This window comes from Oncorhynchus keta, chromosome 24 (genome assembly GCF_023373465.1).
Source record: "Oncorhynchus keta strain PuntledgeMale-10-30-2019 chromosome 24, Oket_V2, whole genome shotgun sequence".
Taxonomy (NCBI): domain Eukaryota; kingdom Metazoa; phylum Chordata; class Actinopteri; order Salmoniformes; family Salmonidae; genus Oncorhynchus; species Oncorhynchus keta.
Genome location: NC_068444.1, coordinates 30615718 through 30754401, shown reverse-complemented (window position 1 = coordinate 30754401; position 138684 = coordinate 30615718). Strand labels below are relative to the sequence as shown.

Genomic DNA, 138684 nt, shown 5'->3' with positions numbered 1-138684 from the left:
AGCAGGGCGCCTTTGAAAGGAGTGATGGCTTGGGTGGTATTAAGTGTTGAGGTGGAGCAACTGAAATTGACCCAGTGGTGAAACTGAGAAGACACTCTCTGTTCTTTTGAGTTTTGAAGCAAGAGTTTTTACCTGACAAAGTCATGTTAGGATATGTCAGAAGTGCCCAGTGTGAAAGAGACAGGTTAAGGTTGCCAGGGTCAGAGTTAAACAGAAGGTGTCGTATGCTGAGGCAGTGAAGTAGAGGATGAGGGGTCAAAGGCTGAGTATTAAGCCTAGGCCAATACAGAGTGATATGAATTTGTGCTTCAGTGAGGTTGGCGTTTTAGCATTTATTGCCCTGGTTTTCAATTGTACCGCATAAATGTAATGTAAGTCACAGAAAATAGATGTGATGGCAGCTGCAGAGAAGTACTTAGGTGTACGACAGTGGAAGATGCTGAGGGGAGGACGGCTCATAATGATGTCTAAAATAAAGTGTTATGAATGGAGTGAATGGAATGGTGTCAAACACATAAAAACCATGTGTTTGATACCATACCATTCACTCCATTCCAGCCAATATTATGAGCTGTCCTCCCCTCAGCAGCCTCCACTGGTGCACAAGGCTTTGCTGCAGAATAGTTACATGGTGTGTTGAACGAAAGAGTCTGTTCTTAAGGTGAATGATCAATTAAGGTCAAAGTAGTGGAATGGGATGGTGTTATACATTTTTTTTTAAATAGTGGTATAGATGCGTAGAGATAGTTCCCCTTTCTTTTTTTTAGCATGTAATGTAACGTGATAGACCACACACTACCGCACAGTAGGTGGCAGCATGCACAAACAAAATGTGCGAACGCCATGATATCAAAGAAGGAGAAGAAGAATAGACCAGTGCGCGTTTACTGACGTGGTAAACTACGTTGCTGCTGGAGGGGGATATGTGTGTGGAGTGCGATGCTTAGGCAGTTTCATCGTACTGTGGTTGTAGCCGGTGAATAGACATACGCTTTAGACAGCTGATGAGGGGAAACGTATTTGGTGGATCAATATATCTCAAAGGCATGTTGCATTGGCTGCGAAATTAGTATCCTACCTATTCCAATGAAAGCCCATTGATCAGTCGGGGATTCATTGTGGCCGAATATGCTTACAGATATGATTGAGGTGGAAGAATTCGAAATCCAGGAGGATGAACCTTGGTATGACAAGCAGGACCTTGAACATGGTAAATATTATTATATCTATAATAATGACCGAGACTGGGAAAGCGCGGGTCGACCTGTGCTGTGCGTACAAGTGGCCGGCAGCAATAAACCAGGCATTGGCCACAATTTGACACAGCGTAAAACAAAATTATTTTCAAGCAGGCGCTGAAACAATGAGCGCCTGGTGCACCGCCACTTTCATATAGCAGGTGTCATGTAACTAGCAAATGTAGTAGCCTACATGCTACGAGACACATTTGGTAGCCTACTGCGGCAGAACACACTGTCGGACTTCGGACAAATATTTCAAGGTAGTCTCGAGCAGAATTTCCATCACCCCCGAGGCTATCAATTCCATAGTCTCGAGCAGAATTTCCATCACCCCCGAGGCTATCAATTCCATTGCCATGGATTTAGTCGGCAACCATTTGAAAAAATGAATCCTTTGTCTTAGATTTTCTACACATTTTTAAATGTACTTCTCTGCATATTAAGGTTTTATTCCACGAATTTGCGTTGTTCAATATCTATCATTGGCTATTGATGAATGCTGGAATAGAAATAAGGAAACGGAAATGGCTCTAGAAACATCTAATTCAGTTTTCATGCTCTTATGAGCATGAAAACTCCATCACAAATCCTGTACATGAGACAGTCTCACAACGCTTGAATTAGGCCAGAGTGATGAAGGTAGATGTATATATTTCTTACCTTTCTGATTGTAAATTCCCTGACATGGGTCAAATAGCCTACATATCTCCAATATATTTGATGTGTGTTTGATTTATCCCTTTTTGGGGTCTATATTCCATCAGTTCCATTGTAGGCAATTGTTGGCAAATTATTGTAAATCATGGGCAGCACAAGTAATGTGTATTTGACACACCAACCCATGTCTGCAAGATAGATGCATGTACCTGACCTTGAGCATTGAGGCACAGACACAGCCATAGGTGCCCTCTGCAACCTCTTGTCGCACTAATGGCCGCGTCTTTTCCCAAGCAATTATTTCGTTGGTGACACACAGTGATCATTTATCGATCCTATTCTCTGATCTCTCTTTTCTGCCATGTAGACCTGCACCTAGCTGCTGAGCTGGGGAAGACCCTGCTGGACAGGAACAGAGAGCTGGAGCAGGGTCTGCAGCAGATGTACTCCACCAATCAGGAACAGCTACAGGAGATAGAGGTAAGGGTTTAACCAATCAGGTTGTAGCTACGAGGATAGAGGTAACTGGGTTTGACCAATCAGGAGTCAGCAGACACACAGTCCCAAACTATAGCTATAGGCATTTCCCGTAGTGTGTGCAGGTTTTTTTTCCCCATCCCAGCACAAGCACACATTATCTAATTAATCAAGCACTAGTTGACACACCTGAGGCCTGTCCGTTAGGCTACAATCTGTTCCTGTTGAAAACAAGAGATGTTGAAAACAAAAGGATCTCTCCTCAGATTTGTGCTCCTTTAATTCCTTAATCAAATCAGTGTTCCATATTGCCAAAAGGCAGGCTACCATTAACTCCCTTTGAAGCTGAAATGAGAGGGTTGGACCCTGATGGACTGATTACTTAATCTCTCGGTTGCACCTGTTGTTTACCATGGGTCCATGTAGGGTAGGACTCTAGAAACAAAGGTAACAGAATATAATGGCTATTTTATAATGCAGACTTTTCATCTGAAATGGTTTTGTCAAGACAAGGCTACAAAATCTATATTCCAATCCTTGTCTTTCTTTTTCTATACTAGAAATCCCCAGGTGATAAGTGTTTACAAAACCATTATCAAACGGTAGTGCACCTATTGGGATCTCTTACTCCTTTGAAAACAGCATACCTCAATGCTTTTCACCTTGTTTAATGAAGTTTCAGGTGCTTCTACACCTGCATTGCTTGCTGTTTGGGGTTTTAGGCCGGGTTTCTGTACAGCACTTTGATATTATCAGCTGATGTAAGAAGGGCTTTATAAATACATTTGATTTGACTAGGAAAGATAGACTGCCCATATCAGTTGTCCTCTTTAATTATTTTGGACATACCTTTGAACCAACATTGCCGCCATTGTTTTGTTGTGACTCAAAATAATGTTAGATTAAATAGCCTTTCCATGCTATAGAATCTATTAAGCCAATTATTGAGTTTGTATTTAAATATCACATTCAGTGATATTTGTTTTTCTCTCTCTTGTATCAATACTGAATCTATATTGTATGGTCAGCAACCGCCACTAATTTCCAGATGAGCTCTGGATGTGCGACTCCTAAATCCTCCCCCGTCTCTGAAACGGCTGACTGACAGAATTAATCTCTCTGAAGGTGCCATCCATTTCATGACCTGACTGCATGTAGAAACGGTACAGGAGAAAGCTGATGCTGTGAATTATGTTACCTTGCCTATAATGTTATGTTACACAATAGATCATCACCACAATTTCTCATGATATTAACATGCAGAATTCAAAATACCAAGTTATCTAAGTGAATTGCGTGGCAAGATAATTTACAGCTCCTATCTACTGTAGCAGTATTTGTTTTATTGCCAGGATTTATGTTTTTAGTAGGTGTTTTGTGGCTGATCTTACTTCATGAGCTGACTAAAGGTTCACAGCGTTCTCCATAGATATTGAACTGTTATCTATGGCATTCTCCCTGTTTTACCCTGATTAGATAAACTGTTCTCAAAGGAAAAGAGAGAGATGTATAGAGAAAAACAGAAGACGAAGGGTATAGGGAGAAGCAGAGAAAGGATGTGTGAGGAGAGCTAGTGTTATGTTATCCCAGCACCATTGTTAGTGTATTTAGCTCTTCAGTCTGAATCAACCTGTGTTAATAAGAGCCTGATCTTAACCTTGTGCTGGTGCATTTCTACATTCCTCAGGAGTCAGCCTCTCGCCAGAATTGTTACGCCATTACAGACACTCCTTCAGACCACTCAAACGCCATTACAGACACTCCTTCAGACCACTCAAACGCCATTACAGACACTCCTTCAGACCACTCAAACGCCATTACAGACACTCCTTCAGACCACTCAAACGCCATTACAGACACTCCTTCAGACCACTCAAACGCCATTACAGACACTCCTTCAGACCACTCAAACGCCATTACAGACACTCCTTCAGACCACTCAAACGCCATTTTATTTCTCTAATTTTGTGCACAAATTTGTTTACATCCCTGTTAGTGAGCATTTCTCCTTTGACAAGATAATCCATCCACCTGACAGGTGTGGCATATTAAACAGCATTATCGTTACACAGGTGCACCTTGTGCTGGGTACAATAAAAGGCCACTCTAAAATGTGCAGTTTTGTCACACAACACAATGCCACAGATGTTTTAAGTGAGTGTGTAGTTGGCATGCTGACTGCAGGAATGTCCACCAGAGCTGTTGCCAAAGTATTTAATGTTAAGTTCTCTACCATAAGCCGCCCCAAACGTTGTTTTAGAGAATTTGGTAGTATGTTGCAACCGCAGACCACGTGTATGGCGCTGTGTGGGCAAGTGGTTTGCTGATGTCAACGTTGTGAACAGAGTGCCCCATGGTGGCGGTGGGGTTCAGGTATGGGCAGGCATAAACTGTGGACAATGAACACAATTGCATTTTATCGACGGCAATTTGAATACACAGAGATACAGTGACGAGATCGTGAGGCCCATTGTCGTGCCATTCATCCGCCGCCATCACCTGCACAGTCCCATGCTAGCAGCATACCACCCTGCATCCCACTGCTGGCTTGCGTCTGAAGCTAAGCAGAGTTGGTCCCTGGATGGGAGATCAGATGCTGTTAGAAGTAGTGTAGGAGGGCCAGGAGGAGGCACCCATTCCTCTGGTCTAAAATAATATCACAATGCCCTGTGTAGGGTGTCTTTCGGATGGGATGTTAAATTGGTGTCCTGACTCTGTGGTCACTAAAATATCCCATGGCACTTATTGTAAGAGTAGGGGTTTTAACCCTGGTGTCCTGGCTAAATCCCCAGTCTGGCTCTCATACCATCATGTCACCTAATCATCCCCAGCTTACAATTGGCTGATTCATCCCCCTTCCTCTCCCCTGCAACTATTCCCCAGGTTGTTGCTGTAAATGAGTGTGTTCTCAGTCAACTTACCTGGTAAAATTACGGGTAAAAAAATGGTGCAAGGATCTGTACACAATTCCTGGAGCTGAACATGTTCCAGTTCTTCCATGGCCTGCATACTCACCAGATATGTCACCCTCTGGATCGATGTGTACACCAACATTCAGCAAATGCTCACAGCCATTGAAGAGGAGTGGGACAACAGGCCACAGTAACAGCATGATCAACTCTATGCAAAGGAGATGTGTTGCACTGCATGAGGAAAATGGTGGTCACACCAGATACTGACAGGTTTTCTGATCCACACCCCTACCTTTCTTTTAAAGATATCTGTGACCAACAGATGCATATCTGTATTCCCAGTCATGTGAAATCCATAGATTAGGGCCTAATTAATTTATTTCAAATGACTGATTTCCTTAAATTAACTGTAACTCAGTAAAATCTTTGAAATTGTTTGTTGCATTTTATATTTTTGTTCAGTATAGTTAAATGTACGGTGGTGTAAAAAGTACTAAATTGTCATAATTGAATAAAAGCAAATGCTATACATGAAGTTCCTTATATATTAAAGCCAACAAGACGGCACACCTTTTTTTTACAGACAGCCAAGGGCTGTAGTGGAGTATGAGTTGTCAAAAATTGAAATGGTAAAGTACAGACACTCCCAAAAACTACTACATAGTACTTTAAAGTATTTCTACTTAAGTACTTTACACCAATATGTAATCTGGATTCAAAGTAGAAATTAATTGTGAATTTGAAGGTGGCCGGTTATGTGATGATACTGAGTCCTGGTTCTCTCCTCCATCCCCCTCCCCCCTCCAGTACCTGACTAAGCAGGTGGACCTCCTGAGACAGGTGAATGATCAGCATGCTAAGGTGTATGAGCAGTTAGATCAGTCCTCCAGAGAACAGGAGCAGAGCAACACCCGCCTGGTACAGGACAACAGGACCGCCCAGCACAAGATCCAGGGGTGGGTTGAAACCTGAGGCTGCGTCCCAATTCTTCACCCTTCTCGCACAATTTCTCAAATTAATCTTAACAGTGGTGGAAACTCCCTTCAGCCAATGCTTATACCAATCCTATGCATCTAAATCAATGACGGGGTGGAGAATCGGGACACAGCCTGAGTCTTTCTGCAGAGAATACAGATGAAATGGTGAACGACTTGAGTTGGTGAGAGAACTAAATGTGTGAGGGCAAAAGAAACTTGATCAGTCAGTCTCTCTCCAGGCTCACAGAGATGATCGAGGCTCTGCAGACCCAGGTGGAGGATCTGCAACGTCAGGTAGAGGATCTGAAGACCGCCCCTGCTAATCCCCATAGGAAACCCCTTGCAGAATCATGGCGGCCCTTCGGGGTGCAGAGTGTGTCCTGCCTGAATGAGTTGCAACGCGCACACAGGTGAGATCACAACACTCATACATGAAATACACACACTCGGCGTTCCCAATCTTTGAGCTTGTGTGGCCTACCACTTCGCAGCTGAGCCGTTGTTGCTCCTAGACATTTCCACTTCACAATAACAGCAGTTACAGTTGACCGGGGCAGCTCTAGCAGGGCAGAAATTTGACAAACTGACTTGTTGGAAAGGTGGCATCCTATGACTGCCATGTTGAAAGTCACTGAGCTCTTCAGTATGGGCCATTCTACTGCCAATGTTTGTCTATGGAGATTGCATGGCTGGGTGCTCGATTTTATACACCTGTCAGCAACGGGTGTGGCTGAAATAGCCAAATCCTCTCATTTAAAGGGGTGTCCACATACTGTTGTGTATATACAGTTGAAGTCAGAAGTTTACATACACTTAGGTTGGAGTCATTAAAACTAGTTTTTCAACCACTCCACACCTTTCTTGTTAACAAACTATCGTTTTGGCAAGTTGGTTAGGACATCTACTTTGTGCATGACACAAGTAATTTTTCCAACAATTGTTTACAAACAGATTATTTCACTTAATATTCACTGTATCACAATTCCAGTGGGTCAGAAGTTTACATACACTAAGTTGACTGCGCCTTCAAACAGCTTGGAAAATTCCAGAAAATGATGTCATGGCTTTAGAAGCAACTGATAGGCTAATTGACATAATTTGAGTCAATTGGAGGTGTACCTGTGGATGTATTTCAAGGCCTACCTTCAAACTCAGTGCCTCTTTGCTTGACAACATGGGAAAATCAAAAGAAATCAGCCAAGACCTCAGAAAATAAATTGTAGACCTCCACAAGTCTTGTTCATCCTTGGGAGCAATTTCCAAATGTACCACGTGTACTATTGTTTGTACAGATGAACAAGTATAAACATCATGGGACCACGCAGCTGTCATACCGCTCAGGAAGGAGACGCGTTCTGTCTCCTAGAGATGAACATACTTTGGTGCGAAAAGTGCAAATCAATCCCAGAACAACAGCAAAGGACCTGATGAAGATGCTGGAGGAAACGGGTACAAAAGTATCTATGCCACAGTAAAACGAGTCCTATATTGACATAACCTGAAAGGCCGCTCAGCAAAGAAGAAGCCAATGCTCCAAAACCGCAATAAAAAAAGCCATACTTCTAAAGTTGTGGCAAAATGGCTAAAGGACCTGAATGTATTAACATTTGAGATATTTACAGCTGAATAGCTTGTGCATTAATAATTGTTTTTATGCTGCAGGTAGAAATTGTTTTGTGATTTGAAGTTGAAGAACTGAAGTTGCCATTAGTTTGTTCTATTCTTGATGGCCTAAGGCCCTGAGCCCCACTTTAGATTGCGTTCATTCAATACCACTGTGTTTCAACAAGTCTCTTGGCCCTGCCCTAGTATTGCGGTTTGGCTCTCTCTCTCGCTCTCTTACCTCTCTCTTGCCGTACACTGCAGCTGTTGAAGGGGACTAGTGCTGCTGCTAGTACTCTAGCCCTATTCCTGTCCTCTGATGCCATAGCAGTTCAGACCATGTTATTGAGTTAGGGATGGGCTCCTCTCCTTTAATCCAGGCCTAAACTCATAGGTCACTGATAAACACACATGCCAAGCAGATTATAGTACTCTCTCCCTACTGACCTCAATGAGCACTGGTCACAGTTGTCACCCACAGGATTTGATTTTGATTTGATTTGATTTAAGATCATTTTCCACCCGTAAGGCCACTCATCTCTGCCTTCACTAAAGATCACTCCCTGATTAGTTTTATTGGCATCTTATCAGTGACTTTATTACACTAATTAGGTGTAAGTGCTGGTCTGGACTAGAACAAAAGCTGTTTCCCATCCTTTTTAAAGTTTGATTGGTTGGATTCTCTCTGACCCCTCCATGGTACTCAAGTGTCTACTCTGGAGACCATTCGGATGACCCCTGGTCTCCCTCTGATGTCTCGTGGCGGGAGGAGGAGCAGGAGTCGCTACGGAGATCGCTCCGCTCCCTACAGACACAGTTGGCCAATGAACGTGCTCGGAGGGAGGGGGCAGAGCGAGATGCAGACCACCTAGCCAATGAGAATGTGGCACTGGAGCAGCGCCTGGGAATGATGGAGGGGTGCCAGGTGAGGAAGAGAAGCAACACACACAGAATTATTTGAAGCAGATGCGTGCTTCAAATTCAAATCGTTTGTAGGGAAATGGAAAAGTCAAGAGGTCCATGTGACATTACTGAATCCGGTCTCTTTCTCTCTTCCGCCTTCTCTCTCTGTCCTTTCTCTCTCTGTCCAGGCCAGACTAGTGGAGCTGGAGTGTGAGGCTGAGGAGCTTCGTCAGCTGTGGAGAGCCGACTACGGCAACAAAGCTTTGAGGTCAAGGGTCAGCCTGGGCATGCTGCCCAATGCCCTATTCTTCCACTTGAACCAGGAGAGGGGGATGGGGGAGGATGGAGAGAGTGAGGGAGACCTGATGGAGGTCAGCTACCGTTCCAAGGTGAAAGGCTGTGATGTCCTAAAGCACTGCAACAGCGAGAAGCAGCTTAGGTCGCTGCAGGGTGAGGGGTCAGACGTATACGAGAGTCATGACCACGAGCGTTCGTGCGTCCGCCATTCGGAGGTGGTGAAGCAGCGTGGGATCTCCCTTCTCAACGAGGTTGACGCTCAGTACAGCGCCCTGCAGGTCAAATATGACGCACTGCTGCGGCGCTGCCACCAGGGGGAGCCGGACCCAAGCCAGCAGCACAGCCAAAAGGAGGTCCAAAAGCCCAGCGGAGCCCCCTTGGTCCGCCCACGAAGCCCAGCCTCCCTCCACCAGGGCCAGGAGGATGAACTCCACCAACCTGAGTACAAGGCCCTGTTCAAGGAGATCTTTACCTGCATCCAGAAAACCAAAGAGGATCTGAGTGAGAACAGGGGAAAGTCTTGGCAGCTGAAGTAGCATTACTTTCGCAAAGAAACGTAGAAAAATGGGTTTGTGCTGAACAAGCTATTTTTCTCCCGAATTGGAGCTGGGACATATGTGCAAGCTACTACGCAAGCAAAACACCTTACTCTAAACTATTTGGAAAGACTTTAAAATTGTGCCTGGGAACTGATGTGTTAAATCTGGTATAAGTGAAGATGAATTGATAACCTTCTCAAAGGGCTCATTGTTATCTATGGACGTTGGCACAGCTAAAGAAAGGCAAGATACACCAGCTCTTATGCATGGAAACAACAGTGCCTAACATTCAGTCTATTGTACATAATTCTGCCTCAATCTCCCAGGTATACCTGAGCCAGTTGCTTAGCATCTAAGGGCAACTTTACTGTACACTGAGAAACCAAGGACCTCTGGAAAATATTTCTGTGGACAAGCTCTTTTCAATGGTACCTCTGCACTGTTAAATCAAAAGTTGCACATCCTTTTAAAGTGACTTGTCTGAGCCTGATGGTCAAAACGGGAACTTTTTAACATCTTTGTGTGCCTAGAAATGACACTGTTTCCTACTCTAGGTAATGAGTTACCTGGCAAGGTGTGAATTTTAAAAAGGGAGAGCTTGTTATCGCTTTTGTTCAGTGCAGCTATACAATAAACATCAACTACAGCTATGAACAGCTGTAGCTATGAAATGTTTGGCCTAGATCTTTGTCATTATTAAAAGTTTCTGAATATTTTACCAGAAAAAAACACCTGATGGTTTTTGGTGCTCATGTAAGGTCCAAGTTGCACTATAATTTCCGGAACTCTTTCTCAATTGTACTGTATGTCTTCAAAGTGTTTTGCCCGATCCTGAATTTTAAAAACGAAAGTAATTGGGTACGAAGAATGAGTTGTTAATGAATAATGTAGTAGCTAGTGATAATCTACTGAGGCTATACCAAAACTCAGCTATATACTGTACGGTGCTATGATATTGATGTGCTTTACGAAATACAATGTAGACATTTCGTAAGTGCTGTTCCAATTCTTTGTCAGAAACTGTCTGGTTAATTAAATGTTTTTGTTTTTTTAACTCATGCTACCCTAATTGTTCATGATAGCCACATCCTTAGTGGACATCACTGTAAAATCATTGTATTGAGATGCACTTAAGACTTGCACAGGAATCGTTGTTCTTTTCTGACACTTTATGTAGCTTGCCACTGTATAACAAGTGCTATTAGTAGTTCCTGTTCACTGTATTAGATACCAAAATATTGTCAAATATATGCGTCATCTTTGATAAATGCAAACTCTGAGAGGATTCTGTGTTTCCATTGGTCAGTTATTACATGCCTAGTCAAGGTGCTATCATCACCCATGCAATTTTAACAAACCAGTTTATACACAGAGGGACATAATCACAAGACAGTGAAACAACTCTCACTTTGCAGAAGGGACAGGATGGAGGGCAGAGCACGGTGGGACTCTAAGTTGCTGTTTCCTACTGTGTACATGTGTGCAACACCAGGGTTGTGGGGTTGATTCTCATGGGGAACCAGTACGAACATGTAAGTTGCTCTGGGTAAGAGTGCTGCTAAATTGCATTTATTTATTTGTATTTAATAGTCTACATAGTAACAGATTCACTTGCCTTGTTTGGCATTTTACAAAACGGTTGAGTTGGAAGGAGTAAAAAGTCTGGCGTTTTAGAAATGAGGAGTAAGACAAATTCTGAGGGTTAGTATAATCTTTAGTTCCAGGCAATCAGTGCTCAAAATCAGTTTGTTGCAAATGCCAATAAGAATTGTATATTATGATTGCACCTGTACATAATTAGGCTATGTCTTTTGAAATGAGAAGTTTGGTAAAGTAGATATAATTCAATGTATTTCCTGATTTAAGCTTTATTTTATACAAACTAAACATACGTAGCACTAACTGGAATGTAGACAATCTTCCAGTGTATGAATAGAGCTGGTTGCTCTGTAAGAAATCAAACGGCAAGAAGATGGCGGTGATGAGGAAATATGGTGTTATGCAATAGACAAATTAATATCACTGACCACATTTTTTTAAACATGATTTCTAGATTTTCTGGGGGATACATTTAAAAAAACGTTGTCTTCCATTGTTCCACTTCAAGACACAACTGCATGTGTTCACTGTACACTGATGGGTTTCTCAAAGCCTTTATATCCGCCTCCAAAATCCGTCTCTGGGGAGAGAAGGGGACCACTGACTCTAAAAATGAGTCTCTGGGGAGAGAAGAGGACCAGTGACTCTAAAAATGAGTCTCTGGGGAGAGTGAGAAGAGGACCACTGACTCTAAAAATTAGTCTCTGGGGAGAGAAGAGGACCACTGACTCTATGAGTCTCTCTGAGGAATGAATCAGGAGAGTCCAGATTCACTTGTGTCCATGAAGAATGACCTGTCTATGATACTGCCAATTCAAGCATGGAGGCTTCGATGATAAACCAGGTTAAGACATTTGCATTCTTGGACATTGGCATTTTCTTGGTAGAAACACCAATGCCCTGTAAATATTCATTTTCTGCTTAAATAATGGATAATGATATTATTATTGGAGGAGAAGATGTTTTATGAAACTTGTCCATGTTTTTAGTCCGAAAGGCTCCACCCTTAGTGGGATAGAGAATGGTGCTGGACTTATAAGGAGTAAATAGAAGTTATAAGAGTTTCTTGCATCCCTGATTCTAGTACTCTCCTAAATTTGGTCAAATTAGATAGATATTTCCCTGTGATTGATTTGGTAAATTAGTTTTTCTTCAATTTTAGTTCACCCAGATAGTTAGGGGTGGTTTGGATTCCGAGTTTTATCCTCCCTTAGGTAGTTAGCTGTTGTTGTGGGGAGATTATATTTTTTGTGAGAAATTTAACACAAGGCTGTAAAATTGATATTATAGTATTATATTTTTTTGTTGAATAAGGTTATAAAGTTAGCAAGAACAAGTTTTAATTGTGGTAGACTTATGTTAAGTATTTAGGACATATTTTAAGCCAACAGGATCAGACGATAGAAAGTGTTTTAATTGTGACGAAACAGGACGTCTGGCCCGAGAGTGTAGAGCTCCTCCAAAGGATGAGAGACAAAGACAGTATCGCGACAGACAGAAAAGACAGAACAAGAATAGTAGGAGACAGGAAGACTGAAGAAGAGGAGGAAACATGACTAGATTGGGAAGAGGAGGATAGTGAGAGTGAGGACTCATTAGATCTAGACTACGAGGTATTCGAATTGGCCAACAAAGATTTAGCATTACAACAGAAACCATACTTGACACTGACTGTTATGGGAAAGAAAAGACACGTAAAAGAAAGAACAGAGAGAAAGATCGTCAGACAGATAGTAGGAAAGACAGACGGAGAAGGGCTCCCCCGCCCTATGTTGAGCCCGAAGTGACCTTGATGGTTTGGGAGTAGTAGGAAGAGGAGGGGGGCTAGGAGGAGAGCAAGAGAGAGATCAGAAGGAATTTGAGGAGAATGAGAGGGAGAGACTGGGAGTGAAGAGCAGGAGACCTGGAGCGTTACGAAGGTTAGAATCTCATAATAAGCCAGGATTGAGAGATGACAGAAGCGACACAGAATGGTTAGATGACGATGAGGCTATACCCCAATTCCCACTCATAGCCTTACCCAACCCCAGAGCTGGGGACGGAGCACAACCAGACACGATAGAGAGCAGAGCAGAAGAAGGAGTCGCACATCCTAAGACAGGAGTAGAGGGATTCAGAAGAGATCTAGAGGGTCTCTTGGCCAGTTTCAAATTGAACACAGGAGAACTGGAAAGGGCCGTCAGACAGAGAATAGGAAAAGACAGGGGGACCACATGTGTCGTTAGTGAACGAACCATCTGAGGAATGGCTGGCATTGGAGAAAGGGGTTCATTAGGGAAAATGATTACTGATTGGTAACAGTTACTGAGTGGAGACCAGCATACTTCATTTATAGACATGTATAGATAACTGAATTGGAGAAGCGAGAACTTAACCTGGGGTCCACTTAGATGTGGGGCCCAATTAATGACAGGATGATTTGTTTTTAATTTAGGAAGAGGAGTTAGAAGCTGTACCCTCCGTGTTATGGTCCCAAGGACCCGTTGACGTGGGGGTCAATGGGAGTTATTTAAGTATAAGTAGTCCCGAAGTTAAATTATAGATTTGATTTAAAGTAATTATTAGTAATTTAGGAAAATTTGAGCCCCCAGAGGGAAGTTAAATGTTGATTTATACATATATGGCAGAATAAGGCCATAAGATAAGGAAATTATAATTGTGGTAAACCGAGGTCGTTTATCTGGGATCTATTATAATTCGAGAAAGGTGTATTCCGAACCCCTCTAGAAAAAAGGTGATTTTGGAAGTACCAAAACCTATGAATTAAATTTTAAAAAACAATAAAAAAACATGAGTTTTCTTAGAATTATTCATTACTGCAGAGTCTGGGTGCTATATTATGCTTTCTATATAGGGAAGTGGAGTGCAAAGAAGGCATCTTTAAAACCACAGCAGCACAGATAAATCTTAAAGAGGACAGAACAATTGACAAAGATTTGTTACAGTAAAGCCAAGAACAAGCACCTCAAAAGGAATTGGACATGTGGAAAAAGAGGTAATTCTACGAGATAATGTCTGGTATAAGGATAATTTATTTTATTTTTTAAAGTTACTGTTTAGATATGCGGTAATATTGACACATGGGTAAAGCCATGCGTCAACAGGGGGGATGGCAGAGCAGGTTAGGAAACACTTTGTGGCCTATGGTGTAACTAACTGCTTGGAAAATAAATAAATAAATGGTTCACGATGTGTTATCTGTGCATAGAATAATCATCAAGGTAGAGTAAGAGCACCACTGGGGGAATACCCCCAGGTAGAATATCCATTCCAACAATTGGAAATGGACTTCATTGAACTATCCAAAGTGAGGGAAAGAGGGGGTGTTTAATAATAGAATAATATTTAAATGGGTAGAAGTGTTCCCAACTTACTTGGTGGACACGATTATGGTAGCTAAAATATTAGGTCCAGATATTATCCCTAGAGTTGGTTTACTAGGATCTATTTCTTTAAACAATGGATTACATTTTTAGCTAATCAGGTAAACCATATAGAATGCCCGAATTGGGAGGACCAGAGCAAGCAGATATAGAAATAGAACATACCTTAGCAGAACACATGAGAAGGTTGTTTGTTAACCACACCCGTATGTCAAAGCTTTTGTGTCCTAAAGGCGAGTTACAGAAGAAGGTGATTCCCTCGATCCAACCGGGAGACTGGGTGTGGATTCAAACCTTGAGGAGAAAAGACTGGAAGCAGCCCCGTTGGGAAGGCCCATACCAGGTTCTGTTAACCACCACCTTTGCCATTAGAATGGCAGAGAGAGCCACTTGGGTCCACGTTACCCACTGCAAAAAGGTAGGAACACATACAAACACTGCTGAACACACACAGAGTTAGGGAGCAGAACCGAGTACCAATAGGGTCCGGTCCGGAGGTTACCTCCCTAACGAAGATTCCCTATCCTGACCTATCATCACTGTGTGCACTCATAGAGGTGTGGGTATGGGGTGGTTCCTAGCAGATCAACTAAGGGCATGAGAGGGTTGGCGGTTTTTAGGAATATTAGAGACTCTGAGCTGCATCATAGTCTTGGTAACCTTTCTGATACATCCAGATCCACCACCTTCCGGTACTAATTATACCACGCCATTGTCATTGATAAGAAGTAAAAGACAAACTATATAACACACTGACCATCAAGGACGAGTGACTTACAGAATAGGAGTCAAAGAAGGTCAAGATGTAGGATTTAAGGTAACCAAACAATTCCCTAGGAAAGCAGACAACTGTACGGGGATTGGGTTGGCCAGATTGTGGTACTCGGCCAACCCACCTCGGTTCACTTTAACTCCTGGTGAGTACCAGTGTTATAGACACAAGAATGGCACCAGGAATTTATGAGATTTTAATGGATGTAAGTCTGATTGTTAATGTGACTGACTTAGGTTTAGAAGCACAGGAGAAAATTCTTAACCTCACTGCACCTATAACTGATGTATGGTGGGCTTGTACCAGCAAAGGACTCATGGTGGACACTGATGATCCCTTCGACGCCGATAATTTACAATTAGATCAAACTTTTCTTAGTTCTAATGTGTGAAGGTTATAGTGAAAACCTCAAAAGGAAGAGTTATAACTGGAAGTAGAATATCCCCAGGTGAGGTGAAAGACGTTGTAAATACATTTGTGTGTAATAATGTGATTTTTTAAATAAACAAATGTTGGATCAAGATGTAATATTTAGTCAAAGGATGGATTGATAGAATAATTTGTATGTTTAAGATAATGACTAAAGTATTCCACCCTGAAACCATATAATTGTATGAAATGTGTTAGTCATTATTCAATAATGTGTGTGACTAGGCCATTGTGTTACTATTTTGCAATATGAGCTGGGTATAGTTGAGACATTCAAGGCCAACTGAACTCTCAACTTGTGATAACTCAAACCAATAACAGAAAAGAGGCCTCCCCAACCTAGGTAGGGTAGTAACTGTTAGAAATGGATAGGCCTGCAGAAGATAATGAGAAACTATGTGTTAGTATTGTGGAAAAATACAGCCCATCTAAAGGGAGGTGGAGTTTCTACTGATGTGAGTTCGTGTGTGTGTGTGTGTGTGTGTGTGTGTGTGTGTGTGTGTGAGAGAGAGATACACATATTGTGTTCTCATTTTGAAGTCAGAGCGCTCTCTGAATAAAGTATTGATCTATTGCAGACTGGGACTTTGTCTAATTCTTCATTAACCAGGGCCTTACAACCTCTGGGAATTGGTCAAAGCTATAGTGATAGTTGAGTTCAACCATTGGAATAAAAATTCTCATGACAGTGGTCCCATGGTGTTTATACTTGCGTACTATTGTTTGTACAGATGAACGTGGTACCTTCAGGCATTTGGAAATTGCTCTCAAGGATGAACCAGACTTGTGGAGGTCTACACATTTTTTTCTGAAGTCTTGGCTGATTTCTTTTGATTTTGCAATGATGTCAAGCAAAGATGCACTGAGTTTAAGACCTTGAAATACATCCACAGGTGCACCTCCAATTGACTCAAATTATGTCAGTTGGCCTATCAGAAGCTTCTAAAGCCATTTTCTGGAATTTTCCAAGTTGTTTAAAGGCATAACTTAGTGTATGTAAACTCCTGACCCACTGGAATTGTGATACAGTGAATTATAAGTGAAATAACCTGCCTGTAAACAATTGTTGGAAAAATTACTTGTGTCATGCACAATGTAGATGTCCTAACAGACTTGCAAAAACTATAGTTTGTTAACAAGAAATTTGTGGAGTGGTTGAAAAACAAGTTTTAATGGCTCCAACCTAAGTGCATGTAAACTTCCGACTTCAACTGTATACAAGAATCAGCAGAAAAGGAAGGGGTGGTAATACCTGGCTCGGTTGCAATGGCATGTCCTGATGGCAACTACATTGCCTGGAACAATAATGAAAACACTACCTAACAAGTCTCCTCCTCCCACTCTTGCAGAATAAGTGTGTATCTGGTTACCTTTCTATGTATCTGGACTGGTCTGGTGGCACTCTGTCCTTTTATAGTCTCCTCTGACGCACTGAACCACCACGCCAAATTCACTGAGCCCCTCTATCCAGGGTTTGGAGTTTGTGAAGGCTCTTCGGTGTCCCTGTAAGACGGAGAACAGCACTCTGTGGGTGTCCTGAGTCGTCATGCTCCGGTTCAAACACAAACGTGCCATACATTTGCACATGTTTTTTCTTCAAATAAAACATGACCTTGTATAAATCGGTTAACCCAGAAGTAAAATCTTGCGTACATGCAGAATCTGCCCACGGGAGATGAGTTCTTGTGTGGGACACATGTACTACACTTCATTCACGGCTGTTTATATGGTAATGTTGTATGTAATTGGCGTCTGCTAAATGTTTGTGTATGTAACATTAACTGTCCTATGATGCTGTTGATAGTAATCAAGGAATAAAATAGATTACCATTGAGTCCACACATCACTCCTTTAAATCTGAGTGACTGTTAACGGATGTATTTTACAGTTACTGTAAATGTCAACTAGTGTTCTTGGCAGACATGTTGATAAGGCTTGTACCAGTGGAGGCTGGTGGGAGGGGCTAAACTGGGGTCAGTCTCTGCACCTCTCCTGTTCCTCTGACTCACCTTAGACCTCACCACAAAATGTACCTTAGATCTGAGTCATCCAACTCAAAGGTCTTTAATTGTACAGGTTTAAAAATGGAACTGGCCAGAGTAGACTGAATGACAGATGAAAGGGGCTGTGTTCCCTCCATTACAATTCAGTGAATCATTTATCACCACTAAAAGATCCTGTTTCCCTCTGTCATTTGTGTCTCTGCTGTTTCTCATTAAATCACATCAAGACCTGTACATCAACGGGCATGTAATACTGACCTATCAGGCAATACACCCACCCGTGTGTGACAGCTTATCTCAAGGATATGAACATCAGACAATAGGCTTTCCATTATTGCAATTTTTATTGAGCAAAAGAACATACCAATGGAAAAACAACCAACAGCCTATTCAGATCATTGATCAAATTAATACACCTGAACAACCTGAATATTGCATGGACAGAAAGTTGTGGAATGCTTCAGACGGTTGCACTGATTGTGCAAGTCTTCATGAAATGCCAGATAGCTATTTTCAACATCAACAAAAGCATCTACAGTCAGAAAAACATACAACTTTGTCTAATTTGACCTCTTATATTAATATCAGTGATTACTTATTTTGTCCTGAATGTCTGCGGAGGCACTTATATAGAGACCTAAGATGGGAGCAAGGAGCGACACAGCAGTAAGCATATCTTAACCAAATCATACCAGGTCCAAACAATGCTGGCAGATATTTTAACATGTACTCTGTTAGCTTCCTTTGAATGCGCCAACAATTAAATCCACTCATCTCCCAGACATCACCAATCCTCTTTTCTTCTCAAAACTCTAACCATTAAATAATAGCAAACCAATCGACATTCAATTGTTTTTATTCACATTTTCCACGAGGATCCACTACCACGTGCATAACTGTCCAGTTTTGAAATATGTCTATCGAATATAAAATTAATTTGTTTAAGTTTCTTTCAAAGTAACATTCACCTCCACAGTTTAAACGATTTGCTACCAGGCTGCGTCACATCCAGCTGTGATTGGGAGTCCCATAGGGCGGTGCACAATTGGCCCACAATTGGCCCAGCCTCAAAGGGGTTTGGCCGGGGTAGGCTGTCATTGTAAATAACAATTTGTTCTTAACTGACTTGCCTAGTTAAATAAAAGGTTAAATAAAAACATGTACGTTTTATTCAGACAGTATTTGGTTGTAAATTGCAATAACTTCAACACCAATTCACTCCTGTATTATAATTCACCTCAGTCCTCGGCACACTCCACTCTTTTAGTTTACTCACAACAGTAGTTTAATGTGTCTATCTACTCATGTTGATCCAACTATTAATTGATTGCTGTACAACAATCAGTTTTCTAGACTAATTGTTTCGGAACAAAACCAACATGTGCGCAACTATGGGGGGGGGGGGGGGTTTAGCCCTTAGACTGTTGACATGTCAATTATATTCTCCAAATGTTTATTGAAAACAAATACATTTGCACAATGAGCACTTGTCTCCTCAAATACACCATTAGAGTTGTTGGTTAGCTAGCGTGTGAATTTTTGCCATAATAGCATAGAAATGACATTAGTCAAAACACGACATGGCATCATTAACCTTTTGACACGTAAGTTCTAAATATTAATACACGGGCCTTACAGAGTGAGTTTTTAGCACACGGTACCAGAATTCTATCCTGCTGTTGGGAGAATTTGATTGTTGCATTTTGTCGCTATTCTCTACAATTCTCGCATTGTATCAATACCGCAATGTCTGCTTCATATGAGGCTTTATAAAACATTATTCCTATAATAGTAGCAGTGAGTATCTATAGTATTATAAATTACATTATGTATATTACATGTATTATTATCTGAAAAGGGCTTTGGTATTAGCCTGTATGGGGGCTGCGTGTGAGATAGGGCGGGAATCCTGAGGCACTAAATCCGGTGTATTTGATACAATAGCGGCATACAACAAGTGAGAGCGTGGTATGAGCATATATAGCACATATGCAGAACATGTCTAAGGCCGGGAAAGGCTGGCATCCTAAATACTTTTTCTTAGTTTTTAAAAATGACAAATTTATTCTCCCCTGGAAAAAAACTAGGCTATAAGGTTGGCTACATTTCATCACCATGTCAACGTATTATCACCACTGGACATGTAGCCTACAGAGGCCTGCCTCGTCACCAAGCGAGGAAGATATTTCTCAAATGCGCTGAATATTATGGCTTGGATAGGTTTTAGCCTGGTCGAGGACAATGAGAACAGGGTGGTGGACAAAGTCATGTAAGCAACAAAGTGAGGTAGTTTGTGCAGGCGATCAGATTGAATGGTGCGTAAGTCTAATCAGCTATGTTGTAGGCAGAAAAACGTAGCATGAGTGAAGCGAGGATGTAGATATAATGGGTTATTGTAAACTATGGAGCTAGACAGGATTAAGCTTTGGTGCCATCTAAGGGGATGAATGTTGTGGGTCAGTTATCATTCTCCTTCCAAAACTTGGTTGCATTTATATGAACTTCAAGTATTACTAAGTACACAGTATATTTATAGTTTATAAACTGTGTTTGCCCCCCATTTATTGATAAACCCCATCATAGTAATATTTCCTCCATCATATCCCCCCACGATACCTTCCCCCATGCACTGAAACCCCCCACAAATTAAATGAACGCCACTCGAACTCCACTAAAATGGTTTCAACCAAATCTGTCAGCCCTGTTCATGCTACGGCTAGGCAGTAGGCTTGTATTTGGGTGATCTATGAGGCGATAACATTTTTTTTTGCTTTGTGATTGGTCAAAAACTGTAAACTTGTCATGTTCCCCGGTTAACAAGCTCATGCAGATTTGTAATGTGCTGATTAGTGGCCAAACTAACATAATATTTTCTGGGCAAAGGGTGCAACCATATTTGACTTTGTTTATTTGCGTCTTATGCCGCGTTCAAAACAACTTGGAACTCTGAAAAATACAAGGTAAAATCATGACCTTCACGTCGGAAAGTGAGAGCTTTAGAAAGAGGCACCGAGTTGTACGGTGTTCAAATCTAATTTTCACCAGTCGGAGCTCATTATTTTTCCGAGTTCCCAGTGGTTTTCAATACACTGAAGTCGGAGATTTCCAATTTCCCAGTTTTGAATGCGGCATTATAGTGAAGTCGCCTTCTGGGATAAGGGAGTTCTCGCAAAATGTTTAAAAAAACATGGCTGCCATCATAAAGAATGTAGATGCTTTTAGCTTAGCTGACACGCATTTATTTTCTAAACATTACATTCGTCTTTTGTGCTCGCCAGAGATGTGGTATATTGTAAACTAGTCTAGCTGTTAGGTCGCCAACTTGTGTTAGACTGGTTTATTGAATGAGTTTGAGCTGTGGATGTGTTCCGTGTGATGCTTGGATGACGAAGTTCGCTTTTATCTCAATAAACTTTAATCCTCCATTTGACCTTTTAAGACCTTTACTTTCCATCAGTACAAAAAATGGTGTTTAGATGTTTGTTGCGTCATACGTTATGTTGCTACTGTTCCAATCACGTATTTGAGATCGTACGCTGCAGGGACCACTCAATATTGATCACCAATAAGTGATTGTATGTGGTCAAAGGGTTAACAAGTTACAAGCTGAAACGAGCCACCCACATTGCAACTTGTCATTGTTGCTAGCTATCTGACCGTTCAGAATCATAACAACTTACGCCTTCCAGCCACATCGATGCGCACATCATTTTCGCGATGTCAGCCAACCCGTCTACAACCCTCAACACGATGCTGGGCTGTCCTCTGTATGGTCTGTATCAGTGACGGGGGAGTGAATATCTAACCAAAGTTATAATTCCTCCACTCTCCCTAAATTAAAAGTCAAGAAAAGAGTAACGAGAATTTTAAAACTCAAGACTGGCAATGGGCTACCCTAGTTAAAAGGCCTTAATTGTGACTAGAGGGCAGTATTTTCATTTTTGGAAAAATAACGTTCCCGTAGTAAACAGGATATTTTGTCAGGACAAGATTCTAGAATATGCATATAATTGACAGCTTAGGATAGAAAACACTAAAGTTTCCAAAACTGTAAAAATATTGTCTGTGAGTATAACAGAACTGATATTGCAGGCGAAAGCCTGAGAAAAATCCAATCCGGAAGTGCCTCGTTTTGAAAGCGCTGCGTTCCAATGCGTCCCTATTGAGCAGTGAATGGGCTATCAACCAGATTACTTTTTCTCCGTATTCCCCAAGGTGTCTACATTGTTGTGACGTAGTTTTACGCATTTATGTTGAAGAATACCCGTAAGTGGCTACATTGTGCAAGTGGTCACCTGATGCTCTCAGAGTGATTCTCGTGTAAAATACAGAGGTAGCCATTATTCTAATCGGTCCTACTGAAAAAACAATTGTCCCGGTGGATATATTATCGAATAGATATTTGAAAAACACCTTGAGGATTGATTATAAACAACGTTTGCCATGTTTGTCGATATTATGGAGCTAATTTGGAATATTTTTCAGAGTTTTCGTGACTGCAATTTCCGGGCGATTTCTCAGCCAAACGTGAAGAACAAACGGAGCTATTTCGCCTACAAAAATAATATTTTGGAAAAAAGGAACATTGGCTATCTAACTGGGAGTCTCGTGAGTGAAAACATCCGAAGCTCAAAGGTAAACGATTTCATTTGATTGCTTTTCTGATTTCCGTGACCAAGTTACCTGCTGCTAGCTGGACAAAATGCTATGCTTAGGCTATCGATAAACTTACACAAATGCTTGTCTAGCTTTGGCTGTAAAGCATATTTTGACAATTTGAGATGGCAGGGTGATTAACAAAAGGCTAAGCTGTGTCTCAATATATTTCACTTGTGATTTTCATGAATAGGAATATTTTCTAGGAATATTTATGTCCGTTGCGTTATGCTAATTAGTGCCAGTCGATGATTACGCTCCCTCATGCGGGATGGGGAGTCACTAGAGGTTAAACTCCGGGGAGGCGAATAGTAAAATGACCAATGTTTTTTTTTTTTTTAAAGGCCACTACCAGGTCAAAATCATTGGACTGGGCCTCCCGAGTGACGCAGCGGTACAAGGCACTGTATCACAGTGCTAGCGGTGTCACCACAGACCCGGGTTCAAGCCTGGGCTGTATCACAACCGGCCGGGATAGGGAGTCCCATAGGGCGTGCACAATTGGTCCAGCGTAGTCCGGGTTAGGACAGGGGGGCTTTACTAGGCTTATCGTGCTCTAGCGACTACTTATGGCGGGCCGGGCGCCTGCAGGCTGACCTCTGTCGGCAGTTGAACTGTGTTTCCTCCGACACAGTGGTGCAGCTGGTTTCCGGGTTAAGCGGGCGGGTGTTAACTTCTTATGGCTGCAGGGGCAGTATTGAGTAGCTTGGATGAAAGGTGCCCAGGGGTGCCCAGAGTAGACGGCCTGCTCCTCAGTCCCAGTTGCTAATATATGCATATTATTATTAGTATTGGATAGAAAACACTCTGAAGTTTCTAAAACTGTTTGAATGATGTCGGAGTATAACATAACTCATATGGCAGGCAAAAACCTTTCTAAACAGGAAGTGGGAAATCTGAGGTTGGTCAATATTCAACACAGCCCCTATTGAACACAGTGGGATATTGGTTATGTTGCACTTCCTAAGGCTTCCACTAGATGTCAACCGTCTTTAGAAACTTGAATGAGGCTTCTACTGGTGATGGGCCGGATGAGAGCTCTTTGAGTCAGTGGTCTGGCAGAGCGCCAGGTCCTGGTCACGCGCATTTCACATGATAGCGACCTGTGTTCCAGTGCTTTTCTACAGACAATGGAATTCTCCTGTTGGAACCGTATTGAAGATTTATGATAACATCCTAAAGATTATTTCTATACTTAGTTTGACATGTTTCTACGACCTGTAATTTAAGAAGCGCAGATTGGCAGGTCATGTTTCGGAGGACGCATGACTCGACCTTCACCTCCCAAGCCCGCTGGAGAGTTGCAGCGATGAGACAAGATCGAAATTGTGGAGAGAAAAAATTAAAACAATTGGACTATGAACTGCATTCACTTGTTTCCTTAGCAGACACCACCCTCCGTCTAGTAAAATACTTCCATTTAATTACATTTTTTAGGTATTTTTTTTAACTGCATTGGTGGTTAACGGCTTGTAAGTAAGCATTTCACTGTAAGGTGTTGTTGTATTTGAAGCATGTGACAAATACAATTTGATTTGCTTAATAATTCAAAAACAAAATCATTAAGGATCACTATCAAAATTGTCTAATTTCTCAATGGCATAGTACAGTCGTGGCCAAAAGTTGAGAATGACACAAATATTAATTTCCACAAAGTTTGCTGCTTCAGTGTCTTTAGATATTTTTGTCAGATGTTACTATGGAATAATGAAGTATAATTACAGGCATTTCATAAGTGTCTAAGGCCTTTATTGACAATTACATCAAGTTGACGCAAAGAGTCAATATTTGCAGTGTTGACCCTTCTTTTTCAAGACCTCTGCAATCCGCCCTGGCATGCTGTCAATTAACTTCTGGGCCACATCCTGACTGATGGCAGCCCATTCTTGCATAGTCAATGCTTGGAGTTTGTCAGATTTTGTTTTTTGTTTGTTTGTCCACCCGCCTCTTGAGGATTGACCACAAGTTCTCAATGGGATTAAGGTCTGGGGAGTTTCCTGGCCATGGACCCAAAATATTGATGTTTTTTTCCCCGAGCAACTTAGTTATCACTTTTGCCTTATGGTAAGGTGCTCCATCATGCTGGAAAAGACATTGATCATCACCAAACTGTTCCTGGATGGTTGGGAGAAGGTGCTCCCGGAGGATGTGTTGGTACCATTCTTTATTCATGGCTGTGTTCTTAGGCAAAATTGTGAGAGCCCACTCCCTTGGCTGAGAAGCAACACCACACATGAATGGCCTCAGGATGTTTTACTGTTGGCATGACACAGGACTGATGGTAGCGCTCACCTTGTCTTCTCCGGACAATTTTTTTTCCGGATGCTCCAAACAATCAGAAAGGGGATTCATCAGAGACAATGACTTTACCCCAGTCCTCAGCAGTCCAGTCCCTGTACCTTTTGCAGAATATCCGTCTATCCCTGATGTTTTTCCTGGAGAGAAGTGGCTTCTTTGCTGCCCTTCTTGACACCAGGCCATCCTCCAGAAGTCTTCACCTCACTGTGTGTGCAGATGCACTCACACCTGCCTGCTGCCATTCCTGAGCAAGCTCTGTACTGGTGGTGGCCCGGTCCCGCAGCTGAATCAACTTTAGGAGACGGTCCTGGCGCTTGCTGGACTTCCTTGGGCGCCCTGAAGCCTTAACAATTGAACCGCTCTCCTCGAAGTTCTTTATGATCCGATAAATGGTTGATTTAGGTGCAGTTCATTTGCATGGCAAAGAGGGACTTTGCAATTAATTGCAATTCATCTGATCACTCTTCATAACATTCTGGAATATATGCAAATTGCCACGATACAAAATGAGGCAGCAGACTTTGTGAAAATGAACATGTTTGTCATTCTCAAAACGTTTGGTACAGTGTTCCCCGATCCATTCCTCGAGTACCTCCAGGACTGCACATTTGTGCTCAGACCCTGAACCAGCCCACCTACATTAGTTGGATCAAGTGTACCGGTTCTGGGCTAGAGCAAAAATGAGCAGTTCTGGGGGGTACTAGAGAAAAAGATTGGGAAATAATGGCATTGTACATCACCTCCAATTTTTTCAGTATTGTCTCGGTCATATACATCTCCTCTGCTCCTGCTCCAGCCCTTAGCGTGAATATGGAAGGTCTTCTGTCCAACAGATCGGCTCCGTTTGGGCCGAGCTTAGAAGTTACTTCTTTAGCTGCATTTACAACAAGTGTCATGTTCTGACCGGAGCAGATGACGGACATCTCAGTCCTCCAATCCCAGTCCGGAGAGCTGGGGGCAGGAGGGCTACAATTGGTTTGTGTGTCTGGCTGTCCCGCCTCCCCGTACAGAGCCCTCCCACTAGGCTCTGGGGGAGTGGGTTTGGTTGGTTGATGGTGGCCACAGGGGCGTGTCCTCAACATTGTCAGGACTGTAGGGTACCCTTGAGGTACCACATCCCTCCAAAGCTCACACAGCACTCCTAATAAGAAAGGACCAGAGAACATAGGTTAGAAACACAACTGGTTCTTGAAACAGTTCTGAAGGGCTTCCTAGAGCTTTGCAACTGTGTCAACTCTGTACACACTCAGTTACTCAATGGCAACTCTATTATAAGTTGGTTCTAGAACCCATTCTAAAGCTGGTTCCTGAGCCTATTATAAAGTTGGTTCTAACAGCCCATTCTAGAGCCTGTTTCTGAAGCCAGTTTGAGACGCTTTTCAATAGTTCTATAACTATGTTCGGAGACCAGTCGTACCTTAAGCAGGCGGTCCACATCATCCTTGGTAACCTGGTCTCCCATCTCCTGCGTCAGCCTGGTCTGGATCACGTTCCTCCTCACCCGGTAGTTCTTCATGAAGATCTCATACAGGACCTGACGATGCTGAGGGGCAGGACATACAACAAGATCTTGAAATGTCAACAGTAGAATAGGGTCCTTTAAACACATCCTGATCAAGTCAGAGAAGGCAAGCAGCTTAAGACATGATCAATGCATTTCTGCATGACTTCAAACCATAATACAGGACATACACATACTCAGAGTGATTCCATGGGTGCAGTAGGAATGTGGAACAAAAAGGGGAAAAAAACATTTGTACAGACTTGATTAAAAGAACCCCACCCTGGCCCCTGTTGTTGTTACCTTGTCAAAGGTCTCTCCTGTCTCCCACACAGCAAACACCTTCTGCTCATCAGCAGCTGCTGTGCTCTGGGCTGGAAACTACAGGGAAGAAAAGAGAGGAAGGAAACAACTATTGAAGAGAATGACAACTGAAGAAACTAAGGGGACAGGAAAGAAACCGCTGCAGTGAACAACACAATCTCATTTCACTTGGATTTACAGACTGAAGAGACCTTTTTTTACAACACTTTGGATTATTCCCAATCCCAACAAAACACTGAGGCAATGCACAGCTACAGACAGGCGTGCTGTGTTCATAAGATGACTAAGTTGCTCTTGATAAGAGCATCTGCTAAATGACCTAAACAAATAAACCAATCACTAAATCAACCCTCTCCACTCCCTGTAGGCATTAACCCCTGCTGGGATAGGATGAAGTTGTCCTCCGTCTGCCTTCCGTCTGCCTAATGTTTACGGTTAATCTGATCCTAGATCTGTGATTATGGCCCATTTCTAACCAGTAATAGGCTTTGTCCTCAGCCAATAACAGAAGCTATTTAACAGTGGGCTGGTTTCCTCCACCCCTCCAGGGTCTAAAACCCTACCACCCCCTGAGGAGAGAGGAGGATAAGAACCTAAGCCAGGTTGAAAGGGGATCGGATAGGAGGGAGAAGATGAGCTCCATGTCCATACAATAGGTGTGTCTTGGTATTAATGCTAACAATGTTCATTCAACTGTTTCTCTGATATGTCTTAATTCCATAGGACACAAAAATGAGAGCAAAGTTTGAAGAGCCACACCTCACTGGAAAATGTAGGCTTCACCTAAGGTACAGTGCAGGCCAGTGGGTTGTAGTTCAATTGAACAGCCAGATTCTACAATCCCACAGCCATCAGGCTCTATTCAGAGCTTAACCTGAGAAGGCCAACCCTCCAGTGCATCACTGCTCTCTACTACCTACCCCCAGGAGCAAGGCTGGTGTGCAGCTACAGGGATAGGTCACATACCAAAACCACCGTTAGTTTGTTATTCTGTTTAGGAAAGGTGATAGCCGCACTCCGGAGGCAAGCAAGAGACCACCATTCAGGAGTAGCAGAGAGCCCAGGGAGGCTAAGTTTCATCTGGCTGGGAGCCTAACGCCAATCTCTTTAGTTCAGGGAGAGGATTTGTTTCTTTGGATATCCAGGCTTACTCATCGGGTGGAAGAATAGGCCTGTCTAACTGAAATCCTCCAGTACCACAGTGGGTTGTCAGTTTACGCTTTCCAGTGGGACTAACCCCATCCCCAGCCTTATGTCCTTTTCACAATCTTAAACCAAGACCAAACCTCATCGGATACTAATCCTGTAGCAGGGTTAGGGCTCTAATACTCACAGGCACCAGTATCTGTTTGCAGTGGCTCATCAGTATAGTATCCTGTAGTAGGCGGTCTGAGATGGAGTGGAACAGGCTGTCTCCGGGAGGCAGGGAGGCCAGGTGGAGGTTGAACAGCCTCTTGACTTCGCTCAGCGTCAGTACATGCTGCTTCCTGAACATGTTCCACACAAAGTCCCTCAGCTCAGGTGACGGTGAGGGCGTGGGAGTCCCGCCGTGCCCGTTATGAGGATTCAAGGCAGCGGAAGTGGCGGCGGATGGGTAACCGTTTACCAACCCGTTAGGGAGAGCGGAGGAGGATGTGTCCATGGGTTCGTCTTCACCGTCGCTGACAGGTTCCTCTTTGACTCTGACCCCGGCTTCACCGCTCGGTCCGGCTCCACCCTTTCCCTGTCGACGAGCGCTCAGGTCCTTCTGAAGAGAGGGCTGGTTCTGTCGTGCACGCTCTTGGGCTGCCTTCAGACGCTGCTCGCCACTCACGTGCATAGCTTCTTTAACAGAGAGGCACACAATTTTCAGCTAGAGACACATAAATACCTTATACCTTTCCTATGAGCACACAATCAGTACACACCTGTTTGTGGGTCCTTTTTGGATACCACGTCCTCCTTAGAGAAGTTGAAGACCTTCTCCAATCTGCAAACAAAACCACCATGAACAATAAAATCAACCCACAGTCTCTTTCCACATTACCATACCAAGAGAAACAGTGAATGATAGTGTGTGTTCGCGAATATCGTCTCTTACTTGCTCTGTATCCCAATCCACAGCATGTGCTGCCGCTGGGCCACGTCAGGGTGCTTTTTGATGAAGTCACTGTCGCTTGGCAACAGGAACTCCCAGCCACGGTTTATACGAGGCACCGCCATGTGTTCCAAGAAGTCCTTCACATCCTCCGGCAGGAGCTGAAAATAATAGGTGTGAACATTTAGCAACACCCTCTAGGGCTAACTGTTAGTGAGTGTGTTACACCATGTACTTTAAAGTTGTACTTTAATTGTGTATATCCATCTTTGGCCAGGTGAGAGACTATAGGTCTATGTATCACTAGTAGTATCAACTGTTTAAACAGCTGATTACCTTGATGATGGCTGTGATCTCCTTCCTCATCACTGAGCGCTCCTGAGTGAATCTCCACATCTGAAAAGAGAAACAGATAATTAACAGGATTCAAAAGAGATTTTTTTTTACATTTCACCACAAAGTCTCTTGAAATTTGAACCGGTGTCGTGTGGTACATTTGACTGTGGACCTGTGCAGGAAGATGTGCTATGAGATATGGTAGGGATATAAACAGTGTGACCCACCACAAAGTCTCTTCCTCGACACAGCACCTCAGCAGGCACACCACTGTGGGGACTACAGCTGTTCTTAGGATACAGCACGTCACTGAGGGAAGAAAAAAAACTGTTCAATTGGTTTCAGGAACATGACCTGAAATATTTCTGGGACAATATAAATATATTTTTAGTATTCAAGCATAAACTCTGTTCATGAAATCACATATCTAGTTATTGAAAAACTAAACCAGAATTAGAACTACATTTTGGATCGATTTGATTTTGATCTGTGAACCTGGTCCCTAGGGCCTAGTGCCTCCACAGTCCTGCTCTGCTGGTCCCACCTCTTGACCACCCAGTTGCCCTGCACCAGTAGTGCCACCTGCTGGATGCAGCGCAGCACTGCAGTAGAGTCTGTCCCAGGGGTCAACAAACCCATCAGGTTGGCAAACGGTATCACTTTGACTAGAGGGGAGGAGAGAAATGATGGAAAGAATAAGATGGAGAAAAGCATGTACAAATGCTTCAATTTCCATTAAGGTTAGCAGTTAGTGAGCGTACCGTTCTTCAACAGGGTTTTGACCTGGTCACCTAGCGGCAGGGTCCGGAGCTGGGCCATGGACAGCACGTTACTGGGACCTACGGGCCTCACACTGATACACACACAGGACATCGGTTTCATACCTGAAATGTTACAACATGGAGTAGTACATTACACACTTCATGTAAGTGTTACTTACATCTTCTCCTCTGTGATAGGGGGCATGAGCATTGCCAGGTACTCCCTGAGAGAAGAAAGAGATGAATAAAGGGAGTGGGAGGAAAGAGACATAAGTGAGGTCACACAAAAGCAGCACAAAAATAAAGCAAAAGCAGACACTTAAATAGGGACGCTACGTGTTAGTACTCACTTTGGTGTTTTTACCAGTTCTGTGTTCTCGGAGCCTCCCATGGCCTGGCAGTACAGGTATTGCCTCTCGTGGTCCGAACGGCCATCCTAAACACACACACACACATAAGGTAGGTGTTGAATTGGTATTGGCAGTGACTTGGATTCACAGAGGTCAGAAAAGAGTGCATGAGACCGCCTCATTACGTTGAGGCCGTGGTAGTGCAGGTAGACCCAGGGCTCCTCTGCCTGTTTCTTCTGAAGGAAGTCGTACGACTGGATACGCCGCTGACGAGCCTGGTCCGACTCAGGACGGGAAAACCTCACCTAGAGCGAAGAAACAGAGCTCAACAATTGTTTTAAGAGGATCATTGTGCGAGAACTGTGATTGTAACTGTGTTTCCTTACAGTGACAGCCTTGACGTCTTCCTCCACCTCATCCTGAGAAGAGTCTCCCCCTTCGTTAGCGGCCTCCCGCTCTCTGTGTTTGCCGTCAGCCTTATCCAGATAGGAGAAGCTGGGTCGCATCTGAAGGATACCCTGCAGCGGTGTGATGTGGAGCTCCCCTGGTGACAACACAGGTCAGTGACAAACATTTAGATATTGACACTAACATAAAGAGCAATGACAGTGCTGATGAGGGCTGATTGGATATGAATGTACAGAAACACAGCTACCTTTCCTGAAGACAGCAGCAGCGTATCTGGAGGTGTTGGTTGTGGACTGGATGGATGTGAACGTCTGTTTGTCCATCATCTTCCTGCAAGGAGATTGATCAATGGTCAGTGTCAATTCCCAGCATGCCACATGCACAACTGAAACGTAAGGACTGACAGAGTACTAAGAAGTGAACCAGCACAAAGTGTACTAAGTATTGCACTCACACAGAGTAGGTGTTGGAGTCCTCTGAGGTGGTTCCGTCCACGTTGAGGGCGATCTGCTCTCCTTTACTTCGACAGTAGTTAGGACTCAGAGTGTTAATGGCCATCTCCAACTCCACCTACAGGGAGACAAATTGTAATCCAAGAATGTTTTATAATTAACAGGCTGATATGTTTTATAATTAACAGGCTGATCCAAGATGGATCATAAGTTGTCATTTAGGTATCAACGGGAGATGGAAATCTCTTTAACAAGGGAGCCCTGTCACACCTTCTGCTGCTTGGGCTTGATCTTGGCAGATAAATGAGTGACATCATCATAGGTCATAGAGGAAGGGCGTACTGGATACTATAAAAAGAGAAAAAAATCAAGATAAAGGAAGGTTAACAAATGACTTTTACCACAAACATATCAAATCGACACAGCTTGATGCCGAATAGATGTAGATTTACCTGGAACAGATATAGCTTGTCCGCAAGGCTTTTAGCTAGGTATACATCAATCTGAAGACAGAAAGAGAAGGCTTGGGTTCATATTCTTTTCATCACTCATCATCGCCTTGCCAAGAAAATCAAACCTAGGCTTGGGCAGAAACATACTGGTAAATGGGGAACTGGGGAAACTAGTCACTCACCTCTTGTATGATGGGGTCATCGTCCTCCTCACTGGCCATAGTGAGGGGAGAGGTCTGGGAGAGACGTCAAAGAAGAGCAGCAGACCTCTGGGGACCCAACCTAGGATGAAAGAAATGCTGAGTGACTGAAACACTCAAACTAACAGAGGCTACTTTCCAATAAATATCAAGGGTCTTATTCTGGTTACATGATCGATGCTTGGCTTCAGTTTCACAAAAATAATCTCGCTCTTTTGTCCATAATAATCTCATCATGTAAACTATACAAGCAGATACAGTATAGAGCACATGTGCCAATACCAGAGTGGGCACACTTGCTATACAACGCAATGTTTCTTTGAGAAAACCATCAGTAGAGTTATTGATGCGATAAAAACCCATTTAACTTTTTTATTTGGTACGTGGGAATTTAACTCCCAAAGATATTTTTTATCACACGCAGCATTTAATCAATTTGATGGAAACATCTGTTGGGAAAATGTGCATATTGTTTTAATGCAGATGATTGAATATTCACGTGAAAATCTGTCACCAATTGGATGGAAAACGAGCTAGAGATGCCACAGAATTGCTAAACCCAGGCCCAACATTGCAATACACCCGGGAACCTTTCGTGAAGCATATTCGACAGACCAGACGAGTTTGGGAAATGTGAACATTTCTTCCTTTAGTGGTTAATTCTCAAAATCTAAAAGGCACGACGTAGATTCGAGCCAATGTCTTAAGTAGCTCAACATATTATTTGAACCTTCTGAAAGTGACACGTTTTCCTTTGTCAAAAATCTTCTAAAATCAACAGACCGGATTCCCTTTTAAAAATCTTCTTTCCGACCGGATGTTTTGTTGAGAAATATCCAGACATTTTTTCCAGACAGACACCTATAGAATTTACATTGCCTCCTGATGAATTTTATCGCTTATTAACGTGTACTAATACCTAAAGTTGCATTACAAAAGTGTTTCGAAGTGTTTTGTGAAAGTTTAGGCGAAGTGTTTTGTGAAAGTTTATCGTCGACTTTTTTAATTTAAAAAATGACGTTACGTTATGAAACGCAATTTTTTTCCGTTTATCACACAGTCTTCATAGATCGATATCTAGGCTATATATGGACCGATTTAATCGAGAAAAAAAAGACCCAATAGTGATTATGGGACATCTAGGAGTGCCAACAAAGAAGATGGTCAAAGGTAATGAATGTTTTATATTTTATTTGTGCGGTTTGTGTAGCGACGACTATGCTAATTATTTTGTTTACGTCCCCTGCGGGTCTTTTGGGGTGTTACATGCTATCAGATAATAGCTTCTCATGCTTTCGCCGAAAAGCATTTTAAAAATCGGACTTGTTGCCTGGATTCACAACGAGTGTAGCTTTAATTCAATACCCTGCATGTGTATTTTAATGAACGTTTGAGTTTTAACTAATACTATTAGCATTTAGCGTAGCGGATTTGCATTTCCAGATCTCTAGATGGGACGCCTGCGTGCCAGGTAGGAGCAAGAGGTTAACAAGCATCCATGTTGATGTCATTCTGCTAGGGACCTGTTTTCAGCGTATTATGTTTCCAGTCAATAACTAGTGCAGTGTGTGTGTTTTTATCCTGTGTTCTCATTTAATTAGCTAGTAAATAAAAATGTACCAATTTGTGGAGTACTGAATCATAAGTAAGGCTCAGATTTTTGCAGATGCAGGGAGATTTAGAATGGTGATATGATACGAGGTTAGTATTAATAAGTTAACTGTTTATAGATGTGATAGATAAAGACCTTTAGAGTTTAACTCTGGAGATGATAACTCTTTAACCTGTTAGTCATCTAGGGGCATTATTTCATTTTTGGATAAAACGACGTGCCCATTTTAAGCGCAATATTTTGTCACGAAAAGATGCTTGACTATGCTTGGAATTGATAGTTTTGGAAAGAAGACACTCTGACGTTTCCAGAACTGCAAAGATGTTCACTGTGAGTGCCTTATAACAAAAGCTTCAGGCAAAACCAAGATGTTTGAGCGACCAGGAAATGAACAGGATTTCTGAAGGTACGTTTTCCATGATCGCCTTATATGGCTGTGAATGCGACAGGAATGAACAGACACTTTCTGGCGTTTCCCCAAGGTGTCTGCAGCATTGTGACGTATTTGTAGGCATATCATTGGAAGATTGACCATAAGAGACTACAATTGCCAAGTGTCCCGCACGGTGTCTGTGTGGAAATTGGTGCGCAAAAGTCAGCTACCAGTATTTTTCCATCCGAATCAGAGAACAAAGAAGGATTCTAGGACTGCCATTTCAATGAAGAGATATATGACAAAACACCTTGAGGATTGATTCAAACAATGTTTTCCATGTTTCAGTCGATATTATGGAGTTAATTCGGAAAAAAGTTTGACGTGTAGGTGACTGAATTTTCGGTTAGTTTCGGTAGCCAAATGCATAGTAACAAACGGAACGATGTGTCCTACACAAGAATCTTTCAGGAAAAACTGGACATCTGCTATGTAACTGAGAGTCTCCTCATTGAAACATCTGAAGTTCTTCAAAGGTAAATTATTTTATTTGATCCCTTTGCTGGTTTTTGTGAATATGTTGTGTGCTAAATGCTAACGCTAAATGCTAAGCTAGCTATCACCACTCTTACACAAATTATTGATTTTCTCTGGTTCTAAAGCATATTTTGAAAATCTGAGACGACAGGATTGTTAAGAAAAGGATAAGCTTGAGAGCAGACATATTTATTTCATTTCATTTGCGATTTTTAGAAATCGCTAACGTTGCGTTATGGTAATGAGCTTGAGGCTGTAGTCACGATACCGCATGCGGGATGGGGCGGACTATGAGGTTAAAGAACCACTCTCGTGGTGCCCCAGATCCTAATGAGTTAATTGTTAAAGGAATAATAAAACATTTAAAAATCCGGTAACAATTAAACATTGTTATTCATCTAATAAGCTAACTGTCTTCAGATTAAAGTTAAAGTCATGACAACAACCGAGGCCGAGTACCTTTTTTCTCCTGTTAATATAGGGCTGTGACGATACTAGTATCGCAATATTTATTCCATGGCAAAAATTAACACACAAAACAGACCGAACTCTTTGGTCCTGCTGTATGTAATATATTGTGTGCTATAGCATGGGAAATAACTACACCTGACTCCAGATAACAAAATTGTTTGTTTCTAACATTAGGGCTATTTTCCTAAAGAAGTTAAATCCGCTTCATGTTTTGTTTCCTTGCCAAGATACTAATGAGCCCCAAGCCCTAAGTTAATAGTGACAATGGAGGGAGTGTCATGGAGTTTAATAGGGAGGATGAAGTATCAAACAATTGTTGGAGTACAAAACAAGTTTACATTTGAATATTTGTAGCTACTTTAACTAAACCCTGGCAGTTAACTAGTGCAATAAGACAGGAGATAAAGCAGATTGCGTTCTTCAGTTCATCTGTCACATAATTTTCATTATGAAGCTTACTGGTAGTCCCCAGCCATGTGGTGTTTGTTTACAAGCACACAACGACAAGACTAGAGCAATCTGAGTCATTCACTGTGTGAAGCACGCGCCTGGTGATCTTGTTAAGGTACGGAATTCACAATTAAATGTTTGGCAGCTAGATATCTTATAACTTAAATTAACTGTCTAAATTGTGCTGCATGCTCTGCAGTTGCTTATTTGTCTCGAAGTTCGTAACCAAATTAGTTTACATCACTGTTAGTGAGCAATTCTCCTTTAACAAGATAACCCATCCACCTGACCGGTGTGGAATATCAAGAAGCTGATTAAACAGCATTATTATTACACACCTTGTGCTGAGGACAATAAAATGTCACTATTATGTGCAGTTTTGTCATACAACAATGCAACAGATGTCAAGTTGAGTGAGTGTGCGATTGCCATGCTGACTGTAGGCATGTCCACCAGAGCTGTTGCCAGAGAATTTAATGTTACAATTTCTCTACCATAAGCCGCCTCCAACGTACTTTTAGAGAATTAGGCAGTATGTCCAACCGGCCTCACAACCGTAGACCACGTGTAACAACGCCAGTCCACAACCGAAGAATTTCTGCAGAAACTAGATCAGTTCTTTTGACCAATCAATTGGTTGACATTTTTAAACGTGTATTTTTCCATATATAGACAACCTGTGTTTTAATCAAACATATGCACTGAGCTTGTCTGATGCTTTAACCACACAGTTTGATGAACTAAGTAAGACACGACTAGAGGGAGTCCGACCGCAATTGATTCTATTGTGCACGGCCAGGCTCATACTTGACAGCAAGTGACTGACTAGCACCCATTGTCTCGCTCTCCTCCCTGCTGCAGCGACCACCACAGAACATCAACAGCGTTTATTGCACTGTCCGTGTTGCTGAAGCTGCAACATAATTACAGCCATTTCTGACTTAAAAGTTCTGTTATCGCCAGCCCAGGACCTCCACACCCAGCTTCTTCACCTGTGGGGCCTGGCTCCCAAGTGGGTGGACCTATACACTCCCAGGACCACCCATAGCCCCGCCAGAGTTTTATATTACATATGAGGTTCTCTCTTTCTCAATAATAGCTATTGAACCAGCATACCATGACCATGATCATGGTATATTCTGAATAATTTTTTCTAAATAAATCTCAATCCTCCCCTGATTCAGAATATAAAATGTTCATTATATGCTTGGTTCAATAGCTACTGACAAAGAAAACCAAATATCCAATAAAAAAACAGGTTAATATTCTCGGTGCCGAACCGAACCAGACTTTTAAACAAGTTCAAACTCGCAAGGCCACTTGGCCAGATGGAATTCCAGGGCGCGTTCTCAGTTCATGAGCTGACCAGCTAGCGGGTGTCTTCACAGACATGTTCAATATCTCATTATCACAGTCTGTGATCCCAACATGTTTCAAGCACACCCCCGTAGTCCCTGTTCCTAAGAACTCAAAGGTAACCTGCCTAAATGACTATTGTACCATGGGACTCAAATCTGGAACCATGAAAACCCTGGATCCACTCCAATTCGCATAACGCCCCAACAGATCCACAGACAACTCAATCCCTATTGCACTGCTCTCTCCCACCTGGACAAGAGGAATACCTATGCGAGAATGCTGTTCATTGACTACAGTTGAGCATTCAATACCGTAGTCCATCCAAGCTCGGGACCCTGGGACTTAACACCTCCCTCTGCAACTTGATTCTGGACTTTGATGGGCCACCCTCAGGTGGTGAGGGTAGGTAACATCTGCCAAGCTGACCCTCAACACTGGGGTCCTCAGGGGTGCGTGCTTAGTCCCCTCCTGTACTCCATGTTCACCCACGACTGTTTGGCCATGAACGACTCCGACACCATCATCAAGTTTGCTGAGACGATGATTAGACTACAAGGAGGATGTCAGACACAACAACCGCTTTCACACTCTCCATAAAAGCTGCTACTCCTCTGTTTATTATCTATACTGTTTGCCTAGTCACTTTTACCCCTAACTACATATTTGTTTTACCTTTATTTAACTAGGCAAGTCAGTTAAGAACAAATTCTTATTTTCAATGATGGCATAGAAACAGTGGGTTAACTGCCTGTTCAGGGCAGAACAAGATTTGTAACTTGTCAGCTCGGGGATTTGAACTTGCAACCTTCCGGTTACTAGTCCAACGCTCCAACCACTAGGCTACCCTGCTGCACCAACCTCAACTACCTCGTACCTTCTTGTATATAGCCTTGTTATTCATTACTTTTAAACTCTGCATTGTTGGTCAATAAGTTAGCAGTTCACAGTCAAGTCTACACACCTGTTGTGTTTTGGAGCATGTGACAAATAACATTTAATTAGGTAAACAATACCTTCCTGTGCATACCTCGTCTCAAATTCCAATAAGCTTAAGGACAAAACCCACAGACAACTGGTCGAGTAAATGTAATTGTATTCAACATTCTGGCTGGTAAGGAATATTTCCCCTATTTAGCAGACTAACTATAACGTTACCAATGACGTGTGTGTTACAGACTGATTAATACACGACTACCATCGAGCTAGCTAACGTTAGCTACAGACACACATTATCACTATAAGCAACATAGCTAACAAGCCAACAACTAGCCATGTAGCTAAGTTAAAGGTGTAAGAACGTAGCTAAATACCTTTATCATCGTGTGTAGTTATCGCAGTAAAATAACATCCGTTCGTGGAATTTGCTACCGTTAGCGTACATAGCTTATTTACATTGAAACATCATGACAAGTCACCTGCTTAAGGCGGCTAACGTTAATAGCTAACTAGCTAGCATATGTGTTATCGAGCTAGTCATTCGACCAAACCCAGTGAGTCAAAACGAATCATTAAACAAAACGAATTCGTGAATTAACAAGAGTAACGCGGTCCAAAACAGCAGACTAATTGTGGCTAGCTAACGTTATATCTGTAACGTTAGCTATTAATGTACCGAGCAATCAAAATAATTGAAAGTTATTTGCCAGGCCTCGATTGTTTTAAAATAATTTTTCACTGGTATACCAATTAAACTGATGACTAAATCTCACCTGCCCATTTGACCGTTCCTCTCTTTATTTCATTCACGTTCACTTTAGGTGAGGTGGCTGTCTGCGAATGCTGCCATGTTGCTTGGCTGTAGAGCTTCACACAGACATGGCCACACGTGGGGAGGAGCTGCTGTTTCTGTTCCCACAATGCAAAGCGATAAAAACGTTAACTTTTTTTGCCTGCAGATGTCGCAAAAGCTCTTAAAATAAGATCACGTACTTGATGTCATAATACCGTGTGTGAAATTGAGTAGCATTGCTACGTTTTGTTAATACAGTGTATACATAATTAAAGTATGCCCTGTTCGCGAGTTACCGCTTGCACTGTCTGAGTACATCACCCGGGATAAGAAAACAAATTAAAATATATTGACAGCGGTGGGATTCGAACCCACGCCCCCGAAGAGACTGGAGCCTTAATCCAGCGCCTTAGACCGCTCGGCCACGCTATCATATAATATAAACGTGGAAAATAACACAATTAATACACAGATATTGTTATTTTTAATTGTTTACAAACAGTCAGCATTTCCGCTAAATATTGATAACTAAGCAGTAAGGGCCGAGGGGTTGTAGTACAGTGCCTGGATACAGCCCTTAGCCTTGGTATATTGGCCATGTACCACAAGCCCCAGAGGTGCCTCGTTGCCATTATAAACGGGTTACCAATGTAATTAGAGCAGTACAAATAACTATTTCGTCATACCCGTGGTATATGGTCTGTTATAGCACAGACTGGAATATGTTTGGTGATTCCTCAGATGGCATTGAGGATTTTACCAAATCATCAGTCACCGGCTTCATTAATACGTGCTTTGACAACTCCTCCCCACAGTGACCATACCAGAGCACAGCGGAGCCGAGCTGGAGAGCGTGCCCAATTTGAATCGAGCGCAGAGCGAGTTTCCCAAATACTGGAGCATTGGCCTTCTTGCCCTCTCCAATTTCGCTCCAGTACTATTAAAAGCGATCACTTTACAAGCTCATGGCATGCCCGGCCCAGCATGCATTTGTAGGCTAATTGTGTGATACTATAGCCACTTCCTTTCTTCTCTAGGTTTGTTCTTAGGTTCTGGCCTTTCTAGGGGGGTTTTCCTAGCCGCCGTGCTTCTACACCTGCATTGCTTGCTGTTTGGGGTTTTAGTCTGGGTTTCTGTACAGCACTTTGAGATATCAGCTGATGTAAGAAGGGCTTTATAAATACATTTGATTTTTGCTTTAGCTACTGTCATGGAGTTTGCTAAATATTTTCATAAAGAAACATAATGATGTACTAAGTGCACATGCTAACAGAATGGAACGAGGTGGATAGCTATCTAAGTGTGTCTGTCACTATAGCAAAGTATTTATAAACAAAGAATCAAATCTCTTAAACGTTTAATTCATTTTCGTTATATTATCAATACAATAGGCTATCATTGATTTTGTCCCGATAAGCCTGACATGACCTCTTTCAAGGAGCTATCCGTTTTGATAGGGTTATTTAGCCTAAATCTTTTTGTTTTGTTGCCAAAAACAAGTCTGCATCCCTGCCCAGCCTGGCAAGAGTGGCCCGAAGGGTGTTTAGCATTCATAGTATGGTTCCATACAGAGACGGTATTCTCCCCGCTGCTCTCCAGGCACCATTGCATGAACCTGAAGCCACAGACCCTGGACAAACTCGTGTTTCTAAAAGTGAATTCCAAGGCACTGCAGACTGAGCCTAATAAAGCAATTTTCATTTAATTCTAAGTCGTAGTAATTCACATTTATAGACTAAAATGATTTACTACAACGAATTGTTGTTTAAATGCTGAGCACATAATGTTCCTGCCAGCCGAGTGTGTTGCACTTGCATATGCTTCACAATGTATTTATTTGTAGGCGAGAGCCTTGAATTAATTGAAATAATAGGCTAATAATATAGCCCAAATGATTCAGTTTAGTTCCTTCTTTTGCTACCTGTCCGGCACCGGACCTATTTAGAGTGTTTATATGATGTTTAATACGGGATGTAGACTTTGAAATGATGAGTGCTTCTTACAGTCTGTTTTTCATGTTGTTTATTAAAATAATTTTTATTTAAATCATATGGTTTGGTTTCAATACTTCAAAACCAAATGGTAGGTCCAGGTAGTCACAAAAATAGATGTGTGTTTGTTAAATGGGGATTTTAATGAATGAAGCGAATTTGGAGCGACAGGTTTTCTTTTCTTTCTGTGAGCGATGCAGTTGAGCTGTCAACTCTGCACACAGCACGCCACCATTCACGTCAAAGGGGCTGTGCTGGAGAGGGTGGAGAGCTTCAAGTTCCTCATGGGCCCTCAGATCCTCAAAACGTTATACAGCTGCACCATCAGGAGTATCTTGACTGACTGCATCAATGCTTGGTATGACAACGGCTTGGCATTCGACCGCAAGGCGCTACAGAGGGTAGTGCGTACGACCCAGTATATCACTGGGGCTGAGCTCCCTGCCATCCAGGACCTCTATACCAGGTGATGTCAGAGGAAGCCCAAAAATGTTTCAAAGACTCCATCTACCTAAGCCACAGACTGTTCCCTCTGCTACCGCACGTCAAGCAGTGCAAATACACCAAATCTGAAACCAACAGGACTCTGAACAGCTCCTACTCGCAAGCCACAAGACTTCTAAACAAGACTGCTAAATAACTAATCAAATGGCTACCCAGACTAACTGCATTTACCCTTTTTTGCACTAAGACTCTTGCACTGACTCTATGCACACACACTGGACTCTACCCGCACATACTTACACTGACACCACAACACACACACATACATTGCCTTCAGAAAGTATCCTGGACTTGTTCCACATTTTGTTGTGTTACAGCCTGAATTTCAAATGGGTTAAATTGAGATGTTGTGTCACTGACCTAAACAGAATACCTTTTAAAATCAAAGTGGAATTATGTTTCTGGACATTTTTACAAATTAATAAAAAATGAAAAGCTGAAATGTCTTGAGTCAATAAGTATTCAACCCTTTTGTTATGGCCTAAATAAGTTCAGGATAAAACATCTCACATAAGTTGCATGGACTCACTCTGTGTGCAATAATAGTGTTTAACATGATTTTTGAACGACTACCTCATCTCTGTACCCCACACATACAATTATCCATAAGGTCCCTCAGTGAATTTCAAACAAAGATTCAACCACAAAGACCAGGGAGATTTTCCAATGCCTCAAAAAGAAGGGCACCTATTGGTAGATGGGTAAAAAACAACAGATATTGAATGTCACTTTGAGCATAGGGTAGTTATTAATTACACTTTGGATGGTGTATAAATACACACAATCACTACAAATATACAGACGTTCTTCTAATCCAGTTGCCAGAAAGGAAGGAAACCACTCTGGGATTTCACCATGAGGCCAATGGTGACTTTAAAACAGTTACAGAGTTGGCCTCCCGAGTAGCACGGGGGTATAAGGCGTCACTACATACCTGGGTTCGATTCCAGGCTGTGTCACAGTCAGTCGTGACCAGGAAACCCATGAGACAGCGCATAATTGGCCCAGCATCGTCAGGGTTTGGTCTTGTGGCGGGCCCGCCTCCTGCAAGCTGACTTCGGTCACTGTCTGGACGGTGTTTCCTCCGACACATTGTTGCAGCTGGCTTCTGGGTTCAGTGAGCAGTGTGTCAAGAAGCAGTGCAGCTTGGCAGGGAGGATGCATGGCTCTCGACCTTCGCCTCTCCCGAGTCCGTAGTGGAGTTGCAGTGATGGGACAAGACTGTAACTACTAATTGGGGAGATTTAAAATAATAATAATAATAATAATAAGATATAAATAAATACAAATAAAAAAACTTGAATGGCTGTGATAGGAGAAAAGTGAGGATGGATCAACAAAATTGTAGTTACTCCACAATACTAACCTAAATGACAGAGTGAAAAGAAGGAAGCCTTTACAGAATAAAAAATATATATATTTTTGCAATGAGCCACTAAAGTAAAACTGAAGAAAATGTGGCAAAGAAATGATCTTTATCATGAATATTTGGTGTTTTTTGTATTTAATTAGGATCCCCATTAGCTGTTGCATAAGCAGCAGCTACTCTTCCTGGGGTCCATACAAAACAGAATTACATGATACAGAACATCATTAGACAAGAACTGCTCACGGACAGAACTACATACATTTTCTTTAAAGACACACATAGCATACATATCAATGCATACACACAAACTATCTAGGTCAAATAGGGGAGAGGAGTTGTGCCGTGAGGTGTTGCGTTATCTGTTTTTTTTAAACCAGGTTTGCTGTTTATTTGAGCAATATGAGATGGAAGGAAGTTCTATGCAATTATGGCTCTATATAATACTGTATGCTTTCTTGAATTTGTTCTTGATTTGGGGACTGTGAAAAGACCCCTGGTGGCATGTCTGGTGGGATAAGTGTGTGTGTCAGAGCTGTAGGTGAGTTGACGATGCAAACAATTTGTGATTTTCAACACATTAATGTTTCTTATAAAAAGAAGAAGTGATGCAGTCAGTCTCTCCTCAACTCTTAGCCAAGAGAGACTGACCACCCATTCCAAAACAGACTGCAACTTATTTACATAAGTATTCAGACCCTTTGCTTTGAGATTCGAAATTGAGCTCAGGTGCATCCTGTTTCTATTGGTGGCCCCATCCGATGATACCCCCCGGACAGGGCCAAACAGGAAGGATATAACCCCACCCACTTTGCCAAAGCACAGCCCCCACGCCACTAGAGGGATATCTTTAACCACCAACTTACTATCCTGAGACAAGGCCGAGTATAGCCCACAAAGATCTCCGCCACGGCACAACCCAAGGGGTGAGCGCCAACCCTAAGCACACAGCCAAGGAGTGACTTCGGGACAAGTCTCTGAATGTCCTTGAGTGGACCAGCCAGAATCTGGACTTGAACCCGATTAAACATCTCTGGAGACCTGAAAATAGCTGTGCAGCGATGCTCCTCATCAAACCTGACAGCGCTTGAGAGGATCTGCAGAGAAGAATGGAAGAAACTCCCCAAATTCAGGTGCGCCAAGCTTGTAGCGTCAGACCCAAGAAGACTCGAGTCTATAATTGCCGCCAAAGGTGCTCCAGCAAAGTACTGAGTAAAGGGTCTGAATACTTATGTAAATGTAATATTTCAGTTTATTATTAATACATTTGCAAAAATGTCTAAATCTGTCTTTTCTTTGTCATTATGGGGTTGTTGTATCTTTGTCATCATTAAATTGAAGACTGTTATTTTATCAAATCAATTCTCTGTAATTATTATTACGTGATTAAACTAATCATATAAATGTAATTAACTATGAAGTTGGGGCACCAAGGAAAATCTTCGGATTACAAAGTTATAATTTTCCTAATATAACTTTTCAGATATTTTAATATCTGATCAATTAGTCTTCTAATTAATTAATTATTCTTTACCTCACGTTAGTCTCATTCCAAACGTCATAAGTTGTTAGTTATCTGCACGAACCCAGCCTTCACTATGAATCATCCATACATCAATTGTCTTAATCATTTATTGACTAGCTAAATAATCACAGAAATGCATAACAAACAACACAGTAGATATGGTTACAATGAAATGATAGGGGAGTTTCCCTAGTGGGCTAAGCCGATATGATGACTTGGTAGACAAAAATAAGTGGGTGTGGACTGAGAAGGGCGCGAAAGACAAAAGTCACTACACAGTTGATAATTATATTGATTGAAATGCTAATCCTTTGCACATGAACGCTCGCTCACTCATTCTGGAATAATTGCAATCAATATATATATATTTACGCTCAGTGTGTCGTCGTGATCTCTGTTGGAATCGTCTCGTCTTTCTGTTGGAAAGTTCATCTGCTTGTCTCTCCATCTGCTTCCAAGGAGTCTATTGTGGTTAGAATGGATACTTCAGAGTCCAATTCAGAAATGTTCTTATAGGATAGATGTTCGCATTCAATGGTACATAATTCCTAGCTGCAGACTAGTAATTAGTGTCGAAGAGTTTCTCTTATTCTGTCGGAATCGATTGTCTCAGTGTTTCAACAACCATTACAACCTTAGCTTATACTGAGATTCTTGTGGTCTCTACTCAACCTTAGCTTCCTCAGCTGACCGAGGTAAGCATGGTCTGAAGAGGATATTTCCAGGTGGGGTTTTTATTCGGAACAGTAAAAAAGGCTGTCCCATGAGCCAGATCAATGTCTGTACTCATGGGGCGGGCCAATGACTTAGTTCAACTTTAAAGGGAATTGGATTCCCTTTCATTAAACGGTTTAAAATCACATTACTTAATTTCACAAATAGTTTCATCTTTACTCATTCATTTAATCCAATAATTAGACTCAAACCTCATAACGGAGGCTCTTGTATAAACAGAGTTATGGTAATGTGGTTCTATCGTCTCCCGTGAGGTCACAAACATTAAACAAAACAGACCGGTCATAGCTGGCTTCTCCACCGACTGTTTACACATTCTCCAAAACATGGATATTGTTCAGTTCTCAAGTTCTGTGATGTAGAAGAAGTTCCTTTGTTCTACTGTGAAACCCTCTCTCTCTATACTGCCTGGTCCTCAGGAGAGTCTTCTCTAGGAATTTACAACCTGAGATAACAGAGCCTGGGTGTAGGGGAAAGAGAGAGGTGGTGAGATAGAAGGGGAGGGTACTCGCTATACCCAAAGAGGGCCACGTCATGACAGGGTATTGTGTGTAGATTGGGGGAAAATAAACATTTAATCCATTTTAGAATAAGGCTGTAACCTAACAAAATTTGGAAAAGGTGATGGGGTCGGAATACTCGCCGAAGGCACTGTGTGTATATGTATGTGTATATATATATATATATATATATATAAAAACACTTACAATGCAATAAAATCATATTTATTCCAAAGTCAAGACATTTACATATAGCTACTTCCATGCATTCATATACACAAGTATGCAAACAATGCAACAAGTGCCCTCTATTACAAAAGTGTTAGGCAAAACCAACAAAGTAAACAACATTTGTTCAAGAAATTTTTATTTCATGAATCAAACATTAATTAATGTGCTTGCTGAAGGCACGACCACTCTAGATTTCTTAAAATGTAATATGCATTCTTATTATTGGATATCTTCCGCCCGCTCTAGAGCTTAAACGATTTAAGTTATGAACTCAAAACTTTAAAAACATACAACCAGCCCAAACTTAGATTGCTTGAGAATGTATTCATTTTAGAGCATTTATACTTTTTGAACTACATTTTTTTTTTTACATGATCTCCAATGCATTTAATGGCAATAAAAGGACCATTACCTTTTAGTTAATGGCCCTTTTAGTCAAAAGTCAAAACACCTGAACCTTGAACACTTGAACCTTTTAAGGGTCTATTCTCATTGAAGAGTATTAAGGAGAATTGAGGGATTCTCGAGAGACATAATCGTAATGTAAACTTGCACATTTCTCACGTCTCGAACGCTACCTCCGGAGGTCGCACACGACACTCGGCCGACCGTTGCCCCCCTCTAAGCAGGGCAGTGTAAGCAGAATTTTCTCGTTGAGCCCAACATTTATACAGTAAAAATACTAATAGCAGAGCAATGTTTTTGAAATAGCTGAAATGTATAGACATTTTCATATATTTTAGTTGTTTTTTGTTCACCTGAACTTGCAGTAACAGTTTCATTTCTGAAATTGTCACCGTATTTTTAAAAGGCATCTGCACACTTTCCAGCCGAAACAGTTCGTGCATATATTATGACGACATTTTGTGACGTTTCGGACTTCGATTCGTTTTTTCCCGGCTGTTCGGGCACACATTTCTTTCTCAAGGCAAGCCGATGTTTGGAGCCGAACGAAGTCTACTGTAGGTCAACAGTAGGGATTCTTCCATAATGTCTGTCATTCAACGAGAGATGACTCGTTTTCATAAAATAATACTGCACCAAACATCCTAGTTAGATGTAAAATTGCAGTTCTAAGATCTCCTAGGCAAAAACATCAAAATGAATGACATTTCTTGAGTTATCTTAGATTATTTCTGACTATTCTGAAGAAGTGTAAACTTGCTACTTCATCTCAAAATGGACAAACAGTACTATTGGCGCTTTTCGTTCTGTTTTTCGAGCGAATGTGTTTTAAGGGTGTATGTGAGCACACTAGTTCAGTTTGGCTAGCCGAGTTTGGCTAAGGGCCAGCCGAACTGAAGCACGCCTTGAGAAAGGGATGCTGTACAGTGTCGGGATGCTTAGCTATCAACTCCAACCAGACTTTGAAATCAACTTAGCATGCTTGCATTCAGATTTTTTTTATACTATAACCATTTCACATTACCATATATTAACATGGGTTTGAATGAGACCCATGGAATAAACTACAATACCAACTTCAAAATATTTAGGCTATACCAACTTCAATTCATTTGTATAAACCATCATGAATTCAATGCCAACCGTAAGAACACAATGGTAGACACTTACAATGCTAATTATCTGTAACAATTTCAGCTACAAATATTAACACGGCTAACTTTAACACAATGACTAAGTCTATGGGTATCTACTAGCATGCTAGCAGATACCCATAGACTTTGTCATTGTGCTAATGCTAGGTAGCATTGGCACACAAAACTACCTCCAACATCCTTCTTACTGGACACAAAGACTTAAAAATGGTATCCACAAGTGCATCTGACTCTGGGGAAGTAGATGAAGGGCCTCATTGAAAAAATCCTAAAATATCCCTTTAAGCTAGAAAGCACATTCTTTTTTAGGAAGTGTACTTTTCTCGTTTGAATGGCTTATTTTTAGTTAGGTAAATTGCCTCTGAAATGCAACCATATTCATTAGTCCAAAGGGCAATGGGGGACAGGAATAGAAAAGGGGAAAAATGTACAAGGCAAGGACCAGACATAATTCCCTCTGAAGCACCAAGAAAGATAGCTAGGCTAGAGGATGGCTGCATAAAAGGTCATATACAGATCAAACAATCACACAGCATTTTGGAAATCACACAGTAAATGTGTCTGTAAACTTTAAACCATTAGGGAGGAAAATCCATCACAACATTATCCTGGGTGCCAGCTTGTTTCTGCTTTAGCCAATTCCTTTGGCCTTGCAGAGTGCCAGCCCGTCTCCTACTCCTCTTCCTCCATCATGCCCCAGGCCTCCTCTGCTTTCATATAGTACTGGTTGGCCAGTCGGCCCTTCATCGCCTCCATGGCTGAGTCTGCTGCCTTTGTGAACAGATCACCTACACAGGAGAGAGAGAGAGAAAGTGAGTATTTGGTTCGTTACTGTAAGTACAACAAAGGTTATCACACTGAAGGCTCGAGTTAGGACTGTTGGCTAATAGTTCTAGGTTCTAAGCTCAGGTGTGGTTCTCTCTGCTGTATCTTACCTGCTCTCTGAGGGTCTGGGTCCAGGCTGTGGCCCCCCTCCTGGTACATCTCAGCCTCTCTGGCCAGCAGCTGGTAGCAAGGCTCGTCCTGCATGCCGTCAAACTCGCCCCCCTCATCATAGTCTGTCATGTTCAGGGCACAGTTGTACCATCTCATCGCCTCCTTCCAGTCCTGGGACCTGAGAACCACAGAGAAGGCTTATACTAGTTTTTATAATATCCATTTCACAGTCCTGATCAATTCTAATCTTTCTCAGATCTCTAGGTAGATATCACCATGTAGGCTAATCAATAAATATGGTGCCATTTTAGACACAGCCCATCACAAGTTGATACTGTATCTGATATGTTCCACCAGTCTCTGACCTGTCTGGTGAGAGGTTGATGCCGGTGTCGAAGGCCCTGGCCACCAGGATCATGCAGGATCTGTGTCCTGCCTCAGCAGCCTGCAGAAGGAACTTAAAGCCCTTCATACGGCTCCCTGAGTTGTCCTGATGACAAGACAGCAACATATAGCCATGTAATAACAGAGAGAGATTCAAAAGACACCTCTCCAATATACATTGTTATGTTACTGCCTTGTTCGAAAATGGATTTCAAAAAATACAAATCCTCAATCTACACACACAATACCCCATAATGACAAAGTCATTTACAACTTGATTTGAGCCCACCTGTGGTAATTTCAATTGATTGTATATGATTTGGAAAGGCACACACATGTCTATATAAGGTCCCACAGTTGACAGTGCATGTCAGAGCAAAAACCAAGCCATGAGCTCGTAAAGGATTGTCCATAGTGAGACAGGATTGTGTCGAGGCACATTTCTGCAGCATTGAAGGTCCAAGAACACAGTGGCCTACATCATTGTTAAATGGAATAAGTTTGGAACCACCAAGACACTTCCGAGAGCTGGCCGCTCGGGCAAACTGAGCAATCGGGGAAGAACGGCCTTGGTCACACTGGCAGAGCTTCGGAGTTCTTCTGTGGAGATGTAAGAACCTTCCAGAAGAACAACCATCTCTGCAACACTCCACCAATTAGGCCTTTATGGTAGTGTGGCCCGATGGAAGCCACTCCTCAGTAAAAAAATCTCTAGTCTGACGAAACCAAGATTGAACTCTTTGGCCTAAATGCCAAGTGTCACGCCTGGAGGAAATCTGGTACCATCCCTATGGTGAAGCATGGTGGTAGCATCACGCTGTGGGGATGGGATGTTTTTCAGCAGAAGGGACTGGGAGACTCGTCAGGATCGAGGGAAAGAAACAGAGCAAAGTACAGAGAGATGAAAACCTGCTCCAGAGCGCTAAGGACCTCAGACTGGTGTGTGAAGATTCACCTTCCAACGGGACAACAACCCTAAGCACACAGCCAAGACAATGCAAGAGTAGCTTCAGGACAAGTCTCTGAATGTCCTTGAGTGGCCCAGCCAGAGCCCGGACTTGAACCCAATCGAACATCTCTGGAGAGACCTGAAAACAGCTGTGCAGCGACACACCCCATCCAACCTGACAGAGATTGAGAGGATCTGCAGAGGACGAGAGAAACTCCCCAAATACAGGTGTGCCAAGCTTGTAGCGTCATACCCAAGAAGACTCAAGGCTGTAATCGCTGCCAAAAGTGCTTCAACAAAGTACTGAGTAAAGGGTCTGAATACTTATGTAAATGTGATATTTCAGTTTTTTATAAATGTGTTATTATGGGGTATTGTGTGTAGTTTGATGGGGGGAAAAACAATCTAATACATTTTAGAATAAGGCTGTAATGGATATATATTTTTTAAGTCAAGGGGTCTGAATCCTTTCCAAATGCACTGTAAAAAAAACGAACATCTTATGCTTCACGGAGTCGTGGCTGAACGACGACATCAACCTACAGCTGGCTGGTTATACAATGTACCGGCAGGCTCGAACAGCGACACCTGATATCTAAGTCTCAAGCCATTGTTCGCCTGAGGTAGAGTTTCTCATGATAAGCTGTAGACCACACTACCTAACGAGAGAGTTTTCATCTTTATTCTTTGCTGTATTCCCCCATAAGCAAACATGAAAACGTTCACCCAGAGGCGGCACTCCTAGTAGCTGGGGACTTTAATGCAGGGAAACTTAAATCTGTTTTACCAAATTTCTATCAGCATGTTAAATGTGCAACCAGAGGGAAAAATAACTCTGGACCACCTTCACTCCACACACAGAGATGCATACAAAGCTCTCCCTCGCACTCCATTTGGCAAATCTGACCATAATTATATCCTCTTGATTCCTGCTTACAAGCAAAAATTAAATCAGGAAGCACCGGTGACTATATCAATAAAAAAAAGTGGTCAGATAAAGCAGATGCTAAGAAACTACAGGACTGTTTTGCTAGCACAGACTGGAATATGTTCAGGGATTCCTCCGATGGCATTGAGGAGTATTAGTCATTGGCTTCATCAATAAGTGCATTGATGACGTCGGCCCCACAGTGACCGTACGTACATACCCCAACCAGACAGCATCCGCACTGAGCGGGCAAAGCGTCAATACAGGACTAAGATCGAATCGTACTACACCGGCTCTGATGCTCATCGGATGTGGCAGGGCGTGCAAACTATTAGACTACAAAGGGAAGCACAGCCAAGAGCTGCCCAGTGACACAAGCCTACAAGACGAGCTAAACTACTTCTAGCTTGCTTAGACTCAAATAACACTGAAACATGCATGAGAGCACCAGCTGTTCCGGAAGACCGTGTGAGCACGCTCTCCAAAGCCGATGTGAGTAAAACCTTTAAACAGGTCAACATTCACAAGGGCCAGACAGGGCCAGACAGATTACCAGGACGTGTACTGCGAGCATGTGCTGACCAACTGGCAAGTGTCTTCACTGACATTTTCAACCTATCCCTGTCTGAGTCTGTAATACCAACATGTTTTAAGCAGACCACCATAGTCCCTGTGCCCAAGAACACCAAGGTAACCTGCCTAAACGACTACTGACCCGTAGCACTCACGTCTGTAGCCATGAAGTGCTTTGAAAGGCTGGTCATGGCTCACATCAACACCATCATCCCAGAAACCCTAGACCCACTCCAATTTGCATACCGCCCCAAAAGATCCACAGATGATGCAATCTCCATTGCACTCAACACTTCCCACCTGGACAAAAGGAACACCTACGTGAGAATGCTACTCATTGACTACAGCTCAGCATTCAATACCATACTGCCCTCAAAGCTCATCAATAAGCTAAGGACCTGGGACTAAACACCTCCCTCTGCAACTGGATCCTGGACTTCATAACGGGCTGCCCACAGGTGGTAAGTGTAGGTAACAACACATCCGCTACGCTGATCCTCAACACAGGGGCCCCTCAGGGGTGCGTGCTCAGTCCCCTCCTGTACTCCCTGTTCACTCATGACTGCATGGCGAGGCACGACTCCAACACCATCATTACATTTGCCGAAGACACAACAGTGGTAGGCCTGATCAACGACAACAACGAGACAGCCTATAGGGAGGAGGTCAGAGACCTGGCCGTGTGTTGCCAGGACAACAACCTCTCCCTCAAAGTAATCAAGACAAAGGAGATGATTGTGGACTACAGGAAAAAAAGAGGACCGAGCACGCCCCCATTCTCATCGACGGGGCTACAGTGCAGCAGGTTGAGAGCTTCAAGTTCCTTGGTGTCCACGTCACCAACAAACTAGAATGGTCCAAACACACCAAGACAGTTGTGAAGAGAGAACCACAAAACCTATTCCCCCTCAGGAGACTGAAAAGATTTGGCATGGGTCTTCAGAGTTTCTACTGCTGCACCATTGAGAGCATCCTAACTGGTTGCATCACTGTCTGGTATGGCAACTGCTCGGCCTCCGACCGCAAGGCACTACAGAGGGTAGTGCAAACGGCCCAGTACATCACCAGGGCCAAGCTTCCTGCTATCCAGCACCTCTCTACCAGGCGGTGTCAACAGAAGGCCATAAAAATAGTCATAGACTCCAGCCACCCTAGTCATAGACTATTCCCTCTGCTACCGCACCGCAAGCGGTACCAGAGCACCAAGTCTAGGTCCAAGAGGCTTCTAAACAGCTTCTACCCCCAAGCCATTAGACTCCTGGACATCTAGTCAATTGGCTACCCAGACTATTTTCAGTGCCCCCTCCCCAACACTGCTACTCTCTGTTGTCATCTATGCATAATCACTTTAATAACTCTATCTACATGTACATACTACCTGAAATAACCGGTGCCCCTGCACATTGTATCAGTACCCCCCTGTATATAGTCTCGTTATTGTTATTTCACTGCTGCTCTTTAATTACTTGTTACTTTTATATGTTATTCTTATCTGAATTTTTTTTAACTGGATTGTTGGTTAGGGGCTCATAAGTAAGCATTTCACTGTAAGGTCTACTACACATGTTGTATTCGGCGCATGTGACTAATACAATTTGATTTGATTAAATACCTCTAGCTCCATCTCTGACAGTATATGGTGTGGCAGCTGTAGGTAACACTGTCCCAGGGCAACGATAGCCGCTAGTTCCCCACACATGGCGGCTCTCTCCAGGTGGTACATGGCTGAGTCCTGGTCCCACTGCTCCTCCTTGTCACAGAACCGACCAGCCTCGTGGTAATGCACCATCGCCAGGTGCACCTGGGGGAAGAGTCCAGAGGAGATATAGTGTGTGTTTTTAGTGTGTGGGTGGGTGAGCGGGTGTGTGCACGTGCGTGCGCGCCACTCACCTTCCCCAGGATGGACTTGCCAATCTTCCTCTCCAGGATCAGCGAGTCAAGTCTTTCCATCTCCACAGCAACACAGGATGGCCGGTGGACATGAGAACGAGACGAGTGGTAGACACTCCATTTATCATCTGTCAGCTGGACACAGACACACAGAGCTTAGGAAATTGACAATGAAGCACTGTATCTATAGTATTGCTTGTTCAAAGTAACAACAACTCAAGCACTAATGCAAATCATATTTCACACTCCAGGCATGCACTAAGAGGCGGAACATGATTCTGGTGAACAGGCAGTTAGACTGATTGATTGGTTAGGTGATTTGATAAGTATTGGGGCAGGTAGACATGTTGACATGGACAGGCCAAACAAGGAATTAGACTAAAACACAGGGCTGCTGGTGATTTCTCTGTTGTGTTTCAACAAGTTTGCATTCAGTTTTTTGGGTGCACTCAAACTTTTGCCAATACTAAGCATGTGTCATTAGAAAACAAGCAAGTTTCAAATCAACAGCTGCTCCACACTAGAGGGAGAGGCCTGTGTTAGAGGCCTTCATGCAGAGGACAGGGAATCACCGGTTGGCTGTTGGGGGTGTTTATGGCAGGAGAGTTTAAGTTTGGGTTAGGGGAAGATCTGCTGGGAACCTTTCTCTAGTAAGGAGACAGACAGCAGCAAGAACTCAGTTAGCTCATGGATGAAGGCAAAGATTAGATAGCAGGAACACTACACTAGTGAGCAAGGGGATAGTGGGTGACACAGAGGGATGAGGACAGGATTATTTGATTATGGCGATGGTGGCTTTGTTGATTATGGTGGTGATGGAAGATTAGACATCGTTATTTTTGTTTACCCGTCTCACACTGTCCTCGTCCGACTCAGAGTAGTATCTGTTGTAGCGGTGGGGGCGGGCCTACATGGTGACATCATACAGTATAAAACCAACTGCTAAGAGGCTATAAGAGAGCTAAAGAGAGGGCCAGGTTCACACTAACATAGCTATACAAAGGGTAATAGTTGAACAGCTTTAAATGCTGGTGAGTCAAGAAAGAATCCATGTCATGGTGAGCAAACATGAACAATAACAGCAGTTGACAATTACAGCAGTTGATAGTTTCCATAAAGCATTTATGATGGACAGGCTCACTAAGACCAAGTGTTGGTGTGGAGAAGATGTACCCCATCTGCATGGTCGGTTGGGTCCCCTTCACTCCTCCTCTCACTTGGACAACCACTGTCTCCTCCATTCTCTGAGTCCTACAGGAAGAAGAAGAAGAATAAAAAACACAGCCCTCAGTACATGCCAACCAACCATAACTAATGTCATTCTTGTGATCAGAATCACCAGAGTCATTTCAACAAAGCCTTGACAGACCTTGTGTTCTGGGCTGTGGCTGCGGTTGTGTTTCTCCCGTTCATCCATCTCATTTATGAAAGACCAACCTGATGGTGAGAAACCAGACGTTAGATCAAAATGTTTAATGGCTGATAATTATTATCTTTTTTAAATCAAGTTTAAGTAGTTCAACTATATCTCAAACAGAGCACTCTAGCCTCGGGTACCAAATAAAACTGTTTTGAAGTCAGTTTTATGGGGATTTAGGCATGCTATTTGGAACATAATGTTAATGCTGAGCTGAAAATAAGAAAACAAACCCATATGGTGGGTCATTGACTTTACAGGCCCACAGATTACCTTCTAGATCTTCAAAATATTTGATACATTTGTAATTTGGGTGAACTATAACCTCTAAAAACTGTTCTTACCCAGAGGAGACCTGCCCATGGAGCCCATAGAGAAGTGCTGTCCTAGTGGAGAGCCGGGGAAGGCGAGGGGCGAGCAGGGGATGGAGTCACTTATGTCACTCATAGAGTCATCCCCAGACGAGGTCTCTGACAGGTGGGAGAGAAGTGGGGGCACACGGCCCCCTGATATAGTACGAAAACGAGTGAAACCACACTGTTCCTCACTACCCCTCAGTACCGTCTGGGCCGACTTCTGATTGGAGTAGAGAGTTTAAAATATTGTTAAAAGATTACTAAAATTACCATTCTAAATAGCTGCATAAAAGCTGCAAACAGTGACCGAGGTCTTAGCCTGTGGTGAGGTAGTATTCTGTCTAATGTACTGATATAATTTCTGTGGTAATATGACGACTGAAGCTATACCTAGAAGATATGTGATGCTGTGTGTCAGCCACAGGCCCTTTGATTCTACTTCAAGATGATTATACAGTGCATTTGGAAAGTATTCAGACCCCTTGAGTTTTTCCACATTTTGTTATGTTACAGGTTTGTTCCAAAAATGTATTCAATTGTTTTTGAATACATGTATTCAATGACAAAGCAAAAACAGTTTTTTAGAAATGTTTGCAAATGTATTAAAAATAGGTAATTTAAGCTATTTTCAGGTCTCTCCAGAGATGTTCGATTGGGTTCAAGTCCGGGCTCTGGCTGGGTCACTCAAGGACATTCAGAGACATTTTTGACGTTCATCTTTCCCTCAATCCTGACTAGTCTCCCAGTCCCTGCAGCTGAAAAATATCCACACAGCATGATGCTGCCACCACCATGCTTCACCGTAGGGATGGTGCCAGGTTTCCTCCAGACATGATGCTTGGCATTCAGGCCAAAGAGTTCAATCTTGGTTTCATCAGACCAGAGAATCTTGTTTCTCATGGTCAGAGTCCTTTAGGTGCCTTTTGGCAAACTCCAAGAGGGCTGTCATGTGCCTTTTACTGAGGAGTGGCTTTCATCTGGACACTCTACCATAAAGGCCTGATTGGTGGAGTGCTGCAGAGATGGTTGTCCTTCTGGAAGTTCAATGTGCATAAATGTTTTGGTACCCTTCCCCAGACCTGTGCCTCGACACAATCCTGTCTCTGAGCTCTACGGACAATTCCTTTGGCCTCATGGCTTGTTTTTTGATCTGACATGGACTGTCAACTGTGGAACCTTATATAGACAGGTGTGTGCCTTTCGCACAGTTGCAAGGGTATTAAGGGTATTGTGTGTCAATGAGAAAAACTATTTATTTCATACATTTTAGAATAAGGTTGTAATGTAACAAAATTTGAAAAGGGGAAGGGGCCTGAATACATTCCGAATGCACTGTATTTCTATGGTCTCACCAGCAGTGTGTTGGTGCAGTCTAGATGGCTTTTCTCTGCAGTGGAGAGGTCAAAGGGTGTGAGCCCCATACTCTTACATATCTTATTACACAGGTGGGAGTGGAAGAACAGTGCCATGCCCCGCACACCTGTAACACACACACACGTATGTTGTAATCTATTTGAAAGTCTTTCGCTAAGGTGGGTCACAATTCAAAATGTCAGTCTACCTCATTGTGTTGCTAACACTGACTGTGTGAGAGAAAGCCGTACCCAGGTTTCCGTCTCCGAAGTCTGTCCCCCTCTCTGTGTGGATCTGAGGGTCCGTGTAGAGGTCCCCCACCCCCTGGATGTCCACCACGATCAGCTGGTGGGCCGAACGTTCAAACGAGAAGTGACTGAATGCCTGCAGGCAGAAAGAAAAATACTAGGGTTACAGGCAGAAAGAAAAATACTAGGGTTACAGGCAGAAAGAAAAATACTAGGGTTACAGGCAGAAAGAAAAATACTAGGGTTACAGGCAGAAAGAAAAATACTAGGGTTACATGCAGAAAGAAAAATACTAGGGTTACAGGCAGAAAGAAAAATACTAGGGTTACAGGCAGAAAGAAAAATACTAGGGTTACAGGCAGAAAGAAAAATACTAGGGTTACAGGCAGAAAGAAAAATACTAGGGTTACAGGCAGAAAGAAAAATACTAGGGTTACAGGCAGAAAGAAAAATACTAGGGTTACAGGCAGAAAGAAAAATACTAGGGTTACAGGCAGACGACAAAAAGATGGCGTCTTACAGATATTTGGAAAGGTTGCAGGTTCACAGAACAAAGGGGGGGAAAAGCATAGATTTGGTAAAGAGGTCAATGGAACACAGACTATGAGGGAAAGAAGGATGCTGTTTTCGCTGCATAACATTAGAAGTTGTTCCTTTTCAGGTTTAGAAGAAGTGACTGCTAAATGCTAACTCCCGTTTGTATAAGCTGGTAGCATAGCTAACATACAGAAATCGGCATTGGTCGTTTAGTCTTTTTTAACAACAATGCAGTTCAGTTGATTGGTGACGATGATAAACATGTATTGGGGTTGACATCCATACAAGCTAGGGGTGTGCTGACATGGCCATACTCATACCCATAAATTGACAGTTGATAGTCGGATCGAATGATACTCGTGATAAAAAAAAAACTAAATGTTTTAATATGCCCAAGTAGAAAATACCCATCTCCATGCACGTTTATAGACCAAACAAGCTGCAGGTTAAACTCAGTGGAGGGGTGTGCATGTCTGACCTGTGTCTGTCTTCAACGTCTTTACCATTTCATTTATGGGCTCCCGAGTGGCACAGCGGTCTGAGGCCCTGCATCTCAGTGCTAGAGGCGTCACTACAGACCCTGGTTCGATCCTGGGCTGTATCACAACCGGCCGTGACTGGGAGTCCCATAGGGCGGCGCACAATTGGCCCAGTGTCGTCCGGGTTTGGCCGGGATAGGCAGCCATTGAAAATAAGAATTTGTTCTTAACAATACTTGCCTAGTTCAATAAAAGGTCAAATAGTAGGAGGCAGCAGCAGTCTGAATGATCAGACCGAAACAGAGAAATACAGCAACACTCTATCCAATCAGAGCAGCAGTGTACAGACCCCCCTCTTTACAAACAGGCAAACTAGCCTGTTGAGTTATTTAGACCATGTAGTGAGTGACTGACTAGGATGAGAAAGATGCGTGCTGGCACCTAAAAATTGGCACGGATAATGAAAAACAAAACATAATCAAGTTCTATTGACCTCTTTACCGCATCTATTATATTGAAAAATCTAGCAATTGATAACAGAAAGATGAAGATGCATCTTCGTTTTCTGCAGCTCAGGAGTTATACATAGAGTTGGACAATAAATCTACAGTAGTAAAACCCACTGTACCTGTGGAGTGAGCCTGATGTTGTCATCCTTGACGAAGCCAGAGTTGGAGTTGTATTTGATGTACTTCCCCTCTATGTAGTGTTCCAGGTGGTACAGAGGTTTACCTGGACGCTCCATCATCTCAATCACACACATCTGCATGATGTCCACCTGGGGGGGAGAGAGAGGGAGGAGTGGTTAGTTTAACTTAAAATGTGGAAAATCCACAATCCTATCAATCAATCTATCAATAAACAGGATGACTCATTGGTTAATTGAAATGTTCCATCCATACCTGTTTGGGTGGCCTGTGGCGGTTGTACTCTTCTCCCCAGAGTTTGGCCTCCATCTGCAGCCTGACATCCTCAAAGTACACATCCCTGTCCACAGGCTCCATGTAGCGCTTCGTCACATAGTTACACGCACACTTCCAGTTACTACTATGGGAGAAGTTAGACAGCTTCTTCCTGTAGAAGAAGGACAGGAAATATTGGAAAAATAGGCATTGAAAGACAAGAACGGCACTGTACTAAAATGAAAGGAACGTTTAAAAAAGTAAACCCTGAAGAATGTTAGTTGTGTATCAGACTGACAACAAACTAAAATGGTATTACCCAACTAAATCCTACAATATTCCCAAGGTTTTGAAATTGTGTATCTCTTGGGCATTGTGTATTTCTGATGATAAACCATAAACATGTTTTTTTTGTGGTTAGAAACAGTGTTTGGGCTTGTTAGAGGGCAAGGGCTTATTTCCTCTGTGTGTTTGTGAGAGGCATGTTCTTCTGTGGAAGGCATGGACTGCTAGTGGTCTGATCTAGACATGACAGATGCCTCATTGCCTCCCGTACAATGTTCCCACAGAAAGAGGTCAAATCATAATAAGGTCATAATATTAATAATATTCCCGCTGCCTATAGCTGCAAAAGTCAGGCTCGACCAGAGTTCAGCAAACTAAGTTTGAGATAGAGAACTCTACTGGGTGCCATGACAAGTTTAATGATGATCACATTCCATTAAAAAAAATGTGAATTAGAATGTTGTAGTTATGGAATGTTTGGTTCCATTTGGATATCTATCTATGTATTGCTCTAAGCTGGAATAAATGGGTCTAAGAGCGATACTTGTGGAAAGTGAATTGGGGACCTGTGCATCTTGTGCCGTCTTTTCAGACTGTATGGCAAACATGACTAATTATTCTGAACGATTCTGAACGATAATCAAATTAAATCCAAATCAAATTGTATTTGTCACCTTTGCCGAATACAACAGGTGTAGTAGACCTTAACGTGAAATGCTTACTTACAAGCCCTGAACCAACAATGCAGCTCAAGAAATAGAATTAAGAAGATATTTACTAAATAAAGTAAAAAATATATTAAAAATAATAAAGAGGCTATATACAGGGGGGTACCAGTACCAAGTCAATGTGCAGAGGTACAGGTTAGATAATGAGTGAAACTTACGTTCTGAAGCATTCCCTCATGGCCCCGCGTCCAAAAGGCTGTGAGAAACAAAAATGACAAATCAATCATATGAGAAAGTCAATCAATTCACCAAGCTTTTGTAAACGTTCACATTCAAGTAAACAGTGTCACTACACTGAACAAAAATATTTTAAAACGCAACCATTTCTAAGAGTTACAGTTCATAAGGAAATCAGTCAATTAAAATAAATGTATTAGGCCCTAATCTATTGGTTTCACATGACTGGAAATACAGATTTGAATCAGTTGGTCACAGATACCTTAAAAAAAAACCTATGAGCATGGAACAGAAAACTAGTCAGTATCTGGTGTGACCACCCTTTTGCCTCATGTAGTGCGACATCTCATTCGCATAGAGTTGATCAGGTTGTTGATTGTGGCCTGTGGAATGTTGTCCGACTCCTCTTCAATGGCTGTGTGAAGTTGCTGTATATTGGCCTGGAACTTGAAAACGCTGTCATACACGTTGATCCAGAGCATCCCAAACATGCTCAATGGGTGACATGTCTAGTGAGTATACAGGCCATGAAAGAACTGGGACATTTTCAGCTTCATGGAATTGTGTACAGATCCTTGTGACATGGGGCCGTGCATTATCATGCTGAACATGAGGTGATGGTGGCAGAAGAATGGCACGACAATGGGCCTCAGGATCTCATCACGGCATCTCGGAGCATTCAAATCGCCATTGATAAAACGCAATTGCGTTTGTTGTCCATAGCTTATGCTAGACCATACCATAACCACACCGCCACCCTGGGGCACTCTGTTCACAACATTGACATCAGCAAACCACTCGGCCACACAACGCCATACTGTCTGCCATCTGCCCTGTACAGTTGAAACCGTGATTCAGGCGTGAAGAGCACACTTCTCCAGCGTGCCAGTGGCCATCGAAGGTGGGCATTTGCCCACTGAAGTCGGTTACAATGCCAAACTGCAGACAGGTCAAGACCCCGGTGAGGACAACGAGCATGCAGAGGAGTTTCTCTGAGACGGTTTCTGACAGTTTGTGGATAAATTCTTCGGTTGTGCAAACCCAGTTTCATCAGCTGTCCTGGGTGGCTGGTCGCATACGATCCTGCAGGTGAAAAACCTGGATGTGGAGGTCCTGGGCTGGCGTGGTTACACATGGTCTGCGGTTGTGAGGGCGGTTGGACGTACTGTCAAATTCTCTAAAACAACGTTGGAGACGGCTTACGGTAGAAAAATTAACAATCAATTCTCTGGCAACAGCTCTGGTGGACATTCCAGCAGTCAGCATGCCAATTGCACACTCCCTCAACTTGAGACATCTGTGACATTGTGTTGTGTGACAAAAGTGCACATTTTAGAGTGGCCTTTTATTGTCCCCATTACAAGGTACACCTATGTAATGATCATGCTGTTTAATCAGTATATTGATATGCCACACCTGTCAAGTGGAAGGATTATCTTGGCAAAGGAGAAATGCTCACTAAAAGGGATGTAAACAAATTTGTGCACAACATTTGAGAGAAATAAAATGTGTGTGTATGGAACATTTCTGAGATCTTTTATTTCAGCTCATGAAACCAAAACTTTACATGTTGCATTTCTATTTTTGTTCACTGTATATTCCACATACATATGTTCTGATCAATAATACAATTATAGATTACTGATGATTTAGGAGCGGAGGCATACCTGGCCAGAAACCTTGATGTGCACTGTATCTTGAGACCATGCCGCCGTGATTGCATTGTACCTGAGGAAAGATAAAACAAATAACATTCACCAAACATTAATCAAACATTATTATTCCATTCTATATGGGCCAGAATTCTGGACTTGTGTAACCAACATGGTGATGACTAGAAAGTGTAACCTCGACCACAATGATCTATGTACACTGAAGGGGTCAGGATTAGGACAGAAAATAGAAACAAACAGAGTACATGGATTTGTTCTGACCAGGACCTGAGCTGCTTATCCACAGATCTGTGGTAATAGCCTGTAATTCTTGTCAACCAATTGAGTGTGTGTTTACCAACAACAAACTCAACAAATATGCCTGTTTGTACTCTGTTCTGTTGGAATGCCATTATCGCCAATATGATATTGATGTTACATGTCGCAATAAATTAGGGGAACATTTCAAACACGCACACTGATATTGAAAGCTTGGTTTGTCTGAGACTGGGTCAGCCATACACAGATAAGACAGACAGCAGAACCAGAGGCTAAGGCTAATATTTACACAGTCTGTCCTGCCCTTCCATGCGTATTTCTCGGCCCAGAACTCTGTGTACCATGTTTGTCATATTGGAGGCATGGAACAGGAAGATGGCACAAAGCCAATAGCTAAGAGACCAGAGAGGCTTAGGAAGAGTAAGGTTACAACCGGGTTAAAAATCAACCCAGACACACCTCTCCCCTAACCTGGCTCTGTCTAGGCAGGGCTTTGTCATACAGTAAGAGGTGATTAGTAATACAAACAAACATGTTAGAGAATGCAGAAGTCTAACCCCTATTATCTAAAGGGGGGGGGGGGCATCCCTCTAGTTGTTCTCGTGGCTGCACTGCCTGGAGAATTTGGGCGAGTTCTATGTAATCTCAATGCCTGGAGAAATGTTCAACGTCTCAGGAACAACGATATAGCATTATTCTTAGATGTGCAGCGATACTGGAAAGACTGACCCCGGAATGCACCTTTTGGCTTCAAACGAAGTGTTTTGGTGTGGGCAGGCAGCCCTGATATCTGCCACGAGGGAACTTTGTGCACTGGCCAAGAAAACTTGGAAGGGCCATTGGAAATGGAGTGATATCATGTACTGTACCTTCAGAAAGGGCAGGGGTGGGGGATGGTGTGTATTTGTCAACAACTCTAGTAGAGGTTGACCGATTATGATTTTTCAACTCCAATACCGATAATTGGAGGACCAAAAAAAGCCGATACCGATTAATCGGATGATTTATAAATATATATATACACACATTTGTAAAAATGACAATTACAATAATACTGAATGAACACTTATTTTAACTTAATATAATACATCAATAAAAATCTATTTAGTCTCAAATAAATAATGAAATATGTTCAATTTGGTTTAAATAATGCAAAAACAACATGTTGGAGATGAAAGTAAAAGTGCAATATGTGCCATGTAAAAAAGCTAACGTTTAAGGTCCTTGCTCAGAACATGTGAAAGCTGGTGGTTCCTTTTAACATGAATCTTCAATATTCCCAGGTAAGAAGTTTTAGGTTGTAGTTATTAATGGACTATTTCTCTCTATACCATTTGTATTTCATATACCTTTGACTATTGGATGTTCTAATAGGTACTTTAGTATTGCCAGCCTAATCTCGGGAGTAGATAGGCTTGAAGTCATAAACAGCGCAATGCTTGAAGCACAGCGAAGATCTGCTGGCAAATGCAGGAAAGTGCTGTTTGAATTCATGTTTACGAGCCTGCTGCTGCCTACACCGCTCAGTCAGACTGCTCTATCAAATCATAGACTTAATTATAACATAATAACACACAAAAATACGAGCCTTAGGTCATTAATATGGTCAAATCCGGGAAACTATCATTTCGAAAACAAAATGTTTATTCTTTCAGTGAATACGGAACCGTTCCGTATTTGATCTAACGGGTGGCATTCCTAAGTCTAAATATTGCTGTTACATTGCACAACCTTCAATGTTATGTCATAATTATGTATAATTCTGGCAAATTTATTATGATCTTTGTTAGGAAGAAATGGTCTTCACACAGTTCTCAACGAGCCAGGCGGCCCAAACTGCTGCATATACCCTGACTGCTTGCACAGAACGCAAGAGAAGTGACACAATTTTCCTAGTTGAAATATATTCATGTTAGCAGGCAATATTAACTAAATATGCAGCTTAAAAATATATACTTGTGTATTGATTTTAAGAAAGGCATTGATGTTTATGGTTAGGTACACATTGGTGCAACGACAGTGCTTTTTTTCGCAAATGCGCTTGTTAAATCACCCGTTTGGCGAAGTGGGCTGTGATTCAATGATAAATTAACAGGCACCACATCGATTATATGCAACGCAGGACAAGCGAGATAAACTAGTAATATCATCAAACATGTCTCGTTAACTAGTGATTATGTTCAGATTGATTGTTTTTTATGAGATAAGTTTAATGCGAGCTAGCACCTTAACTTGGCTCCTTGCTACCACGCAGTCTCCTCGTGGAGTGCAATATAATTGGCTATGATCGGTGTCCAAAAATGCAGATTACCGATTGTTATGAAAACTTGAAATCGGCCCTAATTAATCGGTCATTCCGATTAATCGGTCAACCTCTAAACTCTAGTACAGGGTAGGGATCAAGCCCACTGACACACAAACACAGGAATATGTACCTGTATCGTATGCATGGCTCTGTCTTGACTTCTTCCAGGTGAAACTCAGCCCATGGGTCAGGCATGGCCTTGGCCTTCTCTATGGCTCTTTTCCACACCGCCTGGGACAATGGGGAAACATGACATATATTTTAGGTAACCATCACACTCACTGTGTAATACAGCTTATATTAAGGGAAGCGTCATGAAAGCGTACATGAAACAGACAGATACATTGTCTACACACAAACCCAGACAGCAGGATTAAAGCTGGACTCCTTAATGGTGAAACTGCCACAGCAGTTTGCAATATTACAAAAACAAAGAAGTTACTGCAAACAACAAACCGTTTTTTCCCCCCTCCGACATCATTTCACACGCAGAATATGTGCTGCCATTTTTATTTACCACATTGCGTATCCGGTTCATCAACAAAACAAATACAACCACGCTGGGGGTGGGGCAGACAGTAGGGCTACTGCCCTACTGCGGATTCCATCTTTAAGTGTCCTGACAGGTGGATTGCTAATCTTTCCGGTTCTGTGGAAGTGTTGAGGAACATGCAAATCACTCTTTTGAATTGATAGAGGAAAACACAATACAGCGAGAGATATGGCAAACAGACACACACATCAACAGAGGATCATGAGAAGGTTGCTTCAATCAGGACAGGATTATATGACACAGGGCCAAAAGTATTTTCTGACCACAAACGACCTACTGGAAGATTAAGAAGTGTCACACTAGCTGTCACCCATGAGCCCTACATTGCACAATAACCAGCTAATTAACCACAGCCAGCACTTGGGGCCAGGGGTTTTCCCAACCAAAAACTCTGGACTGTTGCACTCCACTTTCTCAGAACTAACAGTGGTCCAAGTGGCATTAGCTATTAACGTAAACCTGTTAGTAACCTGAACCTCCCCTACAGTAGCACCCTCCTACTCACAAACATGTGGCATTTTAGGCTGGTGTATATTTAGCCTGAACTATTTACATTGATATATGAAGGTCATGTTTTAACAGGCTGAAGGCCACTGCTGGTTGGTGAGAAACATACACCAGATATTGCACGTCAGCCCCTGGTCACTTGAAGTTTGCGTGTCCCTTCACACGTCCCAGTTGATGGTATATACTCTGTCTCTGGTGCAGTTGTACCCTTGTGTTGAGAGACACCATCTCCTCACAAAACTGGACCACCAGACATAAGATATAGTAGCGGTAAACTATGGTACTGTATAAACAGCATGCCTGGTTGCTGCTTTTCTACTGCACTGGAGCTGAAAATTCCATTTAGAATAAGAGAAACAATACTGTTTGTTTCAACCATTATCATAATGTGCTTACTTGCTGCTTATTACATTTACATTAGCCTAACTCTTCATAAGATTTCTGAGGACTGCTGCATGGGTTAGGGGAGATTAAACATGACAGTTAGGTGGATTAAGGATCTAGATTTTTTTTTAATAACTAAAGGAAAAAAACAAATTTCTTGGGTAGGGAAACGATCATGCAGGTACAATGGAAAAAGAAAGGAATAAATGATTTAAAGATTAAATGAATGTTAGGAAGGTGAGGAGGAAGGAGGAAGGAGGCAGTCACTGATGCAAAAGGAGGGCTAAATGAAACATGATGATTAACGTACCCGTGCATTGTCAGAAAACGCCCCAAACCCGACAGACTGTTGTGGAATTTCTTTCTCCGTTTCATTCTATGTGGAGTAGAGAAATTAACTGTTTTATATCAGCAACTTAACCATACATGAGCAGCAGAGAAAAATACTTATTGAGTTTAGTTGACTATGTTGTTGAACATTCCATGAAAACGGAATTCTTGGCCTTATTGAGAGTAGAATGTGTTTTGGAACTTGGTTCCAACCTTGCGACCCATAAATTCTACATCTCTAACAGTCTTCCCAACTCTGTATGTATAACTATAACGCTGATGAGGAAGGGCTATTAATTCCTTCACATCAAGCCCACTCTACAGGCTGGCCTACTGGATCAGAAGGCCAAGGGTCGCACTGTGAGAGGGATGTTTACATATCACATCATTATGTGAAGGGAGATACGCTCTTTGGGTACTTACTGTTCTGAGAGAGAGAAAGAGCACACAGACAAGAGGCAGCTGAGCTGCTGCTCTCAGCCACAGCAGATGCACACATACACAGACATGCAGAGAAAGATATAAGGAGAAAGCCCTCTCTCTAAGGCAGAGTTGTTCTGACCACATCTCTAGCAGTGAGAGCAGGGGCACCATTTTGCAAACTGACAATAGAGCAACAGTACAAAGCAACAAGTCAGCTCTTGTCCTGTCAGCTTTTGCCCAGCACACCATGGCACTTTCAGAATGTACTGGACCGTGTGAATATTGCAGCTACACTACTCCTGCTCACCTTGTAGGAGAAGGAGTTTTTGGGGGAGTTAGACAGCTGCTTGCTGTGGACGAGATTCTTTAAATAGCCACAGATGTCTTCGGCCTGGCTGACAGGGTCGTCTGTGATTGGACAGATGTAGTAGTCGTCCTCGTCGCTATCGTAAGCGTTACTTAGAGATGGGGCCCGTTGATCAGGGGTCCTCTGTTGCAGTGGGTTACGTTGGGCACTGCCCACCTCATCCATACTGAATATCAGTTCATCCTCCATGTTGACTGGTAGGGGTCTGTGTGATGAGTACTGGGATGGGTTAACAGAAGAAAAAAATACACGCACACAAAGATGTGAATATTAATGTACACACAGAGACAAACTGACAGATGGCTGCTTTTGAGTTAATGACAATCTAGCTAAGTGTGTTTAACTGTGTTCAATCAATCACAAATGCAACAATGAAATTGTCCCATGTGGATGATAGTATTACTTTGCATACAGGAACAATTTTGAAAATAACTATATTACAACTATTTTATAACTAAGATATAATTATTACTACAGGCATTACCATTTTTTTTTAAAATGCAGCAGGACTGTAGGAACGCTCGGTCAAGGTTCACTCAATCACACCCGCAAATTCCATGTCTATATACGGACTGCAGTTCCTACAAGGTACAACTCCACACGAAACGTTCATTAGCATTTCACTACATGCCACGCCCACATTTAAATTATTTTGGATAATGGTAAAACTAGGGGTACAGCAACATCTTCCATCTTTAGATTGAGGTATGTTTTCCCAAAAATATCCCGAGCCAGAAAAAAAACGGCACCACCATAATACATAACTCTAAATACACACCAACCACCTCTGTAGCCAAAATGTCAACATTTACAGGCCTACTCATTTTCTGCAACACACTCACTCCTGACATTCTTAGCAAGCAAGTGCCAGCTAGGCCTTTTAACTTGACTACTGGAGTCAATTGACTTCAGGAAAAGAGAGGCTATCAGCTGATAGTGAATGATGAGGTCTACCTGCTTGCCAGTTATGCTGTTTGTTCGGCTGCTGACAACTTCCTCTTTAAAAAAAGTTAATCTGCCCTCTTCTCTGTCCATAAGTGAGAGGTAAACATGAAAGATACATCTGAAATGTAGGCAAATGGCCACTTTAGCAATAAGGCCTGATGGGGTGTTACGCAACGCTACAGCCCTTAGCTGTGGAAAATTGGCCATATACCACAAACCCCTGAGGTGCCTTATTGCTATTATAAACTGGTTACCAACTAGTTAGAGCAGTACAAATAAATGTTTTGTCATACCTGTGGTGTATGGCTGTCAGCCAATCAGCATTCAAGGCTCGAACCCCCCAGTTAATACAGGAGACATGGGGTGGGGAATATTCATTGGTTCAAGAGTTTACGAAATTAGCTAATTTGATTTGAAACTCGATACATTTAAAATTAAAACATTGAAAATAAACAAAACATTTAACTCAAAAAGTTATTAATTAAAAATGTTTTAAATCAATGAGCTGCGAGGGCACTTATTTATTTACTATTTACTATTTACTATTATTCAACCATGCTGGTCATTTATGAACATTTTTAACATCTTGGCCACGTTCTGTTATAATCTCCACCCGGCACAGCCAGAAGAGGACTGGCCACCCCACATATGCTCTCTCTAATTCTCTCTTTCTTTCTCTCTCTCGGAGGACCTGAGCCCTAGGACCGTGCCCCAGGACTACCTGACATGATGGCTCCTTGCTGTCCCCAGTCCACCTGACTGTGCTGCTGCTCCAGTTTCAACTGTTCTGCCTTATTATTATTCGACCATGCTGGTCATTTATGAACATTTGAACATCTTGGTCATGTTCTGTTATAATCTCTACCCGGCACAGCCAGAAGAGGACTGGCCACCCCACATAGCCCGGTTCCTCTCTAGGTTTCTTCCTAGGTTTTGGCCTTTCTAGGGAGTTTTTCCTAGCCACCGTGCTTTTACACCTGCATTGTTTGCTGTTTGGGGTTTTAGGCTGGGTTTCTGTACAGCACTTTGAGATATCAGCTGATGTACGAAGGGCTATCTAAATAAATTTGATTTGATTTGATTTATAGGAGGGCAAAGGGGCTCGGGCACAGGCCAGGCAGCCGTACATTCCAACCTGAAAGGTTAAAATGTATTTAGTGCCTGCCTGAATCCCAGATCGGAACAGTTCTGGATAACCCTTGTATCAAGGTGCCTGTTTCCCACTGGGAAGTTGTATCACCGAGCCAGTGTTGTGCGCCCCCCTGCCAGAATTCTCCCCCCATTCGCGTTCTTCATTGCTGCGACTTGCTTACTAGTTGAGATTTCTGCTCTTCACTCCGTTGTCAGTTTAGCCTACATTTCACCGATCTTAGTAGCAGAAAGCATTTAAAAAAACAATTGTGTCCTTCAAGGCAGCTGTTCATGATCACGTTAGGCTGCGTTTTTTTAAATGGAGGTTTGATCGCAGAGGAGGCACAAGCAATGTTTTCAGCTTTCGGTTTAGTTATTTGTTTCAAGTGTATTAGTTTATAAATAGATCTGCCAAAATTCATAATCTCTCCCATGTCTTATTCGACTAGTAGGTGTTCTGAAATGTTTACCGGGGGGGGGGGGGCTCGGTTCGGTAAAGCCATTTTCTCGCCTACCTTCTCATTTCCTTAATTTGGTCACTAGAGTCAAATACTTTCTATGGAACAAACGTTAAAATAGGCAACCGAAATGAATGTATGTGTGTTGTATTGAACAGATGGAGTAAAATGTAGGCAGGCAATAAACAGTTAAGAACAACTACTAGTCGAATAAGACGTGGGAGAGATGACGAATTTTGGCAAAGACATGTATTTATAGACTAGACACTAGAAACAAACCGAAAACTGCACTTTTACTAGTACCTCCCCTGCGATCACACCGCCAGAAAAAATATCATGAAATGCCGCCTAACGTGATCATTGACAGCTGCCTTGAAGGGACAAATAAAATAAAAATGATTTCTGCTACTAATATCAGTGAAATGTAGGCTAAACTGACAAGGGAGGGAAGAACAGAAATCTCAAATAGCAAGCAAAGAATTTAGTGTGCGCGTTCACGCGAAGGAGGGGGGGGGGTTGGCAGGAGGAGATTTTCGGCACCAACGCCGGCAGTAGTTAACGTGGCCAAATATTTTCCTCCAAGTTTTTTTAAGTAGCATAGCAGCCTGGACGGAAAGTCAGTTTTTCACAACATCGGTACAGTGTCATTCGCCCCCGCATATCGAGCACTGCTTTCCCGTAGTTCTGATAACGTTATGGCGTGAGAAGTAACGTTAGCTTGCTAGTGTAGCCAACCCAACTCTCGCGTGGCACGTATTGGTGTGCAGGCGATCGTCACGACACAAATCCCCACACGACACACCCCCAGTCTGCTGTACGCTGATACTAGACCCTTGTCGCCAATTCACCTGTTAACAATATTATTGTAAAGACCCGGGTTTATAAAAACATTTGCTGCAGTGCAGTTACGTAACACGTGTGTGCAAAGACAGCACTGCTATTGCTTACCTAATCTGAATAACGGTGGACAGAGACTACTTGATGAAAATATGCATGCCCTGACAATCCTCCACCAACTTCCTCTTCGTCTCCTGCGGTTTGTCTGTCTGGCGGTATTTGCAGTTTTCAGGTAGTTGCTAGCTTGACAGCTGTTACTCCAGGTGCATGCCAAATCAGAGGACCACTGCTGGACTGTGGTGGATTCTGGCCTGAGGATCCAGGGCGAGTCGCGCTTCTCTGTTTTGTCTGTTCCCTGGGCCACGTTCAGTTACCAAACGTTGTCGAACGTTTCAGATATAAATATATAGAAGAACAAGACCAAGGAATCATGTTGCATCTATTCATGACATCTCTATCTGAACATTCCAAAACGTTTTTTTTTGTTGAAGGCGCCCTTGGTCCACCCGTCCGCCACTGCGACTTGTACTCCCTGCACGTATCTTTGCAGTCTAGGACAGCCACAAAGTATTTCTGGCTACACCCTTTCTTGTGCAGCTGGCAGTGAGCCAATATAAACTGCAAGTACTGTACACAAATAAACAAGGTTATTTACTAAGATAAAATGTGTTTTATATTTGATATTCGGTGGATATTTGGTTTTCTCTCGTCAAAAGCTATTGACTCAAGCATATGACTGAAGATGGTACAGTATATTCTGAACAATGCAGAACGATCCACACCATAGTAATAAATACATATCAATCTTCAATAGGTCTTACACAAAGCGTGCAATGACTATGTTAATGATATATCCTGAATCGGGAGGGTTGACAAAAATCCACAACTCTTTGGGGGGGAAATGTGTCATAATATCCATACAACCTAGCAGTAAAACACGGAAATCGTTACAATCGTTTTTCCGCCATTCATTTTTGACATCGTGAATTTTACAAACACTTGAAATATTTCGTACACACACACACAAACACTCACTAGGCTCCCAGAATAGGTTATATTACATACAAGCAGGGGCGACCCAATAGGTTATATTTCAAGCAGGGGCGACCCATCATTTTGAGCCCCACCTGTTTAGCTATATATATATATAGTACCAGTCAAAAGATTGTATACACCTACTCATTCAAGGGTTTTTCTTTATTTTACTATGTGCTACATTATTGAATAATAGTGAAGACATCAAAACTATGAAATAACACATATGGAATCATGTAGTAACCAAAAAAGCATTAAACAATCAATATATATTTTATATTTGAGATTCTTCAGTAGCCACCCTTTGCCTTGATGACAGCTTTGCACACTCTTGGCATTCCCTGTAACGCACAGCGTTGAGATTGCCTGCAATGACAACAAGCTCAGAATTCCAAGTCGGGAACTCAGGCCTCTTTCTAGAGCTCCAACCTGAAGATCACTAACGTCATGAGTTTCCAGTTGTATTGAAAGCACCATAAATCCAGAGGATGACAAAGTTTGATAACAAAATTGGCCCACGAAGGACCGCCGTGCCACAAGGTGAATCCAAAAATGGTATGCTGCTGCATAAATAAGGTAATATGCCAGGGAGATATGTATACTGTAGCTAATAATAATAATAATTAATACTAAGTGTATGTTGTGTAGTAAGCTGTTAGTAGCCCATGTGCCTCACCCTATTAATTTGGTCCCTTTTCGCTTCATAATTTAGCCTACTGTTCTGACTTGGTGGTGCACATGTAGCCTATAGCCTGTTTTAGAGAAATGTCATCGTCGAATATTGTAAGGAGTTATTAAATAACAACAAATGAAACATACTCCAAACACTAAATGTAACAATAAACAAAGTGGGTACGAGGACCCGTCGCGCACCAATACAAAAACAACACAACACTGAATAACGAACCATCTCTGACAAAGACATGAGGGAAAACAGAGGGTTAAATACACAACAGGTAATGAATGGGATTGAAACCAGGTGTGTAGGAAGACAAGACAAAACCAATGGAAAATGAAAAATGGATCAATGATGGCTAGAAGACCGGTGACGTCGACCGCCAAACACCGCCCGAACAAGGAGAGGCTTCGACTTCGGGAGAAGTTGTGACATTTCATTGTCTGCTTATATGCCCCCTTTATTAATTTATCCTACGGTTCTGACTTGGTGTACAGGGAGAATACTGTAAGAACAGTCCATGTTCTGAATTCTGTCGCTGTACATTTCAAAAGTGCTGAACAAATAGTTATATTGACTACGTCCATCCGAGCTCGCTCATTGTCTTAATCGAAATTACGGATGGCCTCTTATCCGTTCGTCGTCCCCTATGCCATAGTTTGTACATCTCAATTGTCAGTAGAAACCAAAGCATTTTTAAGCAAGTCAGCCATGTCAGCTATGTTTTTTTTAAAGGCAGTAAATGAGGCTGAGTTAACTGTTCTGCTGCCAGACAAGGCTCCGCTGACAGCCATGTGTAGTGGTTGTAAAGGTGTTGGGACTGCTGTTGGGACAGCTTTATGTAGGCCATCACAGTTTGTGAGCACTGTTTGTCACCGTTATAGTCCAATTTATGGATTGTTTTGTGTTGTGTAATGGCTTTGCTGGCATGCATATAAAAAAAAAGACCTACCACTGACCAAATGTCTCTTTGTTTTCCAGTCTAACAGGAGTGCATCCTTCAGACTGTCCAGTGCATGGACTTCTTAGGCCAGTGTGAGCTTGCCCCACCAAGATTTACATCCTAAAATCACCACTGCATACACGTTTTGCTCAAAGTAGCCAACTAAAGTAATGTAGTTAACTTTATCATGGGCACAGTGGGAATTTAAATCTGTGAGGTTCAAATTATATCTTACCCCTGTGTCTTACTTGCTGAAGGCCCCAGTCATCCCTGCCTGTACATGAAATTGTTGAAAAACAAGTGAACAAGGAATAAAGATCATACAAACAATAGGCTCCTAGAATAGGTTATATTACATTCAAGTTTTGCTCAAAGCAGCCAACTAAAGTAATTTAGTTCATGTAGATTCAATCACAAAGGCTGCTCTGAATTCACATTGTATTTTTTCATGGGTACAGTGGGAATTTATATCTGGGATGTTTGAATTATGTCTTATCACCAGAGTGAGAGAGTACAGTACATCACCGCCAGCAGATCTCCCTGCTGAGGGTGTCGTCTCGTGGGGTGAGCCCGATGTTCCGTATGTCACGCCTCATGTCTAAAACATGGGGAAAAGGGAACATAAAGTCAACATTTTGATGCATCTACAAATTCAATGTTTTACACAATATTGTATCATATTTGATGAGTTACTGACCTGTCCGTACACAGGCTCGATGTGCTGTAGTCTCCAAATCAAATCAAAAATCGAATCAAATTATGTTTGTCACATACGCCGGGTGGCCATTTGATGAATTGTTCAGCAGTATTATGGCTTGGGGGTAAGAGCCTTTTGGACCTCGACTTGGCACTCTGGTACCGCTTGCCGTGCATTAGCAAAGGGAACAGTCTATGACTTGGGTGACTGGAGTCTTTGACAATTTTTGGGCCTTCCTCCGACACTGCCTGGTATAACTGGATGCTCAATTCACACTGGCCTAAGATGTCCATGTACCGGATGGTCTGAAGGATGCACTCCTGTTAGACTGGAAAACAAAGAGACATTTGGTCAGTGGTAGATCTTTTTCAATGCTGTATCACCATCTTTATCTTGACAGAAAACGCATTGTTTATCATAACACAAACACAGCTTGGACAATGTGACAAGTGGTCCCTCAACACCCAATCTTAAATCATTGGAACCATACACAAACATACTCTGCAGATAAATATATACATGAATTGTTGTATCACATTTGATGAGTTACTGACCTGTCTGTCCACAGGCTTGATCTGCTGTAGTCTCTACAACTGGACGCTTGCGCTCAGATCATACTGGTACAGGATGTCATCACACTGGCACAGGATATCAACAGACTTGACTATAGTCATTTTAAAATAGACTGGGCTTTGGTCTATCTGCAGATCTAAAATACTACTATGTGGATGGGACATTTCTGCTGGGATGGAGGAATTATCTGGAATGCTCAACTAGACAATCAGGACAGTCTAGGGTACCTTTTGCCGGAAGAGGTAAAGTATTGCAATGAGCTATATGGCTGTACTTATGATTCTAATTCTCAAGAGGAAAGTTAAACCCTCAGCCGTGAGGTCACTGAGGAGGACCAACAGTGGTAGGGGGATATTCTGAAAGGGACTGTCATGCAGAGATGGAACATAAGGATTTTGGGCAATGCCCAGCAGACCACAATTTGTATTAGCCCAGGTAACATTCTGGTCCTACATCTGTGGAATATGATGTTTGTAAAGGCAAAATTTCCCTGATGTGTCAGGCCATTTTTGGCACATTTTCTACTAGCCCAGTCTGAAAAGTATTAGCCTCGGGCTAGCTTCATTTCCATTGCTGCTGACATTTATAACTGACTTCACAGGTCATTTGATTAGTCATGTACAAGAGATGCACTCGTGGAACAAAACTGTTTCTGTGTTTTGTATGGGGAAAACATTGAGCCCACAAATCCTTTGTGAGCTAGCTAGCCAACTTTAGCTAATGTAGCTAACTAGCCAATCAAAGTGCCTTACTAGCCATCCCACCAGGTGATATCTAGCTAGCTAGCTAGTTAACATTAGCTCACTGTTCGTGTAGTTAGATTTTGTGGTGGAGACATGCTAGCTAACCAACTATCCTTGCCATTGGGCCGGTGTTGTGCCGAAAAGCTCCCACCTGCCAGAATTCTCCCCCTGCCCCCTTCACGTGAATGCGCACGCACTCAATTATTCATTGCTGCAACTTGCTTGCTAGTAGAGATTTCTGACCGCGTTAGCCTGCGTATCATTTTATTTTTTATGACGGTTTGATCGCGGGGAGTTTACAATCTAACCAGGTATTTGTAGTTGTCCACATATGCTAAGTCAGAACTGTCCAGAGTAGTGATGCTGGACGGGCGGGCAGGTGCGAGCAGCGATCGCTTGAAGAGCATGCATTTAGTTTTACTTGCATTTAAGAGCATTGAAGCTTGTCTGGAGGTGAGTTAACACAATGTCCAAAGAAGGGCTAGAAGTATACAGAAAGGTGTCGTCTGCGTAGAGGTGGATCAGAGAATCACCAGCAGCAAGAGCGACATCATTGATGTATACAGAGAAAAGAGTCGACCCAAGAATTGAACCCTGTGGCACCCCCATAGAGACTGCCAGAGGTCCGGACAACAGGCCCTCCGATTTGACACACTGAACTCTGTCTGAGAAGTAGTTGGTGAACCAGGTGAGGCAGTCATTTGAGAAACCAAGGCTGATGACTCTGCCGATAAGAATGTGGTGATTGACATAGTCGAAAGTCTTGGCCAGGTCGCCCTCTGACGACTGTGACCACGCTTTCCGATGTGAGTAAGACCTTTAACATACACACGGCCAGTCTATCAAATAATTGGCATACACATTACTCTTACAGAATATCAACTTGGGCAAGGATTTTGGACATTTTATCAAAGTCTCCTGGATGACAAATTGTTTTTAACGAAGACAGAAGTACACTATACAGTGCATTATTCTGAAAGTCTGAAAGTATTCAGATCCCTTCCCTTTTTCCACATTTTGTTCAGCCTTACAGCCTTACTCTAAAAATTGATTAAATTAAAAAATATCTAATTAATCTACACACAATACCTCATATTGACAAAGCAAAAACAGAAATACCTTATTTGCACAAGTATTCAGATCCTTTGTTATGAGACTGAACTTTGGGCTCGGGTGCATCCTGTTTCCATTGATCATCCTTTAGATGTTTCTACAACTTGATTGGAGTCCACCTGTGGCCAATTCAGTTGATTGGACATGATTTGGAAAGGCACACACCCGTCGATATAAGGTCCCACAGTTGACAGTGCATGTCAGAGCAAAAACCAAGCCATGAGGTCAAAGGAATTGTCTGTAGAGCTCCGTGACAAGATTGTGTCGAGACACAGATCTGGGGAAGGGTACCAAAATATTTCTGCATCATTGTTGGTCCCCAAGAACACAGTGGCCTCCATCATTCTTAAATGGAAGAAGTTTGGAACCACCAAGACTCTTCCTAGAGCTGGCCTCCCGACCAAACTGAGCAATCGAGGGATAAGGACCTTGGTCAGGGAAGTGACCAAGAACCCAATAGTCACTCTGACAGAGTTAATCTCTGCAGCAGTACACCAATCAAACCTTTATGGTAGAGTGGCCAGACGGAAGCTACTTCTCAGTAAAAGGCACATGACAGGCCACTTGGAGTTTGCCAAAAGGCACCTGAAGACTCTCAGACCATGAGAAAAAAGATTATCTGGTCTGATGAAACCAAGGTTGAACTCTGTGGCCTGAATGCCAAGCGTCACATCTGGAGGAAACCTGGCACCATCCCTACTGTGAAGAATGGTGGTGGCAGCATCATGCTGTGGGGATGTGTTTCGGCGGCAGGGACTGGAAGACTAGTCAGGATAGAAGGAAAAGGTTCGCCTTCCAACAGGACAATGACCCTAAGCACACAGCCAAGACAATACAGGAGTGGCTTTGGGACAAATCTCTGAATGTCCTTGAGTGGCCAAGCCAGAGCCCGGACATGAAACCGATTGAACATCTTTGTAGAGACCTGAAAATAGCTGTGCAGCGACACTCCCCATCCAACCTGACTGAGCTTGAGAGGACCTGCAGAGAAGAATGGGATAAACTCCCCAAATACAGGTTTGCCAAGCTTGTAGTGTCATACCCATGAAGACTCAAGGCTGTAATCGCTGCCAAAGGTGCTTCAACAAAGTACTGAGTAAAGGTTCTGAATACTTATGTAAATGTGATATTTCAGTTTGAAATGTTTTTTCTTTGTCATTATGGGGTATTGTGTGTAGATCGATAAGAAATAAAAACATATTTAATCCATTTTAGAATAAGGCTGCAACGTAACAAAATGTGGAAAAATTCAAGGGGTCTGAATACTTGTCTTGTCCGTTTATTCTGTTTATTGTGGCAGCACTATTTTACTGAGTCAAATGTCTTTTCATGCATATGTATTTTGTGAATAAAGGTGATTCTGATTTAACTGCCGAAAATTATTTTATCAAAGTAATTTCCTTAATATGTGAAATTTCACAAATGTTTTAAAACTTTGTGTCCTGCTAAACACGCCTGTGGTCCACCCGTCCACCATGGCAACATGCACTCCCTGCACGTATTACTTTGTCATTGACAACCACAAAGTATTTCTGGCCAATAGTCACATCAAATAGAATTTGGCCCCACCCCTTCTTGTGCAGCTGGCAGCGAGCCAGTAGAAACCGTAAGTACTGTACACAATACACAAGTATATTTATCACCACGGTATTGGAGTATCGGGTCTCGGACCAACAGCCCCCGAGACAGTTTCTACAAGGCGATCAGACATCAGACTGTTGAACACCTAACCCTAGCTGTCTATCAGCTCAGACCTGCACCTTAGAGACTATTTGCACGGACTCTCCACACATTCATCTCTCTTACACACACACACACACACGCACACGCACAGGCACACGCACACACACACACACACACACACACACACACACACACACACACACACACACACACACACACACACACACACACACACACACACACACACACACACACACACACACACACACACACACACACACATGCACGCTTACATAATCACACAATTGACACTGCTGTTCTATTTATATACTCATTCAACTGCACGAGGGTCATTCCATGAAGAGTGCCTTTTGCCCCTTTGATATTTGAAGTAGAAATTGCCTACCAATATTGACTTTAAAGCCTCTTTTATGAAACGAAGTGTCCTTTAATATAGAACACATGGAGAATTAAATATATATTATACTTGCTAAAGTGCCAAGATTCAGCATTTTGACATCCCTCAATGTACCCTCTGTGACTTCTAGGAAGATTTTAACTCACTTAATCCCAACATTTGTCCAAGTTTTCACCAGAATTGTAAAGCAATACTTCTTACAAAAACAAGTAGTGATGAAGTCAATCTCTCGTCTACTTTGAGCCATGAGAGATTTACATGCATATTATTAATGTTTAGCGCTCAGTGTACATTTAAGGGCTAGCCGTGCTGACCTGTTCTGAGCCAATTGCAATTTTCCTAAACCCTCTTTGTAGCACCTGACCGCATGACTGAACAGTAGTCCAGGTGCAACAAAACTAGGGCCTGTAGGACCTTCCTTGTTGATAGTGCTGTTAAGAAGGCAGAGCTGCGCTTTATTATGGACAGATTTCTCCCCATCTTTGTTACTGTTGCATCAACATGTTTTGACCATGACAGTTTTACAATCCAGAGTTACTCCAAGCAATTTAGTCACCGCAACTTGCTCAATTTCCACATCATTCATTTCAAGATTTAGTTGAGGTTTAGGGTTAAGTGAATGATTAGTCCCAAATACAATGCTTTTAGTTTTTGAAATATTTATGACTAACTTATTTCTTGCCACCCATTCTGAAACTAACTGTTGCTCTTTAAGTGTTGCAGTAATTTAACTCGCTGTAGTAGCTGATCTGTAATGTGTTGAGTCATCCGCATAGTCTATCGGCAAATAGCCCACCCATTTTTACCTACCTCATCCCCATACTGTTTTTATTTATTTAATTTTCTGCTCTTTTGCACACCAATATCTCTACCTGTACATGCCCATCTGATCATTTATCACTCCAGTGCTAATCTGCAAAATTGTAATTATTCGCCTACCTCCTCATGCCTTTTGCACACAATGTATATAGACTCTCCTTTTTTCTACTGTATTATTGACTTGTTAATCGTTTACTCCATGTGTAACTCTGTGTTGTCTGTTCACACTGCTATGCTTTATCTTGGCCAGGTCGCAGTTGCAAATGAGAACTTGTTCTCAACTAGCCTACCTGGTTAAATAAAGGTGAAATAAAAAAATTAATTTAAAAAAACTGTACATAGACACACTGGCTTTACTGAAAGCCAGTGGCATGCCATTAATTAGTAAAGACTGAATAAAGTAAGGGGTCTAGACAGCTGCCCTGATTCTATCTGGATTATGTTGGAGATGCACCCTCTGTGTTCTGTTAGAGAGGTAACTCTTTATCCACAATATAGCAGTGTGTAAAGCCACAACACATACGTTTTTCCAGCAGTAGACTATGATCAATAATGTCAAAAGCTACACTGAAGTCTAACAAAACAGCTCCCACAATCTTTTTATCATAAATTTCTCTCAGCCAATCATCAGTCATTTGGGTAAGTGCCGTGCATGTTTAATGTCCATTCCTATAAGAGTGCTGAAAGTCTGATGTCAATTTGTTTACTGAAAATAGCATTGGATCTGGTCACACACATTTTTTTTCAAAAGTTTACTAAGTTGGTAACAGGCTGATTAGTTGGCTATTTGAGCCAGTAAAGGGGGCTTTACCATTCTTGAGTAGGGGAATTACTTTTTCTTCCCTCCAGGCCTGAGGTCACACACTTTCTTGTCGGCTTAGATTGAAGATATGGCAAATAGGAGTGGCAATATTGTCCACTATTATCCTCAGTATTTTTCCATCCAAGTTGCCAGACCCAGGTGTCTTGTCATTGTTGGTAGACAACAGCTAACGTGAATAATTTGTTCACATCAATAATTTGTTCACCTCTTCCACACACACTTTTCGGAATCCAAAATTACAATGCTTGTCTTTCATAATTTGGTCAGTTACACTTTTACATTTTTTATTTAACTTTTATTTAACTAGGCATGTCTTGGATGGGTAATGTCAGCATTTGTTGCTGGCATGTCATGCCTAAGTTTGCTAATTTTGCCAATGAAAAAATCATTAGTTGTCAATATCAGTTGGTTTTGTGATGAATAAGCCATCTGATTCAATGAATGATGGAGCTGAGTTTGCCTTTTTGCCCAAAATTTTATTTAAGGTACTCCAAAGCTTTTTACTATCATTTTTTATATCAGGTCAGCTGGTTCTACTCTATTTGGCCATTTTCTGGTGTTTTGTGGAGGGAAACTGAGCGGGTCAAGCATAACAAGTCGACCATCTTATCCATAGACAGGCTAGAAATGATATAACATGTATTTATTTTTTTGTGAAGCATGCATTCAATTGCACCTCCCTGTTGCACATAACAAGCTTCCATTCCCACGTCACCAGCGGATTCATGGCTGATTTAAGATGTAATCGTCAACCCTGTTACGTTCAACCCTGTGACTTTATTTGGCACATAACAGGCACGTACAATAGTCTTTTTTAAATTTGATTTAATCTCTTGAGACGGGTAAACATGTTTTTTATGAAGTGGAACGTGCTCTTTTTGACAGAATGTTAAAATTAGGCGAAATCAAGCGTTTTTTGGGACCAAGTTACACTTTTAAAAAGGCACCCATCTCTTACACACAAGGTCACCCACACACACACACACAGATTATTGCTATTTCAAATCAAATCAAAATGTATTTGTCACGTGTGCTGAATACAACAGGTGTAGTAGACCTACAACAGTGAAATGCTTACTTACAAGCCCCTAACCAATAATGCAAAAAAGGTATTAGGTAAACAATTTGCACATATATATATATATATATATATATATATATATATATATATATATATATATATATATATATATATATATATATATATATATATATATGCCATCATCCTGTAAATGTCTTTATTAGTACATCTATACATGCACAATTCATATTGTATCTTATAGTGTAGTCTAGTTTTTTGCTTGGTGTTCATTGTGTACATACTGTATGTGGTTTGTGTAAATTCTGCATATATCCTGTCTCTATATTCTGTTTATTGTGTGCATGTTCTTTTTCATTGTGGCAGCACCATTTCACAGTCAAATGTCTTTACATGCACATGTATCTGGCGAATAAAGGTGATTCTGATTTAACTTCCATAAATTCTGTTATCCAGGTAAATTACCACCTTCCATCTTGGTTATGAACGCAGCATTAGTGAGCCACGTGGTGAAAGTCAAAATTAAAAACAACTGTTAGTGTTAAAAGTGGATCTCAAGTAAGTAGCCACAAATGAAAGGGGTTGTTATCGCAATATTTACCTGAAAGTTCTCTTCTCTAAGGTTATCTACATTTCAAAAGACTGCAATGCATGATTCTGCAGCTAAACTTTCTAGCCCAAATCTAACTACAGTAGTTAGCCCCATGAAAGGGTCGGTCCCTGGCGGGCAACAAGTTAGTAATCTTCCAGCGAAGTAAACCTACCACCACTGGTATTATGGACGTCTTCGTCTGTTGTGTTGATAAGGTAAGGTCAAAACTAAAATATTATTGCTTCTGGAACCCCCTATGAAATATTGTATATATTCAAATCGGTTTCTGTACGCTGAAAGTCTTCGGAAGGTAGCGTGGCCGAGTGGTCTAAGGCGCTGGATTTAGGCTCCAGTCATTTCGATGGCGTGGGTTCGAATCCCACCGCTGCCAAATCTTTTTGATTAAACGTCTTAATTATCTCTACACCACACAGAACAATGTATTAGGAGTAGGGCTGTCAAACAATATACAAAAAAATAAGAGTTCGTTTCAGGATTTGCTGTGATTAATCACAATTCATTTTCTCAAATTGAACTGTAAATTAAGATTTATTTATACAAAAAGCATTACAAGAATATTGTAAGTCTAAATTGATAAAGCACACACATCCAAATATTAACTTCTTTTGACATCGCATTGTTGTTTTCATCGCTTATGTATTTTGGACACTTTCAGTGTATTTTGAACGCTTTCAGACAATACGATTAAAACAAATGAGTGCACTAAAATTGACTTACAGCTCAGTGTTCAACACCATAGTTTCCTCAAAGCTCATCACTAAGCTAAGGACCCGGGGACTAAACACTGCAACTGAATCCTGGACTTCCTGATGGGGCGCCCCAGGGTGGTAAGGGTAGGCAATAACCCATATGCCACGCTAATCCTCAACACTGTGGCCCCTCAGGGGTGTGTACTTAGTACCCTCCTGTACTCCCTGTTCACCAACGACTGCATGGCCGAACACGACTCCAACATTATCATTAAGTTTCCTGACGACACAACAGTGGTAGTCCTGATCACTGACAACGACGAGACAGCCTATAGGGAGGAGGTCAGAGACCAGGCAGTGTGGTGACAGGAAAACAACCTTTCCCTCAATGTGAGCAAGACAAAGGAGCTGATCGTGGACTATATGAAAAGGAGGGCCGAACAGACCCCATTACCATTGACGGGGCTGTAGTGGAGCAGGTTTCAAGTTTCAAGTTCCTTGGTGTCCACATCACCAACTAACTATCATGGTCCAAACACATCAAGACAGTTGTGAAGAGGGTACGACAACACATTTGCAGGAGACTGAAAAGATTCGGCATGGGTCCCCAGATCCTCAAAAAGTTTGGTTGCATCACCACCTGGTATGGCAACTGCTCAGCATCCGACCATAAGGCGCTACAGGTGGTAGTGCGTACGGTCCAGTACATCACTGGGGTCAAGCTTCCTGCCACCCAGGACCTATATACTAGGTGGGGTCGGAGGAAGACCCCAAAAATTGTCAGACTCCAGTCACCCATGTCATAGTCTGTCCCCCCCCCCCCATTTGTTTTTACACTGCTACTACTCTCTGTTTATTATCTAAGCAGTCACTTTACCCCTACCAACATGTACAAATTAGCTCAAATAACCTGTACACCTGCACATTTTTTAAATGTAACCTTTATTTGACTAGGCAAGTCAGTTAAGAACAAATTATTATTTACAATGACGGCCTACCAAAAGGCCTCCTGCTGGGACGGGGGCTGGGATTATTATTATTTATGTTTTTATAGGACAAAACACATCACAAGAGAGACAACACTACATAAAGAGAGACCTAAGACAACACGTGGTATGGTATGGTAACAACACAACATAACAGCAACATGGTAGCAACACAACATGGCAGCAGCACAACATGGTAGCAGCACAAAACATGGTACAAACATTTATTGGGAACAGACAGCAGCAAGAAGTTAGAGACAACACTACATCAGGGAAAGCAGCCACAACTGTCAGTAAGAGTGTCCATGATTGAGTATTTGAATGAAGAGATTGATATAAAACACTGTCCAGTTTGAGTGTTTGTTGCAGCTCGTTCCAGTCACTAGCTGCAACGAACTGAAAAGACGAGCGACCCAGGGATGTGTGTGCTCTGGGGAGAATGTGACTGGCAGAACGGATGTTGTATGTGGAGGATGAGGGCTGCAGTAGATATCTCAGATTGGGGGAATGAGGCCTAAGCGGGTTTTATAAATAAGCATCAACCGGTGGGTCTTGCGACGGGTATACAGAGATGACTCGGTACCGGTACCCCCTGTATATAGCCTTGTTATTGTATACAGTCTCGTTACTTTTTTAAACTTGAGTTTATTTAGTAAACATTTTCTTAACTCTTTCTTGAACTGCATTGTTGGTTAAGGGCTTGTAAAGTAAGCACTTCATGGTAAGGTCTACCACCTGTTGTATTCGGCCCATGTGACAAAAACAATTTGACTTGAACTCTTGACAGCCCTAATTACGAGTTAGAAAACCTTGGTAATTCAGGTGAACTATAAAACATGTCTGTTGCATAGACTGGTGACTAGTGGTGAAACTACAATAGCCACGACAAAGACCTTCACGTTACTGCCATCTTGTGGTGTTACATAGTCATTACAAAGGGGAGTCCACTCAAGGGCATTGTTGACAATTCCAGAATGTATTAGTTAGAATGCTTACTGCTAAGAAATAAGTCTGTATCTCAAACATTATTTTGTGGTATTTAAATTTGTCGCAAATGGCTTCCAGTGAATCCCTCTAAATAAGAGATCCATGATCATGGCTGCCCAACCTGCAGCTTGCCATGGCTGGGTCACATCTACAGTTGAAGTCAGAAGTATACATACACCTTAGTCAAATACATTTAAACACAGTTTTTCACAATTCCTGACATTTAATTCTCGTAAAAAAAATCCCTGTCTTAGGTCAGTTAGGATCACCACTAGTTTAAGGATGTCAAATGTCAGAATAATAAGAGAGAGAATGATTTATTTCAGTTTTAATTTCTTTCATCATATTGCCAGTGGGTCAGAAGTTTACATATACTTAATTAGTATTTGGTAGCATTGCCTCTAAATGATTTAACTTGTTGCTCTTGAGCAGTGGTCTCCAACCGGTCAATCAAATCAAATGTTATTTGTCACATGCGCCGAATACAACAGACCTTACAGTGAAATGCTTGCTTACAAGCCCTTAACCAACAATGCAGTTAAGAAAATACCCCAAAAAGTCAGAAACAAAAGTAACAAATAATAAAAGAGCAGCAGTAAAATAACAATAGTGAGGCTATATACAGGGGGTACCGGTACAGAGTCAATGTGTGGGGGAACCGGTTATTAAAGTGATTATGCATGGACAATAACAGAGAGTAGCAGCAGTGTGTGTGTGTGTGTGTGTGTGTGTGTGTGTGTGCCATTTGATTAGATGTTCAGGAGTCTTATGACTTGGGGGGGGGTAGCCATTTGATTAGATGTTCAGGAGTCTTATGACTTGGGGGTAGAAGCTGTTTAGAAGCCTCTTGGACCAAGACTTGGCGCTCCGGTACCGCATGCTGTGCGGTACCAAGGGAGCAGTCTATGACTAGGGTGGCTGGAGTCTTTGACTATTTTTAGGGCCTTCCTCTGACACTGGTATAGAGGGGCTGGATGGCAGGGAGCTTGGCCCCGGTGATGTACTGGGCCGTGCGCACTACCCTCTGTAGTGCCTTGTGGTCGAAGGCCGAGCAGTTGCCATACCAGGCAGTGATGCAACCCATCAGGATGCTCTCGATGGTGCAGCTATAGAACCTTTTGACGATTTGAGGACCCATGCCAAAGCTTTTCAGTCTGCTTAGGGGGAATAGGTTTTGTCGTGCCCTCTTCTACTGTCTTGGTGTGCTTGGACCATGATAGTTTGTTGGTGATGTGGACGCCAAGGTATTTGAAGCTTTCAACCTGCTCAGTCCTTCTCCTGTAGTCCACAATAATCTCCTTTGTCTTGATCACGTTGAGTGAGAGGTTGTTGTCCTGGGCACAGGGACTATGGTGGTCTGCTTGAAACATGTTGGTATTACAGACTCAGACAGGGAGAGGTTGAAAAGGTCAGTGAAGACATGTACTGACATGGACGTGATCATCTCCTTTGTCTTGATCACGTTGAGGGAGAGGTTGTTGTCCTGGGCACAGGGACTATGGTGGTCTGCTTGAAACATGTTGGTATTACAGACTCAGACAGGGAGAGGTTGAAAAGGTCAGTGAAGACATGTACTGACATGGACGTGTCCTGGTAATCCGTTTGGCCTTGTGAATGTTGACCTGTTTAAAGGTCTTACTCACATCGGCTGCGGAGAGCGTGATCACACAGTCGTCCGGAACAGCTGACGCTCATGCATGTTTCAGTGTTATTTGCCTCAAAGCGAGCATAGAAGTTATTTAGCTTGTCTGGTAGTCTCGTGTCACTGGGCAGCTCTCAGCTGTGCTTCCCTTTGTAGTCTGTAATAGTTTGCAAGCCCTGTCACATCCGACGAGCATCGGAGCCAGTGTAGTACGATTCGATCTTAGTCCTGTATTGAAGCTTTGCCTGTTTGATGGTTTGTTGGAGGGCATAGCAGGATTTCTTATAAGCTTCCGGGTTAGAGTCCCACTCCTTGAAAGCGGCAGCTCTACCCTTAAGCTCAGTGCGGATGTTGCCTGTAATCCAGGGCTTCAGGTTGGGTTATGTACGTACAGTCACTGTGGGGATGACATCATCGATGCACTTATTGATAAAGCCAGCGACTGATGTGGTGTACTCCTCAATGCCATCGGAAGAATCCCGGAACATATTCCAGTCTGTGCTAGCAAAACAGTCCTGTAGTTTAGCATCTCCTTCATCTGACCAATTTTATTGACCAAGTTTTTGCTTATAAGCAGGAATCAGGAGGATAGTATTATGGTCAGATTTGCCAAATGGAGAGTGAAGGAGAGGTTTGTACGAGTCTGTGTGTGTGGAGTAAAGGTGGTCTAGAATAGTTTTCCCCCTCTGGTTGCACATTTAACATGCTGATAGAAATGAGGTTTCCCTTGTTTACAAATATACATAGACCGTCACCCCTTGTCTTATCAGAGGCTGCTGTTCTATCCTGCCGATGCAGTGTATAACCTGCCAGCTGTATGTTATTAATGTCGTTGTTCAGCTACTACTCTGTGAAACATAAGATATTACAGTTTTTAATGTCCTGTTGGTAGCATATAGTTTGTGCTTTTAGTTCGTCCCATTTATTTTCCAGTGATTGTACATTGCCTAACAGTATGGATGGCAAAGGCAGATTAGCCACTCATCGCCTGATCCTCCCAAGGCACCCCAATCTCCTTCCGTGAAATCTCAGTGTCTATCTCCTGTGAATGACGGGGATGAGGGCTTGTTCGGGTGTCTGGAGTAAATCCCTCCCGTCCGACTCATTAATGAAAAATTATTTGTCCAATTCAAGGTGAGTAATCGCTGTTCTGATGTCCAGAAGCTCTTTTCGGTTATAAGACATGGTAGCAGCAACATTATGTACAAAATAAGTTACAAACAATGCGAGAGAACAAACAAAATAGCACGGTTTGTTAAATATCATGCACTTTACTGCAGAATGTTTATTAGACTGTTTAACATACTTGTATTATTGTTCGGCCAGAGCTTTGAACAGTGAAAGATCATATAAGACTTGTAAAATAATCTGATCATAATGATGAGCACTTTCTCAAAAGTCAGATCTTCATAAGTAATTGTTATGCAACGTCATATGCTTGCTAAAACTCACCCATCATCTAATCTACTCAGATGACTGGCAGGCCTGAGTATTGGAACGGGATCAGAAATAACCAGTAGGTGGCGCCACAGACAATGCATTTTACTCCACAAGCCCACAACACAGAAAGAGTTTATTGCCATGATTCAACTTCTCTTCATTGCAATGCAAGGCAAGACTGGAAAACATCTATGCCATAGCTACATTATTCCCAAGGCAGTTGACATCTCATTCAGTCGTGTGGTTAGATGTGAGTATATATTTGATACTGGTTATCAAGTTGTTGCTATCGTGTGGTCAGATGTGAGTATATATTTGATACTGGTCATCAAGGTGTTGCTATATGGAAGTAACGATTTGCCTTTTTAGCTGAGATGAGGGTTTTCCGGTCAAAGTTTCCGTTGTGAGTCGGAAGTGCTGCACCACTAAAGCCAAAAGCTTTTAACCTAGTTAAAAACAATAATAGCGACAGTGATGAGTAGCTAATGAGAACGCATTAATTCAATCTTTAACATCACGACAAAGAGCAAGATACCTCGATATTACCACTGCGTGACGAGACTGACAGGTAGCTGCTAGCATCAGATGCTAAGCTAGCTATTTCTTGTAGCTAACGTTAGCTGTCTGGAGCCGGGGAGGTGGACTTGTCTAGTTTTACTGTTGATAGATTCGCTTAAGCCACTTTTCTCTTGCTGTTGTGGAGGTATTGGATTTCTTTATTCAATAGTTCTGCGTTGGACAATTTTCAGGTGAGCGCCCACTGCGTAGTTAACTAGCCTAGATACCGAGCCAATATGTCCACATTGGCACAATGACAATATGGGCCCAATGCGGGCTAAAATATTGACCACATGTAGGCTTTCCACATTGGGCCGATGTGCCTTCGCTTATCGGCTCCACATTTGCCCCAAATACATTGGCTCAGTGTGGGGGTGAGGGTAGCTCTCACTTTGCCTTGAAAATGTGCCCAAGTTGGCAGGATGTGGTCCCAATGCGGGTTAAACCCATGTAGGCTACCCACATTGAGCCGATGGGCAGCCCTCACTTTTCCTGAAACGAGCCCACCCTCTTTGATCGGCTGCCTGTTACATTGTATCAGAAAGACATATATATATATATATATCATTATCAGAGAAACTTAGTTGTCATATCTCATGCACTTATTTAACTTCTTTTTTTAATGGTCTTCGTCATTGACAATGTACAAGGTGTTTTTTTCTTTTTAAATTCACTAGTAAGATTGCACAAAAATAACTATAGAGCTATAAGGTTCTATCTGGAAAAAAAATAATTCCTAGATAATTGTCTTTAAACTTCCAAACACTCATTGGTTTGAATGGTGTCTGCAATATTTTTTTCTCTTCACTTTAACATATTTGCAAACCACACCACTAACAATTCTAATGAGCCCCCACCTCTACATTTATGAAGAAGCTGGGCTTGGTGTGGGCTAACCTGTGTTGGACTGGTGTGGGCTAATCTGTGTTGGACTGGTGTGGGCTAACCTGTGTTGGACTGGTGTGGGCTAACCTGTGTTGGACTGGTGTGGGCTAACCTGTGTTGGACTGGTGTGGGCTAACCTGTGTTGGACTGGTGTGGGCTAATCTGTGTTGGACTGGTGTGGGCTAATCTGTGTTGGACTGGTGTGGGCTAACCTGTGTTGGACTGGTGTGGGCTAACCTGTGTTGGACTGGTGTGGGCTAACCTGTGTTGGACTGGTGTGGGCTAACCTGTGTTGGACTGGAGTGGGCTAACCTGTGTTGGACTGGTGTGGGAAAGCCATGTTGGGCTTGTTGTGGGTTAGCCCGTGTTGGGCTTGTTGTGGGTGAGCCCGTGTTGGGCTTGGTGTGGGTTAGCCCGTGTTGGGCTTGGTGTGGGTTAGCCCGTGTTGGGCTTGGTGTGGGTTAGCCCGTGTTGGGCTTGGTGTGGGTTAGCCCGTGTTGGGCTTGGTGTGGGTTAGCCCGTGTTGGGCTTGGTGTGGGTTAGCCCGTGTTGGGCTTGGTGTGGGTTAGCCCGTGTTGGGCTTGGTGTGGGTTAGCCCGTGTCTACTAAATACTCATATGGGGTCATGTTTGCTGGGTAGATATTGTATTGTTGTCAAAGGGTATTGTGTAAAAAGCTGTTAGCTATCAGCCATATGAGCCAATGACAGCTGTTGTGACATCTGTGGTTAGCCAAATCCACAGTTGGCTATTACACTATCTAATCATACACATTGCCCTTGATATCAACATGTTAACAGCTATTGGGCCAAACGAGAGTATCTCTTCATCATGTTGCATCATACAGCTACATACATAGCTACCTAAATAGTTAGCTAGTTTGTATTCATGTCATGAATGATCTGCATCATGCCGTGGTGAGTTTGCATACAATGATTGATGAATAGCTGCTAGGCCTATTTGTAGCAATGTGCTTGGACTAATGACAATCTCTTTCCCTTCTTCTCTTTCAGCACTTTTCCTAGCTGTGTGCTGAAATGGAAAAACCATCCCATTTGTTTTCAAGGATTTAGCGGAACGGTTAAGTTCACATTTCTCGTTACAACATCCAGTCCATCACTCATCTCTTGTTGTCACAATATAGCTTAGCTAGATCTCCATTTACCTTCCATTGATGATTGTAAGTTATAGATTTATCATGTCATACGTCATCACTGTGCATTTGTCCTCTGTGACAAGCTGATGACAGATGAGTGGTGTTGCTAACAATCAAGTGTAGCTGTTTTTCACTTCTAAGATGCAAAACCCACATTACAGCCAGGTGGGAGGTTGCCTGCTGTGTTGCTTTGTGAACGTGTTCAGAGCACATCTGCACAGACTAGTGTAGACGTGCAGTTGGAGGAATGCCAGTGAACTCACTGTCCCTCCCCATGCTATTATGTCAGCACAATGCACTACATGTTTCAACACCCTCATACAGGAGAGGTGCTGGGAAGGAATAACTTGGCTGCTCAAGGATTGTCATCAACTACATCGTGACATTGCCTTCACCTCCAAAATGTGACTGTTCTAATAATGCGTTGTTATTATGACAACTCCATATTCATTGTTATAAATGAAACAATTTATCCTCCGTAGGAAAAGTATTGAAATCATAGAAATATATAGATCATATTTACATTTGAGTCATTTAGCAGACGCTCTTATCCAGTGCATACATTTTCTTGTTTTCTTGTACTGGTCCCTTGTGGGGATCGAACCCACAACCCTGCCGTTACAACATACATTCCCATTCAAGTTGACATTTGACAGTGGGTGGACAAGCGGCCATCTTTCTGGAAGTTTAAGTTAATTAAAAGTACATTTAATTGGTTTAGCAGCTTAATTACAGTGTTCTGAAGGGATTTGTCCATTCTATAAGTTCTATTTCTATGATTGAAGTGACGCCTACCCTGTATTCAAGAGTGCGACGTCTCAACCGATGATGGGCACAAATCAAGCTTTATTTATACAGCACATTTCAGACATGGAATGCAACACAATGTGCTTCACAGGAAGAAAAAAAAAATAAAAACTGAAATATTTACTACACAACAAACAATAAATAACAAAAACTGAACGACTAAAAAGCGCTGAACGACTAAAAAGGTGTGTTTTTAAGATTTATTTTAAATATGTCCACAGTTTTGGCCCCCCTCGGGTTCTCTGGCAGGCTATTCCAGAGGCTGGGGGCATAATAACTAAAGGCTGCCTCTTTTTCCCAGGCTTTGTGATAGTTAAAGGCCAGTGCCAGAGGAACTGAGGGACCTACTGGGTACATAACTTTAAACCATGTCTAACATGTATTGAGGTGCACAATTGTGGATTGTTTTAAAAACCAATAGAAGAATCTTAAAAGGAATTCTTAAACTCACAGGCAGCCAGTGCAAAGACCTTAACTGGTGCTCTCCATCTGGTCTTGGTCAGTACCTGTGCTGCTGCATTCTGTATGTTTTGCAGTTGACCAATGGCTTTCCTAGGTGGACCAGACAGGAAACCATTGCAGTAGTCATAAAAGCATGGATGAGTCTCTGTATCTGCCTGAGAGAAAACGGCCGCACTTTGACAATATACCTCAGGTAGTAAAAAGCTATGTTGGTCACATTCCTAATGTGTGATTCGAGTTCAGAATTCAAACTAACACCTAGGTATTATTCTTGTTTTTAGTTGTAATATTTTTATTTATTATCATTGGTGCAGTTGGCGGGTGGGTGTTAAGGAGTGTGGTTTGGCGGGTCATCCATCCACCTGTCATCCATCCATCCACAATCCATCGACCTGACAGGTGTGGCATATCAAGAAGCTGATTAAACAGCATGGTTATTAACACAGGTGCACCTTGTGCTGGGGACAATTAAAGGCCACTAAAATGTGCAGTTTTGTCACACCACAATGCCACAGATGTCTCAAGTTTTAAGGGAGCATGCAATTGGCAGGAATGTCCAACATTTACATTTACATTTAAGTCATTTAGCAGACACTCTTATCCAGAGCGACTTACAAATTGGTGCATTCACCTTATGACATCCAGTAGAACAGTCACTTTACAATAGTGCATCTAAATCTTAAAGGGGGGGGGGTGAGAAGGATTACTTATCCTATCCTAGGTATTCCTTAAAGAGGTGGGGTTTCAGGTGTCTCCGGAAGGTGGTGATTGACTCCGCTGTCCTGGCGTCGTGAGGGAGTTTGTTCCACCATTGGGGGCCAGAGCAGCGAACAGTTTTGACTGGCTGAGCGGGAACTGTACTTCCTCAGTGGTAGGGAGGCGAGCAGGCCAGGGGTGGATGAACGCAGTGCCCTTGTTTGGGTGTAGGGCCTGATCAGAGCCTGGAGGTACTGAGGTGCCGTTCCCCTCACAGCTCCGTAGGCAAGCACCATGGTCTTGTAGCGGATGCGAGCTTCAACTGGAAGCCAGTGGAGAGAGCGGAGGAGCGGGGTGACGTGAGAGAACTTGGGAAGGTTGAACACCAGACGGGCTGCGGCGTTCTGGATGAGTTGTAGGGGTTTAATGGCACAGGCAGGGAGCCCAGCCAACAGCGAGTTGCAGTAATCCAGACGGGAGATGACAAGTGCCTGGATTAGGACCTGCGCCGCTTCCTGTGTGAGGCAGGGTCGTACTCTGCGGATGTTGTAGAGCATGAACCTACAGGAACGGGCCACCGCCTTGATGTTAGTTGAGAACGACAGGGTGTTGTCCAGGATCACGCCAAGGTTCTTAGCGCTCTGGGAGGAGGACACAATGGAGTTGTCAACCGTGATGGCGAGATCATGGAACGGGCAGTCCTTCCCCGGGAGGAAGAGCAGCTCCGTCTTGCCGAGGTTCAGCTTGAGGTGGTGATCCGTCATCCACACTGATATGTCTGCCAGACATGCAGAGATGCGATTCGCCACCTGGTCATCAGAAGGGGGAAAGGAGAAGATTAATTGTGTGTCGTCTGCATAGCAATGATAGGAGAGACCATGTGAGGTTATGACAGAGCCAAGTGACTTGGTGTATAGCGAGAATAGGAGAGGGCCTAGAACAGAGCCCTGGGGGACACCAGTGGTGAGAGCGCGTGGTGAGGAGACAGATTCTCGCCACGCCACCTGGTAGGAGCGACCTGTCAGGTAGGACGCAATCCAAGCGTGGGCCGCGCCGGAGATGCCCAACTCGGAGAGGGTGGAGAGGAGGATCTGATGTTTCACAGTATCGAAGGCAGCCGATAGGTCTAGAAGGATGAGAGCAGGGGAGAGAGAGTTAGCTTTAGCGGTGCGGAGCGCCTCCGTGATACAGAGAAGAGCAGTCTCAGTTGAATGACTAGTCTTGAAACCTGACTGATTTGGATCAAGAAGGTCATTCAGAGAGAGATAGCGGGAGAGCTGGCCAAGGACGGCACGTTCAAGAGTTTTGGAGAGAAAAGAAAGAAGGGATACTGGTCTGTAGTTGTTGACATCGGAGGGATCGAGTGTAGGTTTTTTCAGAAGGGGTGCAACTCTCACTCTCTTGAAGACGGAAGGGACGTAGCCAGCGGTCAGGGATGAGTTGATGAGCGAGGTGAGGTAAGGGAGAAGGTCTCCGGAAATGGTCTGGAGAAGAGAGGAGGGGATAGGGTCAAGCGGGCAGGTTGTTGGGCGGCCGGCCGTCACAAGACGCGAGATTTCATCTGGAGAGAGAGGGGAGAAAGAGGTCAGAGCACAGGGTAGGGCAGTGTGAGCAGAACCAGCGGTGCCGTTTGACTTAGCAAACGAGGATCGGATGTCCCCGACCTTCTTTTCAAAATGGTTGACGAAGTCATCTGCAGAGAGGGAGGAGGGGAGGGGGAGGAGGATTCAGGAGGGAGGAGAAGGTGGCAAAGAGCTTCCTAGGGTTAGAGGCAGATGCTTGGAATTTAGAGTGGTAGAAAATGTCTTTAGCAGCAGAGACAGAGGAGGAAAATGTAGAGAGGAGGGAGTGAAAGGATGCCAGGTCCGCAGGGAGGCGAGTTTTCCTCCATTTCCGCTCGGCTGCCCGGAGCCCTGTTCATTTCTTTGCATATGCTACCTCCAATGTAATTTTAGAGAATTTGACAGTTACGTCTGGGGGGTTCTAAGGAGTATTTCAGTCTAATAAAGCCCTTTTGTGGGGGAAAAACTCATTCTGATTGGCTGGGCCTTTCTCCAGTCATGTGAAATCCGAAGATTAGGGCCCAATGAATTTATTGAATTATTCTATTGATTTCCATCTTTGAATTGTAACTGAGTAAAGTCTTTATTGGTTTATGTTGCGTTTTATGTTTTTGTTCATTATAGTTCTCAAGGAAAATGGACAATAGTTCAGAGAAATCAGTAAATGAAGTGGGGCAGTGCTTTGGTGGCCTATACAGCGTTATGATGCTCAAGACCCAAAGTCGCCAAACAAAAAGTCCTTACAGCTGAGAGCATTAGTAAAAAAACAAACACCTCAGATTATGTAAAATAGGTTCTAACTATAACATTTGTGAATTTTTAAAAATAAATTAATAAATCATAGAATACTTTCACAACCATGTTTGTAAGCTTTGAAATAATAACTTTCCACAGTTTCTCTTTTTCTGTGATGAATATGGGTCAAATAGGAGCACCGCTATCTCGTTTCTGACCTTTCTGACCACTAGTGCTGACCGTTTAGTGCTTTTGGATGTCGTTTCGATTATTTCAAAAATAGTAACGGTTTTCCATATTTTTATTTTACATTTAAATGCACTATGCATTATGTGGGTTGAATGCTGTAACAATACAGAATATTTAAAAGTCCCACGATGGTAGTGATTGCCCATTCACTGCTTGTCACTTATTAACCATCATTTATTCTAGGGCTGTCCCTGACAAAAAAAAATCTTGGTTGACCGAAAGTCGTCTGGTATTTGATTGGTTTAAACTTATTTTTCCATATACAGTACCAGTCAAATATATTAATTTACATTGTGATGAATAGCTTTGTGACACACACCAGGTTAGCCTAGTTGGGTTATACTACTGAATTATGACTCACACTCTACTGTATTGTGACATCACCACCTGCACTAAAGCGTGGCCTACAATGAATCTTTCAATGACCTGTCTTGTTCTCCCACATAACTTAATTCTCTCCTAAGTTGACCTGTTTCACTGACTTTTTGAAGCTGTTTCTGCCTGTCAGAAGTCTCCTTCATGATAGCCTCAATTAGATCAGTGGGGAAACCACAGGGTGAGGCTGCCGCTGATGTCATGATAAGAGGGTAGGGGTCTACAGTTATGCAACAGGAGATTGGATGATTAGATCAGACTTGATGTGCTGTAATAAATCATAATAAAGGTCGATTACATTTTGTTGTGGTAAATTCGGTGGAAATGGCTTGTGGTGTGACTGATCTGGAGGATGAAACTGAGTGTTTCTCTGTCGAAACTCTGTTGAGATTGATCAGACTATGTTTTTCGGTCCAGGTTTTTCAGTTGGGGTGTGTCGTCCGAGAGGAGACTGAACATCCTCTGGCTGCTGGAACACTCAGAACCACAGAAATCCTCTCTGCCCGCATGAGTATTATGTTTTTTCTAGAGCCAGTGCCAGGGAATCGCTCCTTACGGTCACATTTTTAAATGTTTATTTTATTTCACCTTTATTTAACCAGGTAGGCTAGTTGAGAACAAGTTCTCATTTGCAACTGTGACTTGGCCAAGATAAAGCATAGCAGTGTGAACAGACAACACAGAGTTACACATGGAGTAAACAATTAACAAGTCAATAACACAGTAGGAAAAAAAAGGGGAGACTATATACATTGTGTGCAAAAGGCATGAGGTAGGCGAATAATTACAATACTGCAGATTAACACTGGAGTGATAAATGATCAGATGGTCATGTACAGGTAGAGATATTGGAGTGCAAAAGAGCAGAAAAGTAAATAAATAAAAACTGTATGGGGATGAGGAAGGTGAAAATGGGTGGGCTATTTACCAATAGACTATGTACAGCTGCAGCGATCGGTTAGCTGCTCAGATAGCAGATGTTTGAAGTTGGTGAGGGAGATAAAAGTCTCCAACTTCAGCGATTTTTGCAATTCGTTCCAGTCACAGGCAGCAGAGAACTGGAACGAAAGGCGGCCAAATGAGGTGTTGGCTTTAGGGATGATCAGTGAGATACACCTGCTGGAGCGCGTGCTACGGATGGGTGTTGCCATCGTGACCAGTGAACTGAGATAAGGCGGAGCTTTACCTAGCATGGACTTGTAGATGACCTGGAGCCAGTGGGTTTGGCGACGAATATGTAGCGAGGGCCAGCCGACTAGAGCGTATAAGTTGCAGTGGGTGGTATAAGGTGCTTTATTGACAAAACGGATGACACTGATAAACTGCATCCAGTTTGCTGAGTAGAGTGTTGGAAGCAATTTTGTAGATGATATCGCCGAAGTCGAGGATCGGTAGGATAGTCAGTTTTACTAGGGTAAGTTTGGCGGCGTTCCGCCGACTCTTGATTTGATTTTCAATTGGAGATGTTTGATATGAGTCTGGAAGGAGAGTTTACAGTCTAGCCAGACACCTAAGTACTTATAGATGTCCACATATTCAAGGTTGGAACCATCCAGGGTGGTGATGCTGGTCAGGCGTGCGGGTGCAGGCAGCGAACGGTTGAAAAGCATGCATTTGGTTTTACTAGCTTTTAAGAGCAGTTGGAGGCCACGGAAGGAGTGTTGTATGGCATTGAAGCTCGTTTGGAGGTTAGATAGCACAGTGTCCAAGGACGGGCCGGAAGTATATAGAATGGTGATATCTGGTAAAGGTGGATCAGGGAATCGCCCGCAGCAAGAGCAACATCATTGATATATACAGAAAAAAGAGTCGGCCCGAGGATTGAACCCTGTGGCACCCCCATAGAGACTTCCAGAGGACCGGACAGCATGCCCTCTGATTTGACACACTGAACTCTGTCTGCAAAGTAATTGGTGAACCAGGCAAGGCAGTCATCCGAAAAACCGAGGCTACTGAGTCTGCCGATAAGAATATGGTAAGCCTTGGCAAGGTCGATGAAGACGGCTGCACAGTACTGTCTTTTATCGATGGCGGTTATGATATCGTTTAGTACCTTGAGCGTGGCTGAGGTGCACCTGTGACCGGCTCGGAAACCAGATTGCACAGCGGAGAAGGTACGGTGGGATTCGAGATGGTCAGTGACCTGTTTGTTAACTTGGCTTTCGAAGACCTTAGATAGGCAGGGCAGGATGGATATAGGTCTGTAACAGTTTGGATCCAGGGTGTCTCCCCCTTTGAAGAGGGGGATGACTGCGGCAGCTTTCCAGTCCTTGGGGATCTCAGACGATATGAAAGAGAGGTTGAACAGGCTGGTAATAGGGGTTGCGACAATGGCGGCGGATAGTTTCAGAAATAGAGGGTCCAGATTGTCAAGCCCAGCTGATTTGTACGGGTCCAGGTTTTGCAGCTCTTTCAGAACATCTGCTATCTGGATTTGGGTAAAGGAGAACCTGGAGATGCTTGGGCGAGTAGCTGCAGGGGGGGGGGCGGAGCTGTTGGCCGAGGTTGGAGTAGCCAGGCGGAAGGCATGCTTGTTGAAGTTTTCGATAATCATGGATTTATCGGTGGTGACCGTGTTACCTAGCCTCAGTGCAGTGGGCAGCTGGGAGGAGGTGCTCTTGTTCTCCATGGACTTCACAGTGTCCCAGAACTTTTTGGAGTTTGCGCTACAGGATGCAAACTTCTGCCTGAAGAAGCTGGCCTTAGCTTTCCTGACTGACTGCGTGTATTGGTTCCTGACTTCCCTGAACAGTTGCATATTGCGGGGACTGTTCGATGCTATTGCAGTCCGCCACAGGATGTTTTTGTGCTGGTCGAGGGCAGTCAGGTCTGGAGTGAACCAAGGGCTAGATCTGTTCTTAGTTCTGCATTTTTTGAACAGAGCATGCTCATCTAAAATGGTGAGGAAGTTACTTTTAAAGAATGACCAGGCATCCTCAACTGACGGGATGAGGTCAATGTCCTTCCAGGATACCCGGGCCAGGTCGATTAGAAAGGCCTGCTCACAGAAGTGTTTTAGGGAGCGTTTGACAGTGATGAGGGGTGGTCGTTTGACTGTGGCTCCGTAGCGGATACAGGCAATGAGGCAGTGAACGCTGAGATCCTGGTTGAAGACAGCGGAGGTGTATTTGGAGGGCCAGTTTGTCAGGATGACGTCTATGAGGGTGCCCTTGTTTACAGATTTAGGGTTGTGGTCCTTCTGTAGCTCAGTTGGTAGAGCATTTAGTGGGTTGATTCCCGGGACCACCCATACGTAGAATGTATGCACACATGACTGTAAGTCGCTTTGGATAAAAGCGTCTGCTAAATGGCATATATATATATATATATATATATATATATATCTGGTGGGTTCCTTGATGATTTGTGTGAGATTGAGGGCATCTAGCTTAGATTGTAGGACTGCCGGGGTGTTAAGCATATCCCAGTTTAGGTCACCGACCAGAACAAACTCTGAAGCTAGATGGGGGGCAATCAATTCACAAATGGTGTCCAGGGCACAGCTGGGTGCTGAGGGGGGTCGGTAGCAGGCGGCAACAGTGAGAGACTTATTTCTGGAGAGAGTAATTTTCAAGATTAGTAGTTCGAACTGTTTGGTTTTGGACCTGGAACGTATGACATTACTTTGCAGGCTATCTCTGCAGTAGACTGCAACCCCTCCCCCTTTGGCAGTTCTATCTTGACGGAAGATGTTATAGTTAACTGAGAATCAGAGAGTACTGTATGCTGCCACACCTAGACAGTCATGGAGAGAGATGGCTAGGTATGGGAGACAGACAGATAGTAGGTTGAGATGTAGGCTAGGTAGTGAGACAGACCAAAAACATATCAGCAATAGCCTAAGCTGAACACAGAAATGGAGAGACTGATAGTGAAATAAATAGTGTGAGGGCAAGAATGAGATTGGGAGAGATCCTTAGACAACACAGCCTTTTTGTTGGCCTGCTCTGTTGTAATGGCATTTCCTGCTGCACTCCATGGGTAGAGAAAACGCTCATGAAAACAAACAGAATTAAAGCTGCAAGCAGCATGGCCGGGGTTCATGACTTTGGGTCACACGGGGTGCGGGGGATGACCATACAAAGTTAGCATGTTCAATCGCTTGTTTTAGCGCAACCATGTGGCCAATTGTCATGGTATCGCTTGAGCGGATGTGGCCCTTGGGCCTTTACCATGCTAAATTGCACAATCCTGGGTTTTATAATCTCAGGGGAATTTTTTTTCACCAAAATGGCAGGTAGCCTAGTGGTTAGTGCGTTGGGCCATGAACCGAAAATGTTTCTGGATCAAATCCCATAGCTGACAAGGTAAAAATCTCTCGGCCTACCCTTGAACAAGGCAGGTAACCCACTGTTCCCCGGTAGGCCGTCATTGTAAATTTAGAATTAGTTCTTTACTCTCTCAAGACATCTCGTGGCCCTTTTTGGGAGCTTTTGTCTAATTTTGTCTTTAATTATCTCTGTCCCTCTGTGTGGCCTTTATTACATGTAAAATATATGAAATAGTTCAATAAGATGATTTGAAAATAGAAAATAAAATTACCTCTGTAAAACTGTATCCTAAATACAGACTTTCAATTTAGTGAATACCGTTGGTGGTTTAATATAAGGGTTTCTGCAATATAATTGGACTTTTACCACTTATTTTACTACGTCAGTATTTATTTGTTGTCAGTGTTTTGCCGTAAAACTGGTGGCAGTTGTGAAAAATGTCTAGTTAGATAGGGTTGCAGAGTAAATTAGGCAATTTTTCTCTTCAACCATATGTTCCATATACTAGAAACTCATGGGCACAAAAAAAAATAACACTGTATAACAATATAAACAAAATATTCAGGTATAAATGACTAAAGTTGTTATGCATTGCCATAGATTTTCTGTTAATTACCAAAATTACTGAAGATTCCGGTGAAGGAAAAAACAAAATGCCTATTCCTCCAGATAGTTGACACTATAATCCTTAGCCTGCAGATATGCATTCCTAAATTGTGTTCTTTCTGTGTCTGAATTCCATAGTTTCACAAGAGTTGCTCAGTGTTCCATTAGCGTGTTCCAGCCTGTTCCAGGTTCTACCTCCCAGCCCTGAGCAACCGAGAGGGAGAGTAGGCTACATCTATCTACCCTAACACTCTGCCACTGTGTCTGCGTCAGTGGTTAGCAAAGAACAGGCCTCAGGGGAATTGAGTGTCTAGTTTATGCAGAGCTGTCAGTTGAAGGAAGACTTCAGATATTGAGTCACTGTTCTGGTTGCAAGTTTCTATAGACCGGGTCACGATAAAGGAGTGTGTGCAACATTTGTCTTGGACAGCCACTGAGTTTGGTTCTAGCCCCGCTGTAATATACACCTGATTTAAACTAAGTGGTTTATATTGAAATCCATTATTAGCTGATGAGCTTAATCCAGTAGGCTTGGGCGGCATCCAGATTGTCATACCTTCATACCGACCTTGTGCCATACCGGGATATTTGAGATACCGGCACTGATCACAAAACCCCACCCAGCCTTTGTAATCCGAAAGATAGCAATGTTAACAAGTACATGTCAAATCCCATAGAGAATGCTAACTAAATGCTAATGAGTGCATTGCGAACATTTTATACAATCTCTGAGCTAAACTATCTGCAAGAAGGATATCCTAGTTCATAAAGTCATCCAAGTTACTCAAAAATGCTACTCCGTGTGGCACAAAACAGATATTAGACAGCAAGACTCTTGATCCAGGCGGGGATTCACTGCTTTTACCAAGCAAAGCTTGATTTTGGAAAAGCTAACCACTTTGCTAGATAGCTAACTAGCTACTAAATTAGCTAAACAAATGCAAATTTAACTTAATAGTTATAAGATACCTAGCTGGCAAATATTTAGTTGTGAGTTCTATACTGTAAGTAGATCACCTGGCGGGTGCTGCACAACAGTGAGTGACTCACAAGGCTACGGTCTCGTAGTTGTGTGCTTGTAAACAAACACAATGTGACTGGGAACTATCGTTAAGCTTCATAATGAAAGTTGTGACAGGTAAGAACGCGTTCTTCTTTACCTACTAACTTATTGCGCAAGTTGACTGCAGGTGTTTTCTGTAAAAGTAGCTACAAATATAAAAATGTATTTGAAAACCTCAAAGAAATAGTTTCAATGGTATTGACTGTATTGAAAAACCATTCCGTGGCAATTTCCAAATACCCCGGTATACTGCCCAAGCCTAGAATCAAGTGTGTTATTGCAGGGGTGGATTAAAAGCCTATGCACCATTTCTCTTGGACTGGAGTTCCCCACCCCTGTTGAAACCATATTTTCTGCATGCGACAATTTGCAAACCAGACTGACATTGTTTTTCTTTTCTTTTTTAAAATAATTGTATACCTCACAGGTATCTCTGTCACCCTGGCGACGCTGGAGCCACAGGGTGGGGCTGAGCTAAGTCCTGGCATCATGGTGGTTGCTGTGGCACCCAGCTCCGCCTCCAGCCCACAGAGCGAAGCAGTGACCAATGAGCTTCAGGAGTTAACTCTGCAGCCCATCTCCAACGACATACCTGTGCGAGACAGGAAGAACGGTGAGTTGGTGTCGAGGATCCCCCGTACGAGGATCCCCCGTACGAGGATCCCCCGTACGAGGATCCCCCGTACGAGGATCCCCCGTACGAGGATCCCCCGTACGAGGATCCCCCGTACGAGGATCCCCCGTACGATCCTCCTCTTTCATCAACTATCAGACATACCATACCGTATCAAGGTAAAATAAATTAAATCTTGAATATTGTATTTTCTGTTACGCTGTGTGCACTGAACTAACATGCATGATTGTTGCTAACACTCCGATTTTCAGATGAGAGGAATTAAACGGCCTATAATGCACCGTGTCGCTCAACTCAACAGTGTGTAGCCTACTGTAGCTGCTAGCAAAGTAATTCAAAGCCTATACTTTATCACTCCGGATGTGATAACTTTCCAGTGTTACTGTTTTTGCCATGTAATGTTGTTATTAAAACAATATCAGACAACCCCGGGGTAGAATAGTTCACCGACAGAGCATTTGGAAAGTATTCAGACACCTTGACTTTTTCCACGTTGTTACGTTATACCCCTATTCTAAAATGGATTAAGTTGTTTTTTTCCCTCATCAATCTATAATGACAAAGCAAAAACTGGTTTTTAGAAATGTTTGCAAATCTATATATATTTTTAAAAATGCTGAAATTAGGGATGCACGATATATCGGTGAACATATCGGAATCGGACGATATTAGATAAAAATGCCAACATCAGTATCGGCCGATGTCTAGTTTAACGGCGATGTGCAAAACCGATGTCAAAGCTACCGTGCATACCTTTATAAAGTAGGTACATGATGTAATGATGCTACGTAAAATTTTGCGCTACATGTGCAACACAGTATTCTTAACCTAGCCCACACAATGTCTGCTGTGTGGCTCGAGCAGTCAAGTCGAGCAGTCATTTGAAAGGGTAAGAACATTTCAGCGAGACAACTCAAAGGCGAAATCCATTAAAGCCAAGATAATGAAATTCATTGCCCTTTGCAATCAACCGTTCTCTGTCGTGGGTGATGTTGGCTTTCACCGACTGGTCGAGCACTGGTACATACTACCAAGTGTGCTATTTTTCAAATGTTGCCCTACCGGAGTTACACAGTGATAGCTTCACTGCTATTAGCATCATGACATACATACTATGGAACGCCGTTTGGGTCTTTGCGTGTCAAAAAAGATATAGTAGCTCTGTCAAAGCTGTAGAAAAAAAAGTCTGCAAACAAGCAAACCCCGGACACGATGTGTTTACAATACCGCGTTGGTAATAAAGCATTATTTCTTCGACCGCAACTTCTGGGGTAGCTAGCTTTTAGCTTGGTACCTAGCTAGCGCCAATACAACCAGTCTGAAAACAATGACCAGTAGGGAGGGACTGCAGTCATTTTCATTATTCTTAGCAATGATTTAGGAGTCCTTGTGAGTAAGTATTAGCTAGGTTGTCAATATAATATTGAAATTGAACTTCATGAAAATAAATAGCTAGCCAGCTACTTAATCCTGTTGCCCAAAGCTAACGTTTTAAGCAGCCAGCTAGCTTCATCTGGCTAGTGAGGCTTGACGGGACCGGATTATGTGTTGTGAAGCTAGCCACAATAAGGATTAGCATAATAGTCAACTTCGCAGTTTGCCTTCAAAATAAAAGTATGTCATTGACAGTGATGCATTCTACTATTGTGGCTAATCCTTATTGTGGCTAGCTTCACATAGATGGGTCCGACCACCATTAATCAAATAAGAACTGTCATATAAATTAGGGTTATTTTAGATGACACCTAGCTGTATAGTTAGCTAGCTAACTATAGCTACTGAAACAGATTGTTGTTTTGCTGCGTTTTTGGGGAAGAATATTGTTTGCATCCATGAGCTAGCTAGCTTTTTTTTATGACCAGCACTGTAGGTGCGCGAGACAACTTTACCAGCATCATAGCATACGTATCGATGAATCATTGTGACATAGGAAATACGAGTGATAGTGTAATCAATGTGTAATAACTATGTAAAAAAGTTATGAACACGTTAAATTATTATGTGACGTGCAGTCATATGCAGGTCCTGATTGGTCAACAAGCTTATTTAACACGTCAAATAGTGTTTGTTTTTTTTCACACGTGAAGACACAAATGGCATTCCATAGAAATCCTGGTTGAGAATGAAACGACTGAACAACGAAACAGAACAGCAAGTTAGTAAGTGAAATAGGTTTTGATGATGTTTTACTGGTAATGGGGACATGCGTAAATGCCATCAAAATAACTTTTTGGTCATTGTGGTGTGGGTAACCTTTTCTTTAACTAGGGAAGTCAGTTAAGAACAAATTCTTATTTACAATGACGGCCTGGACGACCCTGGGCCAATTGTACGCCGCCCTATGGGACTCCCAATCACGGCTGGATGTGATACAGCCTGGATTCGAACCAGGGACTGTTGTTACGCCTCTTACACTGAGATGCAGTGCCTTAGACCGCTGCGTCCGTGTGTGTGTTAACTATTTAACTGTACTAGAATGCTTAAAAGGCCGCTCAAATTGTAAATATCGGTATCGTCTTTTTTTGGCAAGGAAAATATCAGATATCAGCCAAAAATGTCATATGGCATCACTAGCATGAAAAGCAGGAGTTCAGTATGAGGTCTGTACAGCTCTCCCAGCCATATACAGTGGCTAGTTTATGTCTCCACAGGAGACGGTTCAGAGAGATGGCGATTAGGGGGTCGGATGAGGGTGAAGGAGATGTAGAATGTCATAGAGGAGGGGGGAGTGAAGGATCATTGCTGATGGTGAGACAGTAATACTGTTCATGATAATGGAGTTGATGTATTTATGTGGAACTGCTGTTATCTTGAACAGGTCCTTCTTCTAAAATATACCTAGATTGTATCTCAATGAGACATGATCAGCTTAATGTACGGAGAGTGAAACTGAAGGTGCAGCGAGTTTGCTTAACAAGATTTGCTTAAGAGCCAGATGGGAGTCTCAGTCAAGGCCAGGATGAATAGACCCTCCCTGCAAAGGGAATTACAAGGATAAAAGGTTGAGTTTTAGTGTTTAACCCCCACTCCCCACTCACTCCCCCAGCCCAAGGGCACCACTCCTCATTTTAAACACTGCCTACCATGGCTACTAACGCTTCATACAGGCTGGCTGCCAGTAGCAGACATGTTGTAGCAGCACCTTCCCAGTCTCTTATCTGACACAACATGGTGTAAGCGAGACACAGGAATGTTAGCAAGGCTATCAGTCCATTACATCTATCTAGTCTAAAACCATCTTAATGGCCTCTGCATGGTAGCTATGGGTTGTGTCCCAAATGGCACTATATTCACAGTGCACTCTTTTTTTTTTGACTAGGACCGATAAGTAGCCCAAGCAATGCACTAAATGGGAAATAAGTTGGTACTCTCTCTCTCTCTCTATCTGTCTTCTTCCAGGGTAGAGTTATGCAATCTCTCATTCCACAGTACCTTGCTTTAGAGAGGAGGGCTGCTGAAGGTTTTTCAAGTGAATATTTACAGGCTTTCATGTCAGGGTTGAGTCGGGGGTCAGCGTTCTGTGTGTGTGTGTGTGTGTGTGTGTGTGTGTGTGTGTGTGTGTGTGTGTGTGTGTGTGGGTGGGCGGGCGGGCCTATTTGTCAGAGAAAGGAGGAAAGATAGAAAGAAAAAAAAGGGCAAATGTTGATTAACATTAGCCCCTTTCTTTATGATAACGTGGCCCTGAGTGAAAAGGGCGATAGCGACGTTTTCTAATCCACTAGAACTTTGTGGAGAAAGTATGAGAACATGGTGCAATAATGCCTTTTGAGGTCATTTACAACTTGGAGGTGTAAGGCGGTTTTCAATAGAGGGGGATGTAGAAATATTGGAGGAAGAGAGTGGGGGATGAAATGGGGGGAGTCATCCGAAAGACGGAATTGCATAATTCTGTAGGGTATAGAGAAGGAAGGAACGATGCAGACAGAGGAAAACAGGAAGAGCGAGAGAATGGAGGGCAGTAGTGATAATATTTGAGGCCAAAAGGTGATCTGGAATGCAGATTGGCAGGCACCAGTGTTTCCCCCATGTTTTCTCCTGGATTTGTACTTATTCTGCCCGAGCAACAACAGCAGTGACATTCTGCCTGCAGCTTGCCTGCCTTTCTAAAGAGAAAAAAAATGGCACCTAGCGGGGAAAAAGTAGGTGTCGCCCCAGAGAGGTTAGGAACTTGGGCCTGGACTTGGATGGAATCCAAGGAGCAATGAGGAAGAAGAAAAACTGACTGCCTCAAACACACACCCTTTCTGTCAGGGCTTGCACACACTCGCAGACAGGTACAACAGGCAGGGATTGGCTGTAGCCAGTGTTAGAAGAAGTGGGCTACACACACATTCACACACACGCCGTGTTGTTTGTAGTTCTTGTGGAGAATTTATTCTACAGGGAGGAGTGCCGGGACAGCCGTGGAAAACTTTTTTGGTCTTGGAAACGCAACTCTGCCAGTAGCCTCTCCTGCTGTTCTCTTATGAGTATGGATCGCTAAACTTTGAGGAAGGTTGTACTTTATCCTTCTAGTGAATAGGGATATGGCCATACACTCAGGTAAAGTCTTTTTGCGGAGTATTTGTTTATTTCAGCTGTGGGTGTTGTCGCTCAGCTGTCAGTATATCTGTACCAGTAGGTCAAGTGTGTGTGTGTAATGTCATAGCGGCAGTGTAACTTTAAGAGTGTTATTGTTCAATGGCCAGGCTCTCTGCCTTGTGAAGTACTTATTGCTCTGTGTTCAAGTTTCACAGCCACTCTTTAATCTCAAGGCCAATTGAACAAAGAAAAATAACGAATCATTCTGTCATTCCCAGCCCGCCAGCATTAGCATGGTTTTAAAACATATTCTGAAGCTATTATACGATTATTATGATGTATATTCATTACATTTTATTTCTGTTTCTGTGGGAATGAAAGGGCTGTGAATAAATTAATGAAACTCTTGTCATGTGTGCCTGCAAGTTACCTAACAACTGTCTCCCTCTGTTGAAAGATCACGCTGTAAAAGTAGTGGCTCTTTTTTGTATTTTTTAAATTCTTGACTCAGTGGCAGATATGGGAAGGCTGGGGTGCCCTGGAGGTTATTCCTGCTAACAGGGAAGGCTGGGGTGGGGTGAGCTGGGCTGGAGGGTGGAAGGTCGGTGGGGGTGATGACTTTGACTGTTCTCTCTGAGACGACAGCGCCTCATTGAAAGCAGCTGGCTTGGCTGTTATGACTCCCACTCCATCAGGAGAGATTTGGGACACTGTCCTGTTTTCTCAGCTTTTTGGGGGGATTGGAAGAGTTGCTCTCAGATCAGCTGTTTGTAGCAAAGCACAGCGCTAGACCTGCAACCCCCAGAGAGGTTGATTGACTCGCTGTGATTGTCCTGGGTGTTGTGTTGTGGAGCCCAGCCCAGCTGAGTGCTTGTTATGTTAAACAGGCTGGCTCCAGTGTTGGCAGGGCTGATATATATCAGTCATGTATATCTGTCTGTCAGTAAGGAATAGGAGAGACTTGAGACTGTTCACCTCTGCTACTTCCCAGACCACCACCAACCCCCACACCTGGCGGCAAAGCAAGGTGGGGTATGTTAATGCATGGCTAAAGGTGTGGCTCTGATTCGTCTAAACTAGACTACTAGAGCAATGACGGAGAGCCTGGAGCCAATGGGGGAAATAGTCATGTGTTCTTTTGGAATACATTCTGTCAAATCAACACCTCTTCTCCCCATGCAGTACAAACCTAGTGATTTTTCATGGTTAGAGGTACAACATTTATTTGAAGAATATAGATCCTTAGCCTGCCTGCCGATTTTAGAATATTCCTTTACATGGGAAAAAGTTACGTTTTCATTAGTAGCATTCCGGCTACATAAATAATTAAGTAAATGTACACAAAACCACACATTGTATGGAAACTTGGAAAGTACCCTAGATGTCCCACTCCCCCTATATTCTGTCCCCCTCTCCTGCTGCCCTTAGTGTGGGTACAGTGTGAGCGGAGGCGGCCTGTAAGCTGTGGCGCTTTCTAGCAGCAGTGGTAGGCTGTAGAGGAGCTGTGTGGTTGAGTTTATGTAACAGGGAGGGAAGAGTGCCAGCAGCCAGCCAGCCCAGCATACTGTAGAGGCTCCAGCATGCTCTCACTGGCCCTGAGCAGAGGGAGAGGGGAAAGGAGGAAAGAGAGAGAGAGGAACAAAACGGGGACAGGAGAGCAGGAAAAGGTTGAGGAAGGGGGAGAGGAAAAAGGGGCTAAAGGGGCCTCCCTGTCCCTGCTTAGCTAATGTGGGCGAGACACACAGCTGTCTGTGACATTCACTCAGTTACAGCAGCACACACACTTCTATTTGCCCCCCTCTTTTCCCTCTTCCCTCCCCCTTTTACCTCTGTTTGTCTCGATCTCTCCGTCCTTGTAGCGATTGTATTTTTGGCTCTCTGTTACTGGCTCATTTACATAAATACAATGCAGTCAAAACACATATGCAGTGCATTCGGGAAGTATTCAGACCCCTTCCCTTTTTCCACATTTCGTTACGTTACAGCCTTATTCTAAAATGTATTAAATTGTTTTTTTCCCCTCATCAATCTACACACAATACTCCATAATGACGAAGCTAAAACAGGTTTTTAGGGGAGGAAAAAAGGAGAAAACATTTATTCAGACCCTTTACTCAGTACTTTGTTGAAGCTCCTTTGGCAGCGATTACAGCCTCTAGTCTTCTTGGGTATGACGCTACAATCTTGGCACAACTGTATTTGGGGAGTTTCTCCCATTCTTCTCTGCAAATCCTCTGAAGCTCTGTCAGGTTGGATGGTGAGTGTCGCTGCACATCTATTTTCAAGTCTCTCCAGAGATGTTCGATCAGGTTCAAGTCCGGGCTCTGGCTGGGCCACTCAAGGACATTCGGAGACTTGTCCCGAAGCCACTAATGCGTTGTCTTGGCTGTGTGAACCTTCACCAAAGTCTGAAAACCTGCTCCAGAGTGCTCAGGACTTCATCCTGCCGCTGAAAAATCCTCACAGCATGATCCTACCACCATCATGCTTCGCCGTAGGGATGGTGCCAGATTTCCTCCAGATGGGACGCTTGCCATTCAGGCCAACGAGTTCAATCTTGGTTTCATCAGACCAGAGAATCTTGTTTCTCATGTTCTGAGATTCCTTTAGGTGCCTTTTGGTAAATTCCAAGTGGGCTGTCATGTGCCTTTTTCTGAGGAGTTGCTTCCGTCTGGCCACTCTACCATAAAGGCCTGATTGGTGGAGTGTTGCAGAGATGGTTGTCCTTCTGGAAGATTCCAACACAAGTCTTGTTACTGTTGAGAAATAGACAGGAACTCACATGCTCTGACTGATGGCACATATCACAGTGCCATCACCATCACACAGTGCAGTTACGTAATTACAGCTTCTATTTGTTATCCAATAGTCATTCAGTAATAAAAACTCTGAGCACAACTGAACAATCTCCGCAGCCTGTTGCTCTTTGCAACAGCTGCTATGAATACAGTGGAAAGATGCACAAACACACACATTACAATGTACATATACATACAGTACTCATTCCAGGTGTTTTCTTTATTTGTACTATTTTCTACATTGTGGAATAATAGTGAAGACATCAAAACGATGAAATAACACATGGAATCATAGTAACCAGGAAAGTGTTAAACATATTTTATACTTGATTCTTTAAAGTAGCCACCTTTTTTTTGCCTTGATGACAGCTTTGAAAACTGTTGGCATTCTCTCAACCAACTTCACCTGGAATGATTTTACAAAAGTCTTGAAGGACTTCCCACATTGACTGGTACTGTAGATCAACATTCAGCATACACATTCATAAATATTCACACATTTATAAACATATCACACATACAATGCAGTGTCTATTTTCACTTAGAAACTCTTTGATTTCTCATGCTCCTATTATCTTTACACAAATGATGTGTCTGTCTGTATAGAATAGACTTTACCTAGTGATTCATAGTAAACACTGTCCTAAACGTTCTAGTTTATTAATCTCTGACTAAGAGGTCATTGTGGACATTGGTTTGTTATTATGAGTCATCCTGAAGGAAATGAATTGTGCTGATAACCGAGAGGTGTAAACCGTACCAGGCTAGGGCCTGTCCTCTGCAGACTTTCATTCTACTAAAAAGTAGTTGTATCTTATCAGTTAGTCTGTCACTGCTTTCACATGATCAATGTGCAAAATCTCTCACCATTAAAAACTGACTGACACGCCTGTTTGCACTTCAGGTTGGTTCTGATGATGTAACTGGATACAGACCTTTATGATAACTTGGCCTTTGCCACAAGTTTAACTTACTGGTTTATTATTGTAGGCTCTTATGTGTTGTGTTTTCTAGTTAGCTTTGATATACAGTTAGTGGGATCTATTGTTAGTGAGCCTGTAAGGTTGGTACTTTGCCTTGTCTGGTGCACTGAACACATTGGAGGAATGAGGTTAGGTCTCCTGTATATCAGTTAGATTGTTTCCCCATCGCACTGATAGGTTAAGGTCAATTTAGCTTTATATGTTGGGGAGAACGGGCTTGTGTTGGATGCCATTCCGTTCGCTTTGTTTCAGCCATTATTATGAGCCATCCTCCCCTCAGCAGCCTCCACTGACATCAATCACAGTGTGTAACGTCTTTCCATTGTTGCTGGACCAACACAGAGGGGCCTCTGCTACAAGGAAAGGAGGTGAGGAAGAATCCATCTGTTTAACCACAGAGGTGATGGGCATATTTTGAGGAAGACATGACATAAATAACTATTGCGGTCGAGTAATTTGATCCAAAATTTTGAAGTAACCACCACAAAATGAATCTCACTTTGCTGTTCTCTGTTTGATACAGCAGTTTTCTTTTCACACGAATCCTCCTTTTCTTTCTGAATGAATCAAACAATTATTGTCTCTTCTACGCCACATGTAACAAGTTCCATGTTCCAGACTGCACGCCTGCTGGTGCTTTAGGGGGTGGACTGTTTCCGTGAGGGGAAGGATATGGAATCTGTTTTCTGTAAAGTGAACTAGGGAGTTATGGGGTGCAGAGTAAAGTCATCTCAGATGTTCATCCAGAAATGTAGTGCCTGGAAAAGGAACTCCCTCGCTCTCTCCCTTTTTCTTTCTTTCTTTCTTTCACTCCCTCCCTCCCTCTCACTACTCTCCCTTTCTTTCTCTCTTGCCTCCCCTCCATCCCTCCCTCCCTTGTGCTCTGCTGCACCATATTAACAAATGCTAACATCAGCCCTGAATTGGGTAACCTTACCTCCTGTAGCTGTTTAGGGGGCTCCCGAGTGGCGCAGCGGTCTAAGGCACTGCATCTCGGTGCTAGAGGCGTCACTACAGACCCTGGTTTGATTCCAGGCTGTATCACACCCGGCCGAGATTGGGAGTCTCATAGGGCGGTGCACAATTGGCCCAGCGTCGTTAGGGTTTGGCCGGGGTAGGCTGTCATTGTAAATAAGAATTTGTTCTTAACTGACTTGCCTAGTTCAATAAACGTTAAATAAAATGTCCTTCTCCCTCTTTTTTTCCTGCTGACTTTCTTTGTCTACCCCTCAGTGTTTGTCTCTGTCTACCCCACTGTCTGAGTGTCTGTGTGTCTGTCTACCCCGCTGTCTGTGTCCTTTCCTCTCTTACCCACTCTGCTGAATAGTGAGGTGTGTTGTGTTGAGGAGTAAACAGTGTTGACACTTTTTTTAATGTCTGCTTACTATCACACAATCAAACCCTTCTATTTACATACTTTGCCTACCTTGTGAAATAGCCCACTGTTTCTGTTACCACTCGGGTGAACAGACTTCCTCAGATATAATGCTACCTTACCCCCCTAACAGGGAATGAACCCACAGCCAGGGTCTTTGTTTGAGTCTGTCAGGCCTGCCTAACCACATACAATCCCCCTCATCTGTTAGGACTGAAATCAATGGGACTGGGCGTGCCTCTGTGCTTTGGCCGTTCTGTGGTTGTTTTTACTACCCTAATTTAAGATATGTGTTGTTGTTGCTCACATGGGACTGGATTTTTACTATACACCTGGTAGATATCGTCTCCAGTGCTTCAGCCACAGGGTTTTTGAGACCCAGCCCGTATAGTGAAGGATAAACAGACTGACTGACTGAGGGAGTGAACAGAGAGACCTATAGTTTGTTTTAAGCTAACTTGCCCGTACCGCCTGACATGGTTCTAGCAGTCCCACCCATACTAGTGCTGGTACACACACACACACACAGATAAGTGTAAGGAGGGAAAGGAGGCTGGGTTGTGGGAGGTTATCAGTCTGGCTGTGTGTCTACCCAGGCGTTACAGCCTTCTCTCCAGGACTGGGGCAGGGCGACCCACCAAGGTGACCTTCGTGTGGAGGAGTCAGTGCCTGGGTAGACCGCCTTACCCTGGATGTCTCTGAGCATTGAATTAGAACTCCATAAGAATACTGTATCCTGCTGTAACAACACGGAAAAGGGTTTCACTTGCGATGATGGTGTTATGTGTTTTATTTGTAAATTTTTTGCCTGCCTTAGTTGAATGCACTGGATAAGATCACATTCTTAATGGCTAAAATATATACATACATACATACATACATACATACACACACACACACACACACACACATATTGGCTTAGCGGGGGGCCCTGCCTAATATTATGGTAGGGGAAGGTGGGAAACACTAGGCCTTATGGAATCTCTTCAATCGGCCCTAGTGTGAGGCTTCAAACTACGACTCTCAAGACTATACCTCAGTTGGCTTCTAATGAACTGAATGGAAGTTGATGGCAGAATGACTGTGAACGCCTCAGACAATCTAACCCTAAAACTCTAACCTAACCCTCAAACCCAGGTACCATAAAACCTTGGGCAACAGCCCTGCTGTCTCCACCCACACATTAGGCTGGGCTGCTCCTAAAACCATAAACCTTTACTACAACACCACCTTTCGCCTCTGAGGAGATAGCTGTGATAATCACAGTACAGTGATAATGGTGATAACGATAGTCAGGACAGATCATGTATTACTCATTGTCTTTGGAGTGGTCTGTCAGTACTATCTCTCGAAGGTAGGCCATCTGTAAATACAAATTTGTTCTTAAATGACTTGCCTGGTTAAATAAATATTATTTATAATGATTTTTTTAATCTCTTCCATACTGGGAAGTTGTAGGCTAAAGCTAGGTGGACTTTGGTCCCGTTTTTCACACTGCTTCCTGTGAAGTGTGTTTGGTCAAGGTGGTGCTCTGTTCTCTATGATCAGTCCACCGTGGCCTGATCATAAGACCTACACACAAAGACATCAGCAGCCTAAAAATGAATCCAAGTCTGTCCATGTATTTCAATGAGAACTGTTAGTCAGCGAGGGGCGAACCTATGGGTACACGCTGGATAAACCCACCGGCCGTGAAAGTTGGAATTGATTGTGTGTTAGTGTGTGGTTGTCTGTAAGTAACTTTACCCAGCAGCCACACAGGTGATACTGAGCTGAATATAGCCCCCTATGGCCAGCTGTCCCTACTATTTAAAACACAGAGAGCGGGGGAGAAGGGGGGGTTTGGAGTGTTGGGGAGACCTCTGCAACATTCTGGAGCAGCCACAGACAGGACAGAAAAGCTTTGCATGCGTTCAGGTTGTGAACAGAACGTGTCGCCCCAAATGCAGTAGCTTTGACTGTAACCTGCATTGTCAAGATTGAAAGGTAGATTCTGTGATAATCTCTGTCACTGTGTTACAGCATGTGATGTAGGAGTTGCCTGCCGCAGCTCACTAGAGGAGTTGCCTGCCGCAGCTCACTAGAGGAGTTGCCTGCCGCAGCTCACTAGAGGAGTTGCCTGCCGCAGCTCACTAGAGGAGTTGCCTGCCGCAGCTCACTAGAGGAGTTGCCTGCCGCAGCTCACTAGAGGAGTTGCCTGCCGCAGCTCACTAGAGGAGTTGCCTGCCGCAGCTCACTAGAGGAGTTGCCTGCCGCAGCTCACTAGAGGAGTTGCCTGCCGCAGCTCACTAGAGGAGTTGCCTGCCGCAGCTCACTAGAGGAGTTGCCTGCCGCAGCTCACGCCTGCCAGCTCACTAGAGGAGTTGCCTGCCGCAGCTCACAGCTCACTAGAGGAGTTGCCTGCCGCTGCAGCTCACTAGAGGAGTTGCCTGCCTGCCGCAGCTCACTAGAGGAGTTGCCTGCCGCAGCTCACTAGAGGAGTTGCCTGCCCGCAGCTCACTAGAGGAGTTGCCTGCCGCAGCTCACTAGAGGAGTTGCCTGCCGCAGCTCACTAGAGGAGTTGCCTGCCGCAGCTCACTAGAGGAGTTGCCTGCCGCAGCTCACTAGAGGAGTTGCCTGCCGCAGCTCACTAGAGGAGTTGCCTGCCGCAGCTCACTAGAGGAGTTGCCTGCCGCAGCTCACTAGAGGAGTTGCCTGCCGCAGCTCACTAGAGGAGTTGCCTGCCGCAGCTCACTAGAGGAGTTGCCTGCCGCTGCTCACTAGAGGAGTTGCCTGCCGCTGCTCACTAGAGGAGTTGCCTGCCGCTGCTCACTAGAGGAGTTGCCTGCCGCTGCTCACTAGAGGAGTTGCCTGCCGCTGCTCACTAGAGGAGTTGCCTGCCGCTGCTCACTAGAGGAGTTGCCTGCCGCTGCTCACTAGAGGAGTTGCCTGCCGCTGCTCACTAGAGGAGTTGCCTGCCGCAGCTCACTAGAGGAGTTGCCTGCCGCAGCTCACTAGAGGAGTTGCATGATGTATTCCATTGCAGTTGTTCTACTAGATAAAGGTTGCAAATCTCCTGAAGAGCCATAGATACTCAGTGTATCAATATGTTCCATCAAATAATAACAAGTACAGTACTGAGAGAAATCTAAAACCTGTTGTACTTCGAGGTCATTGTTATTGCCGTCACTGATAACGTTTCTTGCATTTAACCATGAATGATGACTTATCAAAACCTTTGACACAATTACCAATTTTTTCTTTAAATGTGTCTCAAGTATGTCATCAGTATAACATGTGTGGAGTTAAATGTTTTTTTGTTGTTTATCAACAAATCCCTTTTCTCTGGGGGAGGCTGGGTCTGTAGGTTGAGCTGTGGAGGGGGAAGGTATGTGGGCAGAGACATGAATGAATGGCAACAGCTGAGCAGGAGAACTCTATCACCAACCCCACCGTGTGTGCGTGTGTGTGTGTGTGTGTGTGTGTGGAGCTCCAACCAGAGCAGTCTCTCACTCTCTCTGGGCTCTCGTCCCTGCTGCTGCCCTCCTTTTTCTCTCCTCCCTCTCTCTTTTTCATCTTTGGCTTTACCCTGTGGATTTCCACCGTCTCATTGGACACCTTAATAGAGCAGCTCTATCGTTCCTATCTGACTGTCACGACAAGAGAAAACGAGGGAAGGACAGAGAGAAAGAGAAGAAAATAGATTTTCTGACCAGGAAGACCGAAGACGGCAAGTTTTCTTGAGTCAAATCACATCCCCTCTTTTGATAGAAATTTCAAGCTACTTTTTCTTAAGCAACCTTTGACGAGCACAGTCAGAAGTCTTCTGGACACGCAATGAATAAGACTAACATCTTCTCCCTGCCTCGACCTTAGTGAGAGGAAAACCAATACGTTCTTGGATGTCGTCTATTGCAGGCGAGACCTCTTTTTAGAGACCCATCGACTGCCTCCCACTCCATAGCTTTGGCCACCGCTATATCAGCATCTATTCAAGACTTGAACGACGACACCTCTATATGAAAATATATTTTTTTACAAAGATAATTAATAGCAAGTCTAAATGATCATGCTGGACACCAACCACTTCCTGTCCTTTGATCTCGCCCCCTTGGACTCTCCTCCAATGGGGGAAGAGCTGGACAAGCAGGACTTGATGGATTATGAGAGACATGCCTATCACAGCCTCAAAGAAGGTGGGTGGGGTTAGAAGACACCTAGTGGAGAGGGGAAAAACTGATCTTATTTGTGTTTTAGATGGAGCCTAGCCCTCGATTTTATAATTCACTAGTTTATGGTCTAGCCAGCTTTGGGTTTGATTCTGTATGGTGACAGGACTTCTGTCAAGCTTTTGATACGTCCTCTTCCTGCTCTTTTCTTATTGATGCATTTGATGAACTGTAATAAGCTGTTCGTTGGTCATTCCTCACGTCTGTTTGTCTGAAACTCCCTGGTTGTATTATGTAATGGTTAAGCTAACGTCCAAATGATGAGCTCACTGGATCATTACCGCGTGCTTTGCAAATAGACGTGTTCCAAAGGCCTTGCCAAGTGTTAGGCTGCTGTGTGCCCCTGCCGGTTTATAAGGGAGACTTGTATAGGTTGACGTGTGTGTGTGCACAGCAGGTGTGGGCGGTACTGTGCCAGGTCTGGGGCCCTTTGGGGACAGTGGCAGTCAGCAGACATATTTATTAGACCTAATGACACATGAGCACACTGGGATTAGCCCAAGTTGGCCAGCAGTTGGCCCACCTCCTGCTTCTTTTCTCTCTCTGCGTTCTATCTTCTCTCTGCACTCTGTTTTTCTCTCGCTCTCCAGAGTTGGGCTTTGTCACAATATTCTAATAAATAGCCCTACTTCCTATATGACCGCTGCAGATCCAGAGGGATCTTGTTGGTGAAGGTTACATGGTGGAAGTTGTAACTGTGTCTGTTGCTTTCAGTGGTCATGAAGACATGGAAAGATGTGGGCTAGTATTTGGATCGGTGTAGGTCTGAACTGAAGGGTACTGTTATCTATGCCAGTTTGTCACCAAAATCTAAGTTTAGACTTTTCTAACATATACTGCCCAAATTTTTGTAAGAGTGGAGTTAAAATGAAAGCTTAATCTTGTGAAGTTGTATGACTTTATTTACAGCATTTATTAACAAGGCATAACAATATTTGATCAAATGTTTCCGGACTGGGCTTAATGAGTTCCAAATGTACCTTTTTAAGCCCATGGGTGTTCCAAATAGTAATACATCAAATAATACATTGGAATGAATTTCAAAACGTACAAACTGACATTTCTTATGTAAAATTAGATTAATATCCCCCAAAGTTATTAACATAAACTGATAATTACTATTCACCGTGAAAGTAGCACTCATAACAATCGGGGGGGTGGGGGTCCAATCATATCTATAGAGATCACTGTGGACTTAGGCTTTTGTTCTTGTCAACCAGTACACACCTTTTATTTCAACGAATCACACTTCAATCAAGACATGATTAGTTGAATCAGGTGTGTTGTTGCTGGGTAAGAACAAAACGACTGCAGCCATTCTGTTGATATGAAGCCTTCCACAAATAACATAACACAACTTTGAACCAATTATCTGAAAGCTGATTCACATTTGCTGTACTGCTATTCTTCTTAATTTGTTAATGAGTTCCTCATGTTCATTGACTATTGGGGATATCAACCCACTATCCCATGTGTTTCAAAGCATACTGGGATGAATTGGAACAACAGTGATTTATGTTGAAATGGACAAACTAGCAAAATCTACTCATACAATATTTGGAAACCAATGGTTTTGGGATATAAATATTCACTATAGACTCCAATATTATACAAAGTTAGTATTAATCATATTGACCACTTTATTTATTTCCAATTCCATTCTATATAGAGGGAGTGCTTTTTGTGCTACTTCACCCTATAAGCCCACCTGAGATAAATCAAATGTTATTGGTCACATACACATGGTTAGCAGATGTTAATGCGAGTGAAATGCTTGTGCTTCTAGCTCCGACCATGCAGTAATATCTAACAAGTAATCTAACAATTTCACAACTACCTTATACACACAAGTGTAAAGGAATGAATAAGAATATATACATATAAATATATGGATGAGTGATGGCTGAACAGCATAGGCAAGATGCAGTAGATGGTATAGTGTACAGTATATACATATGAGATGAGTAATGTAGGGTATGTTAACATTATATAAAGTGGCATTGTTTAAAATTACTAGTCATACATTTATTACATCAAAAAAATGTATAACTAATGTGGCTAGAGATGAGTCCGTATGTTGGCAGCAGCCACTCAATGTTAGTGGTGGCTGTTTAACAGTCTGATGGCCTTGAGATAGAAGCTGTTTTTCAGTCTCTCGGTCCCAGCTTTGATGCACCTGTACTGACCTTGCCTTCTGGATGATAGCGGGGTGAACAGGCAGTGGCTTGGGTGGTTGTTGTCCTTGATTATCTTTTTGACCTTCCTGTGACATCGGGTGGTGTAGGTGTCCTGGAGGGCAGGCAGTTTGCCCCCACTGATGCGTTGTGCAGACCTCACTACCCTCTGGAGAGCGTTACGGTTGTGGGCGGAGCAGTTGCCGTACCAGTCGGTGATACAGCCCAACAGGATGCTCTCGATTGTGCATCTGTAAAAGTTTGTGTGTTTTTGGTGACAAGCCAAATTTCTTCAGCTTCCTGAGGTTGAAGATTCAGCTTCCTGAGGTTGAAGAGGCGCTGTTGCGCCTTCATTCACCACGCTGTCTGTGTGGGTGGACCATTTCAGCTTGTCCGTGATGTGTACGCAGAGGAACTTAAATCTCTCCACCTGCTCCAAGACTGTCCCATCAATGTGGATAGGGAGGTGCTCCCTCTGCTGTTTCCTGATTTCCACGATCATCTCCTTTGTTTTGTTGACGTTGAGTATGAAGTTATTTTCCTGACACCACACTTCGAGGGCCCTCACCTCCTCCCTATAGGCCGTCTCGTCATTGTTGGTAATCAAGCCTACCACACTGTAGTGTCGTCTGCAAACTTGATGATTGAATTGGAGGCGTGAATCGCCACGCAGTCATGGGTGAACAGGGAGTACAGGAGAGGGCGAAGAATGCACCCTTGTGGGGCCCCAGTGTTGAGGATGAGCGGGGTGGAGATGTTGTTTCCTACCCTCATGACCTGGGTGCGTCCCGTCAGTCCAGGACCCAGTTGCCCAGGGCAGGGTCGAGACCCCAGGGCTTAATGACAAGTTTGGAGGGAACTATGGTGTTAAATGCTGAGCTGTAATTGATGAACAACCTTCTTACATAGGTATTCCTCTTGTCCTGAAGGGATAGGGCAGTGTGTTTGTGATTGCATCGTCTGTGGACCTATTGGGGTAGTAAGCAAATTGGAGTGGGTCTAGGGTGTCAGGTAGGGTGGAGGTGATATGGTCCTTGACTAGTCTCTCAAAGCACTTCATGATGACGGAAGTGAGTGCTACGGGATAATAGTCGTTTAGCTCATTTACGTTAGCTTTCTTGGGAACAGGAACAAAAATGCAATTTTTATCAATTTGACTTATCTAAAACAATGCAAGGCTCATTTAACAGTAAAATAAGAAATAAAAAAATGTAAGCTGTGAATGCCTGTTATCTATCTTGTTGTTCACCAAGTTATGTTGCTACTGTTTGACTGTGACAAGCAGGCATGACTGCTAGCATGAAAAATCCATCTTTTAAAATGGCAAGAAATAGTAATATGCTATCGTGTGCATATATCAGCACATTAGTCTCGTCATTTTACATAAAGCATGATCACTTATCTGAGAAGGTACTAAAAATATTGAAAATGTGTTTATCTGAGGGTCGCCTCAACACCAATGTTTTTTTTGCAGCTTTGAACTTACACAACTGTCAACTGAATAATAAAAACATTTGATTGGCTTAGAATAAAAACTGCTATGGATATAACAACCAGATTCACTGGTTGCAACATTACATTTATTTATTTATTTTGTGTTTGAATCCAGACGGAAGTGGACTTAATAGGCACATGGGCTTTATAGGTACATTTACCATAAACAAGGGTCGTTTTACAGTGTCATCTTAACACCAATACTGTCAGTGAGTATCAGATGTGTGAGGTATCAGTCAGATAGTGTTTCTGATCTCTTGTTCTGTGGATAGAAATAGTGCAGGGGGAGGCTTGGAGTGGGTGGCAAGGCAATGACGAGAGAGAGTGAGAATGAGGTAAGGTTATAGTGAGATACTAAATGTGAAGTTCCCCAGGGAAAGCGGAAGAGAGAAATAATTGAGAATGACCTGCCTCAGGGAGCCTGTGAAAGAAAGAAAGAAGCAAGGTTAGGAGAGAGGGTAAAGGGGGAGAGATGTGAGGAAGTGATGGGGATTCTCTCTCCCAGAATAGATCCTTCTCTTCTCTTTACTTCCCGTGGGTGCCAAGTGGTGTGGCATGCCCTGGGCTGGCACGTTCCACATGTTTGTGTTATTGTCTGTGTATGTGTGCTTGTCTGCCTGCATAGTCACGTGAGTCAAGTGTATGTGTGTAACAGTGTGTTTATGTTACATACACGTGAGTCTTGAGTGCGTTTGTGTGTGTGTCAGCAAGAGCAGAGAGAAATGAATTCTGTTGCTTACAGCAGGGACTCAGAATCCCTGATATGCTGTGAGAATTGAAGACCAGACTCAGAACAGGTCTGTGCCCAAACAATTCGAGCTTCTACTTTTAAAAATTCACCTTTCCAGAAACAGATCTCTCACCGTTGCCACTTGTTACAGCCCCCATTCAGCCCCCAGCTGTGCCCTGGACACCATATGTGAATTGGTTGGCCCCCATCTATCTTCAGAGTTCGTACTGTTAGGTGACCTAAACTGGGACATGCTTAACACCCCGGCCATCCTACAATCTAAGCTAGATGCCCTCAATCTCACACAAATGATCAAGAAACCTACCAGGTACAACCCTAAATCCGTAACCATGGGCACCCACTTAGATATCATCCTGACCAACTTGCCCTCTAAAGACACCTCTGCTGTCTTCAACCAGGATCTCAGCGATCACTGCCTCATTGCCTGCATGTGTAATGGGTCTGCGGTCAAATGACCACCACCTCATCACTGTCAAACGCTCCCTAAAACACTTCAGCAAGCAGGCCTTTCTAATCGACCTGGCCCGGGTATGCTGGAAGGATATTGACCTCATCCCGTCAGTAGAGGATGCCTGGTTGCTCTTTAAAAGTGCTTTACTCACCATCTTAAATAAGCATGCCCCGTTCAAAAAATTTAGAACTAAGAACAGATATAGCCCTTGGTTCACCCCAGACTTGACTGCCCTTGACCAGCACAAAAACATCCTATGGCGTTCTGCATTCGCATCGAATATCCCCCACGATATGCAACTTTTCAGGGAAGTCAGGAACCAATATACTCAGTCATTTAGGAAAGCTAAGGCTAGCTTTTTCAAACACTTAATTCTAAAAAGTTTTGGGACACTGTAAAGTCCATGGAGAATAAGAGCACATCCTCCCAGCTGCCCACTGCACTGAGGCTAGGAAACACTGTCACCACCGATAAATCTACGATAATCGGATCATTTCACCTGGCTACCCCTACCCCGGACCAACAACTACTTGCAGCAACTTGCCCAAGCCACCCCCCCCTCGCTTCTCCTTCACCAAAATCCGGACAGCTGATGTTCTGGAAGAGCTGCAAAATCTGGATCCCACATATCCGTTGGGCTAGACAATCTGGACCCTTTCTTTCTAAAATCATCTGCACGTCTAGCACTCCAGTGTTAACGCTAAATTGTAATTCTTTCGCCTTTATGGCCTATTTATTGCCATACCTCCCTACTCGTCTACATTTGCACACACTGTATTTAGATTTTTTATATTGTGTTTTTGACGATATGTTTGTTTATGTGTAACTCTGTTGTTTTTGTCGCACTGCTTTGCTTTATCTTGGCCAGGTCGCAGTTGCAAATGAGAACTTGTCCTCAACTGGCCTACCTGGTTAAATAAAGGTGAAATAAAAGGAATAAAATAAAAAGAACAGCTGACTAGACTCAGACTGCCTGGCACTTCTGATGATGTCATTGTATCAGCCCTCCCTAACAGGTTCTCCTGCCCTTAAAGGACCCGGCGAGAGAGAAAGACACACACACACACACACACACACACACACACACACACACACACACACACACACACACACACACACACACACACACACACACATATATATACGCTCTGCATGTGGCCGCTCCACAGAGACTAGCCTACTACATAGAGACGGGAACTGATGACCAAGAAATAGTCCACTCCTAGAAATGCAGCAGTGGCTTGGGACTCTCCTGAGTGCATACAATAATTAAACCAGGGGTGAGTTTCCCAGAAAGCCTGGTTAACAAAAAGGTCACAACAAGTTACTGACACAGTAGCAGGACAGAGAGATGTGTATCTATTATAATAATAAATAGGTGGGTGCTTATATTTGGCCTATATGAATTGGAAATGTGCTTTTTGCTAATCCCAACTCCACAGAGACACTCTCAGAGAGTGGGGTCATGGCCAGGGTCAGCCATTATCAACGGCGACCCTGGAGAAAAGGGTTAAGTGGCTTGCTCAAGGGCACGTTGACAGATTTTTCACTTTGTCGGCTTGGGGATTCTGACCTTTAGGTTACTGGCTCAAAGCTCTAACTGTTAAGCTACCTGCCACCAGTGTGACTCATAAACACAGTCATTTAGGTGGTCAGTTGTTCTGATTGGAAGACTGATAAGGGTCTACTTACTTCCTTTAATTGTTGCAAGATTTGCAGTACTTAATAGTTTGTACTGCAAATCTTTCAACAATTAAAGGAAGTATACCATAGCTGGCTTGATAATACAGGCTACTGTGAGGAATGAATTAATAGCTCATGCTAAGTGGTTAAACAGTGAGAAAAGTATGCTGACAGACAAGACTTACTGTGTGATTGTATTACTGACTGTATCTCTGAGTCGTTATGTAAGAGATGTTTCCTGTTTTGAAATAACGATGTGTCAGGCGTACATGCAACAAGGAGTCTGTCTCAAACACACATTCTTCTGTGTTTTTATAAGCGCACTTTGAGTTTAGAAACAGGAAGTGTGTAATAATGTCACTGTACTCCGCCCTCCTTTGCAACAGCAAAAAAAAATAGTGAGGGAGGAAGTAAAAAATAGTGAGGGTTCTGTCCATTGAGTCCTGCTCTATCCATCTGCTCGTGTGTTTGTTGACATAAGGATACCCTCTCTGCCCTGCAGATGGATTCTTCAGTGTAGGATGGCAGTCTGGACCTGAAACTCTTGTTTTGAAGAGGTTGTTGTTGTTGTTTCCATGCTGGCAGATGCTGACTCTCCTCTACCTCTCTCTCACTGTCCTCATGCAGTCCTCCAGCTCAAACTACAGCAGAGACGCACCCGGGAGGAACTGGTCAGCCAAGGGATCATGCCACGTAAGTAGTGCCCAAACTCTTTATCCTTATCTCTATTGTCTAGAGCAGCAAATATAATAGAATATCACTCTGCATGCTTGACCAGCACAGTTTCTGTTCCGGTTCCATTGGACAGACAGGCCTGTTGTGTTGTGTTAGCGTTGTCATTTGCATTGTGTTGTCTTGTGTTTTGCGATGTTGTGTTATCAAGTGCGCCAGCCAGCTTCCCCTTCTGTGCTCTGTTCAGTAGCTGAAGAGACTCAGTGTTCAGCTGTAGGAAGGAGGAAGTGCATGGGCTATCTCTCGGTTCTTACTGGAGAGAGAAGCTGACTAACTCCCTAACCTGCACCCTTCAGAAGGACCCTAACAAGGCCACAATTGTCACTGTCAGTGACAGCGTTGTCACGGACTCTCCTTGACAAGTGCACTCAGTCTGCACCTCGGTTGGGGTCTGTTTGATTTTCAATTCAGGATTTGCTTCTGTTATGACCTAGCCTGATCCAAGACCATCCTGACCGCGTCACTCTTGTTTTGCTTCACTTCAACAGTATGTATGTAAGCTTGCGAGAGCTCCGGATGGTTGTGCTAGGCTAGTTACGATGGGTCACAAAGTGCAAAGTGGCTAACCTGGCCCTAAGATGGGCCTCTCCTCTGTGCTCCCACTCTTATTACACAACAACAACAGGTCAGGGGAACTGTGTATCTACTGTGTATCTACACAGTTACCCTGCACAGAGAGACAGACATACATACAGGACTTTATTCCAGATTAGTCCAGATTACTGAGGATCAGGTTGTCTTCCTGTGGGGGAGGCATTACAACCCAACCTTTATAAGTCACTTGTTATGACTAAGGCCCAAGGCTATAGCAGAATACAGGGCCTTGACGGTAAAACCGTTGTCTGTTGACGGTAGTGCTCATGTCATGGATTTACAGTCAAGGTACAGTTGGATATATAAATAACTGTGAATTACAGAGTAGACAGGATCCTCCATGATCCATTTGCATGTATTTGGAGACAAATGTTGACTTGATATGAGTGGTTAGGCCAATATTTAGGCCTGCTAGTCTGTGACCCCATCCCCCCGGTTGACCTCCTAACCTCTGGCTTGACCCTTTCCTGTAAACCAGCATTACGTCCCACAATGGACACACACACACACACACACACACACACACACACACACACACACACACACACACACACGGGTGATGTGATGATGAAATCTCCAGTGTCCCTCATCATCCTTTTCAACTTTCCGCTGTGTGTGTCTTGTACTTGTTTTGGTGTGTATGTTTGTGTGCTTACGTGTATGTCCACATTTGTGTTCTGATGGGGGCTGCTGGGGTGAGATGCTTAGTGACACACACAGACACACACACAGACAAACACAGACAGGGACATGCTGAGGACCAATACAGTTGAAGAGTGATGGATGTAGAAAGTCCCCCTCAGAAAGACTTTCCATCACTCCTCTCTCTCATCTGTCCGCCCCTCCTTAAAGATCCTGTCTGGTCTGTTATTCAGATCTTTATTGATTGTTCTCAGACGTACACCTCTCTCATACTATAGCAGGCTGTTCCTCCTTCACTGTTCTGGTGAAACAGGTCAGGCACCAGTCAATACAAAAACACACTGTTCTATTTTCTCTTACTGTTTGGTGGTTATAACTCCTCTGACCTTTTCATATAGAGTTCTGCTTTGAGTGTGTGTTCTCACACTGTCAATCTCCAGTGGTGGTGAAGAGCTCACAGCATAGTCTGTACTCCTTCGTTCATTCTGTCTTCCTTCGTCGTTTCTCCCTCTTTCCCTCACTGTCCACAGCACTGAAGAGTCCGGCAGCCTTCCATGAGCAGCGGAGGAGTCTGGAGAGAGCCAGGGTGAGTCTCTCCACGTCGGTCTTTCTTTCTGTAGTTCAATATGTGCACTCTTTGTTGAACTGCATCCTCTCTCTGAGACAACACTCATCGCTCTCTCGCTCTCTCTTCGCACTATCTCTTCTCTCACCCCCCTCTCTCTCTCTCTCCTTTTCCACCCTTCTCCTCTCCCATACTTATTTCATCTCTCCCTTCGCACTATCTCTTCTCCCACCCCCCTCTCCTCCCTTCCAGACTGAGGACTATCTGAAGAGGAAGATCAGGAGTCGTCCTGAGCGCTCAGAGCTGGTCAGGATGCACATACTGGAGGGTGAGTCACAGCGCCCCCTTTCTGATCACCACAGAACTACACCGTCACACGCTACTTCTTGACGTGGTTACATTGAGCCAACTATACCACGTCTGTTTGTGCTGCTCTATATACATAACTATGTTTAGTTATGCACTTGTTTGTGGACTTTGTGTACTTAATTGAGTGGTGACTGTACATCCTTGTGAAACCGTGTGTGTTTTTCTCTTCACACAGAGACGTCAGCAGAGCCGTCTCTGCAGGCCAAGCAGCTGCAGCTGAAGAGGGCCAGGCTGGCTGATGACCTCAATGATAAGATCTCCCACAGACCTGGCCCTATAGAGCTCATCCACAAGAACATCCTGCCTGTAGACTTGGACTGTCCTCTGCAACACTCACTACTGGGTATGGACACGCACTGTCTACTGCAATACACACACAGTTCAAATGTTCCTCAAAATGTTATCATTGCAATGTCACAGTACTGAACTGGTGTCAGGAAATTGTTATTGCAAAATCCTCATGGTGGAGACTGAGACCATCATTAGTCATTCTAGTTTGGCAATCTCCTCTTGATGCATTGCCAATTACTAATCTCACAGTTTGAAATACAGATGTTTGTTGTAGTGATACTGAACCTCACAACTTACCAACTAGTTTTTGTAGAAGATCATTTGTTTGGTGAGAAGAACGGTGAAATATAGGTTTAATTACTCTCTCTACTAGAGGTCGACCGATTATGATTTTTCAACGCCGATACCGATTATTGGGGGCTCAAAACCGCTGCTGCCGATTAATCGGCCAATTTTTTATTAATTTGTTTATTTGTAATAATGACAATTACAACTACTGAATGAACACTTATTTTAACTTAATATCAATCAAATCAATTTAGCTTCAAGTAAATAATGAAACATGTTCAATTTGGTTTAAATAATGCAAAAACAAAGTGTTGGAGATGAAAGTAAAAGTGCAATATGTGCTATGTAAGAAAGCTAACGTTTCAGTTCCTTGCTCAGACCATGAGAACATGTGAAAGCTGGTGGTTCCTTTTAACATGAGTCTTCAATATTCCCAGGTAAGAAGTTTTAGGTTGTAGTTATTATAGGAATTGTATGATTATTTCCCTCTATACCATTTGTATTTCATTAACCTTTGACTATTGGATGTTCTTATAGGCACTTTAGTATTGCCAGTGTAACAGTATAGCTTCCGTCCCTCTCCTCGCTCCTCCCTGGGCTCGAACCAGCAACACAACGACAACAGCCACCATTGAAGCAGCGTTACCCATGCAGAGCAAGGGGAACAACTACTAGAAGGCTCAGAGCGAGTGATGTTTGAAACGCTATTAGCGCGCTCTAACTAGCTAGCCATTTCACTTCGGTTACACCAGACTCATCTCGGGAGTTGATAGGCTTGTCATAAACAGCGCAATGCTTGACGCACAACGAAGAGCTGCTGGCAAAACGCACGAAAGTGCTGTTTGAATGAATGTTTACGCGCCTACTTCTGCCTACCACCGCTCAGTCAGATACTTAGATACTTGTATGCTTGTATTCTCAGTCAGATTATATGCAACGCAGGACACTCTAGATAATATCTAGTAATATCATCAACCATGTGTAGTTAACTAGTGATTATGATTGATTGTTTTTTATAAGATAAGTTTAATGCTAGCTAGCAATTTACCTTGGCTTACTGCATTCGCGTAACAAGCATTCTCCTTGTGGAGTGCAACGAGAGAGAGGCAGGTCGTTATTGGGTTGGACTAGTTAACTGTAAGGTTGCAAGATTGACAAGGTGAAAATCTGTCGTTCTGTCCCTGAATAAGGCAAGTTAACCCACCGTTCCTAGGCCGTCATTGAAAATAAGAATGTGTTCTTAACTGACTTGCCTAGTTAAATAAAGGTATAAAAAATATATATATTTTAAAAAATCGGCAACTCTGCACCCAAAAATAACGATTTCCGATTGTTATGAAAACTTGAAATCGGACATTCTGATTAATCGGTCGACCTCTACTCTCTACCACACACAGATTCTCCAAAGGGTGCAGGAGAGTCCTCATTGGACGAGGACAGCAGTGATGCGTTTTCTCCGGACACTCTAGCCAATCACGACTCTCCACTGGGTGCTGTCTCCCAGCTGTCACCCTCTGACATGCTCACTCAGAACGGGGACATGTCCCCCTCACAGGTACAGATCATTCTAAAAAATATTTTTTATTTTTGTACTTATAGCCACAGAATGGAGATTACATAGACGAGTAATCATGTGAGTTGTCCCATTATTGGCGCTTCAACTGACCAATCAGATGTTTTCTTAGTTCCTTACCCAGGTCCCTCCTCCCCCTCCCCCTCCTCCGCTGTTGCTGAATGACCATGACTCCTTCCAACGACAGAAGCTGACCAATGGGACAGTGACGCCAGTTGCTTCCCGCCCTGTCAGTGGTCAAACCAAGGTGAGGGACATCCCCTGTTGTTAGTCTGAATATCTTGCTATGAAGGTTGGAATGTAATACTTTCTGTATACAATCATATCTTACTTACTCTTACCCTCCCTCCCTTGATCTCGCTCGCTCACTCTATCGATCCCTCCCCCTCTCCCTGTAAACTCTGTTCCAGTCCAAGCCCAGCTTGGAGCGCCTCTCCCAGAGGCCTAAGAAGTCAAAAGACGTGAAGCCCAAGGTGAAGAAACTGAAGTACCACCAGTACATCCCTCCGGACCAGAAGGCTGACCGGGAGCCTCCCCCTCAGCTGGACTCCACCTACGCCAAGATCCTCCACCAGCAGCAACTCTTCCTCCAGCTGCAGATCCTCAACCAACAGCAGCAGCAGCACTACAACTACCACACCATCCTCCCAGCACCACCCAAGTGAGTGTGTGAGGGAAAGGTGTGTGTGTGTTGGGATTGGAATTGGAATTGGAATTGGCAATGTGTGTTTGAAAATAAGAGGCATCACAAAATTCACTCCATGCTGTTTAATGGCATGTGGTTTTGTGTGTTAAAGTGACTGTGCCACCCTGTGTGCGTGTGGACTCACTTCTCTGTTTCTTGTTTCTCCTCAGACCACCTGCAGAGCAGCCAACTTCAACACACCCCGGCCCCTCCCCTTCACGCAGTGTTCCCCCGACGACCCCGGCCCCTTCCAATCAGCATGGGCCAAGTCGTCAGAGCCAAACCCCTGTGGGAGGGGCCAAACCTTTAACGCTACCAGCCAACCTGGATGACTTCAAAGTGAGTAGATGCCAGATGGTGAAGCGTGATTCATCACTCGAGAGAATGCATTTCCACTGCTCCAGAGTCCAATGGCGGCAAGCTTTACACCACTCAAACGGGCGCTTGGCATTGCGCATTGTGATCTTAGGCTTTCGTGTGGCTGCCGATGAGCAGTTCTAGTGCTGACCTTGCTTCCAGAGGCAGTTTGGAACTTGGTAGTGAGTCTTGCAAACAAAGTCAGCACTCAGCGGTGCTGTTCTGTGAGCTTGTGTGACCTACCACTTCGCGGCTGAGCCGTTGTCTCTCCTAGACATTTCCACTTCACAATAACAGCACTTACAGTTGACCAGGGCAGCTCTAGCAGGGCAGAAATTTGACGAACTGACTTTTTGGAAAGGTGGCATCTTATGACGGTGCCACATTGAAAGTCACTGAGCTCTTCAGTAAGGCCATTCTACAGTCAATGTTTGTCTATGGAGATTGCATGGCTGTGTGCTCGATTTCATACATCTGTCACTAACGGGTGTTGCTGAAATAGCCGAGTCCACTAATTTGAATGGAGTGTGCACATACTTTTGTATATATATAGTGTACTTAACAAGGGGGTAAGGATCAGAATCATAACTCTTCTTCTCCCCTCCAGGTTGCTGAGCTGAAACAGGAGCTGAAACTGCGGAGTCTGACCGTATCTGGCACTAAGATGGACCTTATCGAGAGGCTGAGGAACTACCAGGAGCAGAATGGTGGAGGTGGAGCTGGTGTTACTGCGACTGTAACACCTAAACCCAGCCTACCAACCCCACAGCACGCCTCAACCCAACCTGCTGGCTTCACCATCTCTGCCCCCCCCCATGCAGGGACCAATACCCTCACCCACCAATCAGGAGAGGCAGGCGGGAAGATACCTGCTTTCTCATTGGCTCAGAGTGCTGCTCCAGCCCGTATTATGAGGTTTGGGAGTACAAACTCCTCCCCTCCTGTGTCTCCCACCCCGTCAGAACGGTCGCTGGCGGTAATGAGCCCCGATGAGACCAGCTGTAATGGAGACTTATTTGGGGAGATGGTGAGCTCTCCCCTGACCCAGCTCAGCCTGCACCCTTCCCCAGCCTCCATCAAAGAGGAGAACCAGGGTCACTTACCCACCTGCAGCCTCTCCCAGTCTCGGCTTTCACCCACTGCGCCTCAGCCTGCCACCCCACCTCAGGAGCCCTCAGGAGCCCCTGGGGCAGCCATGGAGGCCTCCCCCTTGGACAAGGACCAGTTGCTCCAGGAGAAGGACAAGCAGATTGAGGAGCTGACACGCATGCTGAGGCAGAAACAGAGGCTGGTGGAGACCCTGCGCTCGCAACTGGAGCACGGGAAACAGACAGGATTGAAAGAGATGCAGGGTGTGGTGATAAACGGTTATGCCCAGGAGGCCCAAACCAAAACCACCTCCATCAGAGCCTCAACCATTCTCTATCCCACTCTCACCAACGGAGAGATGGTGAGGGTCAAGAAGGAGGTAGAGACGCAAGAAGAGATGGAGGGGTTGGACGAAGCTCAGCCTAAGGGACAGCCTCAGCCGACACAGTGCTCCCAGCAGACTCTGCTCAAACTGCAGCAGATCCACCGGATACAGGTTCAACAACAGACACAACAACTACTTCAGACACAACAACAGCAGTCCCAACAGCTCCAGCAACAAAAACAGCAACAACAGACACAGCAGATGCAGCAGCAGAAGACATCAGCCCAGATGCTACTCCAGCAACAGCAGCAGCTGCAGCAGCTGATCATCCAGCAGACCCAGCAGAAACAGCTCCAGCTGCAGCACAAACAGCTGCTGGCCCAGCAGAGGAAGCAGCAGAGACAGGCCCAGAGACAGCAGCAGAACAAACAACTGAGTCAGACCGTCACCACACAACAGGTACATTCAGTCATTACAGATCTATATCGTACAGTCTATAGATCTACGGTATAGGTATACACACTGCAGACAGTCACCGCACATCAGGTACATATTTCATATTTTAACAGAATAACCTTGTCTGAAACCATACATGCATTTTTAATGGAATACACTTGTCTGAAACCCGAAGACTATTCTTGACCTCAGCGGGCAAAGACCTGGGTTTGGAACCAAGTCTGTCTCTTCCCCATCTCTTTTGGGCCGTTGGTTTGAATATGTCTGTTCTCTACTCCTATTCTCTCTAGGTCACTCCTGTCTTCATCGGCCAACAGAATGGCATGCAGGTCCCCGCCCAGACCTTCTCATTGGACCTCCTCAAGTCGGGCACCACGCCCACCCTTGTCACCGACGGCAACGGCAACCACTACCTGATAGCACTGACCAATCACAATGCAGAGGGCCAGAACGGCATGACCTCATTGGGCAAAACTAGTGGATCACAACGCATCACACTGCAGGTACAGTTACGCTGGAAATCTGCTAATAAGTGTTACAGGTTTCTATGTTAAAACCTCTCTAGGCTAGGTGTAACGCTACCGTCCCACCTGACCAACATCCAGTGAAAGTGCAGGGCGCCAAATTCAAACAGAAATCTCATAATTAAATTCCTCAACCATACAAATATTATACACAATTTTAAAGATAAACCTCTTGTTAATCCAACCACAGTGTCCGATTTCAAAAAGGCTTTTCGGTGTAAGCATACCATCTGAGGACAGCACCTAGTCACAAAAAACATACAGCCATTTTCCAGACAAAGAGAGGAGTCACAAAAAGCAGAAATAAAATGAATCACTAACCTTTGATCTTCATCAGATGGCACTCATAGGACTTCATGTTACACAATACAAGTATGTTTTGTTCGATAAAGTTCATATTTATATCCAAAAATCTCAGTTTACATTGGCGCGTTATGTTCAGTAATGTTTTGCTTCCAAAACATCTGGTGATTTTGCAGAGAGCCACATGAATTTACAGAAATACTCATCATAAACGTTGATGAAAGATACAAGTGTTATACATAGGATTCGAGAAACTTCTCCTTAATGCAACTGCTGTGTCAGATTTCAAAGCTTTACAGTGAAAGCTTTACAGTTTTAAAGCTTTACAGTGAAAGCACACCATGCGATTATCTAGTTCACCAATCCAAATGCACAAGGCGCGGGCACGAAGTCTAGACGAAAAGTCAAAAAAGTTCTATTAAAGTTCTTAGAAACATGTCAAACGATGTATATAGTCAATCTCTAGGATGTTTTTATCATAAATCTTCAATAATATTCCAACCGAACAATTCCTTTGTGATTAGAAAGGAAAGGGAACGGAGCTTGTGTTCATGGCCGCGAGCGATAAATAACTCATAGCTTTCAGCTGAGCCATCTACTGTGAGTGGTCTTATTCGCTCCCCTTTCACAATAGAAGCCTGAAACAACTTTCTAAAGACTGTTGACATCTAGTGGAAGCCTTAGGAAGTGCAATCTGACCCCATTTACACTGTATATTGGATAGGCAATCACTTGAAAAACTACAAACCTCAGATTTCCCACTTCCTGGTTGGATTGTTCTCAGGTTTTCGCCTGCCATGTGAGTTATTTTATACTCACAGACATCATTCAGTGCTTTCTATCCAAATCTAATAATAATATGCATATCCTAGCTTCTGGGCCTGAGTAGTAGGCAGTTTACTCTGGGCACACTTTTCATCCGGACGTGATAAATACTGCCCCCTATCCCAAAGAAGTTTAAGAGGTAAAATTATTGTAAAATATGGTAGCACAGTGCAGTAAACCACTTCGGTTGGATGTCCATGGCCACGTAGAAATCGAGTTAGCATAATACAAAAATCCACAATAAACTCTGTCAGTTTAAGCTGGAGACGTGTTTTTTTGCATCAGATGCGTCTCAATCCGCCAATTGCACTTCTGCATCAATTTTATACACCTTTCAGCAACCAAGTGTGGCTGAAATATCCAAATCCACTAATTTGAAGGGGTGTTCACATACTTTTGTATGTATAGTTTATCTCTCGGATATAGGACTGACACTTCAGAACAAACTTCCTTAGATTTGTTTTGGGGACTATCTGTTGTTCCATGTAGTGAATCCGTTATTCAATGCTTTTGTATGGGCTAATAGCAGTAAATCAAATAGCTAAATGACCTTCTTAAAACAATTCCATATAGCTTAGTACAGTGGTCACCAACTCGATTGACTGGTCAATCTCCAAGCCATTCGTAGTCGATCACCAAACATTTCTGTAAAAAAAAACAACGATAAAGCCTTGCTTTCCTATTTGTTATTATTTGTTTCACACTGTTGAAAGCAGGTGCACTTGATTCAACAGCCCTAGCGCCGGGAAGGCAAAGTGTTCCAATTTTGAACCATTTCATGTCTGAAGGTAGAACTCTGCCTACCCACCAGGCCCAGAGAGCAAATCAAGTTCATCTATAGGCCTCCTCATCTATAGGCCTCCTAGGTTTCCTCACAACATAAACTGAATAATGAAGCTATGTACGCACAGCAATGTTGATCACGTGAGATTTCAAAACTTTGAAAACCATGGCTAGAGAGAGAGACTCAACAAATACAGAACCTTTGTTTTTGATTCAGAACTCAATATATCCATTTAAATCAGAAAATTAACAGAAATGGCCTTGACAAAATTGACAACCTAGACTTTGATCAAAATAACTGAAATGAAGCGCTTCCTATAGCCATCGATGATTGTCTTGCAGCCACATCCAGGGAGGTTGGCTACAGTGGCATGGGCCTTTGAACATCTTGATAACATTATGTACGGTGGAAACAGGAACACCAAGGTCTCTGCAGATGGACTTGTAGCCTTGAGATTGTCCAGGCTTGGCTACAATCTTGTCTGACCTCCTCAGATAATTCTCTGGTTTTCTTTTCTCCATGCTCATTGCGGTACACACAGTGACACAAAACAGGAGAATTAATACTTTTCTCTATTCAAACTGGTTGAATGAGTGACTTTTATATTGCAGGCACCTGCAAAGTAAAGGAGAGTCACCAGCTTGAAATTGAATTATTTCTAACTACTTCTAGAAGGTGCCAATAATATTGTCTGTGACATTTTAGTATTTTTTTACCTTTATTTTACTAGGCAAGTCAGTTAAGAACAAATTCTTATTTTCAATGACGGCCTGGGAACAGTGGGTTAACTGCCTGTTCAGGGGCAGAACGACAGATTTGTACCTTGTCAGCTCGGGGATTCGAACTTGCAACCTTTCGGTTACTAGTCCAACGCTCTAACCACTAGGCTACGCAGTTTTTTAACTGTAAACCAAAGACATGCATATGTGGATACCTACATGATTATTTTTTTCAACAGTTTTCTGGAAGAAATGGTGCAAGGGTGCAAATATTTTTAGCCACAACTGTATTACTAGTGTGATCATATACCATTTGTTTTTTTGGGGGGGGGGTATCATTTCAAAGTGGTCTGAGAAGAACAACATTGGAAGGGCAATTCATGCGTTGCCAATGTGCAGTGATAATGTATTGGGCCTATAGCCTACTGCACAATCATCATTACTACAGAAGTATTTTTAATTGGTTAATCTCTGCTTGCATTTTGACTCCGTGATTTTGACTCTCCCAGTCATATTGTCAACAAGGCAGCCTTATGTATCGTTCAAAAACGTACCATTTCCCTTTTCCATAAAATATGTTCGTTTTCATTGGGAAGGCACATAAAGCGTTTTTATCAAAAGCCATCACTTTTACATGTGAAATCCTACTCATTACTCCACATGCTTAACCTACGTCACTTTTGCATGTGAAATCCTACTCATTACTCCACATGCTTAACCTACGTCACTTTTGCATGTGAAATCCTACTCATTACTCCACATGCTTAACCTACGTCACTTTTGCATGTGAAATACCATTACTCCACATTACTCCACTTTTGCATGCTTAACTCCACATGCTCCACTTTTGCATGTGAAATCCTACTCATTACTCCACATGCTTAACCTACGTCACTTTTGCATGTGAAATCCTACTCATTACTCCACATGCTTAACCTACGTCACTTTTGCATGTGAAATCCTACTCATTACTCCACATGCTTAACCTACGTCACTTTTGCATGTGAAATCCTACTCATTACTCCACATGCTTAACCTACGTCACTTTTGCATGTGAAATCCTACTCATTACTCCACATGCTTAACCTACGTCACTTTTGCATGTGAAATCCTACTCATTACTCCACATGCTTAACCTACGTCACTTTTGCATGTGAAATCCTACTCATTACTCCACATGCTTAACCTACGTCACTTTTGTTTTTTCTGCCGATTTCAACGTCGGCCAGAGCGGGACTCACACCAGGGATGCAGCCCGATCCAAAACAAATGCAATCATTTTTTACCCGGGCCAGCTTAATCAACATCCATCCATGTTTACTGGTGAATTCAATCTCCCTATTTTGTCCTCTAGCGATTGCAGTCAACTCCAGGCAAACTCCCCAGCCAATCCCCAGCTGAGATACTCAGCTCTGACACTCAATCAAAACAACAGTTACAACCAGGCCCTGTCAACCAGCCTATCAAAAAGGTATGAGAATTACAACAAATCAAGGCAAATACAAAGTCTGCTCTCACACACACAATTTTAGCTGTCACTGTCTGGCAATACTCTTAATATCATCACTGTCCTTTTTCTCTCCTTCAGGAACAGAAGGCGGTTCTACATCTGGAGACCAATGGCATGACCAATGGAGTAACAGAGCCAAGTCAGTCTGTCTCCGCTCCGCCCAATCTCCATCCTTTCTTTGACGAGGTGTCCAACTCGTCTGAAAGCCCAAGCACAGCTTCCCCCTTCCTCAAGGTAAGACCAATTCTGCAATGATCATTCATGGCATGTCCACTATCATCTCATATTTGGCTTTTCATTCATCTACATCTATATTTTTTACTTGCATTTATTCTTTCTTTGTAGCCTATTTCCTTTCCCCTTCCCTCATCCTTTCTTTATTCTCTCCTTCCACCCTTTCAGAGAGAAGTGTGTCCGACCTTTGACCGGCACACATTGTTCACCCCTCCCTCTCCTAAACAGACCTCTTTCTCCTCCACTCAACGCCTCAAAGTATGTCCTTCACTCCTGCCATGTCCCTCTGCACATGTCTATCCATGTCTTTCCTGTTCATTATTTTTCTCTTCCATCTCTTATTTTCTCTGTCCATCTGTTAGCATTGGTCTTATCTCAAATTTGCTCAGTATGTTGTTGATTTTATAGTACTGTACACGATTGCCGGTTTTGTTAAACAGCCATGAGTACTGTAAACTGTACTAAATGTCTTCTCTGCCCCCAGGAGAACGGCCTGAGCAGTCAACAGATGGACGACCTGTTTGACATCCTCTTGAAGAGTGGAGGTAATCGAACAGAGCAGTGTACACACAACACTCACACAAATATCTTCATAATGTCTTACATGCTGACCACACCGCTCGCGTCGCGTGTGCCAATGAGAGACTGCGTTGCCAAGCCCTAAAATAGAAGTCGGTTCTCTTTGTGATGCTGAACGCGGTGCAAGTCCTGCTTCTCCCATCTCCTCATTTGGTTTATAGAAGCAGATACCCGCGTGGGTGATTGAAAAATTAACTGAGTTTGGTCGGTTGTCATGGTAACTATGAAAGTTAGATGCCAATCGCCATATAAAGTCCAAACAAGAAAAGGCCTGGAAGGAGGAGAGATGACTTGAAACGATTCGGTTGACCGTTTTATGTGTGGATTAATTGTCAGAGTAGAGGACCTTGTGCATTTCAGGTAAGATAACAACTCAACCTTTATATCCCAGGACAGATTAGCTAGCAACAGCAGGCTAGCTAGCTAAATTTCCATAAATGTTTAATGATTTTCAACCTGTACCCAAATAAATATATTTCAACCTGCTTGTCATGATCGCGTTTGGTGTGGGGGGACAAAATCAATTTGCGCACGATGGCCGATGCGCGTGGCCGGTTTAGGTACGGTTTTACTGCCAATACATGAGCGCCAACCCATTTGTTTAATAATTGTTAGTATTTATGCGTTTTCTTTCTCTTCCCCACCCAGAAATCTCTGGATTCCGAGCAGACCCTTCCCTGGCCCTCCTCCACTCCAACCCCCCCACCCCTCCCTCGTCCCCTCTCCACCTGTCGCCCCCCACACCCCCTCCCGAGCCCTCCCTACCCGCCCTGCCCTCCCAGCTGCCATTGCCCTGCCCAGGAAGTAGTCGTCTAGAGGATTTCCTGGAGAGCACCACCGGCACGCCCCTCCTGGGAGTGGAGCCTGACGGTGGCCTGACTTTGATTGACGACCTCCACAGCCAAATGCTTAGCACCTCCAGCATCCTGGACCATCCACCCTCCCCGATGGACATGGACACCAGTGACCTGGGCTTCTCCCCCCACCCAGCAGGGCTTGACTTCGGGGACCCAGCCCTGGACAGCATGGACTGGCTAGACATCTCCATGGGAGGTGGAGGGGGAACGAGTCTTGCCCCTCTGGGCCCCCACACGCTCCCCAGTGTGTTCTCAGTAGACTTTCTGGACAGCTCGGACCTCACTCTGCACTGGGACTCCTGTTTGTAGCTTCTACGGAGTGAGGAGTGGTAAAGACTCACACACAAAGACACACGCTCACGCATACTGCGTACAGGCTCTTATCTCTCTCACGCAAACACTCTTACTCGATAAGCAGGTCCACCACTCTGGAGGTTCACTGGCCCAGCCACATTCACTGAGACCGGGGGCCTTGCCCTGCATTCACTCTAGTTGGACAGGCTGAAGAGCAAAACTGACTTTAGATCAGAGGCAGTGGGTGAGAGGTGGTACTGCATTAGTGGAGCTTGGTCTATGACACACCCTTATGGTGACAAAGGGTAATACACGTGGAGGGCAGACCCAAAGTGTCAGTGGTGCCTGCACTGATTGGTGGAAAGCTGTAATGAACCAACCTCATTGGTGGAAAATAATGAATCGAACCTCATTAGTGCAAACCAGAGGAGCGTTTACAATGGTATTTAATGTTTAGCTCAACGGAAACTGCACTGCACTGAACGACCAGTGGAAAAGCGGGTTGATTATGGTGGCCCAGAGGGAGGCTGTGTATGGTGTGTGCTGCACGAGTTTATACGATTTTCAAATGGTCACACCAATATTGATCAACCACACCTCGCTGCACTATCCAAACAGAAGCAAATGTACGTCAAAGGCTGTTGAACGGTACACGCCATTTTGGGGAAGCGTGTCCGCAACGTAGCAAACGTTGTATTGAATTGAACGCACCCCAATTGGTGAAATGAACCTCATTGGAGGAGGCAGTTACTGGATGTGTTTGCTAGACCACTATGCATTTCTGTATGTGGGGGGTGTATTATTGATTGTCCATGTTTTTCTTCCCAATTGCATAGAATTGCAGGTGGGGAATAAAGTGGTTTCCAAACAACTTGGACCTTGTCATTTTATATGAAAAAAATATATAAAAAATTCAATAAACTTGAAAATATGTGTGTTGTTTTTATTATATACATCCATAACCTTTTGTAAATGCACACCGATTTGGTGACTGTATATACCTTGGTACAGTTTTTGTGGCACTGGACATAGCCACTGGAGGGCGACATTATCATTGACAAAATACTGCTTGAGAGTACCCATCACAGATCAACTGCACTTTTTGTTTTTAGGCCAAGTTAACTGGTCTTTAACCTAAATTAATGTGTACATTTATGTGGGAAATCAGCATTTGAAGACTGCTTTGGATGCACATGTGCCCAGAGAGATGGCAACCTTACCTTAGGTCCAGCATTGTCTTGATTACATTGGGTCGGCAAGCCCAAGTTGATTATTATGTTCAGATGGTGACAGAAACAAACTGATGAAAAAAGGAAAACTACAAACAGGCCTAAACTCAAGATTGCAAATCATGGCCACCAAGCTAACCCAGCAGCCTCACGGCTTAACAGCTGGGACACTGACTGACCATCACCTTAATTGGCAGCTCTTGTGTGCTTATCAGTCAGGCTCAGCACTTGGACACGGTTGCTGCTGCCCCCTGGGGGAATTGAGTGGAAGTGGTAGTGTGCAGTCTAACATATTCCATAACACTATACAGTGCACTACTTTTGACCAGAGTCGAATAGGCCCAGGTCAGAAGTCATGCGCTATATAGGGAATAGGGTGCCTTTTAGGTTTAAATGGTGGAAACCTGGTTACTGAGATGTATGAGGATTTACCACCCAAAACTATTCACTTTTCCCTGGAGAAAAAAAAATATTCAGACCCCTTTTTCCACATTTTGTTACGTTACAGCCTTATTCTAAAATGGATTACATAAATGTCCTCATCAATCTACACATAATACCCCATAATGACAAGGCGAACATGTTTTTAGAAATGTTAGCAAATTTAAAAAACAGAAATACCTTATTTACATAAGTATTCAGACCCTTTTCTACGAGACATGAAATTGAGCTCAGCTGCATCTTTATTTCAATTGATCATCCTTGAGCTGTTTCTACAACTTGATTGGGGTCCAACTGTGGTAAGTTAAATTGATTGGACATGATTTGGAAAGGCACACACCTGTCTACATAACGATCCCATAGTTGACAGTGCATGTCAGAGCCAAAACCAAGCCATGAGGTCGAAGGAATACCCATAGAGCTCCAAGACAGTTATGTGTCGAGGCACAGATCGTGACCGTGGCCTCCATCATTCTTAAATGGAAGAAGTTTGGAACTACCAAGACTCTTCCTAGAGCTGGTCGCCAGGCCAAACTGAGCAATCGGCGGAGAAGGGCCTTGGTTTGAATGAACTCTTTGGCCGGAATGCCAAGCGTCACGTCTGGAGGAAACCTGGCACCATCCCTACGGTGAAGCGTGGTGGTGGCAGCATCATGCTGTGGGGATGTTTTTCAGCAGCAGGGACTGGGAGACTAGTCAGGATCAAGGGAAAGATTAAGCAAAGTACAGAGAGATCCTTGATGAATACCTGCTCAGGATCTCAGACTGGGGCGAAGGTTCACCTTCCAACAGTACAATGACCCAAAGCACACAGCCAAGATAACGCAGGAGTGGCTTCGGGACAAGTCTGAATGTCCTTGAGGGTCCCAGCCAGAGCCCGGACTTGAACCCAATTGAACATCTTTATAGAAACCTAAAATAGCTGTGTAGCAACGCTCCCTATCCAACCTGACAGAGCTTGAGAAGAATTGGAGAAACTCCCCTAATACAGGTGTGCCAAGCTTGTAATGTCAGTTTGGATGAAAATTCAAGGCTGTAAACGCTATCAAAGGTGCTTCAACAAAGTACTGAGTAAAGGGTCTGAATACTTATGTAACTACTTATGTAACTGTGATATTTCAGTTTTTAGTATTAAATACATTTTCATTCATTTTAGAATAAAGCTGAAACATAAAGTGGAAAAAGGGAAGGGGTCTGAATACTTTGTTAATGCATTGTATATGTACATATCAACGCTTTAATCAAATCCATACATAGGCCTATTGATATACTGTATAATGCTTTTGAATGACACTAACGGCTTTGGCGGGGAATACCGGGTTACCCGGGAGGAAAATGATTTATTCTTGGGATTTGTCAACCCTCGTGCCATTTGAGATGTAGCCCAGATCTCACCCAGTGTCCTTACATTTACATTACATTTAAGTCATTTAGCAGACGCTCTTATCCAGAGCGACTTACAAATTGGTGCATTCACCTTATGACATCCAGTGGAACAGCCACTTTACAATAGTGCATCTAAATCTTTTAAGGGGGTGGGGGGGTGAGAAGGATTACTTTATCCTATCCTAGGTATTCCTTAAAGAGGTGGGGTTTCAGGTGTCTCCGGAAGGTGGTGATTGACTCCGCTGTCCTGGCGTCGTGAGGGAGTTTGTTCCACCATTGGGGGGCCAGAGCAGCGAACAGTTTTGACTGGGCTGAGCGGGAACTGTACTTCCTCAGTGGTAGGGAGGCGAGCAGGCCAGAGGTGGATGAACGCAGTGCCCTTGTTTGGGCGTAGGGCCTGATCAGAGCCTGGAGGTACTGAGGTGCCGTTCCCCTCACAGCTCCGTAGGCAAGCACCATGGTCTTGTAGCGGATGCGAGCTTCAACTGGAAGCCAGTGGAGAGAGCGGAGGAGCGGGGTGACGTGAGAGAACTTGGGAAGATTGAACACCAGACGGGCTGCGGCGTTCTGGATGAGTTGTAGGGGTTTAATGGCACAGGCAGGGAGCCCAGCCAACAGCGAGTTGCAGTAATCCAGACGGGGAGATGACAAGTGCCTGGATTAGGACCTGCGCCGCTTCCTGTGTGAGGCAGGGTGACACTCTGCGGATGTTGTAGAGCATGAACCTACAGGAACGGGCCACCGCCTTGATGTTAGT

At 43.3% G+C, this 138684-nt stretch overlaps 4 protein-coding genes and 2 non-coding genes across 17 annotated transcripts; 3 read left to right on the top strand and 3 right to left on the bottom strand.

Annotated features, from left to right (window-relative positions):
- The first annotated feature begins 850 nt into the window (after positions 1-850).
- LOC118402998 (cerebellar degeneration-related protein 2-like) lies at positions 851-10890 on the top strand. The gene is made up of 6 exons (XM_035801428.2): positions 851-1210; positions 2266-2378; positions 6095-6243; positions 6504-6674; positions 8575-8791; positions 8958-10890. The coding sequence occupies exons 1-6, from the start codon at positions 1129-1131 to the stop codon at positions 9600-9602; spliced, it is 1377 nt and encodes a 458-aa protein (XP_035657321.1). The 5' UTR covers positions 851-1128; the 3' UTR covers positions 9603-10890.
- Positions 10891-18113: 7223 nt separating this feature from the next.
- Positions 18114-38266, bottom strand: LOC118402997 (DNA-directed RNA polymerase III subunit RPC5-like). Of its 2 annotated transcripts, none has more exons than XM_035801426.2 (20): positions 38118-38266; positions 31589-31688; positions 31407-31457; positions 31225-31302; positions 30957-31072; positions 30750-30832; positions 30481-30638; positions 30280-30399; positions 30095-30180; positions 29924-29968; positions 29745-29836; positions 29528-29648; positions 29211-29292; positions 28984-29043; positions 28651-28808; positions 28478-28539; positions 27904-28394; positions 26550-26627; positions 26163-26288; positions 18114-25886 (listed from the first exon to the last, which is right to left on the bottom strand). In XM_035801426.2, exons 2-20 carry the CDS (start codon positions 31625-31627, stop codon positions 25830-25832), a joined length of 2103 nt encoding a protein of 700 aa, XP_035657319.1. In that variant the 5' UTR covers positions 31628-31688; positions 38118-38266; the 3' UTR covers positions 18114-25829. The 2 variants fall into 2 exon arrangements, with proteins under 2 accessions (XP_035657319.1, XP_035657320.1); XM_035801427.2 differs by having other exon boundaries at positions 27904-28391.
- A 221-nt stretch (positions 38267-38487) lies between these two features.
- On the bottom strand, positions 38488-38569 carry trnal-aag (transfer RNA leucine (anticodon AAG)). Its single transcript has one exon. It is a non-coding gene; the product is annotated as a tRNA-Leu (tRNA).
- Positions 38570-44967: 6398 nt separating this feature from the next.
- LOC118402995 (eukaryotic elongation factor 2 kinase-like) lies at positions 44968-69411 on the bottom strand. 5 transcript variants are annotated; one of them, XM_035801421.2, is made up of 19 exons: positions 68973-69411; positions 65431-65709; positions 64681-64746; positions 63057-63157; positions 60358-60418; positions 58672-58709; positions 57501-57672; positions 57227-57376; positions 55586-55718; positions 55334-55461; positions 53970-54201; positions 53578-53645; positions 53382-53459; positions 53056-53115; positions 52209-52343; positions 51931-52119; positions 47850-47974; positions 47484-47662; positions 44968-47336 (listed from the first exon to the last, which is right to left on the bottom strand). In XM_035801421.2, the coding sequence occupies exons 2-19, from the start codon at positions 65677-65679 to the stop codon at positions 47221-47223; spliced, it is 2280 nt and encodes a 759-aa protein (XP_035657314.1). In that variant the 5' UTR covers positions 65680-65709; positions 68973-69411; the 3' UTR covers positions 44968-47220. The 5 variants fall into 5 exon arrangements, with proteins under 5 accessions (XP_035657314.1, XP_052334081.1, XP_052334082.1 ...); XM_052478121.1 differs by having other exon boundaries at positions 53970-54198; XM_052478122.1 differs by lacking the exon at positions 53056-53115.
- Positions 69412-80324: 10913 nt separating this feature from the next.
- Positions 80325-80406, top strand: trnal-uag (transfer RNA leucine (anticodon UAG)). The gene has a single exon. It is a non-coding gene; the product is annotated as a tRNA-Leu (tRNA).
- A 5464-nt stretch (positions 80407-85870) lies between these two features.
- Positions 85871-135742, top strand: LOC118402994 (myocardin-related transcription factor A-like). 7 transcript variants are annotated; one of them, XM_035801415.2, is made up of 18 exons: positions 85871-86030; positions 88236-88302; positions 99632-99817; positions 120904-120969; positions 122775-122830; positions 123062-123137; positions 123354-123521; positions 125155-125312; positions 125443-125577; positions 125741-125991; positions 126186-126354; positions 126980-128245; positions 128533-128745; positions 132752-132868; positions 132986-133141; positions 133310-133399; positions 133626-133686; positions 134369-135742. In XM_035801415.2, the coding sequence occupies exons 3-18, from the start codon at positions 99694-99696 to the stop codon at positions 134884-134886; spliced, it is 3624 nt and encodes a 1207-aa protein (XP_035657308.1). In that variant the 5' UTR covers positions 85871-86030; positions 88236-88302; positions 99632-99693; the 3' UTR covers positions 134887-135742. The 7 variants fall into 7 exon arrangements, with proteins under 7 accessions (XP_035657308.1, XP_035657305.1, XP_035657306.1 ...); XM_035801416.2 differs by lacking the exon at positions 85871-86030 and adding an exon at positions 86163-86529; XM_035801412.2 differs by lacking the exon at positions 88236-88302 and having other exon boundaries at positions 85887-86030.
- The last annotated feature ends 2942 nt before the right edge of the window (positions 135743-138684 follow it).

Coding starts and splice junctions, on each gene's coding strand:
- LOC118402995 (XM_035801421.2), bottom strand. CDS start 65,679: ATGGAGGATGAACTGATATTCAGTATGGATGAGGTGGGCAGTGCCCAA. Junction 54,202..55,333: donor ACTGCACCAACACACTGCTG/GTGAGACCATAG, acceptor TACTCCAATCAG/AAGTCGGCCCAGACGGTACT. Junction 47,663..47,849: donor ATCAACCTCTCACCAGACAG/GTCAGAGACTGG, acceptor TGTGGTTCTCAG/GTCCCAGGACTGGAAGGAGG.
- LOC118402997 (XM_035801426.2), bottom strand. CDS start 31,627: ATGGCCAGTGAGGAGGACGATGACCCCATCATACAAGAG. Junction 29,649..29,744: donor CAAAACCCTGTTGAAGAACG/GTACGCTCACTA, acceptor CCTCCCCTCTAG/TCAAAGTGATACCGTTTGCC. Junction 28,809..28,983: donor AGATCACAGCCATCATCAAG/GTAATCAGCTGT, acceptor TATTATTTTCAG/CTCCTGCCGGAGGATGTGAA.
- LOC118402998 (XM_035801428.2), top strand. CDS start 1,129: ATGCTTACAGATATGATTGAGGTGGAAGAATTCGAAATCCAGGAGGAT. Junction 1,211..2,265: donor CAAGCAGGACCTTGAACATG/GTAAATATTATT, acceptor TCTGCCATGTAG/ACCTGCACCTAGCTGCTGAG. Junction 2,379..6,094: donor AACAGCTACAGGAGATAGAG/GTAAGGGTTTAA, acceptor TCCCCCCTCCAG/TACCTGACTAAGCAGGTGGA.
- LOC118402994 (XM_035801412.2), top strand. CDS start 85,922: ATGATTCAACTTCTCTTCATTGCAATGCAAGGCAAGACTGGAAAACAT. Junction 120,970..122,774: donor CAGCCAAGGGATCATGCCAC/GTAAGTAGTGCC, acceptor CACTGTCCACAG/CACTGAAGAGTCCGGCAGCC. Junction 126,355..126,979: donor CCAACCTGGATGACTTCAAA/GTGAGTAGATGC, acceptor TCTCCCCTCCAG/GTTGCTGAGCTGAAACAGGA.